The 121896-nt window shown below is 42.2% G+C and overlaps 7 protein-coding genes, 1 long non-coding RNA gene and 2 pseudogenes across 15 annotated transcripts; 6 read left to right on the top strand and 4 right to left on the bottom strand.

Moving 5' to 3' along the window:
• The first annotated feature begins 635 nt into the window (after positions 1–635).
• On the top strand, positions 636–4981 carry LOC149982668 (uncharacterized). Its single transcript, XM_090241884.1, has 3 exons — positions 636–981; positions 3677–4021; positions 4191–4981. Exons 1-3 carry the CDS (start codon positions 844–846, stop codon positions 4308–4310), a joined length of 603 nt encoding a protein of 200 aa, XP_090098010.1. The 5' UTR covers positions 636–843; the 3' UTR covers positions 4311–4981.
• A 113-nt stretch (positions 4982–5094) lies between these two features.
• si:ch73-267c23.10 (serine incorporator 3) lies at positions 5095–25357 on the top strand. Its single transcript, XM_021610640.3, has 10 exons — positions 5095–5409; positions 10509–10670; positions 13444–13637; positions 17508–17587; positions 17865–18002; positions 19800–19969; positions 22765–22855; positions 23229–23430; positions 24332–24559; positions 25114–25357. Exons 1-10 carry the CDS (start codon positions 5371–5373, stop codon positions 25250–25252), a joined length of 1443 nt encoding a protein of 480 aa, XP_021466315.3. The 5' UTR covers positions 5095–5370; the 3' UTR covers positions 25253–25357.
• Positions 25358–43535: 18178 nt separating this feature from the next.
• LOC149982667 (serine incorporator 3-like) lies at positions 43536–51942 on the top strand. The gene is made up of 5 exons (XM_090241883.1): positions 43536–43702; positions 46496–46586; positions 46960–47161; positions 48063–48290; positions 48845–51942. The coding sequence occupies exons 1-5, from the start codon at positions 43565–43567 to the stop codon at positions 48981–48983; spliced, it is 798 nt and encodes a 265-aa protein (XP_090098009.1). The 5' UTR covers positions 43536–43564; the 3' UTR covers positions 48984–51942.
• Positions 51943–53823: 1881 nt separating this feature from the next.
• On the top strand, positions 53824–64071 carry LOC110528526 (uncharacterized; annotated as a pseudogene). The gene is made up of 7 exons (XR_016497504.1): positions 53824–54285; positions 54426–55419; positions 60025–60201; positions 61887–62560; positions 62810–63471; positions 63680–63848; positions 63935–64071. The product of XR_016497504.1 is annotated as an uncharacterized LOC110528526 (transcript).
• A 1131-nt stretch (positions 64072–65202) lies between these two features.
• Positions 65203–73779, bottom strand: LOC110528524 (Ig mu chain C region). Of its 3 annotated transcripts, none has more exons than XR_016497437.1 (7): positions 73584–73779; positions 72472–72813; positions 71688–72032; positions 71270–71380; positions 68725–69064; positions 68123–68440; positions 65203–67609 (listed from the first exon to the last, which is right to left on the bottom strand). XR_016497437.1 is itself a non-coding variant. In XM_090241881.1 (7 exons), exons 1-7 carry the CDS (start codon positions 73645–73647, stop codon positions 67290–67292), a joined length of 1830 nt encoding a protein of 609 aa, XP_090098007.1. In that variant the 5' UTR covers positions 73648–73779; the 3' UTR covers positions 65203–67289. The 3 variants fall into 3 exon arrangements, 2 of the variants coding, with proteins under 2 accessions (XP_090098007.1, XP_090098006.1); XM_090241881.1 differs by having other exon boundaries at positions 68725–69054; XM_090241880.1 differs by lacking the exons at positions 71688–72032; positions 72472–72813; positions 73584–73779 and having other exon boundaries at positions 71270–71373.
• A 170-nt stretch (positions 73780–73949) lies between these two features.
• On the bottom strand, positions 73950–78652 carry LOC110528525 (EKC/KEOPS complex subunit TP53RK). 2 transcript variants are annotated; one of them, XM_036984105.2, is made up of 2 exons: positions 78571–78652; positions 73950–74798 (listed from the first exon to the last, which is right to left on the bottom strand). In XM_036984105.2, exons 1-2 carry the CDS (start codon positions 78587–78589, stop codon positions 74305–74307), a joined length of 513 nt encoding a protein of 170 aa, XP_036840000.1. In that variant the 5' UTR covers positions 78590–78652; the 3' UTR covers positions 73950–74304. The 2 variants fall into 2 exon arrangements, with proteins under 2 accessions (XP_036840000.1, XP_021466313.2); XM_021610638.3 differs by lacking the exon at positions 78571–78652 and adding an exon at positions 77785–78057.
• Positions 77446–83309, top strand: LOC149982666 (uncharacterized). The gene is made up of 2 exons (XR_016497438.1): positions 77446–77663; positions 82335–83309. It is a non-coding gene; the product is annotated as an uncharacterized LOC149982666 (long non-coding RNA).
• On the top strand, positions 80035–81775 carry LOC118965366 (solute carrier family 2, facilitated glucose transporter member 10 pseudogene; annotated as a pseudogene).
• A 597-nt stretch (positions 83310–83906) lies between the features above and the next one.
• LOC110528522 (casein kinase II subunit alpha) lies at positions 83907–97690 on the bottom strand. 4 transcript variants are annotated; one of them, XM_021610636.3, is made up of 13 exons: positions 97512–97690; positions 94997–95133; positions 94713–94824; positions 94472–94573; positions 94324–94374; positions 92199–92258; positions 91833–91916; positions 91403–91513; positions 90981–91082; positions 90175–90275; positions 89906–90054; positions 87077–87166; positions 83907–85385 (listed from the first exon to the last, which is right to left on the bottom strand). In XM_021610636.3, exons 2-13 carry the CDS (start codon positions 95095–95097, stop codon positions 85267–85269), a joined length of 1182 nt encoding a protein of 393 aa, XP_021466311.1. In that variant the 5' UTR covers positions 95098–95133; positions 97512–97690; the 3' UTR covers positions 83907–85266. The 4 variants fall into 4 exon arrangements, with proteins under 4 accessions (XP_021466311.1, XP_021466307.1, XP_021466308.1 ...); XM_021610632.3 differs by having other exon boundaries at positions 94997–95272; positions 97487–97644; XM_021610633.3 differs by having other exon boundaries at positions 97487–97642.
• Positions 97691–116351: 18661 nt separating this feature from the next.
• LOC110528521 (transcription factor 15) lies at positions 116352–118022 on the bottom strand. The gene is made up of 2 exons (XM_021610631.2): positions 117336–118022; positions 116352–116690 (listed from the first exon to the last, which is right to left on the bottom strand). Exons 1-2 carry the CDS (start codon positions 117831–117833, stop codon positions 116625–116627), a joined length of 564 nt encoding a protein of 187 aa, XP_021466306.1. The 5' UTR covers positions 117834–118022; the 3' UTR covers positions 116352–116624.
• Positions 118023–121896: the final 3874 nt, after the last annotated feature.

The following is a 121896-nucleotide window of genomic DNA, read 5'->3' as shown; positions in this document are numbered from 1 at the left end:
TGATTAAACAGCATGATCATTACACCTTGTGCTGGAGACAATAGAAGGCCACTCCAAAATGTGCAATTTTGTCACACAACACAATGCCACAGAAGTTTTGAGGGTTTGCAATTGGCATGCTGATTGCAGGAATGTCCACCAGAGTTGTTGCCAGAGAATTTTAGGTGCATTTCTCTACCATAAGCTGCCTCCAATGTTGTTTTAGAGAATTTGGCAGTACTTCCAACTGGCCTCATAACCGCAGACCACGTGTAACCACCCCAGACCAGTACCTCCACATCTGGCTTCTTCGCCTACGGGATAATCTGAGACCAGTCACCCAGAGTAAAACCCCAGTAACATATATTATTCAGAGCCCCATGAAATGACACCATTCTACAGACCGTACTGAGTACTCCCCATCCCACTTTAACATCAGCACAAATACACGTTTCTCTATAAGACAATAATGCACGTTATTTGCATTGGGGCCATTTATTTGACCTAAACCCCACATTTAATGTAAACGTCACGAAAATATGAACAAATATAAATAACTGTTAATGATTTTTATACATCCTGAATAAATACAGGTTAAAGGCACTTTTCTACTATTACGTGGGAGACTTTTATTTTGAACAGTTCCAAAATTCCTTGACCCGGAAGTACTTCTTTAGTGTTGCTGATCATATGCTGGTGGGGGCAATAGCCTACGATCGAATGCGGGAACCAACAGACTGCATGCTTCAAGTATTGTTGCGCTTACAGCCGCATGCACTTGTAGCCTGCATATCAACTGGGAATAGGCTATTTGAAGTTGAAAATTACAGTTGATTCCTGTCGTTGATAGTTCTTAGAAACGAAATGGATGCCAATCCATCCTTCTCGCTGGCATGTCTTTACAGAAGCGATCCAATTTATTCCCTCTGTGCCTCAGATTTAATGACCGCTTCTCAAACTGTGAACAATAATTTCATAAAGGAACAGAAGCAACTTATGAAGGTAACGTTCTGCTTTTTATTGTTATTTTGTATTTTCAAATCTTCCTTCCGATTCGCTTGTTTGAATATAACCCACATATTTAGATTTATGTTTAATCTTATAAATGTATAGCATACAATTGTAGGCTATCTTTTACTGGGCTTGTATATTTTACAAGTAAAAATAAAAAATAAATAGCCTATTCATGTTCCTGTAAGCATATATTCACTTTTCATTGAAAGTTAGAAGCATCACGTGACTTTTAATAATTCCAGTTACTGCTCTGTTAACTTTGTAAATAATTGTCTAGGCAGTGAGACTAGATGGTGACTTATTCATTTTCAGCTTAACCCTTTACACTCGTGGGAATTAGCCAATATGGATAGGGCTAAATTGAAATGTTTCTTACAGAAGAAATATGAAAAGCTTTTGGATAACAATGTTATCAATTGAAAGGGAACAGTTTGGAGATTATGGGGAAATTATTAGACCAAAGGTGAGGACACAACAGTTCACCTGACACAAACAGAATCCAAACATTACACTGTTGATTTTATATGCAGTTTACATTTACTTTACTTTTTGCTTCATTTGTTGATAGTGAAATCTGAAAATACTCTGGATACACTTAGTAGCATGATAAGTATATTCCTGGAAAATGTGGGCTAGGCAAGAGTTTGAGTGAGAGGACTAACTCATGTCTCTGTGGCCACAAACCTCTGCAAAGTGTGCACAGTTCCTAAGTAATTTCAATGCACTTTTATGACTCAAATAAGAGTCTTCAACTGCAGTGCATTCGGAAAATATTCAGACCTCTTGACTTTTTCCACATTTTGTTACATTACAGTCCTTATGTAAGTTGTTTTTTATACATTTGCAAAATATTTTTTTTTTTGCTTTGTCATTATGGGGTATGTCTAGATTTATAAAGCAAGAACTGTTTTTAGAATTTTTATACATGAGCAAATGTATTAAAAATAAAAAATAAAAAATATCACATTTACATAACTATTCAGACCCTTTACTCAGTACTTTGTTGAAGCACTGTTGACAGCGATTACTCCCTCGAGTCTTCTTGGGTATGACGCTACAAGCTTGGCACACCTGTATTTGGGGACTTTCTCCCATTCTTCTCTGCAGATCCTCTCAAGCTCTGTCAGGTTGGATGGGACCGTTGCTGCACAGCTATTGTCAGGTCTCTCCAGGGATGTTCAATCGGGTTCAAGTCCAGGCTCTGGCTGGGCCACTCAAGAACATTCAGAGACTTGTCCCGAAGCCACTCCTTTGTTGTCTTGGCTGTGTGCTTAGGGTTGTTGTCTAGTCTGAGGTCCTGAACGCACTGGAGCAGGTTTTCATCAAGGATCTCTCTGTACTTTGCTCCGTTCATCTTTCCCTCGATCCTGACTAGTCTCCCAGTCCCTGCCGCTGAAAAACATCCCCAAAGCATGATTCTGCCACCACCACGCTTCACCGTAGGGATGGTGCCAGGTTTCCTCCAGACGTGACGCTTGGCATTCAGGCCAAAGAGTTCAATCTTAGTTTCCTTCATTCATTCATTTAGCTCTCCCAGCTGTGCTGTTGAGGAACTAGAGCAAGCACACTCTTCATTATTTTGTCTCGAACACAACCCTGCATCCCAGCAATCACACAGTTACTCTTGTTGTTTACACAATCCAAAAACGTCCATTATAAATCGCAATATGGGTCAAGTGCGCATCAGTTGATAGGTTGTTCTATTGCAGGGTATGCCATATCATCTTGTAACTGTACATCAAACATAGTGATCATAAACGTTGACACTGCGTATGGCAAGAGTTTTATGGTATGGAAATGTGAAGTGCGTTTCATCTTTCAAAATACTGTACATAGTCCTCTTCAATAAGCATTTCCTTCACTCAGACAACACAAAAGTGGCCCAATTAGCGTGAGGGATGGGGGCAACTTCTTGTTGCAAGAGGTGCTCAAGTTCATAACTGCTGTCAGTCAAAACCCATACAGCGCTGTGAAGCACAGATCAGAGTTCTAATGTCATGTATAGCATGTTACTGTACAGCAATTGCTCTCCAATTCAGGTGTTTATCAGTGCCCAAATTGGCCATGTTCAACCCGTACACGGTTACGAGTGTAAAGGACTACCAGAATGTTTCGTAAAAGTTCAAACATGGTTACATTTCATTTCAATTTTGGTCATATTCTAGGAACGTTCTCCAACTGGTTCGATATTGGGAATGTTCCCAAATAGTTCAGAGAACGTTAAGAAAACTTTTCATAAAAAAAACACGAGAACTTTAACGTTCAGAGAACATTCTAAGAATGTTATTTAAGAACATACATTCTGTTCTCAGCATCAACAAAACTCCCTCTAACTCCCTCTATCCTGTATTTTGTTAAGTTATTTCAGGTGTGTTGGTCGCGCCCCCTTATTGGCCACATCCACATCTGAGTTCTTGTTTCCTTTGATATTGTGGTCTGTTTGAAAATACTAAAATTACCAGCTTTGTAAAAAAAAAAACATGGCACGCTAGCTCCATCCTGGTGGTGCAGTGGACTAATTCCATGGATAGAGAACAGACGATTTATAGGTTTGAATCTGAACTGACACGATAAAGAACAAATATCTCATGCACTTGCTCAACAGATCAAATGACACTGCTACTTGTGTCCATTCCAACATGGCCATTTAGTGACTTCCTCCCTTGCTGTCTCTCTTTCTCAGACTCTGAAGAGGCTGGAGCAGCAGCAGCTTACCTGCATGCGTCAGCTGAACGAGGAGCAGAGGACCTTTTCCTTCGTCATGAACAAGAGGCTAAGCCAGAGGGGCGCTACGAGGCCTCAAACGCTCCCCTCCACCTCAGTCTCCTCTTCCATCGTCCCTCTGTCCATTAGGGGGTCCCGGTCTGCCCCGGCTGCTCTTGCCACCTGCAATGGGGCCAACAGAGTTGGCAGTGCCAAGAGCACCAACAGCAGAGTCAAGTTTGAGCAGTCTTCTTCCAGCCTCTCGCCGTGGGCAGTGAAATTACAGAAGAAGAGTATGGAGATGCAGGACAGAGAGGCAAGGGAGGTGAGCACTGTGACTGGTCCTCTGTTCCAAATCCTGACCTGACCATGAGCTGCATTACTCTGAGTGACCACTGTAATGGTTACCGAAAATTACCTTTCTTTCTGTAAAGGTGGCCTTTTTGCTTGGATGAGAAATATCTGTTTTGTTAATGACTTCTCTCTTTTATTAGGTTTTGAAGGAGTATGGGGCCTCGGCTGGTCAAAGGTGTTGTTGTGAATGTGGTCACACCAGGGAGCTGTTGGACAGGAGACTGAGTTGTCCAGCCATATTACAGAGGCATCACTCTTGATTCTGCTACAGTATGGGGTGTTATGGACGTACGATACAGTATATTGCTACAGGGGGGTGCGAGAGTTTCTCCTGAACATCATCTACCTACTTGTACTGGATCGATATAGCTACCTTATTTCTTGGAGGTTATGCCATGCCAATGGATATCTGGACAGCATTTTACGTGACCGATAACTGAGTAACACTGTACGTCATGACCGATAACTGAGTAACACTGTACGTCATGACCGATAAATGAGTAACACCGTACGTCATGACAGCTTCATAATAAGTTACATGAACTATGTCAACATGTCATTACAGTACATGAAAAATGACACTGCCTTGTCACTTGACATTCAGTGACATAAGATGCCTTTACATCTTTTGACATTTGTTATGTCATGTTTATGACCATAATATGACACTGTTATGATGTGCAGTTCAAATAAAGTGTTACCAAGGTACATTCTGTGTTCACCTATATAACTTGTTTCCTGAAGATGACAACATAATATGTATATATTGTTTTTGTTTTTTTCATGGGAAGTTGAATGCCAAGTTTTATTTTTTTATCAAAATGTAAATTAGATCTGACTGTTACTCAAAGGAATATGTTCATAATGTTTTTTTTTAAATTGATGACATATTTTTGTGTGTGTAGTTTACTAAATAAACTGTAAACTGTAACTTATACTGTATGTTGAGGTTGGAATTCAAACATTTGATTTTAGACCAATGACAGCATTAATAAGAGATGAAACCGATTGGACCGTAGCAGCAACATTGTATCGACTGTACTTATCTGAAAGTAGTGACATCATCCTGTGTGACGCATTGGGAAACAACCTTCAACGGAAGGAAATCACAGAAGATTGCCTACAGTTGAGGACTTAGTCTAGCAATCGCTTGTACAGCGCTACAACAAAATAATTTATTTAAAATATTTAGTATTTTCAAAAGTTGTTACTCAAATTGTATCTACACTGAGAGTCCAGGACAGAAAAGTAACGTGTACCGTTCCAGGAAGAAAACCACTAAAGAGATTGAGTGCAATCTTGTGCCGAAATCAGAACATTATGGGAGGTGTCTTTGGGGCCTTTTCTGTCGCAAGCTGGGTAAGGTGCTTCTCGTAAATCATCACGACCATATTTGTGAACAAGAACCAGGTTGACATGTATGAAAGAATGGCTGAGTATCCCAGGCAAGTGCAGCTGAGGTGAGCTCATACAATGTTGGCAGGATCAGTGGTGGAAAAAGTACCCAATTAGCATACTTGAATAAAAGTTAAAATACCCTAACAGAAAAAATTGAACGTCGCCCAATAAAATACTAACGTTACTTGAGTAAAAGTAAAAAATGATTTGGTTTTAAATATATTTAAGTATCAAAAGTAAAAGTATAAATAATTTCAAATTCTTTATTAAGCAAACCAGACGGCACACTCAAGACATAATTCACAAACAAATAATTTTTGTTTAGTGAGTCCGCCAGATCAGAGGCAGTAGAATGACCGGTATGGGGGGGTGATAAGTGCCAGAATTAAGCCTCGTGATGCCTCTCACCAAGTTACCTAACGTTTTCCTTGTGCTGTAAAATACTGCCATGAATTAACATGGACTGTCAATGGAGACAATAATTTTTCTAATACCCTGACTACACCGAGGGCTTTGCAAAATACATTTAGGAATCTATGTTATTCAACTATTGCACCCACACTGCTGGAGGTTGCCAAGGGCTAAAATAGAAGTCATTCCTATTTCTGACGCAGATGCGCTGCATGTCCTGCCTGCATTTCAGGTAAAATAGCAACCTAATGTTTATATCACAGGACAAATTAGCTAGCAATAGCAAGCTAGCTAAATAGGACAAATTAGCTAGCAAGTGCAAGCTAACTAGTTAAATTGCCATAAATATTTAATGCTTTTCGACCTGTCCCCAAATTAATATAATTGGTTCAGTTTGATTTCATATTTTAACATGCGTGTCGTGATCACGTTTGGTGTAGGGGGACAAAATAAATGTATACACGATGGCGCACGCGCGCAGCCGGTTTGGGTTCCATGTAAGGCGTCAAACTGCGTTCATGTCACGTGACGCCTCTACTTTTGTTACACGTCATGTGTTTGTCTAGTTTATCATTAAAGATCTCACCATGAACACCTTACAAACGTCGTCATGTAAAAAAATATTTTTCATTGCTAGAGTAATCTAATCAATTTAATTTGTCGATTTAGCTAAAATAGGCATATCACCTCAATACAAAAATTATTAGGCTAGTTGATATTGCAGCCAACCACCATTACTGTATAAATATTATTATTTCTCACATCAATACAGACACTAGGGCTTCTTTGTTGGAGGTAGCCTAAGTCTCTAGTGGCACATTCAAAACAACTCGAATCTCTGACTTCCGACTTCAGTGCGTTCAAGACAACTGGGAGCTTAGACTGATCAAAATAGTTTTGAACGGTCATCCAACTCGCAATTAAAATTCAGAAACTCTGGCTTCTTTCTCTGACCTGAAAATAACTGATGTCATGATTTGACCTCGTTTTTCCCCCGAGTTCCCAGTTTAACAGACATAATCACTGTCATCATGAAATCCTTAGGCTATATGCCTGGATATTTTTTTTAAATGCCTTCCTAACCATCTTAAATAAACATGCCCCATTCAAGAAATGTAGAACCAGGAACAGATATAGCCCTTGGTTCTCCCCAGACCTGACTGCCCTTAACCAACACAAAAACATCCTATGGCGTTCTGAATTAGCATCGAACAGCCCCCGTGATATGCAGATCTTCAGGGAAGCTAGAAACCATTATACACAGGCAGTTAGAAAAGCCAAGGCTAGCTTTTTCAAGCAGAAATTTGCTTCCTGCAACACTAACTCAAAAAAGTTCTGGGACACTGTAAAGTCCATGGAGAATAAGAACACCTCCTCCCAGCTGCCCACTGCACTGAAGATAGGAAACACTGTCACCACTGATAAATCCACCATAATTGAGAATTTCAATAAGCATTTTTCTACGGCTGGCCATGCTTTCCACCTGGCTACTCCTACCCCGGTCAACAGCACTGCACCCCCCACAACAACTCGCCCAAGCCTTCCCCATTTCTCCTTCTCCCAAATCTGCTCAGCTGATGTTCTGAATGAGCTGCAAAATCTGGACCCCTACAAATCAGCCGGGCTAGACAATCTGGACCCTTTCTTTCTAAAATTATCTGCCAAAATTGTTGCCACCCCTATTACTAGCCTGTTCAACCTCTCTTTCGTGTCGTCTGAGATTCCCAAAGATTGGAAAGCATGTGCGGTCATCCCCCTCTTCAAAGGGGGGGACACTCTTGACCCAAACTGCTACAGACCTATATCTATCCTACCGTGCCTTTCTAAGGTCTTCGAAAGCCAAGTCAACAAACAGATTACCGACCATTTCGAATCTCACCATACCTTCTCTGCTATGCAATCTGGTTTCAGAGCTGGTCATGGGTGCACCTCAGCCACGCTCAAGGTCCTAAATGATATCTTAACCGCCATCGATAAGAAACATTACTGTGCAGCCGTATTCATTGATCTGGCCAAGGCTTTCGACTCTGTCAATCACCACATCCTCATCGGCAGACTCGACAGCCTTGGTTTCTCAAATGATTGCCTCGCCTGGTTCACCAACTACTTCTCTGATAGAGTTCAGTGTGTCAAATCGGAGGGTCTGCTGTCCGGACCTCTGGCAGTCTCTATGGGGGTGCCACAGGGTTCAATTCTTGGACCGACTCTCTTCTCTGTATACATCAATGAGGTCGCTCTTGCTGCTGGTGAGTCTCTGATCCACCTCTACGCAGACGACACCATTCTGTATACTTCTGGCCCTTCTTTGGACACTGTGTTAACAACCCTCCAGGCAAGCTTCAATGCCATACAACTCTCCTTCCGTGGCCTCCAATTGCTCTTAAATACAAGTAAAACTAAATGCATGCTCTTCAACCGATCGCTACCTGTACCTACCAGCCTGTCCAACATTACTACTCTGGACGGCTCTGACTTAGAATACGTGGACAACTACAAATACTTAGGTGTCTGGTTAGACTGTAAACTCTCCTTCCAGACCCATATCAAACATCTCCAATCCAAAGTTAAATCTAGAATTGGCTTCCTATTTCGCAACAAAGCATCCTTCACTCATGCTGCCAAACATACCCTTGTAAAACTGACCATCCTACCAATCCTCGACTTTGGCGATGTCATTTACAAAATAGCCTCCAATACCCTACTCAACAAATTGGATGCAGTCTATCACAGTGCAATCCGTTTTGTCACCAAAGCCCCATATACTACCCACCATTGCGACCTGTACGCTCTCGTTGGCTGGCCCTCGCTTCATACTCGTCGCCAAACCCACTGGCTCCATGTCATCTACAAGACCCTGCTAGGTAAAGTCCCCCCTTATCTCAGTTCGCTGGTCACCATTGCATCTCCCACCTGTAGCACACGCTCCAGCTGGTATATCTCTCTAGTCACCCCCAAAACCAATTCTTTCTTTGGCCGCCTCTCCTTCCAGTTCTCTGCTGCCAATGACTGGAACGAACTACAAAAATCTCTGAAACTGGAAACACTTATCTCCCTCACTAGCTTTAAGCACCAACTGTCAGAGCAGCTCACAGATTACTGCACCTGTACATAGTCCACCTATAATTTAGCCCAAACAACTACCTCTTTCCCTACTGTATTTAATTTATTTATTTATTTTGCTCCTTTGCACCCCATTATTTTTATTTCTACTTTGCACATTCTCCCATTGCAAATCTACCATTCCAGTGTTTTACTTGCTATATTGTATTTACTTTGCCACCATGGCCTTTTTGCCTTTACCTCCCTTATCTCACCTCATTTGCTCACATCGTATATAGACTTGTTTATACTGTATTATTGACTGTATGTTTGTTTTACTCCATGTAACTCTGTGTCGTTGTATGTGTCGAACTGCTTTGCTTTATCTTGGCCAGGTCGCAATTGTAAATGAGAACTTGTTCTCAACTTGCCTACCTGGTTAAATAAAGGTGAAATAAAAATAAATAAATAAAAAATAAATGTATGTGGAGATGTCTTATGGTTAAAACCAGGGGATGAATTGAGGGGGTATGTGAGGATATAGGCCTAACCCTTGTTATAGAAATGGTCAAAAAGCAAATGCTACCCCTTGTTTGTGTAACAGTATAGCTTCCGTCCCTCTCCTCGCCCCTACCTGGGCTCGAACCAGGGACTCTCTGCACACATCAACAACTGCCTTTCATTGTTACCCATTGCTCCACAAAAGCTGCGGCCGTGGCAGAGCAAGGGTAACAACTACTTCAAGGTCTCAGAGCGATTGAAATGCTATTAGAGTGCACCCTGCCTGACTAGGATCCTGACTTTTCCTCATGTTATATTTGTTACCAATTAGGATAATTAATCACTAGTTAACTACACATGGTTGATGATATTACTAGTTTATCTAGCGTGTCCTGCGTTGCATATAATCGATGCGGTGCACATTCGCGAAAAAGGACTGTCGTTGCTCCAACGTGTACCTAACCATAAACATCAATGCCTTTCTTAAAATCAATACACAAGTATACATTTTTAAACCTGCATATTTAGTTAATATTGCCTGCTAACATGAATTTCTTTTAACTAGGGAAATGGTGTCACTTCTCTTGCAACACAGTGTTTTTTGTCATATAGCCCAGGGCCTCGAGCAAAATATCAGATTGTAACAACAAGAGGACAAAAGAGCGTTGGTCCTCTTTTGGGCACAGCTCAGTGATAAGTTATACAGCTGTTCTTTGTCTCAGGCCCAGGTAATAAGTGTTGGCCAAGGCCAATATGCTATACTACCCATAAAACCCACACCACAACTACCACAACCAACACCACCAATTAAAAAAATATATATATATTAGCATTTGAGGGAGTTGACAAGTTTGTCCTCAGATTTTAGACCTCTCAGAGAAGATGAAGCACATTTCTCAGACAGGGCAATTTGAAATAAATCTCAAAATATATATATTTTTTGATTGGGTTGTTTTGATTGCGTTTGAATTCAGTTCCTATCTACTACCACATTGCTGCAAGTGCCAATACTAAGGTTAATCAGTCTGCATCGACTGGCTTGTCCCTAACTGACTTAATATGTTTCAGGAACGTTTGGCAATGGTTTTTCCCTATCTCTTTCCCTCTAGGTGCCGTGTCTCTGTAGCAGTGCGACATGCTTGCTGTGCAGGTGCTGTCCCCAGAGCAAGAACTCCACGGTGACGCGAGTCATCTACGCCTTCATCCTGTTGCTAGGGACCATTATAGCCTGCATCATGCTGTCACCGGGAGTGGACAAGCAGCTAAAAAAGGTACGAGGCGTACCAATCAATGTGTTTTTTCAATATACATACTACCGTACTTCTGTCATCGAAAAAACCTTGGTTTCATGCATGTTCACATCAGAAGCCTCCTCCCTAAGTTTGTTTTACTCACTGCTTTAGCACACTCCGCCAACCCTGATGTCCTTGCCGTGTTTGAATCCTGGCTTAGGAAGGCCACCAAAAATTATGAGATTTCTATACCCAACTACAACATTTTCCGTCAAGATAGAACTGCCAAAGGGGGAGGAGTTAGCTTGATGCCCTGATCCACCTCTACGCAGACAACACCATTCTGTATACATCTGGCCCTTCTTTGGACACTGTGTTAACTAACCTCCAAACAAGCTTCAATGCCATACAACTCTCCTTCCATGGCCTCCAACTGCTCTTAAACGCTAATAAAATCAAATGCATGCTTTTCAACCGTTCGCTGCCCGCAGACCCGCCCGCCCGACCAGCATCAAAACTCTGGACGGTTCTGACCTAGAATATGTGGATAACTACAAATACCTAGGTGTTTGGCTAGACTGTAAACTCTCCTTCCAGACTCATATCAAACATCTCCAATCCAAAATCAAATCTAGAATTGGCTTTCTATTTCGCAACAAATCCTCCTTCACTCACGCCGCCAAACTTTCCCTAGTAAAACTGACTATCCCACCGATCCTCAACTTCGGCGATGTCATCTACAAAATAGTTTCAATTCTCTACTCAGCAAACTGGATGCAGTCTATCACAGTGCCATCCGTTTTGTCCGTTTTGTAACATTAGATTTGATTGGGCAACATTTCATTCCGAAAATCAGTTTATTTTCTCTCACTTCAGCTCATGTAATGGCCGCCATTAATGTCAACAAGTGTTGTGTTGTTTTTTTGTTATTGGTTGCGTCATATTACTGTTCGTTCAAATCTAATTTGATTTGTCACATGCACCGAATACAACAATGCATGCTTCGAAATGTGTTCGGCGGAGTACGCATCCGAGAAGTTCCCTCCGTGCTCCGTTTTGCGTACTTTGATTTGGACTCATGCTCCGACACTCCCGTGCTCCAGATTGCGTGCTCGGAGTGCGCAAGTATGCATATTGAGAAACACCCAGTGTGTGTGTGTGCATGAGATGATGAGCCATGATGTGTCATAGTAGATGTTTGTGTACATGGTAAATGGTTGCTTTAGTAATGCTTGAATACCTGGGGAGGCTATTGGTGGGAAGGGTTAAGTCACACAAAGTATAGAACAGTAGGGGTCTACAGAGATACAACTTACTGCATATTGAGGCTGCATTAACATTGCAACTCTGTGTATACTGTCATTCTACATTTAAAAATGTACATATACAGGTAACTGACAAAATAACAGAAACACCAACATAGTGTTTTAAGGGCGTTGAGCCACCAGAGCTGCCAGAACAGCTTCAGTGCACCTTGGCATAGATTCTACAAGTGTCCGGGAACTCTGTTGGAGGGATGCGACACCCTTCTTCCACAATAAATTACATAATTTGGTGTTTTTTTGATGGTGATGGAAAACGCTGTCTCAGGCGCCGCTCCAGAATCTCCCATAACTGTTCAATTGGGTTGAGATCTGGTGACTGAGACACACAAACCCTTTACACCCTCTATGCTCCCTCTTTCAAAGTCACTGAGATATCTTCTTCTAGTCATGGTAGCCACAATAATGGGCTGCCCAGCATTTTTTATACATGACCCTAAGCATGATGGGATGTTTTAATTTCTTAATTAACTCAGGAACCACACCTGTGTGGAAGCACATGCTTTCAATTGACTTTGTCTCCCTCATTTACTCATGTTTCCTTTATTTTTGCAGTTACCTGGGAACGTTGAATGACTTTATGACCATGTTAATTTCGTCAACAAAAATAATTACAAAAATATATTTTTCCGTGGCAGTTGCCGTGACAATAACTGACTAAATAAATCCAGAAAAAAACTATAGCTAATCAAAGAAAAAAATAATTCATGTTGAGCCACATCGGCCTGCATTTTACATCCATAAGCCCCCGTTCTTTTGGACAACAATGTGGCTGCAGCATCTGGAACGTTGATAACAATGGCAATGATGCGACCCAGTGAAGGAAATGCAAAATACTACTGTACTTTGCAGCACCATCTGGTGATTGTGCTTCTCTCTCTCGTCTGTTTTTTTATGTAACGTGTAATATCTATGTAGGCTGAATTAGGAATTTACATGGCCAGATAATTCTTCTGTCATTTATTATTATTATTATTATTGCATATGTTTGTCATATTTCTGCGTTGGGAAGAGAATAGGATGTTATGCAGAAAAATATATAGGTAAGACAAGGCTGTGTTTGTTTGTGCTCATGGAAGTCAGTTATTTATGTTCACTATAGGTTGAGGCAATACAAATATGATGGAACTAAAATGAAAGGGCATTTAGTTGATAAAAAATGTCCCACTGTTTTCATCATTTTGACAATAACTACACTAAATCATTATTCAAATGACAAATGTGACTAAGTCTTAGTCATTTTGACTATAATATAATTAAGACTTAACTAAATGAGCACTGTTGTATGAATGGTTATAATACTGTATGTGAAAAGTTGACTTTTGTGGTACAGTCTCTCATGATAGTAGCCAACTTGTTGTTGACCAAAGTGAAAATGTTAGGTTATTGAATACAGAATCGCACAGCTAGACTATAATAATGCTGTCTACTCTGTACAGTAGATTAGACTGGCCTGAATGGTTTGTGAGAATGTCTATCTGTGCCTGTAGATTCCTGGGTTCTGTGAAGACGGAGCAGGCTCTTCTATCCCAGGAATTCATGCCAACATGAACTGTGAGATCTTTGTGGGCTATAAAGCCGTGTACCGGGTGTGCTTCGGCATGAGCATGTGTTTCCTGGTGTTCGCTCTGATTATGATCAACGTCAAGAACAGCCGAGACCCACGCTCTGCCATCCACAACGGGTAACCACCCATCACATGATGCACCCCCTAAAAAAAATACATGAAAAAATAAAAAAGTAAAGGCCTAGATGTAATCATATTTATTACTACACCAACTTTGACTTAAAAGTCAGTATTAAGGTGAATAGCCTTTATTATTATTATTAACTGAAAATGTACACTGCTTGTAACTTAACTAATGTCATAATGAGGTACTGGTAAGACAACCTTGTTTGTTGACTATTTTCTGTCATACAGTATGACTATCACACTGCTACAGCCACTGTCACAACAACTATTGGCAATATTAATAAAATAATCTCTTACACAACAGGTCACTGAGCTAACGTGCTTTAGGCCACCGTGCCTCTCTGAAACAGAGGAGAATAACTGCAGTATAATTTTTAGTAACAGCAATACATCATAAGCCTATTCATATACAATGCATTTGGAAAGTATTCTGACCCCTTTCCTTTTTTCACATTTTGTTACGTTAGGTACAGTTAGGGATGCACAATATATTGGTGAGCATATCGGAATTGGAAGATATTGGCAAAAAACGGCAACATCTGCATCAGCCCGATGTCTAGTTTAACGCCGATATGCAAAACCGATGTCAAAGCTGACGTGCATACCTATATAACGTAGGTAGATGACGTGCATACCTATATAACGTAGGTAGATGACGTGCATACCTTTATAATGTAGGTAGATGACGTGCATACCTTTATAACGTAGGTAGATGACGTGCATACCTATATAACATAGGTAGATGACGTGCATACCTATATAACATAGGTAGATGACGTGCATACCTATATAACATAGGTAGATGACGTGCATACCTATATAACATAGGTAGATGACGTGCATACCTATATAACGTAGGTAGATGACGTGCATACCTATATAACATAGGTAGATGACGTGCATACCTATATAACGTAGGTAGATGACGTGCATACCTATATAACATAGGTAGATGACGTGCATACCTATATAACATAGGTAGATGACGTGTATACCTATATAACGTAGGTAGATGACGTGCATACCTATATAACGTAGGTAGATGACGTGCATACCTTTATAATGTAGGTAGATGACGTGCATACCTTTATAACGTAGGTAGATGACGTGCATACCTTTATAATGTAGGTAGATGACGTGCATACCTTTATAACGTAGGTAGATGACGTGCATACCTATATAACATAGGTAGATGACGTGCATACCTATATAACGTAGGTAGATGACGTGCATACCTTTATAACATAGGTAGATGACGTGCATACCTTTATAATGTAGGTAGATGACGTGCATACCTTTATAACGTAGGTAGATGACGTGCATACCTTTATAACGTAGGTAGATGACGTGCATACCTTTATAATGTAGGTAGATGACGTGCATACCTTTATAACGTAGGTAGATGACGTGCATACCTATATACCATAGGTAGATGATGTTTATACCTATATACCATAGGGAGATGATGTTTATACCTATATACCATAGGTAGATGATGTGTATACCTATATACCATAGATAGATGACATGCATACCTTTATACCATAGGTAGATGACGTGCATACCTTTATACCATAGGTAGATGACGTGCATACCTATATAACATAGGTAGATGACGTGCATACCTATATACCATAGGTAGATGACGGTAGATGACGTGCATACCTATATACCATAGGTAGATGACGTACATACCTATATACCATAGGTAGATGATGTGTATACCTATATACCATAGGTAGATGACGTACATACCTATATACCATAGGTAGATGACGTGTATATACCACAGGTAGATGACGTGTATATAACGTAGGTAGATGACGTGTATATAACATAGGTAGATGATGTGTATACCTATATACCATAGGTAGATGATGTACATACCTATATACCATAGGTAGATGATGTGTATACCTATATACCATAGGTAGATGACGTACATACCTATATACCATAGGTAGATGACGTGTATATACCATAGGTAGATGACGTGTATATAACGTAGGTAGATGACGTGTATATAACATAGGTAGATGACGTGCATACCTATATAGCGTAGGTAGATTATGTAATGACGCCACGAAAAATACAGCGCTACACAGAACAAAAGCAGAAAAATACAGCGCTACACAGAACAAAAGCAGAAAAATACAGCGCTACACAGAACAAAAGCAGAAAGATACTAAGCGCTACACTTTCAACAACTAAACAAGTTCAAGTCGAGCTGTCACTTGAAAAAGTAAGAACATTTCAGCGAGACAACTCAAAGGCCAAACCCATTAACGCCAAGATAATAGAATTCATTGCCCTTTGACAATCAACCGTCCTCCGTCGTGGATGATGTTGGCTTTCACCGACTCATCGAGCCCCGGTACACACTATTTTTCAGATGTTGTCCTACCGGAGTTACACAGTATTGTTGACACTCACATCCATGAGCTACTGCTATTAGCTTCCCAACTAACATTTGGACCAGCGATGTCAGCCACATGAGTATGCTGAGTCTGACCGCACAGTGGGTCGACGAGGATTTTGTTCTGAGGAAAGCCGTATTGCATGCTCAAGAATGTGCTCTTTCTCACACCGCTGCTGCCATTTCAGTGGCATTTGAGAACATGTTTGAAACTTGGAAACATGAACACTCCTAGCTCCATTTGAACAACTGTCTCGAGAAATAAGCTAATCAACTGAGTCTGCAGCAGATGTGATACCCTCTGTCATGGCATTGAAACGCCTGCTCAACAAAACTGCCGACACAGACCGTCTGGTTGAAACTTACATAAGTACTCAAGGCTTTGAACAAGCTATTCGGTGGCATTACCTCTGAGCCTCTTTACTGTGTCACCACCATGCTCGATGCCAGGTACAAGTACCGCTACTTTGATGTAGACAAGAAACAGGGTTTACGTGAAATGTTACAGACATGGCTGGACAAGATGGAAATGGACACAGTGATTGTCCGTGGCCTCTCTTCCTCAGTGCGCACTGACAGCTGAAACTTCACTGCTTGATATGTATGATGAAATCCTGTTTGAGAAAGAAACGGCTGAACAAATGAACAACAAAACAGCACAGCAAGTAAGTGAAAGAAATAGGTTTTGATTATGTTTACTAGTAATGGGGACATACGTAAATGCCAACAAAATACATTTTGGGTCAGTGTGATGTGTGTGTAACCTTTATTTAACTCGGCAAGTCAGTTAAGAACAATTTCTTATTTACAATGACGGCCTACCCTGGCCAAACCCAGCCGATGCTGGGCCAATTGTGCACTGGCCTATGGGACTCCCAATCACGACCGGATGTGATACAGCCTGGATTCGAACCAGGGACTATTGTGATGCCTCTTGCACTGAGATGCAGTGCCTTAAGAATGCTTAAAAGGCCGCTAAAATTGTAAATATCGGTAACGGTACTGTTTTTTCGGCAAGGAAAATATTGGATATCGGTATCGGCCAAAAATAACATTGGTGCATCCCTAGTTACAGCCTTATTCTAAAATTGTTTTTTTTTAAATTTCCCCCTCATCAATCTACACACAATACCGCATAATGGCAAAGCAATAACAGGTTTTCAGACATGTACATCATAAGCCTATTCATGTATATTTACTAGGTATAACCATGCAACAAAATAACCATGTAATATGTGCGTTTTGAAAAATGCTGATACTATCAACATATATATTATTTTGTATTTTATCTGTACACCACATCAAGAGTGGCATTATTGAAAGATCATACAATTATTTTTTTTATTTCATAGTTATTTTCCATACTTTTTATAATGATTCATGAAGTCTATCAAAACATTATCAAAAGGGATTCAGTTGACGAATTACTTCCTTCCCCCATGCAGGTTTTGGTTTTTTAAGATTGCCACCATGGTTGCAGTGACAGTCGGTGCCTTTTATATCCCTGAGGGGCCTTTCACTCACCGTAAGATTGACCCAATTTAAATAAAGAATTTGTCATAATACTTGTCTATTTATTATGATTTATCGATGTAGCACTTGACCATGCACAATCCGCATAAACATTAGTGATATACTTTTAATTGTTGATATTACAATTTATTGGATTATTAAGACAATTCATTGTTGATACACGCAATTAATAATTGAATTAGTTGTAATTGTAATATACTAGTAACTTTATACTTAGCAGTGCTTGTGGATATTTGTGATACGATGATGGTCTCTTTGTGTGTGTGCAGTGTGGTTCGTGGTGGGTACCTGTGGGGCGTTCTTCTTCATCCTGATCCAGCTGGTTTTGCTGGTGGATTTTGCCCACTCCTGGAATGAGTCCTGGGTGGATAACATGGAGAGTGGGAACTCCAGGGGCTGGTATGCAGGTGAGTCTGCCTGACCCTCTGCTAAGGAAGTCAAATCAAATCCAACTTTATATTAAATCCACTTACAATCGCAACACACGTAGTTAGCAGTCAAACAATACAACAAAGGAGAAAAAAAAGGGCAGAATAAAAGAGCATCAACACACAAGTGTTTATGATTGGCTAAATAATTTTGCTGATTAGAGATGCTGATGTGATGTTTTATTTGAAGTTGTTGGGGCTGTATTCTAGACCTAAGGAAAGCTTTTGATACTGTTAACCATAATGTTCTCATCACAAAACTGTCCAAGTTTAATTTTTACCCCAATGCCTTGAGATGGATGAAATCATACCTTGAAGGAAGAACTCTGCCTGTACTGGGTCTGAAGTTCAAATGTATGCAGATGATACAGTGATATACAGTACCAGTCAAAAGTTTGGACACACCTACTCATTCAAGTGTTGTTCTTAATGTTTTACTATTTTCTACATTGTGGAATAATAGTGAAGATGTCAAAACTATGAAATAACACATATGGAATCATTTAGTAACCAACAAAGTGTTAAACAAATCAAAATATATTTTAGATTCTTCAAAGTAGCCACTTGCCTTGATGACAGCTTTGCTTTTCTAACTGTCTTGAAGAAGTTCCCACATATGCTGAGCACTTGTTGGCTGCTTTTCCTTCACCCCGGATGCAACTCATCTCAAACCATCTCAATTGGGTTTTTGTGGAGGCCAGGTCATCTGATGCAGCACTCCATCATTCTCCTTGTTGCTTTTATGTATTTTGTTTTGTTGCTTTTTTGTGCTATATCTCTGTCTGCGTGCTATGTGTTGCTTGTCCTATGTTGCTCTATGTGCATGCTACGTGTTGCTTGGTAAATGTTCCTCTGTCTGCGTGCTACGTGTTGCTTGGCTTATGTTTCTCCGTCTGCGTGCTACATGTTGCTCGTCCTATGTTCCTCTGTCTGCGTGCTACGTGTTGCTTGTCCTATGTTCCTCTGTCTGCGTGCTACGTGTTGCTTGTCCTATGTGCCTCTGTCTGCGTGCTATGTGTTGCTTGTCCTATGTTTCTCTGTCTGCGTGCTACGTGTTGCTTGTCCTATGTTCCTCTGTCTGCGTGCTTACGTGTTGCTTGTCCTATGTTGCTCTGTCTGCGTGCTACATGTTGCTTGTCCTATGTTTTTCTGTCTGCGTGCTACGTGTTGCTTGTCCTATGTTTCTCTGTCTGCGTGCTAAGTGTTGCCTATCCTATATTTCCTGTCTGCGTGCTACGTGTTGCTTGTCCTATGTTCCTCTGTCTGCGTGCTACGTGTTGCTTGTCCTATGTTCCTCTGTCTGCTTGCTACATGTTGTTTGTCCTATGTTTCTCTGTCTGCGTGCTAAGTGTTGCTTGTCCTATGTTTCCCTGTCTGCGTGCTACGTGTTGCTTGTCCTATGTTGCTCTGCATGTGCTCACTGCTCATTGTTTGTCTGTATTGTTATTGTAATAGTTTTTAATAACTTGCCCAGTAACTGCGGTTGAAAATTAGCCGCTGCTAAAACCCGCACTTTTACGGAAACGTTGATTCATGTGCACTCTACCTGTAAAAATTTAATAAACTCAAACTCAAGTACTGTTTTAGCAAGTATTCACTTGGTACTTTTTAGTAAAGTATGTGATATCAACTCAAGCAGGTAAATACATGGTGAACTGTATCATAAGGTCAGGTGTCAATAGTGCTGACACTATATAATGCTCTATGACAGAATCTGTCCTGCTTTATAAAAACAATGCAACTAGAATCTGATTCTCTCTATCCTCTTCTGTCCAGCCTTGCTCGCTGTAACTGGACTCAACTACATCATGTCATTTATCGCCGTTGTCCTGATGTACCTGTTCTACACTCAGTCAAAGGGCTGTCTGCTCAACAAGTTCTTCATAAGCTTCAACATGATTCTCTGTGCTGTAGCCTCCGTCGTGTCCATCCTGCCCAGAGTACAGGTAAGCCCTCGTTCGGTGTTCATTAAACGCTCATTTAACGTTCATATTCATCATTTCATTTGTAGGTCAGTTTTTAGCATTTGCCCTTGTAGTGGTTAAGGTTAGCATTTGGGGAGCGTAGGCTGAACCTTTATCTGCTAAATGTTTATGGTATGCTTTTGACATTTAACTTTAATCATGAGTGTGACCCACCTGTGTATTGATTTCCTGGTGACTGCTGAGGTTAACAGTGACGCCTCGGGGATAAGGATTGAAAGACAAGTCTTAAAAGACTTGTGTTTAAGAACAGATTCAGGCCCTAATTATAACATGTGTCTACCAGTGGGTGGCGGCTGTTGACTTCTGTATATTTATTCCTTGGAGGATTTTGAATCCATCCTCCCTTTCCTACCTGGAGAAACCTCCACTGATGCCTACTCAGATGTCACTTTCATCATGTTTTTGATTTATTTAATATATATATATATATATATAAAAACTATTTGTACAGCTTTTCTGCTACATTTACATACATTTTACATATGCATTTTACATATACACTACTGTTCAAAAGTTTGTGGTCACTTAGAAATGTCCTTGGTTTTGAAAGAAAAGCTATTTTTTGTCCATTAAAATAACATCAAATTGATCAGAAATACTTAATGTTGTAATGTTGTAAATGACTATTTTAGCTGGAAACGGCTGATTTTCTTTATGGAATATCTACATTGTCGTACAGGGGCCCATGATCAGCAACCATCACTCCTGTGTTCTGATGGCACGTTGTGTTTATCATTTTAAAAGGCTAATTGATCATTAGAAAACCCTTTTTCAATTATGTTAGCACAGCTGAAAACTGTTGTCCTGATTAAAGAAGCAATAAAACTGGCCTTCTTTAGACAAGTTGAGTATCTGAAGCATCAGCATTTTGTGGGTTCGATTACAGGCTCAAAATGGCCAGAAACAAATAACTTTCTTCTGAAACTCGTCAGTCTATTCTTGTTCTGAGAAATTCCATGTGAGAAAATGCCAAGAAACTGAAGATCTCGTACAATGCTGTGTCCTACTCCCTTCACAGAACAGTGCAAACTGTCTCTAACCAGAATAGAAAGAGGAGTGGGAGGCCCCGGACAAGTACATTAGAATGCCTAGTTTGAAAAACAGACGCCTCACAAACCCTTAACTGGCAGCTTCATTAAATAGTACCCACAAAACACCAGTCTCAACGTCAACAGTGAAGAGGCGACGGGATGCTGGCCTTCTAGATAGAGTTCCTCTGTCCAGTGTCTGTGTTATTTTGCCCATCTTAATCTTTTCTTTTTTTGGCCAGTCTGTTTTTTTTCTTTGCAACTCTGCTTAGAAGGCCAGCATCCCGGAGTTACCTCTTCACTGTTGATGTTGAGACTGGTGTTTTGTGGGTACTATTTAATGAAGCTGCCAGTTAAGGACTTGTGAGGCGTCTGTTTCTCAAACTAAACACTCTAATGTAGTTGTCCTCTTGCTCAGTTGTGCACCGGGGCCTCCCACTCCTTTTTGTATTGGAATCTGTATAATTATAATCTTTATAAAGACAAAAAGGCCATTTTTGTACAAAGGATGAGCCTTTCTTAATAATCTACTGGAGAATTATTTGGGGTTTAAGTATAATTTATGTATGAGTGAAGCTTTTAGTGAGGTGTTTAAAGATTTAATATTTTTAGCCCCCCAAACTCATAATCATTATATAAATAGGCATGTTTAATTTTGTCTGGCTTAGCTGTTATGCACGTGAGTGAGGACCCAAAAGCGGTTTAACAAAAACAGAGTCCTTTAATGTCAAAACACAGGTAAGACATAGATCCTCTTCAAATGTATATGATGGCAAAATAAACAACCCGCAGAGAGGGCGACAAATGAAACAAAGTCCTTCTGAATATCACAGAAGAGTTCCCCTTCTAGCAGCAGAGGAGAATAGCTGGGTTAGAGTCCCCTTCTAGCAGCAGAGGAGAATAGCTGGGTTGTAGAGGACAGAGGTACCTGATCACACGTAGCCTCAGATGAACAGGCAGATTCCGACAGGACAGGACAAGGTTGAAGCAAACGAGACGATAGTTTGGTTCTGGCATGAGAAACTCAAACGAGAATCTGACAAAGACAGAAGCAGGAACAGAGAGAGAAATAGAGACCTAATCAGAGGGAAAAAAGGGAACAGGTGGGAAAAGGGTGAATGAGGTAGTTAGAGAAGATGAGGAGCAGCTGGGGGAAGGAGAGGAAGAGAAGGTAACCTAATACGACCAGCAGAGGGAGACGGAGTGAAGAGAAAGAACAGGAACAAGACATAATATGACAGTACATGACATTAGCATTCCAAATAAAATGATTTTTTTTTTTTTGCTCATATGATTTAAAAATGTTTAGTCTGGAGTAGGCAGTGCCATTAGTAAGTAAGTGAACAGTGATAGGACCAAAGAGTTAATCAATGTGATTTTTCCTTAATTTGACAATGTCATTATTTTCACGTTTCAACGTTTATTTGCCACATGCACAGTATACAACAGGTGTAAAACAGTACTGTGAAATCCTTTCTCGAGAGCTCTTTCCCAACAATGCAGTGATATTAATATAGAGAAGAGTTTCCCAAACGCGGTCCTGGGGCCTCTCAGGGGTCCCTAGTACTATACAGCTGAATCTGCTGTGTGGTACAAGGGCAAAAACCAAAACCTGCCCCAGGACCATGTTTGGGAAACCCTGATATCGATCATAATAAAATCATGGAAGAAAATAAACACGTTTTTGGAATCCGTTTGCAAATCACAGTTTTGTTTAATTATTTTTAGAAATTCCAGCCCCGATCCGGTCTACTCCAGTCCTCCTTCATGACTATGTACACCATGTATCTGACCTGGTCGGCCATGACCAACGAGCCTGGTAAGAGACACTGTTATAGCTGCTACCCCAACAGCATCCTTTACCTGTTCATCTATTGTTCATTATTCATTCATACTTAATTAACCAATAGTTTAAATGCTTCTCTATATGACTAATTACTGGGTACTATCAAATAAATTCTCAATTACAAACACGTACTTGCTTAAACTCTACATTGCCCAAGCAAATTGTAAATTCACCTGTTCAGCTCGAGTGAAAGTGAAAAATCACCACCCCCTCTCATGGATTAATGATATGATTATGCTTTACAACTCATTAAAATATATCTATAAAAATGAAAGGGAGAAAAATTTAATCTCAAAGTCTTACATTTTTTCCCCTGTTGGGCAACCACCCCCCGGGCCCCCTTTAGACCGTACATGCAACCCCAGCCTGCTGAACATCTTCCAGCAGACACTGGTGCCCACGCTGGCCCCACTGGAGATCGAGAACCAGACGACTGTGGTGATCATCGGCAATGAAGAGCCCATCCTCTCCTCCCCCTATCTGCAGTGGTGGGACACCCAGAGCATTGTGGGATTAACCATCTTCATCCTCTGCATCCTCTATTCCAGGTGTGATTGGTCAGCAAGGCAGACTTGTGTACAGCTACAGCACATCGTGGTTTGGGGAATATAAGTCATGTGCATTTTTTGGTCCCTCACAGTATTAGTGGATGTGGTGACTCCCTCATTCACATAATTAGAATTTCAGTTTGCAGTTTGAGCACTCTGAAAGCGCTAATGCAATCCACTTTGGTTATATTTTATTAAAGCATTACAATAATTAGAAATACTTATAAATGCTTAACCATGCTTATTGTTAGATTCTAAATAAACAGAGTAAAACAGACAACTAGGAAAAGCTCAAACCAAGTTTGTTCTCCCAATGCGTCGGACAGCTGAACAGACAAAAACACATTTACACAAGAACTGGTATTTAAACCTTCCTCGTATGGTGAGACAGCCTGTTGCTTGGCAGGAAGTTAAGTGATATGGGTAATAAACTGTTCCTTCATGTGACCTGACCTGACCTGACCTCAGCCCCCATTCCTCACTAATCCAGAGCTATCCAGTCTTATCAGTGAACAAAACCATGTGACTGCCTTTTCATTTACTCAGTAACATTCCAAGCTCCTGGCTCATATCCAACCTCCATTGACCCCACCATATACATTCCTCCTACAGATAACCATTAACGTCTGGTGTAGCAAGTATTTCAAATTACAACCCAACAACTGAAACCAGACTGTTGCCCTTCTCATTTCCATATGATACCTAATATCTAACAATAACATGTTCTGACAGAATGTTAACTCTCTGCATTCCCCACTCTCCCTCAGTAACATGAATAAGGATATTTCATATTTAAAGTTAGTCAGAACCCATCATTATAAATGCTTTACATGTTATGTTATAATTGCTAATGAAATTATAGTGCCTATTATAATGCCTATAAATGTGTACTTCCTTGCAGCATCCGCTCGTCCAACACCAGCCAGGTGAACAAGTTAACCATGGCCTCTAACGACACAGTGATCCAGGAGGAGAGTAAAGCAGGCACCCCGGACGAGGAGGGAGGGACGGGACCCAGGCGTGTGGAGGATAACGAGAGGGACACGGTCCAGTACAGCTATTTCTTCTTCCACTTCATGCTCTTCCTCGCTTCGCTCTACATCATGATGACTCTCACCAACTGGTACAGGTCAGTATGGCCAAACTACACAGATGACCAACGTTGTGAAATGCTGTGTCTGAAAACATTACTAGCTGTCAAGTCTTTGCTTCCTCCGTCCTTGTTTCCTTAATTCCCTTTGAGGATTTGGTCTTGGTACACCTTGGAGAGGATCCAAGGTTCCTCACTTTGAGAACCTCCTCCAATGAGCTTTGAAGGTAATTGAGAAAATAAGGACAGAGGGAGCAAGGATTTGACAGCTAGTGACATTTTCAGACAGGGCCATGTTGTCAAGCTTCCACATTTTGAGGTGAAGTTGAATCCCATTGTGTTCGTCAAAAATAGGGAGGAACCACAATGTTTTGACACTAAAGAGGAAATAACATTAATTACACATTGTGTTCTTTTATAGTTCAACATTTTATATTTCAATGGAGACCGCTCCATCTCTCTAAAATGAAAGTGACCACAAAGCAACGCTGCAACGCAATACTTCTTCCATGGATATTTCTCTTACAGATTCACATCGTAACAATTGTTCAGATATGACTATATATACAAATCTTCTTTTTTTCCCCATACAGTCCTGATGCAGACTACAATGCCATGACCAGCAAGTGGCCGGCGGTTTGGGTGAAGATCTCCTCCAGTTGGGTATGCCTTACCCTCTATACCTGGACCGTGGTCGCCCCGATGATACTCACCAACCGGGACTTTAGCTGAGAACAGTTCCACCAACGCAGTATTTTCTTTTCACTTTCCTTATTGTGATTCCTGATTTAGTAAAAAAAAATTTAAAAAAAAAGAAAGTGTGTTTTACATAGACATTGACCACATGGCTTAGATTTCAAATGATTTCCTGTCAAAATGACCTGTTTTGTTTTGTGTATTAGATGTTGATGGGTTCTCATTAAAAAATCTCTTTAGTTAGCCTTTTAGATGCATTAGAAGAAATAGATTCACATATGAAGCTGGTGTTAAATCGCTAACCTTGTTGGTGCATTTGAAGATTGACAGATGTGTTTTTTGGTCAATTTTGTGCAATTAGGGACCAAATCGTGTATTGATGGTTGACCTTTATGTCACAGGAACAGTTTTACATGTTCCTTGTTTTTGTTGTACATTCTCTCAATGTACATTCATCTTTGACTGACTAACATTCCAAACCAACTATAAGAATGTAAGATCCTTTATCTCTTGAGTAAATATACACTGAGTATACCAAACATTAGGAACACCTTCCTAATACTGAGTGGGACCCCCCCCCCCCCCTTTTGGACTCAGAACAGCCTCAATTTGTTGGGGCATGGACTCTACAAGGTTTTGAAAGCGTTGTGTTGTGACAAGGTAGGGGTGGTATACAGAAGATAGCCCTATTTGGTAAAATACCAAGTCCATATTTTGGCAAGAACAGCTGAATTTAGCAAAGAGAAATGACAGTCCATCATTACTTTAAGACATGAAGGTCAGCCAATCCAAAAATGTCAAGAACTTTGCAGTTGCAAAAACTATCAAGCGCTATAATGAAACTGTCTCTCATGAGGACTGCCACAGGAAAGGATGACGCAGAGTTACCTCTGCTGCAGAGGATAAGTTCATTAGAGTTACCAGCCTCAGAAATTGGCAATTAACTGCACCTCAGATTGTAGCCCAAATAAATTATTTACAGAGCTCAAGTAACAGACACAAATCAACATCAAGTGTTCAGAGGAGACTGTGAATCAGGCCATTATGGTCAAATTGCTGCAAAGAAACCGCTACTAAAGGACACCAATAATAAGGAGAGACTTGCTTGGGCCAAGAAATATGAGCAATCGACATTTGACGGGTGGAAATCTGTCCTTTGGTCTGATGAGTCCAAATTTGAGATTTTCGGTTCCAACCGACTGGTACTGTATATTTAGCACTTATAATTACATATATATTGACTACGTCAGATTAATTGCTTCATATGAGTTGAATTATTTGTTTTAAAGAATTGATTCTGTCATGACTGTCCACAAGAATCCAAATAGGTCAGATCAGGTTTGCAATGAATAACTTAAATCAGACCCCCTCTCACCCGCAGTGAGTGGGAAGGAAAGAACTAGGGGGATTAACAACTCATGACCTGTTGTTAATCAAGGAGAGAAGATTCAGGTCCCTCTCCAAATTCACCAAAGGAATGTGCCTTTTTTTTCAAGAGACTTTTCCAGATGAAACTCTAACACGTTCAAATATCAAATACTGGAACAATATTTCTAACATATAACTTGGGAATGTTCACTTTGTTATTTTGTGATGTCATTCAAATTGTTATAAAGGAAATAATGTAACTTGGAAAGTATACCCACTGCAAATATGACGTGTCCATCCTATGTGTTGTGCATGTAATATGAAAAATGATGAAAGTATTTCTGTTAAAAGAGGGATTTGATTTTTAGGAGCCATTAGAGATCGTTGTTTTACATAAACATTGCAGTGACAGTGACAAGTCATGCATTCATGATTCTATCAGCTCATTCTGGAATGAGATCATTCTCTATAAAACAGTAAACTGCATCCCAAATGGCACCCTCTTCTCTGCAAGGTGCACTACTTTTGACAAGGGCTCATAGGGCTCTGGTTGAAAGTAGTGCACTATGTAGGGAATAGGGTGCATTTTGGGCCATATTTATCATGTACTGTATACACCATCAGTATAATGAAACTGTCTGTATAGAGAGTAGAGACACTTTCATGTACCTGGTCAGAGAAACAAACTTGTCATTTTAACTGAGAAAATTAAATTGACTTTTTTTATACAGAAACTGTATAGAGACTGAGAGTTCAAGGTATTAACTTAGGACCAGCATATCTGATTGTATACTTGGTCATACTGTATCATCAATACACACAATTATGGCTTTGGAAATGATATAAAAAAAACAAATATCAGCTTTTTTATTACTATGAAAAGTATTATCCAGACAGTAAATATGGATATTTGATATTTCACAAAATAACTATGGTTTCCTTTGAATTATGGTGTCTTTTGAGAGTCTTTTAATGTAGCCATATAGAGGACATGGAGGTATTTTCGTGGCGACACTACACTAAACAGGATGAGACCTTCAAGCGTTCAAGAGTTTAAGTGTCTTTGGGTTTTTGAAAAGCGCTATATAATAAAGTATTATTGATCAAGTATTATTATTATTTATTATTATTTATTATTATTATTTATTATTATTATTTATTATTATTATTATTATTATTATTATTCACAGCCATACATGTCTTCCACTTATAGTAATGGCTGCATCTTATTTGATCCTTACAGATCATCCAGGTTGTCAATTTGTCTTTTGTAGAAGCATATACAGAAAGAGCATCCATACATTGTGTACTAGATAACATCATGATTGTATGTCATGTATATGTTTGCCCCAAATACATGATACACACAAGATTGTATACGTGGAGAAATGTATAAATACTCATGTACACAGTATTGTTTCGAGGGCAAGGAGTGTATTTGAATGTGATTAATCACTATACTCATGTGACTTCACATCTGTATACTATATATTAGTGTTGGTGTATATAGTTGTGTATATATTGGTGTATATATTATGGATGGTGTATATAGTTGGTTTTTATATTGGTGTATATATTATGGATGGTGTATATAGTTGGTTTATATATTGGTGTATATATTACTGCATGTGTATATAGTTGTGTATATATTGATGTATATATTAGTGTTGGTGTATATAGTTGGTGTATATATTGGTGTATATATTAGTGTTGGTGTATATAGTTGGTTTATATATTGGTGTATATATTACTGATGGTGTATATAGTTCTATATGTTGGTGTATATTACTGATGGTGTATATAGTTGGTTTATATATTGGTGTATATATTACTGATGGTGTATATAGTTCTATATGTTGGTGTATATATTACTGATGATGTATATAGTTCTATATATTGGTGCATATATTACTGATGGTGTATATAGTTGGTTTATATATTGGTGTATATACTACTGATGGTGTATATAGTTGTGTATATATTGGTGTATATATTAGTGTTGGTGTATATAGTTGGTTTATACGTTGGTGTATATATTAGTGTTGGTGTATATAGTTGGTTTATATATTGGTGTATATATTACTGATGGTGTATATAGTTGTGTATATATTGGTGTATATATTAGTGTTGGTGTATATAGTTGGTTTATATATTGGTGTATATATTAGTGTTGGTGTATATAGTTGGTTTATATATTGGTGTATATATTACTGATGGTGTATATAGTTCTATATGTTGGTGTATATTACTGATGGTGTATATAGTTGGTTTATATATTGGTGTATATATTACTGATGGTGTATATAGTTCTATATGTTGGTGTATATTACTGATGGTGTATATAGTTCTATATGTTGGTGTATATATTACTGATGGTGTATATAGTTCTATATATTGGTGCATATATTACTGATGGTGTATATAGTTGGTTTATATATTGGTGTATATACTACTGATGGTGTATATAATTGTGTATATATTCATGTATATATTAGTGTTGGTGTATATAGTTGGTTTATACTTTGGTGTATATATTAGTGTTGGTGTATATAGTTGGTTTATATATTGGTGTATATATTACTGATGGTGTATATAGTTGTGTATATATTGGTGTATATATTAGTGTTGGTGTATATAGTTGGCATATATTGATGTATATTTTAGTGTTCAAATCAGAATCAGAATCAAATCAAATTTTGTTTGTCACATACACGTGTTTAGCACGTTATTGTGGGTGTAGCAAAAGGCTTGTGTTTCTAGCTCCAACAGGGCAGTAATATCTAACAAGTAATATATAACAATAGACACAATCTAAAGTAAAGTAAAGTAAAGTAAATAGAATTAAGAGTATATGACTTTTTTGACAAGCAATGTCAGAGCGGCATAGATTAAGATACAGTAGAATAGGATATATTACAGTATATACGTATGAGATGTATATGGGGGTGACACTCTAGACCCAAACTGATATAGACCTATGTCCATCCTGCCTGGCCTTTCCAAAGTCTTCGAAAGCCAAGTTAACAAACAGATCACTGACCATTTAGAATCCCACCGTACCTTCTCCGCTGTGCTCAAGGTACTAAATGATATCATAACCGCCATCGATAAAAGACGTCTTCATCGACCTGGCCAAGGCTTTTGACTCTGTCAATCACCGTATGCTTATCGGCAGACTCAACAGCCTTGGTTTCTCAAATGACTGCCTCGCCTGGTTCTCCAACTACTTCTCTGATTGAGTTCAGTGTGTCAAATCGGAGGGCCTGTTGTCCGGACCTCTGGCAGTCTCTATGGGGGTGTCGCAGGGTTAAATTCTCGGGCCGACTCTTTTCTCTGTACATCACTGATGTTGCTCTTGCTGTGGGTGATTCCCTGATCCACCTCTACTCAGACGACACCATTCTGTATACATCTGGCCCTTCTTTGGACACTGTGTTAACAAACCTCCAAACGAGCTTCAATGCCATACAACACTCCTTCCGTGGCCTCCAACTGCTCTTAAATGCTAGTAAAACTAAATGCATGCTCTTCAACCGATCACTGCCCGTACCCACCCGCCCGACTAGCATCACTACTCTGGACGGTTCTGACCTAGAATATGTGGACAACTACAAATACCTAGGTGTCTGGCTAGACTGTAAACTCTCCTTCCGGACTCATATTAAGCATCTCCAATCCAAAATTAAATCTAGAATCTGCTTCCTATTTCGCAACAAAGCCTCCTTCATTCACGCTGCCAAACAAACCCTCAAAAACTGACTATCTTACCGATCCTCGACTTCGGCGATATCATTTACAAAATAGCCTCCAACACACTGCTCAGCAAACTGGATGCAGTCTATCACAGTGCCATCCATTTTGTCACCAATGCCCCATTTACTACCCACCACTGCGACCTGTATGCTCTCGTCGGCTGGCCCTCGCTACATATTCTTCGCCAGACCCACTGGCTCCAGGTCATCTATAAGTCTTTGCTAGGTAAAACTCTGCCTTATGCCAGCTCACTGGTCACCATAACAACACCCACCCGTAGCACGTGCTCCAGCAGGTATATCTCACTGGTCATCCCCAAAGCCAACACCTCCTTTCCTTCCAGTTCTCTGCTGCCAATGACTGGAACGAATTGCAAAAATCGCTGACGTTGTAGACTTATATCTCCCTCACTAACTTTAAGCATCAGCTATCTGAGCAGATCACCGATCGCTGCCGCTGTACACAGCCCATCTGTAAATAACCCATCCAACTACCTACCTCTTCACCATATTGTTTTTATTGACTTTTTTTGCTCTTTTGCACACCAGTATTTCTACTTGCACATCATCATCTGCACATCTATCACTCCAGTGTTAATTTGCTATATTGTAATTACTTTGCTACTATGGCCTATTTATTGCCTTACCTCCTTACTCCATTTGCACACACTGTATATAGACTTTTCTGTTGTTATTGACTGTACCTTTGCTTATCCCATGTGTAACTCTGTGTTGATGTTTTTTGTCGCACTGCTTTGCTTTATCTTGGCCAGGTCGCAATTGTAAATGAGAACTTGTTTTCAACTGGCCTACCTGGTTAAATAAAGGTGAAATATATATATATATTTTTTTTAAATAAGTAATGCAAAATATGTAAACATCATTAATATCAAATTTCAGGTATGACCCAGATGCAGACAGTGTTGAAAAATCAAATGTTTATTACTAAAACAGGTGCAGGCAAATGGCAGGCAAACGACAGGTCAAAGGCAGTGAGGGGTCAATAATACAGAGAGGGTGCAAAGGGTACAGAACAGAAGGCAGGGTCAGGGTCAGGGTCAGGGCAGACAGGGGTAAATAATACAGAGAGGGTGCAAAGGGTACAGAATAGCAGGCAGGGTCAGGGTCAGGGTCAGGGCAGGCAGGGGTCAATAATACAGAGAGGGTGCAAAGGGTACAGAACAGCAGGCAGGGTCAGGGTCAGGGTCAGGGCAGGCAGGGGTCAATAATACAGAGAGGGTGCAAAGGGTACAGAACAGCAGGCAGGGCCAGGGTCAGTGCAGGCAGGGGTCAATAATACAGAGAGGGTGCAAAGGGTACAGAACAGCAGGCAGGGTCAGGGTCAGGGTCAGGGCAGGCAGGGGTCAATAATACAGAGAGGGTGCAAAGGGTACAGAACAGAAGGCAGGGTCAGGGTCAGGGTCAGGGTCATGGTCACGGCAGGCAGGGGTCAATAATACAGAGAGGGTACAAAGGGTACAGAACAGCAGGCAGTCTCAGGGTCAGGGGTCAATAAGCCAGTAAGGTGAGGTAAGGTACAGAACAACAGGCAGTCTCAGGGTCAGGGCAAGCAGAGGTCAATAAGCCAGTAAGGTGGGGTAAGGTACAGAACGGCAGGCAGTCTCAGGGTCAGGGGTCAATAAGCCAGTAAGGTGGGGTAAGGTACAGAATGGCAGGCAGTCTCAGGGTCAGGGGTCAATAAGCCAGTAAGGTACAGAACGGCAGGCAGTCTCAGGGTCAGGGGTCAATAAGCCAGTAAGGTACAGAACGGCAGGCAGTCTCAGGGTCAGGGGTCAATAAGCCAGTAAGGTACAGAACAACAGGCAGTCTCAGGGTCAGGGCAGGCAGGGGTCAATAAGCCAGTAAGGTATAGAACAGCAGGCAGGCTCAGGTTCAGGGCAGGCATAACGGTCAAAACCGGGAAGGACTAGAATACAGGAGCAAGAAACAGTCATGAGCAGGGGAACAAACTCTAGTAGGCTTCATGAACAAAATGAACTGGCAACAGACAAACAGAGAACACAGGTATAAAGACACGGGGGATAATGGGGAAGATTGGCGACACCTGGAGGGGGGTGGAGACAAGCATAAAGACGTGAAACAGATCAGGGTGTGACAATTAAAGTGACTAGTGTTCCAATTATTAAAGAGGCCAGTGACTTCAAGTCTATGTATATAGGGCAGCAGCCTCGAATGTGCTAGTAATGGCTATTTAACAGTCGGATGGCCTCGGTCCCAGCTTTGATTCACCTGTACTGACCTCGCCTTCTGGATGATAGCGGGGTAAATAGGCAGTGGCTCGGGTGGTTGTTGTCCTTTTTGCCTTCCTGTGACATCGGCTGCTGTAGGTGTCCTGGAGGGCAGGTAGTTTGCCCCCGGTGACGTGTTGGGCAGACTGCACCACCCTCTGGAGAGCCCTGCGTTTGCGGGCAGTACAGTTTCCGTACCAGATGGTGATACAGCATAACAGGATGCTCTCAATTGTGCATCTGTTAAAGTTTGTGAGGGTTTTAGGTGCCAATCCAAATTTCTTCAGCCTCCCTAAGGTTGAAGAGGTGCTGCTGCGCCTTCTTCACCACACTGTCTGTGTGAGTGGACCATTTCAGTTTGTCAGTGATGTGTACGCTGAGTAACTTTAAGCTTTCCATCTTCTCCTGCTATCCCGATGATGTGGATGGGGTGTGTTCCCTCTGCTGTTTCCTGAAGTCCACGATCAGCTCCTTTGTTTTATTGACATTGGGTGAGAGGTGATTTTCCTGGCACCACAGTCCCTGGGCCCTCACCTCCTCCCTTTACTATTGGTATATATAGTTGGTGTATATATTGGCATATATATCAGAGTTGCTGTATCGGTGTGTATGTTGTTGTATTGGTGTTGTTGTGACAATCTTTTTCTACTGTATATATTTGTATCATGTTGTGTTGGAACACGGCTCAATGTGTTGTTGTGGCCACTTTTTCTACTTCTTCCTCTCCATAAACAGTATCTCTGCTCTTGAAATGGATCTAGTACATCTGGAGGTCAGGCCTTACATTCAGTCTTGAGCACATTGAAAAAAAAATCCATTAGGTTTCATCTTTCCTGCATCAGCCATTCTATTGTGGCTCTGCAGTGAGATCTGTTTTCATCAGAAAGATTCAATACGTGAGCTGGACAATGAAAAGAGTGCAATGGGGATGGATGGAGCGAGAATAAGAGAGAGGGAAGGGGGAGAGAGAGTGAGAGAGAGAGAGAAAGAAAGAGAGAGAGAGAGAGAGAGGGAGAGAGAGAGAGAGAGAGAGAGGTGGGGGGGAGAGAGAGAGAAGGGAGAAAGAGAGAGATTGAGAGAGAGAGAGAGAGAGAGAGAGAGAGAGAGAGAGAGAGAAAGAGAGGTGATCGAGAAAGAGAGAGAGAGAGAGAGAGAGAGAGAGACAGACAGACAGACAGACAGACAGACAGAGAGGTATATTGCTGAAAGGGAAAGTAGCTCTCATTCTAAATGGGCATTTATCATAAATTTTCAACACATTTATTTAAGGACTTGAGTATTAGATGTTTAAGAAATTATGCAGTTCAGAAAAAGAGGTTCACATATTTGGCCCTAACATAAATACTGAAAGACTAATGGGCTTCAAACCAAGCCATTCCAAATTCAGTAAACTAGCAGAACACCAGAAGTAATAAGTAGTTCGAAGGCAGAACATAACTTGGGTGTATAGGACAATACTTTGAATATACTGTAGCTTAGTATGTTATCTTATATTATATGCATATGTTATATGTATTAGCTCCCAGTGTTAAACATTTCAGGCCCAGCTGCCTTGTGGGATATATGGAATTTAGTGTGGAGGATCAGTGGATGGTGCTGGTGTGAATTAGCATGTATTAGCTGAAAGCTAATGGTATTGTTAGCTAGCGATGAACCTGCAAGTACGCATTTCGTTGCACTGTGTTCTCCATGTATATCATGTGTATATGACAAATAAATGAACTTGAACTTGAAAACCTAATAAGCTAAAAGCTAATAATATTAGCTAAAATCTTACAAGAGTGGGCACATTCATTTATCAACTAAAGCTGATAGCCTCTTCTTTCTGAACACTCCCAGACCGCCCTGTGTGCTAAATGCTAATGCTAAATGCTAGCTGTAGGTGCATACCTACTGTACAGCTTTACATCATCCCTATACACCCACACCTCTTCTCCACAAACATATTACTTATGATTTGTGCTTCTTTTCAAAACTTTGCTCAGCCTCTTACCCTAACACACTAAAAACACGTGTCTATCAGCAAGCCACAAACACAGAGTGCTGAGAGACAATAAAACGCTCCCTCTCATCTGCATAGGTAAAGTACTAACTATGCTGTTGTTGTTTTTCCCCCAACAATTAGGGCTGAAACACATCCTTGACTGTAATTCCCTGATTTGGTTGAGAGGCATTTTCAATTCATAAGGGCCTAAACTGATGGTTATTGTGTTGCAGTCCCGAGCCCGTCCTGGACGAACCCGATATCTTTCAGAGAGCCTTTTCTCTGATGCACTTGGCAAGCCCTCCACTCTCTCTGTCAATGTGTTAACTGTCATAGCATCTTCCACAAGTTCCAAAACACATTAGACATTTAATATCCACGCTCAGGTTGCACTGAATTTATCCGTACAGTTTAGGGAGATAACCATCGGCCGGTGGTGGAGGGTTTCTGGACAAGAATTAGGTGGTGGAGGGTTTCTGGACTAGGATTAGGTGGTGGAGGGTTTCTGGACTAGGATTAGGTGGTGGAGGGTTTCTGGACTAAGATTAGGTGGTGGAGGGTTTCTGGACAAGAATTAGGTGGTGGAGGGTTTCTGGACAAGAATTAGGTGGTGGAGGGTTTCTGGACTAGGATTAGGTGGTGGAGGGTTTCTGGACTAGGATTAGGTGGTGGAGGGTTTCTGGACTAGGATTAGGTGGTGGAGGGTTTCTGGACTAGGATTAGGTGGTGGAGGGCTTCTGGACTAGGATTAGGTGGTGGAGGGTTTCTGGACAAGAATTAGGTGGTGGAGGGTTTCTGGACAAGAATTAGGTGGTGGAGGGTTTCTGGACTAGGATTAGGTGGTGGAGGGTTTCTGGACTAGGATTAGGTGGTGGAGGGTTTCTGGACAAGAATTAGGTGGTGGAGGGTTTCTGGACAAGAATTAGGTGGTGGAGGGTTTCTGGACAACAATTACGTGGTGGAGGGTTTCTGGACAAGAATTAGGTGGTGGAGGGTTTCTGGACAACAATTACGTGGTGGAGGGTTTCTGGACAAGAATTACGTGGTGGAGGGTTTCTGGACAAGAATTAGGTGGTGGAGGGTTTCTGGACTAGGATTAGGTGGTGGAGGGTTTCTGGACTAGGATTAGGTGGTGGAGGGTTTCTGGACAAGGATTAGGTGGTGGAGGGTTTCTGGACTAGGATTAGGTGGTGGAGGGTTTCTGGACTAGGATTAGGTGGTGGAGGGTTTCTGGACAACAATTACGTGGTGGAGGGTTTCTGGACAAGAATTAGGTGGTGGAGGGTTTCTGGACTAGGATTAGGTGGTGGAGGGTTTCTGGACTAGGATTAGGTGGTGGAGGGTTTCTGGACTAGGATTAGGTGGTGGAGGGTTTCTGGACTAGGATTAGGTGGTGGAGGGTTTCTGGACAATAATTAGGTGGTGGAGGGTTTCTGGACTAGGATTAGGTGGTGGAGGGTTTCTGGACTAGGATTAGGTGGTGGAGGGTTTCTGGACTAGGATTAGGTGGTGGAGGGTTTCTGGACAAGAATTACGTGGTGGAGGGTTTCTGGACTAGGATTAGGTGGTGGAGGGTTTCTGGACTAGGATTAGGTGGTGGAGGGTTTCTGGACAAGAATTAGGTGGTGGAGGGTTTCTGGACTAGGATTAGGTGGTGGAGGGTTTCTGGACTAGGATTACGTGGTGGAGGGTTTCTGGACTAGGATTAGGTGGTGGAGGGTTTCTGGACAAGAATTAGGTGGTGGAGGGTTTCTGGACTAGGATTAGGTGGTGGAGGGTTTCTGGACTAGGATTAGGTGGTGGAGGGTTTCTGGACTAGGATTAGGTGGTGGAGGGTTTCTGGACTAGGATTAGGTGGTGGAGGGTTTCTGGACTAGGATTAGGTGGTGGAGGGTTTCTGGACTAGGATTAGATGGTGGAGGGTTTCTGGACAACAATTACGTGGTGGAGGGTTTCTGGACTAGGATTAGGTGGTGGAGGGTTTCTGGACTAGGATTAGGTGGTGGAGGGTTTCTGGACAATAATTACATGGTGGAGGGTTTCTGGACTAGGATTAGGTGGTGGAGGGTTTCTGGACTAGGATTAGGTGGTGGAGGGTTTCTGGACTAGGATTAGGTGGTGGAGGGTTTCTGGACTAGGATTAGGTGGTGGAGGGTTTCTGGACTAGGATTAGGTGGTGGAGGGTTTCTGGACAACAATTACGTGGTGGAGGGTTTCTGGACTAGGATTAGGTGGTGGAGGGTTTCTGGACAAGAATTACGTGGTGGAGGGTTTCTGGACTAGGATTAGGTGGTGGAGGGTTTCTGGACAACAATTACGTGGTGGAGGGTTTCTGGACTAGGATTAGGTGGTGGAGGGTTTCTGGACTAGGATTAGGTGGTGGAGGGTTTCTGGACTAGGATTAGGTGGTGGAGGGTTTCTGGACAAGAATTACGTGGTGGAGGGTTTCTGGACTAGGATTAGGTGGTGGAGGGTTTCTGGACAAGGATTAGTTTATGAGTCCTACTACTGGTCTGTACTACCTAGTCAATCTACTACTGGTCTGCATTACCTGGCCAGTCTACTACTGGTCTGCGTTACCTGGCCAGTCTATTACTAGTCTGTACTACATGGCCTAGTCTACTACTGGTCTGTGCTACCTGGCCAGTCTACTACTGGTCTGTACTACGTGGCCAGTCTACTACTGGTCTGTGTTACCTGGCCAGTCTACTACTGGTCTGTACTACGTGGCCAGTCTACTACTGGTCTGCGTTACCTGGCCAGTCAATTACTAGTCTGTACTACATGGCCTAGTCTACTACTGGTCTGTGCTACCTGGCCAGTCTACTACTGGTCTGTACTACGTGGCCAGTCTACTACTGGTCTGTGTTACCTGGATATTTCAAGAAATACTGCATATGAAGGGTGCCCTGAGTTTTTGTTCTAGAAGTGGTCCTTTCTGAACACAGTATGCTCATCCACCTTTCATCATGAAATTGCTGTCATCCTAAACACAAACAGTACTTCAACTTGAATCATGAATCTTTGACTGGGTATCTTGCATTTACTTATATCTTAATCATCATCATTGTCATATTAAATAGTTATTGATCAATGCTTAGATCACCAAGGGATTTTGTTATTAGCTTTCATTTGAATATCAAGGTATTACCGCTACTAGCATGTTGTTATGCTAATATGCTAATATTTCTTAATTTTATTTATTGTGTGTTTATTGATAGATTAATGTGTTGTTGGGTTTAGGGCTCGCAAAAAAAATATGCTTCACTATACTTGTGCATGTAACATTAACTTGAGACTTGAAACTATGCTCATGTACCCTGTTACAGGATGCATGAGGACAATGAGGGAGGCCAATTAGTTGACCCCCATTGTCATGGAAGTTAATTAACGATATTACAAAGAGGTAGACGCCAAGGATTCTCATATTCAGCTTGCAGCTTTATATTGGCTTTTGTTCCAACGTTTTAAATGCAAGACTGAATTAACAATCCTTTAATCTCCTGACTATTATTCCAAGGATGAATCGAACGGTATTAATCTTGACCCGGTTGTCATGTTAAAGGTGGCAGCTAGATGAGTTTCCGGTCTCCGGAGCTTAAGGCAGGTGTTCTCTGAGTGTATGTGAATGAAAGATGAGCCACAATGTCAACTTAACTTGTCACAGACAAAACTAATGAATTAAGGAAAAGATACTAGAGGTGCAGCTTAATGTGTTCTCCCTAATGCCAGCTTTCAGTCATTTAACTAGATTTGCACATTGCCTGCCAATGTGGAGAGATGATGCAATGTAGATTAGCAAATGGATAATGCATTTGACATTTATTATGTGCATTGTTAAAATAACAAATAGACCATGGCTACTTGCTGTACATTGATTTTTCTATTGTAGTTTCAAATTATGTTTGATCAAATTTATTATTTTTCAAGGCAAGATGATTTCTTACCCAATCTACTTTAATTGAACTATTTAATTTAATTGAACTCATGAATTGCAAGTCATTGATCCATCTGGTAAATAAAAAGAGGTCTTAAGTGTCTGTTAAAAAGTCCATAGTACAAGATTAGATTTCCGTCAATAACTCTTTTTTTTTCGGGAGAGACGAAGGTCGAGAGTCATGTGTCCTCCGAAACACAACCCAACCAAGCCGCACTGCTTCTTAACACAGCGCGCATCCAACCCGGAAGCCAGCCACACCAATGTGTCGGAGGAAACGTTGTGCACCTGGCAACCTTGGTTAGCGCGCACTGCGCCCGGCCCGCCACAGGGGTCGCTGGTGCACAATGAGACAATGATATCCCTACCGGCCAAACCCTCGCTAACCCGGAAGACGCTAGGCCAATTGTGCATCGCCCCACAGACCTCCCGGTCACGGCCTGCTGCGACAGAGCCTGGGTGCGATCCCAGAGTCTCTGGTGGCACAGCTAGCGCTGCGATACCCTAGACCACTGAGACAGAGCCTGGGCGCGATCCCAGAGTCTCTGGTGGAACAGCTAGCGCTGCGATGCAGTGCCCTAGACCACTGCGCCACCCGGGAGGTTTTAGATTTCCGTCAATAACTTCTATCGTGTTTACCAGGTAGTACTAGCCTGCTATAGATTTTCTGCAAAGGGATTGCTACTCTATTCTACCCTCTTTATTCAAATAGAATACATTATGGGTTAATGGTATAAAACCCATTTCTCTATCTAGAGACCTTCATTCTCAGTGATTGGTTAAAAGGATTATAGCGTCTCTAGGGAAATGATAGATCAATTTCTTTAGTTTAGTTTTTTATCAATGTTCGACACGCATGACAAAGGATGTATCTTATATATTGTATGAAATATTACAATAGGCTCGGATAGATGATCAATGCCTCCAAAACAAATGGGGAAAAACATGTTTGTGTTTGATAGCCCTGTGAAACCTGTGTGAAAGAGAGAGGAGAGAGAGAGAGAGAGAGAGAGAGAGAGGCCTGCTTCTTAAACAGATTTTCTTTTCACCTTTTGCGATTATTTATTTTCAAATAGTCCTTCAGGCTAATGTTCCATTTTCTTATTTCACAGGCCCTTTTTCCATAAATGAAGCATTGTCGTAATAAATCATTGGACAAACAGAGACTTGTGCAAACCCTGAAAGGTCTAAAGATTTATGTAACACATTCATGTTTTCCACTTCCTCATTTTAGTACTCCACTGGTAAAGCTTGGCTAATAAAAGGTCCTATTAATATTTCCTGTTGCTAAGCAACCGCCAGCAGTCAAGTAATAGCATTCTGGTGGAAAAATAGATGACCGATAAGGAAAAATTCAATTATTTTATCATCTCCTGGGAAAAGGTGCCTTATTTCTCTGGCAATGTGATATGAAACTCTAGTTGTATATTGTGAAGAAATATTTGAGCGAAATAGAAAGTTATTTCCAATTTCATTGTGTCAAATAGGACTTTAAATTCATAGCTGCTAGATGGCTAGAACTAATCTTTTTCTGATTTATGATAAAGTCAATTAGCTTTAAGATTAATTAAGCTAATCAAGGGATAAGGTATGGAATACATTGTATGTTTCTTAACCTCTAAAAGCCTAAGCTAACATATGGAATTGTTTTAAAATGGTCATACCATGGATCATTTAGCTATTTTATTTTGAATAATAGGACCCCTGTAGGTATATTCATATATATATATAAAAAAAAGGGGTACTACTATAGTCCATAGAATTGCATTGAGTAACACATTCATAAATGGTAAAAAAGACAGTCAAAAAGTATATCATGAGGAAAAAGGTTTTGAAGTGTCTGTCTTACAGGATATCTAGGAGACATAAGAAAGGTCAGGAAGACATTTTTTTAGACACATATTTAACCTTTTTTTTGGCACTTAACTACCTCCACATTTCCATACATTGTTTCAACTGGTACCAGGTTACCTTCAGACGAGTCCCGTGACACTTGTAGGGGCCGTAGAGCAAAACGGAGAACACCATCGTGTTTGTGAGAATCTCACCTTTTATTCGCTTGTAGCCCAAACAGTTCGGTCGCTACAGACAGACGTTGGTACATCGGCATTACTGATTTCAGACGAGTCCCGTGGGGGTTGTGGGGGTCATACGCAAACGGACAACATCATCATATTAGTTTCTAGGCCAAACCATTCAGATGCTACAGACGTTTTCGTGAGAAAACCAATTTTCGTCTCTTGATCTGACAAACACCGCTGTAGCTCAGCCACCTTCCACCACAGATGGGATGTCTCATAGTCTGACAAACACCGCTGTAGCTCAGCCACCTTCCACCACAGATGGGATGTCTCATGGTCTGACAAACACCGCTGTAGCTCAGCCACCTTCCACCACAGATGGGATGTCTCATGGTCTGACAAACACCGCTGTAGCTCAGCCACCTTCCACCACAGATGGGATGTCTCATGGTCTGACAAACACCGCTGTAGCTCAGCCACCTTCCACCACAGATGGGATGTCTCATGATCTGACAAACACCGCTGTAGCTCAGCCACCTTCCACCACAGATGGGATGTCTCATGGTCTGACAAACACCGCTGTAGCTCAGCCACCTTCCACCACAGATGGGATGTCTCATGGTCTGACAAACACCGCTGTAGCTCAGTCACCTTCCACCACAGATGCGGATGCAGTGGATTGAGACACAGCCCATCTCTAGCTTAAACTGATGGATTTTCATGGGGATTTTTGTATAATGTTACTTAGACTGAGTCACGGGTACGTCAATAGACTCAATCATGCACACCCTCGAAAATAGTGTAGGATTTCATGTATAAGCATGTTATAACACGAGCCAGATCCATTGCATTACAGACACATAGAGTGTTCATACATATCATTTTTTTCAATAGGTTGATTTCAATTAATCTATTGTGTTCATTGTTTCATTTCAATTACATTTCCATTGGTTGTTTCATCGTATGCCACTCTGTCTGTGGTCTGAGTGCCTACCTACAGCCCACTCATTTCACTGTATCATATCAGTATGGTCAGGAAAGGTCAATGCAACAGAGTGGAAGTAAAAACACATCTCCAACCAAATTATGAGAACTCATAGAAAGCTTTCAATTCCTAAGTGCAGCTAGATAGAGTGTTGACATATCATCATGTTTATGCCCATCACCCGAGTTGACCATTTGGGAGGCATTAAAGCCTCATTGGGCAAAAAACAACAACAATGTGTGATAAATTGTACCCCATTCCCTGTACAGTAAATCCTATGGGCCCTGGTCAAATGTAGTGCACTAAATAGGGAATAGGGTGCCATTTTGGGATGCAAGACAATGATGACACCAAACAACCCAGCTAGCACATTTGGTTCCTTGGAAGTTGTGGCAATGTCAGTTTTTGGTTTTCCATTGGTTCTGGGAATGAAGCCTTAAGTTTCCTGACGGGTAAAACTGAACGTTTTTTAAACGTTCTAAGAACAGAAGTGAACATTTAGCCTATTCTGGGAATGTAGATTTTGCATGGAGGTTCTGAGAACGTTTTACTAATGGTTCCCTGAAAGTTTCCTGGAAGGTTTTATTAACGTTCTGAGAACGTAAATTATAAGTTATCTGGAGGTTTTTGAAACTTTCACTGAATGTTTAAATAAAACCTCTGACTTATTTTGGGTTAACATTTTTGGAACTCAAAGCGCAGATAGGACAAATTAAATTAATTTCCTTAGAGATTAATCATACAAACACAATTATGAGATTTGATTCTATAATCTTCTGTTCTCTTACCATGGAATTAGTCCACTGTGCCACCAGAATGGAGCTAACAAGCCATGCCATTCTTTTTTACTAGGCAAGTCAGTTAATAACAAATTCTTATTTACAATGATGGCTTACACCGGCCAAACCTTGTTGACGCTGGGCCAATTGTGCACCGCCATATGCTACCCCCAATCATGGCCGGTTGTGATACAGCCTGGATTTGAACCAGGGTGTCTGTAGTGACGCCTCTAGCACTAAGATGCAGTGCCTTAGACCGCTGTGCCACTCGGGAGCCCCCCCACATACAAAGCTGTTCATTTTTGTATTATCAAACAGCCCACATTTCAAATCAGATCAAATGAAATCGTATTGGTCACATACACGTGTTTAGCAGATGTTATTGCTGGTGCAGCAAAATGCTTGCACATTTCAAAGGAAACAAGCGTTCATTAAGTTCAGGTGTGGCCAATTAGTGGGTGCTGCCAACACACCAGAACACACTTAACAAGATAGAGGATAGAGAGAGTTTTGTTGATGCTGAGAACAGAATGTATATGTTTTTATGTAATGTTCTTATAACATTCTCTGAACGTTACTTATGTTTTCTTGTGGTTTTTATGGAAAGTTTTCTTGACGTTCTCTGAACAATTTTAGAACATGTCTTTAAAAAGAACCACGAGGGAACCTGTAGGAAACGTTATGCTGATGTACTAAAATCCCCCCCCCCCTCTTAATGTTCTCTCTGAACTATTTGAGAACCTTCCCAACGTCAAACCAGTTAGAGAACGTTCCTAGAACATTACCAAAATGTAAATGAAATGTAACCATGTTTGAACTTTTAGGAAAAGTTCTGATTAAAATAATGAAAAAGCAAGAAAATAACATGATTTTGTCAAGTTCCTTAAATGAGCTGAGAATGTTTCAAAGCTAAGCAACTATCTTGCACCATTCCCAGAACGTTGTGGGAAGGTTGTATGCAAAATGACCGTAGGACAACCACACTCTCACCAAGTTCTAACAAACATATGGTTCTCAGAACGTTGTGTGCTAGCTAGGAAGACTCAGCTGCAGCAGAAGATGGACCCAGTCCTGTGATGCAGTTCCACAGATAAAGGATTTCATATTTCACATTACATTCAGCCACAGGCCCCTGCTGCAGCTTATCATCCCATGAAATCGTGTCCATATTGCTCGGTGCCATATCTTCACCATCTATCAGCTCATTCTGTTTCTGATTCTCTCTATCCTCTTCTGTCCAGCCTTGCTCGCTGTAACTGGACTCAACTACATCATGTCATTTATCGCCGTTGTCCTGATGTACCTGTTCTACACTCAGTCAAAGGGCTGTCTGCTCAACAAGTTCTTCATAAGCTTCAACATGATTCTCTGTGCTGTAGCCTCCGTCGTGTCCATCCTGCCCAGAGTACAGGTAAGCCCTCGTTCGGTGTTCATTAAACGCTCATTTAACGTTCATATTCATCATTTCATTTGTAGGTCAGTTTTTAGCATTTGCCCTTGTAGTGGTTAAGGTTAGCATTTGGGGAGCGTAGGCTGAACCTTTATCTGCTAAATGTTTATGGTATGCTTTTGACATTTAACTTTAATCATGAGTGTGACCCACCTGTGTATTGATTTCCTGGTGACTGCTGAGGTTAACAGTGACGCCTCGGGGATAAGGATTGAAAGACAAGTCTTAAAAGACTTGTGTTTAAGAACAGATTCAGGCCCTAATTATAACATGTGTCTACCAGTGGGTGGCGGCTGTTGACTTCTGTATATTTATTCCTTGGAGGATTTTGAATCCATCCTCCCTTTCCTACCTGGAGAAACCTCCACTGATGCCTACTCAGATGTCACTTTCATCATGTTTTTGATTTATTTAATATATATATATATATATAAAAACTATTTGTACAGCTTTTCTGCTACATTTACATACATTTTACATATGCATTTTACATATACACTACTGTTCAAAAGTTTGTGGTCACTTAGAAATGTCCTTGGTTTTGAAAGAAAAGCTATTTTTTGTCCATTAAAATAACATCAAATTGATCAGAAATACTTAATGTTGTAATGTTGTAAATGACTATTTTAGCTGGAAACGGCTGATTTTCTTTATGGAATATCTACATTGTCGTACAGGGGCCCATGATCAGCAACCATCACTCCTGTGTTCTGATGGCACGTTGTGTTTATCATTTTAAAAGGCTAATTGATCATTAGAAAACCCTTTTTCAATTATGTTAGCACAGCTGAAAACTGTTGTCCTGATTAAAGAAGCAATAAAACTGGCCTTCTTTAGACAAGTTGAGTATCTGAAGCATCAGCATTTTGTGGGTTCGATTACAGGCTCAAAATGGCCAGAAACAAATAACTTTCTTCTGAAACTCGTCAGTCTATTCTTGTTCTGAGAAATTCCATGTGAGAAAATGCCAAGAAACTGAAGATCTCGTACAATGCTGTGTCCTACTCCCTTCACAGAACAGTGCAAACTGTCTCTAACCAGAATAGAAAGAGGAGTGGGAGGCCCCGGACAAGTACATTAGAATGCCTAGTTTGAAAAACAGACGCCTCACAAACCCTTAACTGGCAGCTTCATTAAATAGTACCCACAAAACACCAGTCTCAACGTCAACAGTGAAGAGGCGACGGGATGCTGGCCTTCTAGATAGAGTTCCTCTGTCCAGTGTCTGTGTTATTTTGCCCATCTTAATCTTTTCTTTTTTTGGCCAGTCTGTTTTTTTTCTTTGCAACTCTGCTTAGAAGGCCAGCATCCCGGAGTTACCTCTTCACTGTTGATGTTGAGACTGGTGTTTTGTGGGTACTATTTAATGAAGCTGCCAGTTAAGGACTTGTGAGGCGTCTGTTTCTCAAACTAAACACTCTAATGTAGTTGTCCTCTTGCTCAGTTGTGCACCGGGGCCTCCCACTCCTTTTTGTATTGGAATCTGTATAATTATAATCTTTATAAAGACAAAAAGGCCATTTTTGTACAAAGGATGAGCCTTTCTTAATAATCTACTGGAGAATTATTTGGGGTTTAAGTATAATTTATGTATGAGTGAAGCTTTTAGTGAGGTGTTTAAAGATTTAATATTTTTAGCCCCCCAAACTCATAATCATTATATAAATAGGCATGTTTAATTTTGTCTGGCTTAGCTGTTATGCACGTGAGTGAGGACCCAAAAGCGGTTTAACAAAAACAGAGTCCTTTAATGTCAAAACACAGGTAAGACATAGATCCTCTTCAAATGTATATGATGGCAAAATAAACAACCCGCAGAGAGGGCGACAAATGAAACAAAGTCCTTCTGAATATCACAGAAGAGTTCCCCTTCTAGCAGCAGAGGAGAATAGCTGGGTTAGAGTCCCCTTCTAGCAGCAGAGGAGAATAGCTGGGTTGTAGAGGACAGAGGTACCTGATCACACGTAGCCTCAGATGAACAGGCAGATTCCGACAGGACAGGACAAGGTTGAAGCAAACGAGACGATAGTTTGGTTCTGGCATGAGAAACTCAAACGAGAATCTGACAAAGACAGAAGCAGGAACAGAGAGAGAAATAGAGACCTAATCAGAGGGAAAAAAGGGAACAGGTGGGAAAAGGGTGAATGAGGTAGTTAGAGAAGATGAGGAGCAGCTGGGGGAAGGAGAGGAAGAGAAGGTAACCTAATACGACCAGCAGAGGGAGACGGAGTGAAGAGAAAGAACAGGAACAAGACATAATATGACAGTACATGACATTAGCATTCCAAATAAAATGATTTTTTTTTTTTTGCTCATATGATTTAAAAATGTTTAGTCTGGAGTAGGCAGTGCCATTAGTAAGTAAGTGAACAGTGATAGGACCAAAGAGTTAATCAATGTGATTTTTCCTTAATTTGACAATGTCATTATTTTCACGTTTCAACGTTTATTTGCCACATGCACAGTATACAACAGGTGTAAAACAGTACTGTGAAATCCTTTCTCGAGAGCTCTTTCCCAACAATGCAGTGATATTAATATAGAGAAGAGTTTCCCAAACGCGGTCCTGGGGCCTCTCAGGGGTCCCTAGTACTATACAGCTGAATCTGCTGTGTGGTACAAGGGCAAAAACCAAAACCTGCCCCAGGACCATGTTTGGGAAACCCTGATATCGATCATAATAAAATCATGGAAGAAAATAAACACGTTTTTGGAATCCGTTTGCAAATCACAGTTTTGTTTAATTATTTTTAGAAATTCCAGCCCCGATCCGGTCTACTCCAGTCCTCCTTCATGACTATGTACACCATGTATCTGACCTGGTCGGCCATGACCAACGAGCCTGGTAAGAGACACTGTTATAGCTGCTACCCCAACAGCATCCTTTACCTGTTCATCTATTGTTCATTATTCATTCATACTTAATTAACCAATAGTTTAAATGCTTCTCTATATGACTAATTACTGGGTACTATCAAATAAATTCTCAATTACAAACACGTACTTGCTTAAACTCTACATTGCCCAAGCAAATTGTAAATTCACCTGTTCAGCTCGAGTGAAAGTGAAAAATCACCACCCCCTCTCATGGATTAATGATATGATTATGCTTTACAACTCATTAAAATATATCTATAAAAATGAAAGGGAGAAAAATTTCATCTCAAAGTCTTACATTTTTTCCCCTGTTGGGCAACCACCCCCCGGGCCCCCTTTAGACCGTACATGCAACCCCAGCCTGCTGAACATCTTCCAGCAGACACTGGTGCCCACGCTGGCCCCACTGGAGATCGAGAACCAGACGACTGTGGTGATCATCGGCAATGAAGAGCCCATCCTCTCCTCCCCCTATCTGCAGTGGTGGGACACCCAGAGCATTGTGGGATTAACCATCTTCATCCTCTGCATCCTCTATTCCAGGTGTGATTGGTCAGCAAGGCAGACTTGTGTACAGCTACAGCACATCGTGGTTTGGGGAATATAAGTCATGTGCATTTTTTGGTCCCTCACAGTATTAGTGGATGTGGTGACTCCCTCATTCACATAATTAGAATTTCAGTTTGCAGTTTGAGCACTCTGAAAGCGCTAATGCAATCCACTTTGGTTATATTTTATTAAAGCATTACAATAATTAGAAATACTTATAAATGCTTAACCATGCTTATTGTTAGATTCTAAATAAACAGAGTAAAACAGACAACTAGGAAAAGCTCAAACCAAGTTTGTTCTCCCAATGCGTCGGACAGCTGAACAGACAAAAACACATTTACACAAGAACTGGTATTTAAACCTTCCTCGTATGGTGAGACAGCCTGTTGCTTGGCAGGAAGTTAAGTGATATGGGTAATAAACTGTTCCTTCATGTGACCTGACCTGACCTGACCTCAGCCCCCATTCCTCACTAATCCAGAGCTATCCAGTCTTATCAGTGAACAAAACCATGTGACTGCCTTTTCATTTACTCAGTAACATTCCAAGCTCCTGGCTCATATCCAACCTCCATTGACCCCACCATATACATTCCTCCTACAGATAACCATTAACGTCTGGTGTAGCAAGTATTTCAAATTACAACCCAACAACTGAAACCAGACTGTTGCCCTTCTCATTTCCATATGATACCTAATATCTAACAATAACATGTTCTGACAGAATGTTAACTCTCTGCATTCCCCACTCTCCCTCAGTAACATGAATAAGGATATTTCATATTTAAAGTTAGTCAGAACCCATCATTATAAATGCTTTACATGTTATGTTATAATTGCTAATGAAATTATAGTGCCTATTATAATGCCTATAAATGTGTACTTCCTTGCAGCATCCGCTCGTCCAACACCAGCCAGGTGAACAAGTTAACCATGGCCTCTAACGACACAGTGATCCAGGAGGAGAGTAAAGCAGGCACCCCGGACGAGGAGGGAGGGACGGGACCCAGGCGTGTGGAGGATAACGAGAGGGACACGGTCCAGTACAGCTATTTCTTCTTCCACTTCATGCTCTTCCTCGCTTCGCTCTACATCATGATGACTCTCACCAACTGGTACAGGTCAGTATGGCCAAACTACACAGATGACCAACGTTGTGAAATGCTGTGTCTGAAAACATTACTAGCTGTCAAGTCTTTGCTTCCTCCGTCCTTGTTTCCTTAATTCCCTTTGAGGATTTGGTCTTGGTACACCTTGGAGAGGATCCAAGGTTCCTCACTTTGAGAACCTCCTCCAATGAGCTTTGAAGGTAATTGAGAAAATAAGGACAGAGGGAGCAAGGATTTGACAGCTAGTGACATTTTCAGACAGGGCCATGTTGTCAAGCTTCCACATTTTGAGGTGAAGTTGAATCCCATTGTGTTCGTCAAAAATAGGGAGGAACCACAATGTTTTGACACTAAAGAGGAAATAACATTAATTACACATTGTGTTCTTTTATAGTTCAACATTTTATATTTCAATGGAGACCGCTCCATCTCTCTAAAATGAAAGTGACCACAAAGCAACGCTGCAACGCAATACTTCTTCCATGGATATTTCTCTTACAGATTCACATCGTAACAATTGTTCAGATATGACTATATATACAAATCTTCTTTTTTTCCCCATACAGTCCTGATGCAGACTACAATGCCATGACCAGCAAGTGGCCGGCGGTTTGGGTGAAGATCTCCTCCAGTTGGGTATGCCTTACCCTCTATACCTGGACCGTGGTCGCCCCGATGATACTCACCAACCGGGACTTTAGCTGAGAACAGTTCCACCAACGCAGTATTTTCTTTTCACTTTCCTTATTGTGATTCCTGATTTAGTAAAAAAAAATTTAAAAAAAAAGAAAGTGTGTTTTACATAGACATTGACCACATGGCTTAGATTTCAAATGATTTCCTGTCAAAATGACCTGTTTTGTTTTGTGTATTAGATGTTGATGGGTTCTCATTAAAAAATCTCTTTAGTTAGCCTTTTAGATGCATTAGAAGAAATAGATTCACATATGAAGCTGGTGTTAAATCGCTAACCTTGTTGGTGCATTTGAAGATTGACAGATGTGTTTTTTGGTCAATTTTGTGCAATTAGGGACCAAATCGTGTATTGATGGTTGACCTTTATGTCACAGGAACAGTTTTACATGTTCCTTGTTTTTGTTGTACATTCTCTCAATGTACATTCATCTTTGACTGACTAACATTCCAAACCAACTATAAGAATGTAAGATCCTTTATCTCTTGAGTAAATATACACTGAGTATACCAAACATTAGGAACACCTTCCTAATACTGAGTGGGACCCCCCCCCCCCCCTTTTGGACTCAGAACAGCCTCAATTTGTTGGGGCATGGACTCTACAAGGTTTTGAAAGCGTTGTGTTGTGACAAGGTAGGGGTGGTATACAGAAGATAGCCCTATTTGGTAAAATACCAAGTCCATATTTTGGCAAGAACAGCTGAATTTAGCAAAGAGAAATGACAGTCCATCATTACTTTAAGACATGAAGGTCAGCCAATCCAAAAATGTCAAGAACTTTGCAGTTGCAAAAACTATCAAGCGCTATAATGAAACTGTCTCTCATGAGGACTGCCACAGGAAAGGATGACGCAGAGTTACCTCTGCTGCAGAGGATAAGTTCATTAGAGTTACCAGCCTCAGAAATTGGCAATTAACTGCACCTCAGATTGTAGCCCAAATAAATTATTTACAGAGCTCAAGTAACAGACACAAATCAACATCAAGTGTTCAGAGGAGACTGTGAATCAGGCCATTATGGTCAAATTGCTGCAAAGAAACCGCTACTAAAGGACACCAATAATAAGGAGAGACTTGCTTGGGCCAAGAAATATGAGCAATCGACATTTGACGGGTGGAAATCTGTCCTTTGGTCTGATGAGTCCAAATTTGAGATTTTCGGTTCCAACCGACTGGTACTGTATATTTAGCACTTATAATTACATATATATTGACTACGTCAGATTAATTGCTTCATATGAGTTGAATTATTTGTTTTAAAGAATTGATTCTGTCATGACTGTCCACAAGAATCCAAATAGGTCAGATCAGGTTTGCAATGAATAACTTAAATCAGACCCCCTCTCACCCGCAGTGAGTGGGAAGGAAAGAACTAGGGGGATTAACAACTCATGACCTGTTGTTAATCAAGGAGAGAAGATTCAGGTCCCTCTCCAAATTCACCAAAGGAATGTGCCTTTTTTTTCAAGAGACTTTTCCAGATGAAACTCTAACACGTTCAAATATCAAATACTGGAACAATATTTCTAACATATAACTTGGGAATGTTCACTTTGTTATTTTGTGATGTCATTCAAATTGTTATAAAGGAAATAATGTAACTTGGAAAGTATACCCACTGCAAATATGACGTGTCCATCCTATGTGTTGTGCATGTAATATGAAAAATGATGAAAGTATTTCTGTTAAAAGAGGGATTTGATTTTTAGGAGCCATTAGAGATCGTTGTTTTACATAAACATTGCAGTGACAGTGACAAGTCATGCATTCATAAGTAAGGCTCAGATTTTTGCAGATGCAGGAGGTTACGACTGTTCAGAATGATGATATGATACAAGGTTATGATTAATAAGTTGATTGTTTATAGATGTGATAGGTAAAGACCTTTTAGAGTTTAATTCAGGAGATGGTAACTCTTTAAACAACCGCTCTTGTGGTGCCTCAGATCCTAATGAGTTAATTGTTACATGATTAATTTAATCGGATAACAATTAAACATAGTTAGTTAGATAAATTAGATTAGATAAATAAGTCTTCCGATTAATGTTAAAGTCAAGTCAGAACAATTCCCTTTACTGTTATATTTAAGTCGCTTAGTATGAGACTAGGTGACATGATGTTCAGTAATTGTTTTGCTTCCACTTACAGTATGTCCTCAGTTCCGTATTACAGACGCTTATTTAGTTATAGCCAATTCTGTTCAGTAGTAATTGAGTTTGCATAGGTTTATCCTAACATGATTTAATAGTGTAGTAAGCTGCCATCCCCTTTCCAATGCCTTTCATACTGTATCTGTAAATTGTGTATTATGAATCTTTGAATTGAGAGCAACATGAAAGTGTAGCTATCAGTGTTTGTGGATTGCTTTCCAAAAACATCTATTTCAACAATCTACTTCAAGTGTTTATGCTTCTGCCAAGTATTTTTGTAATCTTTATAATGTTTGTTTAGTGTCTTGGAAATTGATGAATGTAAATGACAATCAAAAGGCTGAAGGCATGCTTTCTGGAGGAACTGAAGCATATTTTGCATGTTGCTATCGTGAGTGAAAATAAAGGTATCTACAACCAAAACCCCTACATAGAATGTAGGCCTTTATACTGTAAGCCCATCTACTTATGTTCATTAAATGTATGGTTAGCATTTAGGCCTATGGTTCAGTTCCAAATTGATTATGTGTTATATGCACACACCACAAATTGTTACCGGATATTTGGTGAATATGACATAATTATGACCACAAATACGAAATATGTTGATGCACCTGATTGGAACATGATGGTTTATAGGTTAACATTGCCATTCTGATATTAATAAAAATGTTTTTGTTGTTGTTGTTTTTTCCATTCAAACTGTAGTTGTTATGAGGGTCTGCTTGTGGAACATGCTTTAGTTCCCATTTGAACTGCGACTCTAAAAAATATTGTATGCTATGTAGGATAAATAAAGAGAATGTTTTGTTACAAAAGTTTGGTGCAAATGTATGTAATATTTCCTGTTGTTTAACAGTAATACTATTTCACCATCAGACACACTACCATGTGCTATGGCAAGTATGACTGTATTTCCAAATGTAAAGTGAATAGTGACTTGGTCGCGGAGTTCAATAAATAGTATATAAATATAATATATGCCACTGAGCAGACACGTTTATCTAAAGCAACTTATAACAGTGAGTAGGCCTACTTACATTGTCTGTATTGGCAACCTCAGCAGGAATTAAACACAACCCTGGCATTCCGAGCGCCCAACCTTGAACTAACTTAGCCAGACAGGACAACGCAGATCACAGGATGTAATTTCCGCCATATTCTGAATAAATGGAACAGTCAACAAAAGGTGCTCAGATTGCAATTGAATAAATTAAATGGTGTTTACAAATATATTTTAAATAAAAAATTATGTTGACCATCATTGACATTGCACTTACTCGTTTGCCTTCTGCTGAAAGTATGGGTAGCTGCAGCCCAGTATGGCAACTGGAGTATGGATGAGTGGGTGTGTCGACAGGAGTGGGTGTATGGAATTCGAATCAGCTAATTGGGCAGATTTGTTGCCACTCAAGCCCGTTTTGCGCAGCCGATTGGGCTGCACAACAAGTCTATAAGCCGGCGACCAGTGCACAGGTGTTGTATAGCCATGCCTGAGACCTGATCATATCACAGTCATGTTGTCGGCAGTAGCTAGTGTGGCCATTTCATTCCCTTCCATGATTTGATTTCAAGTAGGATAGCAGCCCACACAATCAATAACTAATATTGATAACCATCTAGACATCACCTTGTACATGCACATACAGTATATTCAATGTGAAGGGCATGAAGGGCAACAACCCCCGGGACACAGCTGTTTGCGCTTGCGTGACAAGCACTACTGTCCAGCAACAGCGTGGGAAGTAGCTACCTAGTATCAAATCACATTTTATTGGTCACATACACATGGTTAGCAGATGTTATTGGTCACATACACATGGTTAGCAGATGTTATTGGTCACATACACATGGTTAGCAGATGTTATTGGTCACATGGTTAGCAGATGTTATTGGTCACATGGTTAGCAGATGTTATTGGTCACATGGTTAGCAGATGTTATTGGTCACATGGTTAGCAGATGTTATTGCGAGTGTAGAGAAATGCTTGTATGGTGACAGTCATGGTAAACACATTCATACAAAGCATGAAGCAACAGTAGTACCCCAGTCATCAGTACTTTTAATAAAAAAAACAAATATTGTCAGTTTTATAACTGAAAATCTAAATGTATTTGTGTTAAACTAACAGTGAAATATGACTCAGACTCATCCTCTGGCTTCAAAGCACAAGTCCAAACTCTGGCAGTGTGGTAGTTCAATGTACCGGTAATTGAGTGGTAAGAAACAGGAAAAAAACACCACTCAATTAAAACCAATAGCAGAGCGCTTTCGACACACCCCCTCCTTTCCACATGCCCACTGCTTTACTTTAGACACACATACGGTACTCACACATACTTACACATACTTACACATACTCACACATACTCCAGCCGCCATATTAAACTTCTCCTCTGCTGGCAGAAATCACTGTGAGTTAACGGTGGGCTTATTATTATTTGTGTTGTGTATCTATGCAACAGAAGGAGCGTGCTCTGTACCTCAAGAAGATACAGGGTTGGATTGTGTCCTGTGTGGATCTTTGAAGCATGGCGCCAATCAAGAGTGTTATCTCTGGGGTGGCGCTAGAAGTAAATTAAAAGGATTTGCAGTACGTGATGAATTGGATCAAGTGGATGGTGCACACCGACTGACCTGCATGGTTTTATGATTTTTTTTATGAAGAGTCTTTCCCTTCTCACGTATATTTGGGTTTAATGAGATACCCTGTGAGAGCCTTCGTCCGCAAACCCATGCAGTTTGACAAATGCAAATTATTTGATCATGTGTCAAGTATATGTAGACGGGAGGAGTATCGTATGCCAGCTGAGCCTAAATGCTGCAATTGTGGTGGTGAACATGAACCTGAATTTCTGAAGTCTCCTTATAGGGTGAAGGAGACAGAGGTGTTGAGAATAAGAGATGTTCAGCGTGCCTCCTATCAGGAGGTGTTGAGAATAAGGGCTGTCCAGCGTGTCTCCTATCAGGAGGTGTTGAGAATAAGGGCTGTCCAGCATGTCTCCTATCAGGAGGTGTTGAATAAGGGCTGTCCAGTGTGTCTCCTATCAGGAGGTGTTGAGAATAAGGGCTGTCCAGCGTGTCTCCTATCAGGAGGTGGTGAGAATAAGGGCTGTCCAGTGTGTCTCCTATCAGGAGGTGTTGAGAATAAGGGCTGTCCAGTGTGTCTCCTATCAGGAGGTGTTGAGAATAAGGGCTGTCCAGCGTGTCTCCAATCAGGAGGTGTTGAGAATAAGGGCTGTCCAGCGTGTCTCCTATCAGGAGGTGTTGAATAAGGGCTGTCCAGTGTGTCTCCTATCAGGAGGTGTTGAGAATAAGGGCTGTCCAGCGTGTCTCCTATCAGGAGGTGTTGAGAATAAGGGCTGTCCAGCGTGTCTCCTATCAGGAGGTGTTGAGAATAAGGGCTGTCCAGCATGTCTCCTATCAGGAGGTGTTGAGAATAAGGGCTGTCCAGCGTGTCTCCTATCAGGAGGTGGTGAGAATAAGGGCTGTCCAGCGTGTCTCCTATCAGGAGGTGTTGAGAATAAGGGCTGTCCAGCGTGTCTCCTATCAGGAGGTGTTGAGAATAAGGGCTGTCCAGCGTGTCTCCTATCAGGAGGTGTTGAGAATAAGGGCTGTCCAGCGTGTCTCCTATCAGGAGGTGTTGAGAATAAGGGCTGTCCAGCATGTCTCCTATCAGGAGGTGTTGAGAATAAGGGCTGTCCAGCGTGTCTCCTATCAGGAGGTGTTGAGAATAAGGGCTGTCCAGCGTGTCTCCTATCAGGAGGTGTTGAGAATAAGGGCTGTCCAGCGTGTCTCCTATCAGGAGGTGGTGAGAATAAGGGCTGTCCAGCATGTCTCCTATCAGGAGGTGGTGAGAATAAGGGCTGTCCAGCGTGTCTCCTATCAGGAGGTGTTGAGAATAAGGGCTGTCCAGCGTGTCTCCTATCAGGAGGTGGTGAGAATAAGGGCTGTCCAGCGTGTCTCCTATCAGGAGGTGTTGAGAATAAGGGCTGTCCAGCGTGTCTCCTATCAGGAGGTGGTGAGAATAAGGGCTGTCCAGCGTGTCTCCTATCAGGAGGTGTTGAGAATAAGGGCTGTCCAGCGTGTCTCCTATCAGGAGGTGGTGAGAATAAGGGCTGTCCAGCGTGTCTCCTATCAGGAGGTGTTGAGAATAAGGGCTGTCCAGCGTGTCTCCTATCAGGAGGTGGTGAGAATAAGGGCTGTCCAGCGTGTCTCCTATCAGGAGGTGTTGAGAATAAGGGCTGTCCAGCGTGTCTCCTATCAGGAGGTGGTGAGAATAAGGGAAGAAAGGAGTAAAGTTGAAGAACAAATGGTAGTAGCAGCAGAGACACCAGATAATGTTCTGTGTCAACAGAGGGATCCTGACATGTTGCATGTTAAGACGGTGAACTTTGTGGCGTTTATTGCTACACAGTCGACCTTCTTAACATGCACAGCGCAAACAGAGAGGAAATCTGGAAAAATAGGCACCGTTTTTGGGACATTACAAGGAATCCTGTTGATGAATGCTCCATCTTCACAGGCACTTGAGTCTGTTTAGGGATGTGATTTGAACCGTGGAGTGGGAAGGAGTGGGATGGTTTTTATATTTTTTGTATAATGTCGGGACCCCCCCTGCATTTGCCCTCTCTCACATTTGTTGGACTGTATGTTGGACTAGCTAGCCTCCATAGTTAGCAAGCTAGAAGATAGCTAGCTGTGCCAGGTAAATGTTCCTTCAACAATGCTTGGCTACACACGTCGAAGTACAGTATGAGTTGTAGTTGGCTAAAGTTTAAAATGTTTTTTAATTAAAAACAGGACGTGCAAAATGCAAGATGTGCAGCAAAGATTTCAACGTTTGGAACATGGGGGAGGCAGAGCTAACTTCCCACAAAAAAAATACCTCAGTGCTGTTGCACGTGACGACAACCTCTACCTTCATCACTAGCTTCTTCAACCCGGAGTCAGCCGCCGTGCCAACCACCTCCTCTGCTACCAAGCAAACATTGATTGTGGTAAACAAGAATGAAATGCTAGATGCTGGAGTATCGTGGGCTCTGAAAGTGGCGAACTCACACTATTCTTATAAGTCATGTGTAGACACGAGCCTCGTTTTCCCAACCATGTTCCCGGACAGCCAAATTGCATGGAGATTTGCATGCGGTGAAATAATATGTGCATATCTCAGTACATTTGGGCTCGCACCTTACTTCATTCAAGTCCCTCACAGTCAGAGAGTTGTCCAGGCAACGGACATATGTAATGCTGTTTGACAAGAGCCTGAACCACCAGTTGTAATCAATGCAGATGGGCATGCATGTGAGAAAGGGAGAGAGAGGGGAGAGAGAGTGAGTGTGTTAGAGAGAGAGAGTGTGTTAGAGAGTGTGTGAGAGAGTGAGTGTGTTAGAGAGAGTGTGTGTGTTAGAGAGAGAGAGAGTGTAACCATAAACATGGTAAGCAGATGTTAACGCGAGTGTAGCGAAATGCTTGTGCTTCTAGTTCCGTCACTGTAGTAATATCTAACAAGTAATCTAACAATTACCCAACAACTACCTAATACATACAAATCTTAAGGGGTGAATGAGAATATGTACAGTCGTGGCCAAAAGTTGAGAATGACACAAATATTAATTTTAACAAAGTTTGCTGCCTCAGTGTCTTTAGATATTTTTGTCAGATGTTACTATGGAATACTGAAGTATAATTACAAGCATTTCATAAGTGTCAATGGCTTTTATTGACAATTACATGAAGTTGATGCAAAGAGTCAATATTTGTAGTGTTGACCCTTCTTTTTCAAGACCTCTGCAATCTGCCCTGGCATGCTGTCAATTAACTTCTGGGCCACATCCTGACTGATGGCAGCCCACTCTTGCATAATCAATGCTTGGAGTTTGTCAGAATGTGTGGGTTTTTGTTTGTCCCCCTGCCTCTTGAGGATTGACCACAAGTTCTCAATGGGATTAAGGTCTGGGGAGTTTCCTGGCCATGGACCCAAAATATTGAAGTTTTGTTTCCCGAGCCACTTATCACTTTTGCCTTATGGCAAGGTGTTCCATCATAATGGAAAAGGCATTGTTCGTCACCAAACTGTTCCTGAATGGTTGGGAGAAGTTGCTCTCGGAAGATGTGTTGGTACCATTCTTTATTCATGGCTGTGTTCTTAGGCAAAATTGTGAGTGAGCCCAGTCCCTTGGCTGAGAAGCAACCCCACACATAAATGGTCTCAGGATGCTTTGCTGTTGGCATGACACAGGACTGATGGTAGCACTCACCTTGTCTTCTCCGGACAAGCTTTTTTCCGGATGCCCCAAGCAATCGGAAAGGGGATTCATCAGAGAAAATGACTTTACCCCCTCTCCTTGAAGTTCTTGATGATCCGATAAATGGTTGATTTAGGTGCAATCTTACTGGAAGCAATATCCTTGCCTGTAAACCCCTTTTGTTCAAAGCAATGATGACAGCACGTGTTTCCTTGCAGGTACAGTGGGGCAAAAAAGTATTTAGTCAGCCACCAATTGTGCAAGTTCTCCCACGTAAAAAGATGAGAGAGGCCTGTAATTTTCATCATAGGTACACTTCAACTATGACAGACAAAATGAGAGAAAAAAACTTTTTTTAATGAATTTATTTGCAAATTATGGTGGAAAATAAGTATTTGGTCAATAACAAAAGTTTATCTCAATACTTTGTTATATACCCTTTGTTGGCAATGACAGAGGTGAAACATTTTCTGTAAGTCTTCGAAAGGTTTTCACACACTGTTGCTGGTATTTTGGCCCATTCCTCCATGCAGATCACCTCTAGAGCAGTGATGTTTTGGGGCTGTTGCTGGGCAACACGGACTTTCAACTCCCTCCAAAGATTTTCTATGGGGTTGAAATCTGGAGACTGGCTAGGCCACTCCAGGACATTGAAATGCTTCTTACGAAGCCCGGGCAGTGTGTTTGGGATCTGTCGGTGTCATGGAGGGCATGTAGTTTGCCCCTAGTGATGCGTTGTGCAGACGGCACCACCCTCTGGAGAGCCTTGCAGTTGAGGCCGGTGCAGTTGTTGTACCAGGCTGTGATACAGCCTGACAGGATTCTCTCAATTGTGCAACTGTAAAAGTTTGTTAGGGTTTTAGGTGACAAGCCAAATCTCTTTAGCCTCCTGAGGTTGAAGCACCACACTGTCTGTGTGGGTGGACCATTTCAGTTTGCCTGTGATGTGTATGCTTAAAACTTTCCACCTTCTCCACTGCTGTCCCTTCGATTTGGATGGGTGGTGCTCCCTCTGCTGTTTCCTGAAGTCCACGATCATCTCCTTTGTTGACGTTGAGTGAGAGGTTATTTTCCTGACACCACACTACATGTGCCCTCACCTCCTCCCTGTCGACTGTCTGGTCATTGTTGTTAATCAGGCCTACTACTGTTGTGTCGTCTGCAAACTTGATGATTGAGTTGGAGGCGTGCATGGCCACGCAGTCGTGGGTGAACAGGGAGTACAGGAGGGGGCTGAGCACGCACCCTTGTGGGGCCCCAGTGTTGAGGGTCAGCAAAGTGGAGATGTTGTTTCCTACCTTCACCACATGGGGGAGGCCCGTCAGAAAGTCCAGGATCCAATTGCACAGGGGTTGAGACGCAGGGCCTCCAGCTCGATGATGAGCTTGGAGGGTACTATGGTGTTGAATGCTGAGCTGTAGTCAATGAACAGCATTCTTACGAAGGTATTCCTCTTGTTCAGATGGGATAGGGCAGTGTGCAGTGTGATTGCGATTGCATCGTCTGTGGATCTGTTGGGGTGGTATGCGAATTGGAGTGGGTCTAGGAAGATGGTGTTGATGGTTTCATGACCAGCCTTTCGAAGCACTTCATCATTACAGATGTGAGTGCTACAGGGCGATAGTCATTTATTTATGTTACATTGGAGCTCTTGGGAACAGCTTCTTTGTGGAACAATCTTCAAAATGTTCTTCAATGTGATGTTCTGGTGCTTCTTGGGTAATTCAGACAGCTGATTGAGGACCTTATTACTGATGAATGTGATGTTCTGGTGCCTCTAGGGTAATTCAGACAGCTGATTGAGGACCTTATTACTGATGAATGTGATGTTCTGGTGCTTCTTGGGTAATTCAGACAGCTGATAGAGGACCTTATTACTGATGAATATGATGTCCGTCAGTCTTCACACACAATATCTGACAGCTCTGGCCCGATTTTAACTGAACTTCGATGAATGATGCGTCTTGCCCATAGAGAATGATAGAGGCTGCTAGTCGCCAAAATTCTGTTTTAACATGTTGTCAGCTGGGTTGGACTCTTTCAACTTTTTTGGCTGATCCTTCTTGACGACCCTCTTTGGAGTACTGTCCAACCGGATCATCAGGAGGGATCAGCCAATCTTGAAGAAGAAAATTGACAACTTCAAGATGGCGATTTCATCAATGGTGCTGCCCATGCGTTCAGACGCCATAATAGGAACTATATAGGAATCTTTTCTCTATCATTCTCTATGGACTTGCCATAGAGATCCGGGCTCGGCCTTTACAAAATGATACCGATTGGCCAGATGGTGGCGCTTTAACAAGCGATTGAAAATGCACATTTTAAAAGGTCACACCCCGTTTGGGTAAAAGTTCGTCCTTCGTCCACTCTCCTCCTTCCTTTCTCCTCCGTAAACCGTTATGTGGTCAAATGATCTAGGAGTGTGTCAATTTGTTAGTTGGCGAACGGAGTAGGGACCTCCCCTCAATAGCCTCCTTTTGGAGAGCAAGCACAAGTGTATCCTACGACGGAAGAGTTTTGATATCTGCCACACCCCCTTTGAATCAGCTGTTGTATTGTCGGAGCAGAAAACCATGCATACGTTTAGAAACAATATGGTACTTATCATTTTATCTATAAATGTCTTGCACAACTAACATTTGTTTTGAGCACTTTACACTTATTTTAGGATCCACCCCAGTAAACATAATTTGCCTAATGATGCGCGAGTGGAGAAGGACCATCTAATTTCAAGCAAGCGCATTTCCATACACATTCACTTTCCTCGCCTACTCTCCTCGATTAACTTGGACCTTTTTCAAAAGGAGGCGAGAGAGGACGCAGAAGGTGAGCAAATCTAATAGAGAAAAGGCCTTAAAGTCATGAAATTCGGAACATAGGTCCTTCTCCTCACAAGGAACACATTTGACCCAAAAGGTATGGGGATGATAGATTTTCCGCCATTTTACATTTTGTGTGAAACGCTGCACAAAACTTGATATGTGGCATCTATGGCCAAAAGTCTCAAGCAATATTTTCCAGATTATTACCTAAAACAGCATGGCCGCTATTGACCAATATACATTAATGTCGGTGTGGTCTGGCACATAAATAAGTCACGGATATTCGTATTGTAACAAAAGTTGGTACACATGTTGCAAACACTGTTCAGACTCAACGTATGCAACATTCATTTTCGACCACACGGTGGCGCTATAACGGGCACGTTTTGTTACTATCAGTATAGCGTGCCACAGTATCATAATACCCATAAATGTCATAATACCCATAAAACCTAGCAGTCAAACAATCATTTTTCCACCATTCATTATAGAAACACTTAAAATAAAGGCTGTGTTTCATGTCCCTGGCGTGACATTTTGCTAACCATGTAAATCTCTCTAGGACAAGGTAACTTTTTATCGCCTGTATTTACCCCCATAAATGAAATAATATTTAGCTGCTAATGTGTCTATCATAAAGAACTTCAAATGCCATGATGATCTGCACGAGACTGCCGAATCAAGGCAAAGGAAAAAAATCTCTGGATTAACTATTTAATGTTAGTTAAATGTAGTAATGAATAAATTGTCTACATTTCTTTCAATGGACAATTCTGTGAACTGTCTTGTGCAAATTTTAAATTGACACAATACCTGCTAGCAAAGGTGTCAGATGGAGATGACGTGCAGGAAGGAGCTTGCAGGGATTTGTAGTTTTGCATGATGTCTACTTTGATGCCAATTAGCATTTTCAAATCTGAGAGTAAATAAAGCCGACTATATTGATCTAAGCCACCTTGTCTGAGAGAGATTTACATGGTTATCAAAATGTCATGCCAGGGTAAACGTACACAAAACAGACCTTATTTGAAGTGTTTAAAAAAAAGAATAGTGGAAAAATGATTGGAACCTTTTCCCTGTTTGACCACTAGGATATTATGACACCTCCACTGTGGGGCTCTATAGTCTAGTTTGAATTTTTTCAGTAATTGGCCCAAGGTGGAGGGGAGACATGTTTACTGTTGCCTTGTTGTAGGTGTTTATATTGTAAGTACTGAACATGGAATAATATAGATATTATAGATATTGACTGCCAAAATGCTGTTATTAATATAAATGACCAGATATGCAAAATGTAATGTATAACGATACCCAACTACATTGAAAATAGTAAGTTGACAGAAAAATCTACTGACAGCAATTATATCATAAATATCAGGGGCCTGATTTGATCATAAATTGTGCATACCGATACATTGAAATCAAAAAGTGTTGTGATTTATATGCCTGGGACTTCATGTGAAACGTATTATTCACGTTGGATTTTGCATGAAAATATAAAAAAAAATAAACATACAGTATTTTTAAAGAACTGAGTTACGAATTAAATGACACATTTCTATAAATTAGTTCCCAGATAAATGTAAATGCACTGCTGCCCTGAACAAATAAATGGAAAAATGAATGCTAACATGATAAAAAATAAATAAAATAAATTCATGCTGCCAGGTAACTTTCCCCATCTCTCAGAACTGCAGATTTTCCTGCTGGGATCTAGATTAGCTGGGAAGAGTTCAGCAGGAAACACCATCCTCGGCAGAGATGAGTTTGACCTGAGGAGAGCTGCTCAGTGTGTGAAGAGACGGAGAGACGTTGCAGGGAGGCAGGTCACTGTGGTCGACACTCCAGGCTGGTGGGGAAATTACCCTGTAGTGTCCACTCCTGAGCTGGTTAAACAGGAGATTGTGCTCAGTGTGTCAGTGTCCCCCATGACCACACACTCTCCTCCTGGTCATACGGGGGGATGATTAATTCACAGAGGAACACAGAGAAGCAGTAGAGGACCACCTGGAGCTTCTCGGTGAGAGAGTCTGGAGTCACACTATAGCGCCTTTCACATATGGGAAAAGACTGGGACAAACGACCATTGAGCAGCATATTCAGAGAGAAGGGAAGGCCCTTCAGGGGCTTGTTGAGAAATGTGATAACAGGTATCATGTCCTTAACACTAAGAACAGGGGAGATGTCACAGCGCTGCTGGAGAAGATAGAGAAGATGGTGACAGTAAACAGAGGCCTTTATAAGCTAAAGAGAGGGATAGTAGAAAAGATTGAAGACAGAAGGAAAGCAGAGGATGAGGGAGTGAAACGAAGACTGATGACGGTGCAGCAACAGAGAGAGATCATTGTGAGACTAATGGGGATGTTTATCTGAAATGAATGACATTTGTCAATTTTTGCACATTTTATAGTTATTTAGCTGAAAAACTTACCTATTTTGCTCTGTGTCACAATATACTATAATTTCTGTCACAGAGCTAAGGCATATGCCTTACAACATACTGTACGTCTCATGTACATGGCAACAGTCAATGGAATATCAATTTAGCAAACAGTTTATTCCGAACAACGGCCATTTCATTCCTATAGTCATGTATGTCATCACCTAAAAAGTCTGTGTTCTATCTCTCTGCCAGGTGAGTCCGTCCATCTCTCAGTGCTGAGGATTGTGCTGCTCGGGGCTAGATTATCTGGGAAGAGTTCAGCAGGTAACACCATCCTGGGCAGAAAGGAGTGCCTGAGGGTAGCTGCTCGGTGCTCAAAAGTAGCACCGAGCAGTGGTCGACACTCCAGGCTGGTGGGGAAATCTCCACATAGAGTTCACTCCTAGAATGGTTCAACAGGAGATTATGCACAGTGTGGGTCAGTGTGTCCCAGGACCCCACACTCCCCTCCTGGTCATACGGGGGGATGTTTAATTCACTGAGAAAGAAAGAAAGAAAGAAAGACAATAGAGGAACACCTGGAGTTTCTCAGTGAGACAGTCTGGAGTCACACTATAGTGCTGTTCACCTATGGGGACTGTCTGGGAAACACAGCCATTGAACAGCACATTGAAAGTGAGGGGAAGGCCATCCAGTGGCTTGTTGAGAAATGTAGAAACGGGCATCATGTTCTAAACAATGTCAACGAGGATGATAGCACTCAGGTCACAGAGCTGCTGGAGATGATAGAAGAGATGGTGGCAGGAAACAGTGGAGATGTGTTTCCTGATCAGATCAAACAATCTGCACCAATCAGGAAAGCTGACAGTATGACGTGGCTTCCTCCAAACAGTAAGAATAATTCTGACTAAGATGTACAGGGGTCTATGCAGAGTATATTTCTGCGAATCCGACATTTGATAAAAACATGTAGAATCTATCCAAAATTCAAATAACACAATTTTTCCAGCATGAACATTGTCATTTTGTTTACTTTATAACCATTGTGATTAGGTTGATCAACACTGGTTCTAATTAATGTTCTTGTTTTATTCCACAGTGAGTGGAGATGACAGATCAGAGAACAGAGATCAGAGAACTCAGAGAACCTCTGCATATGGCTCCCTGAGCTCCATAGCTGAATCCGAGATAAGCTCAGGATCCACTGGAGGAAATGGATGACTGATGATGCTGACAACCAGAGAACTATCAGTGGCTTCCTCCTAACAGTAAGCTATAAGCTGGTAACTTAATTTCTATTATCTTACTCTGACTTCCGGTGTCCAACTCCCCATCTTGTTGTGTTGTTCCACAGTGAATGAAGATGACAGATCTCGTAGCCAGTCTCTGGGAAGCTGTCAAAATAATTCTATGAGTTTCATAACTGAGACTGAGACCAGCTCAATATCCAGAGGAAAATACAGGGGTCTGGAACAATCTGCATCAATCAGGAAAGCTGACAGTATGAAGTGGCTTCCGCCAAACAGTAAGAAGTATTCTGACTAGAATGTAGTACAGGGGTCCATGCAGAGGATAGTTCTGGTAATCTGACATTTTCTTAACATTTATACAATCTATCCAAAATGTATTGAGCATGAAAATTATATGTTTTATGTTTAGTTTATAACCATTGTGATTAGGTTGATCAACATTGGTTCTCATTTTGCTCAATTTGGCTAAATATCTCCCTATTGGATTTCTAGAAAAACATTCCTTTGTCTGATCTTCCCCATTTTAATTTTGCTCCACTTTCTGGTCTGCTTCCTGTCTTTCAGTTTGGTGTAGGTTTTTCTTTTGATTGCCTCTTCTGCAAATTTAGTGGGTGCTCATGGTGGGTGTCTTAGGTTCCAGTTGTTGTTGCTAGTCAACTTTCAGTGGACACCCCCATGAGTCTTTCAGAACCCCTCCTAAAATAGTGGTGGAAAAGTACCCAATGGTCATACTTAAGTAAAAGTAAAGATACCTTAATAGAAAATGACTCAAGTGAAAGTCACTCAGTAAAATACTACTTCAGTAAAAGTCTAAAAATATTTGGTTTTAAATATACTTAAGTATCAAAAGTAAAAGTACAAATAATTTAAAATTCCTTCGTATTTTTACTTAGGTACTTAACACCACTGCTAAAATCCCACTTGTTTCATTTTGGCTGTGGTCAGTGACTTTTTGGTAGTTCCCCCTTCTGTTTGAGTGACATTATTTGGTTTTCTTGCTGGGAAAAAGCCACTACAAAATCTAGCTGATAGGGGCAAATGTGCAAGATATTTTACATTATTTTTAAGATAAAATATTAACTTAACAAAGGCGGAGTGGTAGGACCTGTGTTTTTAGATTTGCAAAAAGTATTTTATACTGTAAATCAGTGTTCTTCTTTCAAAACATTCAAAGTTTAATTTCTCTCCCAATGCCTTAACATGTATGGATTCATATTTATCTGACAGAATTCAGTGTGTTAGAATCAATTGGAAAGACTCATTTTCTGGCAACTGTACAACCAGAAATGTTTAAACTTTCAAGGATTTTAGGTCCATGTAAAATATATAAAATAATGTTTTAAATAAAAAAATAGAATTACAACGCTGAAAAACATGATCAGGGTTTTATTTATTTTACTATGACTTTGTTTTGGGGCCGAACTGGTGGCAGTTATGAAAAAAACAAACACTGCAGAGTTCATTGAAAATGTCATGGTTGATTTGCTTTTTTCATTAGGAAGGGTATTTCCTCTTGAACCATATGGTCTATCCACTACAAACCCATGGACAACATGTAAAGATTAAGACAATTTTTTAAATGTATTTTTTAACCCCCTTTTTCGTGGTATCCAATTGTTAGTAGTTACTGTCTTGTCTCATCGCTACAACTCCCGTACAGGCTCGGGAGAGCCAAGGTCGAGAGTCATGCGTCCTCCGAAACACAACCCAACCAAGCCGCACTGCTTCTTAACACAGCGCGCATCCAACCCGGAAGCCAGCCGCACCAATGTGTCGGAGGAAACACCGTACACCTAGCGACCTGGTCAGCGTGCACTGCGCCCGGCCCGCCACAGGGGTCGCTGGTGCACAATGAGACAATGATATCCCTACCGGCCAAACCCTCGCTAACCCAGACGACACTAGGCCAATTGTGCGTGGACCTCCCGGTCACGGCCGGCTTCGACAGAGCCTGGGCTCAAACCCAGAGTCTCTGGTGGCACAGCTAGCACTGCCCTAGACCACTGCGCCACCCAGGAGGCCCGATTAAGACAAATTTTAAATTATAAAAAAAAAAAAATCATTCAAGTATAAATTACCTGTTTAATTACATAAATTACTGGTCGTTTTGCAACCCTAGCCTTGAGCAGTCATGTCTGTGGGTATTAATGTTACACACAGAAAGTGAAAAAACTGTTTAAGTAAATTAAGGAAATAACCACTTCACTGAGCTGTCTGTCTAAACTACTGGCACACATCTCGGACACCCATGCATACCCCACAAGACATGCCACGAGGTCTCTTCACAGTCCAAGTCCAGGACAGACTTTTAGAGCCATGACTACATGGAACTCTATTCCACATCAATAGATGTAAAGCAGTAAAATTATATTTTAAAAACAGATTAAAAAACACCTTATAGAACAGCTGGGTCTGTGAAGCAACACAAACATTGGCACAAACACATACGATAACATATGCACTATACATGCACATGGATTTAGTGGTGGAGATATGTGGTGAAGGGGCCTGAGAGCACACAGTGTGTTGTGAAAATTATGACTGTATTGTAAAGGTTTTAAAATGGTATAAACTGCATTCATTTTGCTGGACCCCAGGAAGAGTAGCTGCTGCTTTGGCAGTTTGTTTTGATTAGTTCTTGTCTTTTTTTAAACCATTTTAAAACCCATCTAGGTACTGATTGATGGTTTAATTTGTCTGTCCCTAATACATAAACTGAAGACGCAGAGCTCTGACTTAATGTATGTTACTATTAAAACATGTATTATTATTAAAATAATAATAATCATATTTAACCTTTATTTAACTAGGCAAGTCAGTTAAGAACAAATTCTTATTTACAATGACGGCCTAGGAACAGTGGGTTTAACTGCCTTGTTCAGGGGCAGAAAGACAGATTTTTTTTTACCTTGTCAGCTCAGTGATTCGATTAACACCCTTTTGGTTACTGACCCAATGCTCTAACCACTAAGCTACCTGCCGCCCCAATTGAAGTGTTTATAGTGATCAATCTGCCATTTTCATACCGTATGCAGGATGTAAGTATATAGGGTTACGAACCTGTGTTTGTTAGATTAATTTACCTCAATATAAAAGGTGTAGTACTGACACTTTTCCTAGTTTAGGCCCCACATTTCATGAGCATATCTAGTATGCTACGACAGTTCAGGGCAAGCACCTTTTTCAGTTCAATATTTACATTCTATCAGAAGATAAAGTGAACAGAATTAACAAAACAAGTATAAATGCATCAAATTAATTTACAAAAATAACCTTAGGTATACTGGCGGTAATATCCTTATATACATCCCAGACCTGGGTTCAAATACTACTTGAAATCATTTCAAATACTTGAGCCGTCCTTTATTGAGCTTTCCTGTTGTAATGGAACCAATAGAAAAGTCCCAAAAGTGCAAACACAGTATTTGATCAAAGGTCTGACTTCCCTTGACTAGGTGACTATGAGATCTGATGTGTGAACACCCTCTCCTCCAGTTCCTTCTGGGCACTGTGGACCACCCGGCACCTGAACTCTGAGCCGTAGTCCTCCGAGGTGGGGCTCAGTTTGAGGAAGCTCCACATAGAGTAGAGGCCATTGATGTTGAGGCTGGGTGGGGAGTTGAAGAACTGGCTGTTGGGGACCGTCTGTCCGTCCTTAAACCATGTGACAGACACTTGTTCAGGACAGAAGTCTTTGACACAGAGGTTGAGCGTGCACTCCTCATCCGGCAGAGGGAGTAGTGGCTCACACTTGATGAACATCACGCTTGGAGGAGTACCTGGTGAAGAAGACACATGGGTCCTATTCATTACAGTAGGCATCAAATGGAATACATTGCCTGAAACAGGGAGGGAGTACTTGAACTTGTCTGAAAAGAAATGATCATTTTCAGTTGCAAAAATAGTTTTGCTATGATAAGCCCAAATTAACATAACTGCTGACACACATCACGTTTGCGCAAAAAAGTTATCAGAAGACACTATCAACTTATCAGAGGAAGACTATCTTGAATAACAGCTCCATCAGTTATATCTGTTGATGCCTTCTGAGCAAAATTAGGACAACCAACAAATAGGATTCAATTTCCAGGATGTAAACTTGCCCTCTAACTCATATTTCATCTACACATTATGACAATTACCACCATATAGCCTAGCTTTGATTGTCTGAATACATTTGTGAGATAAATGTAGAAACGTAACTAAAATAGAGTTAGAGGCCCCACCCAGTTTGAAAAAAAAGAGTTTGTGACCCCTGTGCTAAAAAGAACAGCATGTCTTTGATTAGTTACCTTGTGTGTTAATATGATAGAGAACGTCTTTGTATCCTGGCCCGGGGAAACTGGAGTGATACAAGCGGCATGTGTAGACCGCCTTCTCGTCTTCCTGAGCTATTGTCAGTTCGATCTTACTCCACATGCTGTACATCCGCTCGTGGTCAGAGAACGGTCCATAGTTAGTGGCTGTCCTCACCTGCTCCCCGTCATTTCTCGACCACTCGAGATGGAGGTCGTCCGGGTAGAACCTCTCGACCCGACAGCAGAGCACCAGCAACCTCTTCACCTCTGGGATCTGAGGCATGCTGGAGATGTGAAAGAGCGATGGAGTCACTGGGGGAAATGAAAAGGGAACAGTGTGTTAAGTCAAAAGTGGTACATTTCTAGATATTGGTACAGATTCAGTTGGATTGACTTTTTTGGTTGTGTTTTATGAATGACAGTGTATATAAAATATTATATATAATGTTAATATGTCTACTTATTTGTATTGCTCTCAAGACCCACTTCAAGCTTGTACTACTACCTGACTTTGAACACAGAACAGTTCAGCATGACGTACTGGTTACATTACGTTATTACATTATTATAGTTATTCCATGACATTATTACATTACCTTTTACACTCACAGTGGTCTCTCTGGTGATCCTCCTGCCTCTGTACAGCACAACACACAGGTACTTAGCCTGGTCCTCCCTAACTGACAGACAGACGGACAGGGTGGACACGTGATGCGTGCTCTCAGAGTGGATGTTAGCCTGGTCACTCAGGTCCTTGTGGCTCAACAGTGCCTTTGATTGGCTATTGGAAGCTGCGTTACAGTCGCTATTGGCTGTTATCTTGTACCATTTCACTTTGAGCTCTCTCAGTCGTACTCTTTTAATGGTGCATTTTAAGTTGGTCGGCTTCATAGCATAAACGATGGTGGGTTTGATGATGTCAGATGCTGGGAGGAACTGAGGAAAAATACACAAATATTATGACAATGATCATGCAACGTCGGTAGTCACCGTGCTACGTCGGTAGTCACCATGCTACATCAGTATTCACCATGCTACATCAGTATTCACCATGCTGTCAGGAGTCACCATGCTACATCAGTATTCACCATGCTGTCAGGAGTCACCATGCTACATCAGTATTCACCATGCTGTCAGGAGTCACCATGCTACATCAGTATTCACCATGCTGTCAGGAGTCACCATGCTACGTCAGTATTCACCATGCTGTCAGGAGTCACCATGCTACGTCAGTATTCACCATGCTGTCAGGAGTCACCATGCTACGTCAGTATTCACCATGCTGTCAGGAGTCACCATGCTACGTCAGTATTCACCATGCTGTCAGGAGTCACCATGCTACATCAGTATTCACCATGCTGTCAGGAGTCACCATGCTACGTCAGTATTCACCATGCTGTCAGGAGTCACCATGCTACGTCAGTATTCACCATGCTGTCAGGAGTCACCATGCTACGTCAGTATTCACCATGCTGTCAGGAGTCACCATGCTACGTCAGTATTCACCATGCTGTCAGGAGTCACCATGCTACGTCAGTATTCACCATGCTACATCAGTATTGATCATGCTGTCAGGAGTCACCATGCTACATCAGTATTCACCATGCTGTCAGGAGTCACCATGCTACATCAGTATTGACCATGCTGTCAGGAGTCACCATGCTGTCAGGAGTCACCATGCTACATCAGTATTCACCATGCTGTCAGGAGTCACCATGCTACATCAGTATTCACCATGCTGTCAGGAGTCACCATGCTACGTCAGTATTCACCATGCTGTCAGGAGTCACCATGCTACGTCAGTATTCACCATGCTGTCAGGAGTCACCATGCTACATCAGTATTCACCATGCTGTCAGGAGTCACCATGCTACATCGGTATTGACCATGCTGTCAGGAGTCACCATGCTACATCAGTATTCACCATGCTGTCAGGAGTCACCATGCTACATCAGTATTCACCATGCTGTCAGGAGTCACCATGCTACATCAGTATTCACCATGCTGTCAGGAGTCACCATGCTACATCAGTATTCACCATGCTGTCAGGAGTCACCATGCTACATCAGTATTCACCATGCTGTCAGGAGTCACCATGCTACATCAGTATTCACCATGCTACGTCAGTATTCACCATGCTACGTCAGTATTCACCAGGCTGTCAGGAGTCACCATGCTACATCAGTATTCACCATGCTGTCAGGAGTCACCATGCTACGTCAGTATTCACCATGCTGTCAGGAGTCACCATGCTACGTCAGTATTCACCATGCTGTCAGGAGTCACCATGCTACATCAGTATTCACCATGCTGTCAGGAGTCACCATGCTACGTCAGTATTCACCATGCTACATCAGTATTGACCATGCTGTCAGGAGTCACCATGCTACATCAGTATTCACCATGCTGTCAGGAGTCACCATGCTACATCAGTATTCACCATGCTGTCAGGAGTCACCATGCTACATCAGTATTCACCATGCTGTCAGGAGTCACCATGCTACATCAGTATTCACCATGCTACGTCAGTATTCACCATGCTACGTCAGTATTCACCAGGCTGTCAGGAGTCACCATGCTACATCAGTATTCACCATGCTGTCAGGAGTCACCATGCTACGTCAGTATTCACCATGCTGTCAGGAGTCACCATGCTACGTCAGTATTCACCATGCTGTCAGGAGTCACCATGCTACATCAGTAGTCACCATGCTGTCAGTAGTCACCATCCTACATCAGTAGTCACCATGCTACATCAGTAGTCACCATGCTGTCAGTAGTCACCATGCTACATCAGTATTCACCATCCTACATCAGTATTCACCATGCTACATCAGTATTCACCATGCTACATCACTAGTCACCATGCTGTCAGTAGTCACCATGCTACATCGGTAGTCACCATGCTACGTCGGTAGTCACCATGCTACGTCGGTAGTCACCATGCTTCATCGGTAGTCACCATGCTACATTAGTATTCACCATGCTGTCAGTAGTCACCATGCTACATTAGTATTCACCATGCTGTCAGTAGTCACCATGCGACTTCGGTATTCACCATTCTACAAGGTGTGCAGGCTTTTGTTCCAGCACAACAGAACACACCTGAATCTAATAATCACTTCTTGGATGTAAACGTACCTGTGTAAAAATACCTGTAGAAGACCATTGCACCACCGATGACAGAGAAGACCAGAAGAACACTAACAAGACTAGTAACTACCATCAGCGTTACAGCATTAAACCCTGGATCTGATGAGAGAGGGGTTAGAAGTACATGTTAAAATACACTAGAAATACACTGAAATGGACTTTCAGTCCATTGAAATACACTATGTGTATAGTAGTGTTCAGTTGAATCCTTATTAAAACACCCAATTGCATTTTTTTTTAAATTCTCATTGTATTTATCTGTATTTGTTTTTGTCTTTTGTATGCTTAATGAAATATTTTCATTTATGCTCAGAGCCGCAAGCTACATTTCCCCATGGGGAAAATCCAGTATAATTTGTTATGAATCCCAATATAAAGCTGATAGAGTGGTGTGTTGGCTTCCCACCTTGCACGGTCAACAAGATGCTTTTGCTGTATTTTCCATCAGGGTAGGACCTATGTTCAATGTGACAGATGTACATGGCTCCTCCGCTCCCTACGGCTGAAGCCTGGACAGTAATGTGACTGCTGACACTGTAGGTGCCGTCTGGATTGGGCACAGCCATTCCAGTGCACACATCACGCGAGATGGCCCCGCGAGCCATGCTCCCGCGGGCCACCCGGGAACCATTTTGGATCAGCCAGGTCACGGACAGATTCTCTGGGTAGAATCCTGTGATGTCACACATCAATGTCCTTTCCTCCCCCTCCATCACCATGGCGGTCTCTGGGAGGGACACTGAGGGTCTGGCTGTAGGGAAAAGATGGAGTAAAGAGTGTGAATTTGTTTCTCTCACTGTGGCCTAGTTCACACACAATTAAATACATTGTACACACAGAGTGTGAAGTTGTGAACTAGGCCTGTGTGTGTAAGGTAAAGCCATGTCATTATGTAAATAATAAGATACATCCATTAGGATACTACTGGAGGCCTATTCTCAACAATTCCACTTACTTTCACAGCAATAACAAATACGATTATAGCATCAGTGGAGGATGGTGTCAGTAAAATTGGAGGACTGGAAATTGTAATGACTGGAACAGTAACAAACACATTCCATTCCACTCATTACTATGAGCCGGTCTCTTGTCAACAGCCTCCACTGCCTATCATTGCTTCATTTTCTGCTGGGCTAAAATGTTCTGGTGATAAAATGTACAAAAGGGGCAAACAGAATGTCAGACAGCACCTGATACTTCCAGCTGTGAAGAAACTTTGTATGTGTTGGGAGTGATGATCACTCTGCAGCGGTAGAGTCCCTCATCAGCCACGGTCATGTTGAACAAACGAAGGGATGCATTGCCCTGAAGCAACCCCGTTTGGTCGACTCGAGACCCTTCACGATGCACCTTGGCACTCTCGTTCTGGAACGTGTACACTAGGTGCTTTATGGTCTCTTTATCCACCATCATCCCCCACTCAACCGTGATTTTCTTCAGCGGTACATGTTCAGGCTTCTTGAAAGAGCAGTTTAAGGTAACATCCGTGCCAGCTAAGATGGCGATCTTCTTTGTAGACTGGGCCTTTGCACCTACAGTCCAAAACACAAACCAGTTTGGGTAATATCTTTTTATGCCAGTCATGAGAGTTTGGGGTTGAGTGCCTTGCTGCAGTATTTGAATATTAAAAATGATCACATGAGACTGCAGCATGTAACTGGCAGGTATTTTATGATATCACCCTGACTCACGAGCGTAGGATACAAGGTCAATTTTCACAGATATGCTTACATTTTTTTTGCTGTCACCGTACCCAACCGGACACATTGGGAGCAGCGCCCCTGGTAGCACTTAGGGGTAAAGTGCCTTGCTCAAGGGGTAGGTAGTATACAGGGATATAAGAGCCAATAACCAGATCACTCCTTGCAGATTTCCCCACAGGCAGCTTAGGGGTTCGACCGCTGCCCCATAATTAAAACTGACATTTTTTATTTTATGTATTTATTTAACTAGGCAAGTCAGTTAAGAACAAATTCTTATTTACTATCCCGGACGACGCTGGGCCAATTGTGCGCCGCCCTATGGGACTCCCAATCATGGCCGGATATGAAACAGCCTGTTACAGTCTGTTACATAAAAAACATGCATAGCAGAAACAGCTACTGTAAGATATCTTCCCATAAATGTAGTAATGCAACGTTAAAGATTAGACGTGAACAAATATTTAAGAACTTGTTTCGTAGCCAAGGCAAATACTATTGCTCTCTACTAGGACTGACTTTGACCTTTGTCCCACTACTCCTAAGAAACCTGTAGTTAGAATACAAAGACAATCAAAACACTGGTCAGTTTTTCCTCTTACCTTTACAATGCAAAATAATGAGCAGAATCGTAGTGACATTTTTAATATCCCAGCTACTATTCATTGGTAATCACTTTGTTTTTTTTACTGTGACAGGTGCATTGAGACTGGAGAGCAATTCTGAAAGTAAACTGACACAGATCTCAGTCAAGTGCGTTCCCATGCTCCAATTGAGTCACAGGAAAGCTCATAAGTTACCAAATATGGACTTCGTTACGTAACAGTGGATATTGTGATTGTGGGTGTCAGAAAGGCGCAATAGAAATAGTATTGAGAAATCATTGCCTGCATACTGTGTGGGGCTGACTGAGGAACCACATTCTAGATTCTCAGCATACTAAACTAAACTGAAAGAACACAAACCAATAAAGCGAGCAGTCTTTTATTTCAAAAACAAATATTTCTAGTAACATAAAATTGTGGCACTGACAGTCTCTATGCTTCTATACAAATATCAAATGGAACTTAACAAATCAGTGCCAAACAGGGCATGTCATTATAAATGCATATGCACAGATTATCTCGTAGGTTCCCTTTAACCTACCATCGGCCTTTCTATTCTCACCCGACCCACGGCCTCTTTCTCCCTCTCAACCGACCCACGGCCTCTTTCTCCCCCTCAACCGACCTCTTTCTCCCCCTCAACCGACCTCTTTCTCCCCCTCAACCGACCATCAACCTCTTTCTCCCCCTCAACCGACCATCGACCTCTTTCTCCCCCTCAACCGACCATCGACCTCTTTCGCCCTCTCAACCGAACTTCGTCAAGCTTTTTGATGACAGCGTGGGACTTCTTGGATGAGGCTGCGTAGGCCTTCAGCAGCTTCTCGAACAGAGCCTCAGTGTTGGGGTGGGTGCTGAGGAAAGCTTTCTCCAGCACGTACATATCCACTCCCTTGTCCTCGGGCAGCGCCGATATGTAGCTCAGGCCAAAGTCAATGAGGACCAGCTCCGTCTCTCCGCTCTCAGTGCCCGCCTTCAACAGCATGTTGGAAGTGGTCAAGTCTCCATGGACAACGTCCTCATCGTGCATTTTGGCCAGAATCTGACCCATCTTCTTAGCGAGCTGGTCCAGGCGTTCCTCTGGGATTTTCTGGGCAGAGGAGAGCGGGGTGGAGGCGATGTGGTCTCGTACGGTGATGGAGCCGACGATGTCTTCAAGGAAGATGCAGTGGGAGGTGTAGTCTACAAAGTAGACGACTGGTGCAGATATGCCTGAAGAGAGAGAGAGTGATATATTGGTGGGGATGAGAGAGAAGGGGGGGTATAATTAGACACTAATACAGATCAGGGATATACAGGCTTGTATCTTATCTGATATGTACACTACATGGCCAAAAGTATGTGGACACGTGCTCGACCATCTTCCTAAATCATGGGCATTAATATGGAGTTGGTCCCCCCTTTGCTGCTATAATAGCCTCCACTCTTCTGGGAAGGCTTTCTACTAGATGTTGGAACATTGCTGCGGGCAATTCCATTCAGCCACAAGAGCATTAGTGAGGTCAGGCATTGGTGTTGGGCGATTAGGCCTGGCTCAGAGTCGGTGTTCCAAGTCATCCCAAAGATGTTAAATGGGGTAGAGGTCAGGGCTCTATGCAAGCCAGTCAAGTTCTTCCACACCGAATACCAACAAACCATTTCTGTATGGACCTCGCATTGTGCATAGGGCCATTGTCATGCTAAAACAGGAAAGGGCCTTCCCAAACTGTTGCAAGCACAGAATATTCTAGAATGTCATTGTATGCTGTAGAGTTAAGATTCCCCCTCACTGGAACTTGGGGGCCTAGCTCGACCCATGAAAAACAGCCCCAGACCATTATTCCTTCTCCATCAAACTTTACAGTTGGCAATATGCATTCAAGCAGGTAGCGTTCTCCTGGCATCCACCAAACCCGGATTCGTCCGTCGGACTGTCAGATGGTCAAGCACGATTCACAACTCCAGAGAATGTGTTTCCACTGCTCCAGAGTCAAATGGCGGTGAGCTTTACACCACTCCATCCAACGCTTGGTATTGCACATGGTGATCTTAGGCTTGTGTGTGGCTGTTTGGCCATGGAAACCCATTTCATGAAGCTCCCGTTGAACAGTTCTTGCGCTGACCTTTTCAGAGGCAGGTTGGAACTTGGTAGTGAAATCAAATCAAATTTTATTTGTCACATACACATGGTTAGCAGATAATGTGAGTGTAGCGAAATGCTAGTGAGCGTTGGAACAGAAGATGATTTTTACGCTCTACGCGCTTCAGCACTCGGCAGTCCCGTTCTGTGAGCTTGTGTGGCCTACCAGTTCGTGGCTGAGCAGTTGTCGCTCCTAGACGTTTCCACTTCACAATAACAGTAACAGCACTTACAGCACTTACAGTTGATCCGGGCAGCTCAAGCAGGGCAGAAATTTGACGAACTGACTTGTTGGAAAGGTGGCATCCTATGACGGTGCCACGTTGAAAGTCTCTGAGTTCTTCAGTAAGGCCATTCTACTGCCAATGTTTGTCTATAGAGATTGCATGGCGGTGTGCTCAATTTTATAGACTTGTCAGCAACGGGTGTGGCTGAATTAGCCGAATCCACTCATTTAAAAAGGGGTGTCCACATTTTTTGCATATATAGTATATGATCTGCGCTAGAACAGTATAGGCCTAGCAATCATCAACATCCTGTATTGGAAAGATTTGACAGCTGTCCAGTTCTGGACACCTGTGCAGTGAGAAGCAGCTCTGTAACTAACATATATTTCCAGATTAAAAATGATTGCATAGAACCCTTGTAGTCACTCACTCTTGTCCAAAGATTGCTCCCTCTGATTTTCAGTTGAATCATTCATGGCAGTGCGGACTGCATACAACAGTTAATTTGGCCTATGCTGTAGGCCTGTTTTACATTCAGCAATTAGCAAGAGCAAGCCTGCTTCTCTCCCCGAATAAACTATTATAGGTCTAGTAGAAAAATAAATGTCCTATAGCTTTTGCTGGGATGTCATGAGGTGAGGAATTGCCTACTGCGGAGAGGCGTGCATAGGCCTATAGACTATTGCGGACGGAAACAGCTGGGAGAGAATAGTGATGTGTAACTGAAGTAAGAAGTTAAGTTAGTTCTTTCATTAGCTAAATATTAGTGCATAGGCTAAATGTTTATCTGTGAAAGTGCCTGAAAATAAAGTTGACAGATTATGAAATGAGTTCCTCCAGGCCACTCTGAGCTCAATTTCAAGTCTCATAACAAAGGGTCTGAATACTTAGGTAAATATTTGTAATAAATGTGCAAATATTTATGAAAACATGTTCTCGCTTTGTCATTATGGGGTATTGTGTGTAGATTTGAGGGGTATTTAAAAAAATATCAATTTTAGAATAAGGCTGTAATGTAACAAAATGTGGAAAAGGGTAAGGTGTCTGAATACTTTCCAAATGCACTGTATAGGCTAAATGTGAAGCATCCACTTGGCATTTCCACTCACTACAAAATAAGGTGATGAGAGAAAGCTTAGTGGCAGGCAGTGGGAGAAGATGGAACGAGATGGATTTTGGAAGACACATTTTCTAAATTATTAAACATTTGATTTCGATACAGTTTTGTTTCCAAAACTACAATCTCCAAGACTTTATTTACCCTTCGCGAAAGTTTTCAAAAAATTACGTTTAGGAGTGCAAGATCGAATTACGTTAATGCACACATGAACTTCAGACATTCCATAACGGAAATATGCAACTGAATGCTAGAATGCGCTAATAGGATCTCACAAACTCTTGCATGGCTCTGCCCAATTCCTTGCTTCTTCTGCCCACTATGATTAATATGCTACCATTTGACACCTAATCCTATCGTCTAGGTCTTTCTTGGGTAAGTTATTTTTTTGAAATCGTTGGCTAAAAGCTAGCAAGGTGGAGTCTGTGTACTTCCGTTTGTACCACAGCAAGGTAAAGCAACGCACGAGTTGAAAATACAGAACGCACTGCAGTACCCCATAACGTAGAGTTGCGGACTGCTCCATTGACAATTAATGATTTCCGACGGAACGCAATACATCTGGTGGACATGAGGCGTTGGTCAAGGCCGCTACGTCTCCAAAAACGTATTTGGTACGTTTTTTAAATAAAAGTATGAATTTTGCGCGACCAGTTATCAATACTCGACTCCGCCTTGATATAAGAGAACTGAGTTGAGCTTTCCTCAGCTACATTTTGGGCTAACGCTACTCACCAGCTTTTCGACAGCGAAGTATTGAGCGCACCTCTTGCACGGTTCTGCGATGTGTGAGTTTTTCATCCAACAACGGGTGTCTATACAATTTCGGAAACCTTTCTTTTACAATGGTTGGCTTGCCCAAAAATGACCCTCGATATACACGAGCTTCTGCACCCTGTTTTATCAGTTCTATTTTCTTAAGAAACTGCGGTAGGGCCACGCTGTTCCCCTCAACAGCCATGTTTACAAATCGCTGTATCTTCCTGACAGTTGGCACAATTACATATTTAAAACTGCTGCCACCTTCTGTTTCGGCGTAAAACTGACGAGGATCATAATTGATCATGTTCATGCCATCAGTCGAAATCTGTAAAAAGATTGGAGATAACGCAAGCCAGGTCGCATCAAACATGTAATTCACAACTGGAAATGATAGCCCATACTGCCTACTGTGAGGTTAGTTATTAGACTGAACATTTATGTCACACAATACGTGTTTTCCCCTACTTCTGTCATGTATATGGGCTTTGCAGCCAATTTATTTACATATACTACTGTGAGGGTTTTTATTTAGCCTGCTTGTTGCTCTCAAGATCCCAAGGCATTAAGAAATAATTCTTATCCCAAGGGTTCTCAGCTAAGCACTGCTTACAGTGGGTCTATGCGAACTACAATCCTGACGTTTCTAAATGTTAAAACAGATCATCAATAACCATCGCTTGCAATACGGTTTTTGAAACATATGGAACTTATCTTTCATATTAGCAAAAATAGTATTTCAAATAAAAAAGATACACTTACTGTAAAAGGTCAGATCCATACGGCTGTGTGCCTCCAGCCGACGAACTACACTTCCTCCCTAGTTACACTTACTCACAGGTGTTTGAGCACCATAGATAGCTAATTAGCACAGGTGGTTGCATCCATCTGCCTTCCGTAAACAAGCACTGTAACATGGATACAGGGCCTTCGGGAAAGTATTCAGACCCCTCAACGTTTTCCAGTTTGTTACGTTACAGCCTTATTCTAAAATGTACTTTAAAAAAAAGAAAAATCCTCTGCAATCTACACACACTACCCCCTAATGAAAATGCGAAAATAGGTTTCTAGACATTTCTGAAAATGTATTATGAATAAAAAACAAAGATCTTAAAATATCTTATTTATGAGACTCTAAATTGAGCTCAGGTGCATCCTGTTTCCATTGATGATCCTTGAGATGTTTCTACAACTTGATTAGAGTCCACCTGTGGTAAATTCAATTGATTGGACATGATTTGGAAAGGCACACACCTGTCCATATAAGGTCCCACAGTTGCCAGCACATGTCAGAGCAAAAACCAAGCCATGAGGTGAAAGAAATTGTCTGTAGAGCTCAGAGAAAGGAGCAATCGGGGTAGAATGGCCTTGGTCAGGGAGGTGACCAAGAACACGATGGGCACTCTGATAGAGCTCTAGAGTTCCTCTGTGGAGATGGGAGAACCTATAAGAAGGACAACCACCTCTGCTGCACTCCACCAATCAGGCCTTTATGGTAGAGTGGCCAGATGGAAGCCACTCATTAAAAAGGCACATGACAGCCCACTTGGAGTTTGCCAAAAGGCACCGAAAGACTCAGACCGTGAGAAACAAGATTCTCTTGTCTGATGAAACCAAGATTACATTTTTTGGCCTGAAAACCAAGCGTCACGTCTGGAGGAAACCTGACACCATCCCTACGGTGAAACGTGGTGGCAGCAACATGCTGTGGGGATGTTTTCCAGCGGCAGGGACTGGGAGACTAATCAGGATCAATGGAAAGATGAACGGAGCAAAGTGCAGAGAGAACGAACCTAAGCACACAGCCGAGACAACGCAGGAGTGACTTTGGGACAAGTCTCTGAATGTCCTTGAGTGGCCCAAATACAGGTGTACCAAGCTTGTAGCGTCATACCCAAGAAGACTCGAGGCTATTAATCTGAATACCTATGTAAATGTGATAAATATATATATTTGCAAACATTTCGGAAAAAATATTTTTGCTTTGTCAATATAGGGTATTGTGTGTGGATTGAGGGGGGGGACGACAATTTAATCAAATTTAAAATAAGGCTGTAACGTAACAAAATGTGGAAAAAAATCAAGGGGCCTGAATACTTTCCAAATGCACTGTACATACAAATAAGTTTGCCTAAATAGATGACCACTAACAACTCTAACACAATTTAGAGCTCTGATAGATTGGAGGACATCCTCCGGAAGTTGTCATTATAACTGTGTAAGTCTATGGAAGAAGGTGAGAACAATGAGTCTCCTAGGTTTTGTATTGAAGTCAAAGTACCCAGAGACGGACAGAATTGACATGTGAATATATTTAGTATAGTTTTATCTATAAAGGATCACTTTTTCCCTTTTAATTTTATGAATTTCACTGAGGATGGTCCTCCTTCCTCCTCTGAGGAGCCTCCACTGATGTACAGTAGGCCTAAAATAATATGCAATACTTATTCAATGTTTGTCTGCCATCTGCAGAACTGTAAAAAAGCCTGAATAATCATTAAAGATACCACATAGGGTTTACACATTATCCTGGATTTTTGCCAGATTCATTAGCAATATATTGCATATCAAACATGTATATATGTACATGAAGAATATATATTGTTTATGACCTCTCTCCAAACATGAATGTAGTTTTTAACAGCTAATGTTTTATATGGGACATTGAATATATTTATGATAAACAAATTAGCATATTATTTTAGCTGCTTTACTATATACATTTCCTCCATATAGGCACACATATGAAAATATACACAAATTAGTACATTCTGTTGCACCTTGAAAATTTTACCTTAGGTCAAAACCATGATCAATTGTGTCACATCATCCAAGGATCATTCAAATGTAGACTAAATTAATCCTATGCTCACACAAAGCATGTTAAACTCATATACTCAATGTTTTTCTTCTTCCCAAGGTTAAGTTTAATTGTCATGTGCACAAGTACAGTGAAATGCATTGCTCCAGGCCTAGTTCCAGCTCACCTGTGTCCAGCAGGAGGCGGTGGTCAGTACCCTTCTGATTGGGGCCTTGCAGGCTTCCCTGGTCGGCGGGTGGCTGATTGACCGCTATGGCCGAAGGAATTCCATCATCCTCAGCAACGTCCTTATCCTGGCAGGGAGTCTGGTCCTGGTTAGCACCTCTTACTTAGCGCTGGTGGTGGGAAGAATCACAGTGGGCTTCGCCATATGCATCTCCTCCATGTCCTGCTGTGTCTTTGTGTTGGAGATGGTCACCGACAAGCATATGTTTTTTTTGGGGGACCCAACGAAGTCGGTATCACCGTGGGCATTCTGGGAGCTTATGCCATGAACTATATCCTGTCTGATACCAGACATGGATGGAAATATCTGTTTGGGTCAGCCATCGTGCTTACTTTGGCTCAGTTTGTCTCCATTTGGTTCCTCCCGTCCAATGCTGGAGCACATGCAGAATGCCAAAGGGCAGGCGCTCAAAGCCAAAGAGGCCTTATTCGCTTCATTGAGGATCACGAAGTAGAGAATTCAGCAACCGTTTCCAACAGACTTGATAACGCACGGTACAGCATTGTGCACCTCTTACAACGGCTGGATAACATGAGGATCAGGACTATGATAGGGCTGGGCTTGGTCATCTTTCATCAGTTCACCGGTCTGCCCAACGTGCTCTTCTACAGCTCAACCGTCTTTCATTCAGTGGGCTTTGAGAGTAATGCCTCAGCAGTGCTGGCATCCGTGGGCATGGAGGTAGTCAAAGTGATCGCCACCTTGGTCTCCATGGTGTTTGCCAATAGGGTTGGCAGGAGGCCTCTCTGCTCATCGGTGGATGTACAGTAATGTCTGTGTGTTTGATCACCATAGGACTTCTGAGCAGGCGTTCGGTGGTCAACACCAAGACACCCTGTAGTACTGGGGATAATGTTTTCAAAGATGAAAATGCTAATAAAGCACAAACGTTTTTAAAAGGTATACAGCCATCCTACTAACTTTCAAATCTGCATGAAAAATAATTAGCGTTTTCTATTTAATCCAAGAGACACCGTACACAGGGGTCAGGAAGCTGAAGCTCCTGAGCAGATGGGGTTTAAATACTCATTCTTGGCAATCTCAGTTAATCAGTCATTCAATGTTGTTAAACTTGCACATTCACTAGAATTCTAAACAGGGCACATTCTGCACTACATTATAAAACTCTGAAATTGTCGTTATCTACACTGAACAAAAATATAAGTGCAACATGTAAAGTGTTGGTCCCATGTTTCATGAGCAAATTTGTTTACATCCATGTTAGTGAGCATTTCTCCTTTGCCAATATAATCCATCCACCTGACAGGTGTGGCATATCAAGAGGCTAATAAACAGCATGATCAATACACAATACACCTTGTGCTGGGGACAATAAAAAGCCACTAAAATGTTCTCACACAACACAATGCCACAGATGTCTCAAGTTGAGGGAGCATGCAATTAGCATGCTGACTGCAGAAATGTCAAACAGCTGTTGCCAGATAATTAATCGTTCATTTCTCTAACATGTCATTTTAGAGAATTTGGCAGTACGTCCAACCGGCCTCAACTGCAGCCCAGGACCTCTACATCTGGCTTCTTCACCTGCGGGATCGTCTGAGACCAACCACCCAGACAGCTGATGAAACTGTGGGTTTCCGCAACCAAAGAATCTCTGCAAAAACTGTCAGAAATCGTCTCAGGGATGCTCATCTGCAGCAGCTAATGGACTACTGCAGTTTGGCGTCGTAACCGACTTCAGTAACAAATGCTTACCTTCGATTGCCACTTGCACGTTGGAGAAGTGTGCTCTTCACAGATAAATCCCAGTTTCAACTGTACCGGGCAGATGGCAGACCGCATGTATGGTGTCATGCGGGCAAGCGGTTTGCAGATGTCAACGTTGTGAACAGAGGGCTCCATGGTGGCGGTTGGTTTATGGTACGGACAAACACAATTGCATTTTGTCGATGGCAATTTGAATGCACAGCTACCATGAGATCCTGAGGCCCATTGTCATGCCATTTATCCGCCGCCATCACCTCATGTTTCACCACGATAATGCACAGCCCCGTTGTCGCAAGGATCTGTACACAATTCCTGGAAGCTGAACATATCAGATTTCTTCCACCGCCTACATACTCACCAGACATGTCACTCATTGAGCACGTGTGGAATGCTCTGGATCGAAGTGTACGACAGTGTGTTCCAGTTCCCGCCAATATCCAGCAACTTCACGCAGCTTTTGAAGAGTAAGACAACATTCCATAGGCCATAATCAACAGCCTGATCAATTATATGCGAAGGAGATGTGTCGCGCTGCATGAGGCAAATGGTCACACCAGATACTGACTGGTTCTGATCCACAGCCCCATTTTATTTTAAAGGTTTCTGTGATCAGATTCATATCCATTTCCCCAGTCATGTGAAATCCATAGATTATGGCCTATATTCATTTATTACAATTGAATGATTCCTTATTTGAACTGTAACTCAGTAAAATCTTTGAAATGGTTTCATGTTGCGTTTATTTTTGTTCAGTATAAATGCTAGGCTGGAAGCAGGGGGAAATGTGCGAGTTGAGCTAAATATAGGAGATGATTCAGACAGCAACATGATATTCTAGTTCAGCGAAATACAGGAGATGATTCAGACAGCAACATAAACATGATATTCTTATGGAGGGGCAGTGGTCATTCAGATGAAACTGTTAGCAGGCAAAGGTGGGTGACGGCCAACACGCTGCTCGTCCAATTTATTTAAACTAGGCAAGTCAGTTAAGAACAAAGACGACCTACCATACCCTAGCACGGACGACGCTGAGCCAATTGTGCGCCGCCCTATGGGACTCCTAATCATGGCCGTTGTGATACAGCCCAGCATTGAACCAGGGTCTGTAGTGACGCATCTAGCACTGAGATGCAGTGCCTTAGACCCCAATCAGCATCCAAACAACCAGTTCTTATCACTGTTACAATTAATTTAAAAACATAGCAAAAACGCATACTGTAGAAGTGACGTCAAAATAATACAATAATTAAGGAAATAGATTTTTGTAAAACCTTACAATCAGGAGACAAATCTGTGTGAACATACCAACTCAATCAGATATACTTGATAAAATGTGTTTATTTACACAAATATTTTCAAATACTAGTCTACATACGGACAAAAATATATACAGTGATGTAAGGACTCATACAACTTCATTATGTCGATGTATGCATGTATTTCATACGTTGTGAGATTGCAAATGAAAAAAGGATGCATATGTACAGCTATACTCAAACAACATTCCCATTTCTGGCACTAACACAGGAAAAACTCAACCGTTCAAGTTCAATACATCCTTCCATGTCTAGCCAAACAGATGATCGATCAAGAAACTTAGCCTCGAAACAAACTAAATACAAAAAAAAACAATTCCTCAGGTTCGAACAGAAGAGAAAAAATTTCAAGCCAACTTGCTTTCGTATTCTGTTGTGATCTAACAAATATTTTCTCCCCCATATTATCTCCACATAACTCAGTGTAACTCCAAGAAAACTAAGGTTTGGTCAGTCTCCTCTTTTTCCAAACGATTGAGTAAACTTTGGTTTTTTACAACTTGAATTAATTCAAGGAACTGTAAAGCAGCAAGTTTGAGAGAAACGTTTCAAATTAACCAAACGGATGGCTTTGTCTGGATTTCGAATGGTTTGGATGACAATACTGACATCAAACCGTTTCCACAGCAAATTAAACCCATCCAGCACCATAGCATTTCGGTACAAAAAAAGAAATCGGTCAGGGAACCCTTACATCAAAAAGACTAGGTATCCAGTTCGGTAGAAAGGCAAGACATACTATTCAGACTAAAGTGTCATTAGTATAGGTGGAGTGAGGCGGCTTCAGTGTTTCAACACACGACTGGAGCACAGAACAGCACCAAACACTTTCAAATGCCGTGGGGAAGAGTCTTTATAATGGTGGTATGGAGTTCTGGATTGACCTAAACACAGGGGATTGCTTAAGGTGTTCTAGCCAAGTCTTGTTTGACAACATTGCATTAGTAAACTACAGATTCTGCTCCATTTGGTATGAATGTTACCGTCCTTTCCTGTTGCCTTCCGCTAACTACTTCGCGTGACCATTGTCAGTGATGTACAAACAAAACGTGTTGCAAGGGGAGGGACCCCCATCACCAGTGGATTCGTAACTTATTCTTGGCTTGTGAACATAAGACACAGCCACACACACACAGCCACACCGTCACTTCAATATGAAAGGAATACCTGTATGTGTCAATTACACAGAACATTCTGTTTACCTCAAGTTCATTAAAGGAGATACAAACTAACATTGTTCAGATGAGACTGCCTTCAGAGGTTGGCATTCCTGGATCTCAGGGCAGTTGGACTGTGTGAGTGAGTAGAGGTGGTGGTGGTGCGGGCCGGCAGAGTGAGTGGCTCCTGTTGGTTGCAATCATCAATCACTGGGGGGGACCAGCAGCGGCGGGCACGGGGACGCTCAGGGCGTTGGTGGCAGCAGAGAGAACGGGCGAGCCGGTGAGGGTGACCAGGGCAGTAGCGACTGGCAAGGCAGAGATGCCTAGAGAGAAAGACAGGGAATTTAGCTTAACTAAGCATGCGGGTTACTTAGAAAACACTCCAAGGGAGTTCTGATGATGGTGACTACATTAACCAATGGGTTACATAGGAAAGATAACAATGGATGCACTCAAATATGGTGAGAGTTGAGCTCTTCTGAAATGTATTCCATTAAATTACAGTATGTCAATTATGACAATGTGATAGTCATTATTTTACTACCCATCTTTAAAGGCCTTTGCTGAAAATACAATTAGCCATCTTATGCCACCCCGGAAAAAATGTGCACGCCGCGGGCAAATTCTTAGGTCATAAACAACAGTCGGGTGTCTTGGCTTGAACAGTGTGACAGGGTCTATGTCTGCCGATTAAGTAACACAGAACCCAAACCCAGAACCCAAACTGCGCGCGTGCGCCATCATGCATACATTTATTTTGTCCCCCCACACCAAACGCGATCATGACACGCAGGTTAAAATATCAAAACAAATTCAGAACCAATTACATTAATTTGGGGACAGGTCAAAAAGCATTAAACCTTTATGGCAATTTAGCTAGCCAGCTTGCACTTGCTGGCTAATTTGTCCTATTTTGCTAGCTTGCTGTTGCTAGCTAATTTCTCCTAGGATATAAACATTGAGTTGTTATTTTACCTGAAATGCACAAGGTCCTCTACTCTGCCAATTAATCCACACATAAACCAATGAGGAGATGGGAGAGGCAGGACTTGCAGCGCGATCTGCGTCGGAAATGGAATTGACTATTTTAGCCCTTGGCAACAAGACGCTAATTGGCGCACGCGAGCAGAGTGGGTGCAATAATTGAATAATATAGATATCTAAATTTATTTTGCAGTGCACGCCACAGGAGCAGTGGAGTCAGCCTGTAAGTAACACTACGTGCAGTCGTAGTCATGTGTGGCCGGTGTTGAGCCGATCCCAGTAACTGACCAATAGGAACACAGCCGGCACACAATAATACGATCATTGTGAATAGTCCGATTAATTGAAACGTTTCCATGCTGTGCAAGAAGAACGATTTCCCTAATAATCTTGCTTGCATAACATCTGAAATCAGGTTACCTGATTGGATTTTGAAAAACTCACCAATCAAAATAAACATTCTACCACAGCGACCATGTTATTTTGGGGAAGCTGCTTCTGAACTTGGACATATAAAGTTTGTATGTGAAAACTATTTCTAAGATGCATACTTCAGTTTTTCCCGAACTCACTTGACTCGTGCATAAGCAAAGAGAGGCTTGCTCTGCTGGCAGATGCACAGATCAAACACACAGCAGCAGTTGACCTAGCCTCTCAAGCCAATTGCATAATGTGACGACAGAACTAGATCAAATCGTACAATCTGGCCAGGTTGATAAAGATATTAATTTGGTAACGTTGCACAGTGTGACGTTATAATCGTAAAAAATAGAATCTGACGTACAGTCTACAAAGGCCTTTAGAGGAATGACTAACATCAATGACGGCATACTGAGGACATTTGCCTGGAAAAATATAGCAGGTGACCAAGCTTCATCGAATCTTTACACAGACCAAGTTCGCTTCTTGAATCCATTAAATTTCAGAGCTCGGCCTACCACTGACAAAACATCCTCCTCAACACTGAGTACTGGGAGATCAGACGAGAAGCCGGGAGGGCATTCAGGCTGATTGGTGTGTGTGCGCTCACCAGTGATCATGTTGGCTGTGCTCACGGCTGTATTTCCACAGGGTAGGTTAGCCGACCCTGGCATGCGACCCTGCTCTTTCACAATGGGATCTGTGTGGACAAGAAAACACATATTGAACAAACCTCTAGTGTCATGACTGTCCTGTGAGGATCCAAATAGGTCAGATCAGGTTTGCAATGAATGACTTCAACCAGACCCCCCCCCTCCCAACAACTCACGCCCTTAACTCTGTTGTACATCAAGGTAGAAGATTCAGGTCTCCTTCAATGTTCACCAAAGGAACGTTCTTTGTTTCAACAGACCTTTTCCCACAAACTAACATGTTCAAAAGCAAATACTGGAACAATATTTCTAAAATAGAACGTAGGGAATGTCAGAGGCGATCTATAGAACACTAATGCCATTTCGTTTGTTATTTTGTGATGTCATTAAAAATGTTAAAGGGAATACTGTAACTTGGAAAGATTACCCACTACATGTGTGAAGTGTCCATCCTATGTGTTGTGCATAAAACATGTGTTTTTGTTCAGAGAGGGATGTGATTTTAGGAGCCATAAGAGAATTGTTTTACAAACTTTGCACAGCAACAAGTCACGCCCGAGTAAGGTCAGAGAGCATGTCAACCAGACGGAACAGCTCTTTTGAACAAACTGTATAGAATTATGAGCTAAGAATTAACCTACTAGACCAGAAAAGCGTGAAGCCGCACTTTTAAAGTGGTCTGAACTCAATCTCAACACGAGGTAGAGACGATAAACTCAACTCCCGGACAATCACTGGTACGGCTGATTAGCTGTCCTAAGTAAAATTATCTTTGAAAGCTAATTTAAGTAGGACAATCCTACTCTCTGCTCAAACCATCGTATTACGCTACTCTCACCCCCCCACTGGGAACCATGGACCCGGCCGGCTAGCCCATCTTCTACGTATCATCTTCAGGAGCGAATGGAAGGAAAATAAACCATCGTATTACGCTACTCTCACCCCCCCCACTGGGAACCATGGACCCGGCTGGCTAGCCCATCTTCTACGTATCATCTTCAGAAGCGAATGTAAGGAAAATAAAGTGTAGTTCTGTTCAGTACTACACGACAAGTCACCAGATACCGGACAACTACAGAGAAGAACAGTAGAAGACTTGTTGGAACCATTTTTTGGACAATCAGTGCCTTACAAGTGTGCCGTGAATAGGCCCAACCCCCTTTCCAAGGCGGCCCGGTTCCGAGAGAGATACTCGACGAACCAAGGCATTTCACGTAAACACATTCATGACTTCTTACTCGAAGAGGGAGGCAATTGTGTGAAAAGTATATGATTACTGTAATTAAAAAAAGATGTCTAGTTAACTAAAGGTTACAAGTCAGTTATTTTACAATGACGGCCTACCCCGGCCAAACCCTTCCCTAACCGGATGACGCTGGGGCAATTGTGTGCTGCCCTATGGGACTCCCGATCACAGCCGGTTGTGATACAGCCTAAATGTACCAAAGTTAAGTGCGTCTGTCCCTCTCTGACCCCCCATCCCATCTTTTGTAACAAGTAGCCATATTGTTGTCATTCCACTAGGGACCTGTTTAACATATTAAGTGTGTATGTTTATTCTGTGTTAACATTTAATTAACTAGTAAATAAATAAACCAATTTGTGTAGTACTGAATCACAAGGCTCTAGATTTTGCAGATGCAAGGAGGTTACGACTGTTCAGAATGATGATATGATACAAGGTTATGATTAATAAGTTGACAGTTTATAGATGTGATAGGTAAAGACCTTTTAGAGTTTAATTCAGGAGATGGTAACTCTAAAAGAACTTCTCTCATGGTGCCTCAAATCCTAATGAGTTAATTGTTATTTTAAAATCGGGTAACAATTAAACAGTTAGTTGATTAGATAAGTAATCAGATTAATATTAGTCAAGTCACGACAACAGTCGAGTCCCTAGTCTCCAGCTACTGCAAGTAGATAGTCATATGCAACTACTAATGACCACCTTGAACTGGGCCATGTTCATTAAATACAAAATGGATGAAAACTGAGTAAAAAGAGGTAGAAGAAACATTTGTTTTTCTTTGCCACTACAAAACATTTTGCTTATGTGCCCTAATGAACACGACCATGATTAGCACAAACAAACGATAGCAAAGCCAACTAAATGTGAAGAGACCAGAACATCAGTCTCCCTTAAAAAAAACTGTTTAAGCTGTGAGTTGCTTTTAAAGAGAAACCTTGTTGCAATGCGAAGTAACCCCAGTTATAACAAGCCTTTTATTTGCTGTTGTAACTGCAGCTTGGCCTATAGAGCCATATAGAGGACCACAGGTTCAAAGACATAATAAAAACACCACAGAACAAAGCACACAGGGTTACAGTTCGGACCATCTTTCCTGTCAGCAGCAGCCACAACTAAATCATTTTCTCATCTAATCAACAAACCCACAGCAGTTCCATTCCAATCATTATTATGTGGGCAACTTTCAGAGAATATTCTAAGATCATCACCAACCTAGAAATTCATCTCACAGAATGTGAGAATTTTTTTTTTTTTAATAAATCAACTATCCGAGACTCAGCATTATGACATTGTCATGAACAGCACCGTAGACATTCAAATGAGCGTGATGCGAAACTGTGATCTCATACAGCCAGACATGTTATCTGGCCATGTACGCTTCACGTCATTACAACGTGGTATCTACGGGACCAGAACAGCGAAGGAATTTAGCCTTGCACTTCAACACTCTTAGTTGTTGCGGAAATCAACCCGATATTGCTGTTTACTTCATGCATCGCTGAGTCTACCTTTAAAAACCTTCAACATCCACACTCACAGAAGTAGGGGTGATCCATGGCCTCGCGGGCAGTCAACCGGGCCTGATGGTCATAGCGCAGCAGCTTGTCCAGAAAGTCCAGACCCTCAGGACTGATCAGTTGCTGGTTCTCACTGTGGACGAAGCGCTCCCACCGCTTACGAGAGTGTCTGGAAGGGGAGAGCTGGTTAAGAGCAGCTGTGTGCGTTTAGATTCAGGAGTTGGTTTTACTAAGTGCCCAAAACAAGTGCAGAAAACCACACATTAGTAAAAGACAGACAACCACCTACCTTCCCAGAATGTCATTGAACCGAGGCTCCAACTCTATGTTGTACTTGTCAATGTAGTCGTACAGGTCTTCCGTTCCCAACACCTTGGCTATTCTCACCAACTGACAAAGGGGGGGAAAAAAAATGGGGAAATATAATTTATGAATAGAACTGACAGGATTCCCTATAGTACCTGACATAATCAAATCTGTTGTATACAATCCATTTCCATCGGAATGTTCTGGAACCTTTCACCCTCCTGAACAGGCACAAGGTTATTCTCGTCACTTGTAATGAATGGGGCCCTTGCGACATGGCGGACAACGTTTTGGAGTGTTTACCTGGTCGTAGTAGACCATTGAAACATGGTGTACAACGTATTGGATAGTGTTTACCTGGTCGTAGTAGACCATTGAAACATGGTGTACAACGTATTGGATAGTGTTTACCTGGTCGTAGTAGACCATTGGAACATGGTGTACAACGTATTGGATAGTGTTTACCTGGTCGTAGTAGACCATTGAAACATGGTGTACAACGTATTGGATAGTGTTTACCTGGTCGTAGTAGACCATTGAAACATGGTGTACAACGTATTGGATAGTGTTTACCTGGTCGTAGTAGACCATTGAAACATGGTGTACAACGTATTGGATAGTGTTTACCTGGTCGTAGTAGACCATTGAAACATGGTGTACAACGTATTGGATAGTGTTTACCTGGTCGTAGTAGACCATTGAAACATGGTGTACAACGTATTGGATAGTGTTTACCTGGTCGTAGTAGACCATTGAAACATGGTGTACAACGTATTGGATAGTGTTTACCTGGTCGTAGTTGTCGTGGCCGTGGAAGAAAGGCTCCTTCCTGAAGACCATGCTGGCCAACATGCAGCCCAAGCTCCACATGTCCAGACTGTAGTCATACATCTGGAAGAAGAAGACAGTCAAATCAGTGAGTTAGAGAAAAGCCAAGATGTCAGAATTTAAGAGATGCTTGCAACAGACCCTTAGGGAAATATTGGGACCATCTAATGAAATGGATTTGAATGACCAATGGGAGATTTGCCTGTTTAGTTTTCACATTGCCTTGTTGAGCATGGTTCCAGTAACTACGGTGGATGCTTAACCAGCTCAGCAGTTTGGTTCAATGGTGTGAAAAGGGTATGTGTGCATGTAGCTGTGATCTACACAACAGAAAATAATATAGACTGAGCTTGACAATTAAGAACAGTTGCTGGACAACATACCTGATAATCGACCAGAAGCTCAGGTCCTTTGAAGTAGCGAGAAGCCACTCGGACATTATACTCCTGTCCCGGGTGGTAGAACTCAGCCAGACCCCAGTCAATAAGGCGCAGCTGGAAGAACACAAACACAGACAGTCGATACTGAGAGGAGCAGAACAGGGTTGTGTTCATTAGGACAACAAACATAATTAAAGAGACAAACGGGGAGGGACTACTTGGGCATTGTAACGTTGTTGTGCAATATCTGCTTGTATTACAGCTCCAATAATACATCATAAGCTGATTCATCAAGAGTTAAAATATTTCCATTTAAACTAGCGTATTTTTTTTTTGTCACATTAAATGTTAAAATGACAAAGGTCTTGTCTACGGGCAAATCGGATGGAGGGAAAATAACCGTGCCTCTGCCGCATTGGTCATAAACACTCACCTTGCGGTGTTCGTGATCAATCATCACGTTGTGGGGTTTTACGTCCCTGTGCATGATTCCCATGCTGTGGGAGTAGTCCAGGGCCTGTGGACAGAGCCAAAATGGCTGCATGTTAACAACAAGGAGGCTGGGGATTTAATTAAGTTTTCTTCCTGTGTGGGCGCACAAACATGTTGATGGGCAAATAGACGGTTAATATGTAACCGTCAGACAAACAACGGGCGTATACTCTAAGCACCCGAATAGTCTTGTTTTGGGAGAGGAAAATGCTGACTTATGTCTAGCAGTCTCTGGGCCTTCCAATACATTTTAAGAGCACAAATGAAATGGGGTAGTACACCCAAATTACAACATTACGAGACCCACCTTGAGGATCTCGAACATGTAGAACCGGATGTCATAGTCCGTTAGGGTCTGGTACAATTGCTGCAAGTAAAAACGGATGAATCAATACCGTGATTTAACCAAACCCTGAAGAGTCCATGCATACATCTGTCTAACCAACCTGAACCCATCATCTAATACAAAGAGCTCACATATTATTCAAATCACAAGCTATCAACTTGGGCATCTGACTGGTAACACTTAGGCCTATTACGGAACACCAAACTTGACGCAACCATTCCAATGGATCATCGTGTACCAGTGATTGAGGATAGAACCACAAGACATGAAACATCCTAGCCCCCGAAGACAGCACTGAACCTGTTTACATACACTGATGTTGGAGTCATTAAAACTTGCTTTTCAACCACTCCACAAATGCCTTGTTAACAAACTATAGTTTTGGCAAGTAGGTTAGGACATCTACTTTGTGCATGACAAGTAATTTCTCAAACAATTGTTTACAGACAGATTACTTCACTGTATCATAATTCCAGTGGGTCAGAAGTTTACATACACTAAGTTGACTGTGCCTTTAAACAGCTTGGAAAATTCCAGTAAATTATGTCATGGCTTTAGAAGCTTCCAATAGGCTAATTGACACCATTTGGGTCAATTGGAGGTGGAGGTCAATTGGAGGTGTACCTGTGGATGTATTTCAAGGCCTACCTTGACATCATGGGAAAATCAAAAGAAATCCACCAAGACCCCCCCCCCCCCAAACAATTGTAGACCTCCACAAGTCTGGTTCATCCTTGGGAGCAATTTCCTAACGCCTGAAGTTACCACGTTAATCTGTACAAACAATACTACGCAAGTATAAACACCATGGGACCACGCAGCCGTCATATCGCTCAGGAAGGCGACGCGCTCTGTCTCTTAGAGATGAACGTACTTCGGTGCAAAAAGTGCAAATCAATCTCAGAACAGCTGCAAAGGACCTTGTGAAGATACTGGAGGAAACCGGTACAAAAGTATCTATATCCACAGAAAAACGAGTCCTATATCTACATAACCTGAAAGGCCGCTCACCAAGGAAGAAGCCAATGCTCCAAAATCGCCATAAAAAGCCAGACTACGGTTGCAACTGCACATGGGGACAAAGATCGTACTTTTTGGAGAACTGACCTCTGGTCTGATGAAGCAAAAAAAGAACTGTTCGGCCATAATGACCACCGTTATGTTTGGAGGAAATAGGAGGATGCTTGCAAGCCGAAGAACACCATCCCAACCGTGTAGAACAGGGGTGGCAGCATCATGTGGTGGGGGTGCTTTCCTGCAGGAGGGACTGGTGCGCTTCACAAAATAGATAGCATCATAAGGATGGAAAATATGTGGATATATTGAAGCAACATCAGTCAGGAAGTCAGGTCTTCCAAATGGACAATGACCTCAAGCATACTTCCAAAGTTGTGGCAAAATGGCTTAAGGACAACAAAGTCAAGGTATTGGAGTGGCCATCAAAGCCCTGACCTCAATCCTATAGAAAATGTGTGTGCAGAACTGAAAAAGCGTGTTTGAGCAACGAGGCCTACAAACCTGACTCAGTTACACCAGCTCTGTCAGGAGGAATGGGCCAAAATTCACCCAACTTATTGTGGGAAGCTTGTGGAAGGCTACCCGAAACGTTTGACCATAGTTAAAACTATTTAAAGGCAATGATACCAAATATTAATTCAGTGTATGTAAACTTCTGACCCACTGGGAATGTGATGAAAGAAATAAAAGCTGAAATAAATCATTCTCAACTATTATGACATTTCACATTCTTAAAATGAAGTGGTGATCCTAACTAACCTAAGACAGGGCATTTTTACTAGGATTAAATGTCAGGAATTGTGAACAACTGAGTTTAAATGTATTTGGCTAAGGTGTATGTAAACCTCAGACTTCAAATGTACACACTGGAGTACGGGGAAACAACATGCACGCCAAAAAATGTTTCATAGGGCTTTGTTTCTGAATAGAGATGTACACTGTCAAGAAACAGAAGAAAACAGACTGCAACGAGGACGGACTACCTGAACTTGTAAGAAACGCAAAACGTTTTGATGCGGTGTGGTCTAATGAATACGACCCCGGGGTTAAAACGGATGCTCCATCTTACCTTGAAGTCTGTGTTGTTGACATGTTCAAAGACCAAGGCCGGAGTCCGAGACTGAAAGAAAAGAAGGGGTTGTTGCATTAAAGTCTTGGGAGCCCCTCTAAAAGTGTAATACAGTTTTCACATCTCTTTCCCCACCATTCCTCCTCACCACTGGGTCTTTGACGATGTCTACAAGGGAGATGACGTTGGGGCCTCCACGGAGGTTCTCCAGGATCTTAATTTCACGCTTGATTTTCTTCTTCTTGACAGGCTATGGACACAATTAAAGACCAATTGTATTGATTGTCGGGGTGGTTTTACTTCAATATGATTCCAACAAGCCAATGTGAGTCTGTATCAAATGGCAAATCTATGATCTGAATGATATTGATTTCTCATCGTGGCCTTACCTTGAGTATTTTCACCACAACCTTCTCATTGTTGGTGATGTTGATTGCTTCAAACACTTCACTGTACTTTCCACGTCCCAGCTTCCGCACCAACTGGAAGTCATCTTGATTTCTGAGGTCAGAATTGTTTTTGTCAATTACACAATTCAAGGAAATTGGAATTAAACCGCAGAGTTTCAATGTGCAAAGAAGAGAAAGTAATCCGTTTGTTTAGCAAGCACCAACCAACATTTTCAGACTTAATTTAGAGACTGGGAGTTTGTGTGTGTGTGGTCGCTGCATACCCCCATTCCACCACATGGGACTCATAGTCCCAGTACTCCCTGGGCCGTTGTGTGTTGACATCGGTGTACACGCGGGCCCGACTCGGCACGGGTCCTGACATGTCCGACAGCTTGGCAGAGGAGTGGGGGTGCACTTACTGCAGAGAAGGATGAGGAGGGAAGAGAGTAGGCGGGAGAAGAGGGAAGGTGGGGTAACAGGTCAGGGGCCTCTTCCTGGCAGGGCAGGGGGTAAGGGGGGGCTTTGGCTATAGGGTGGGGGGCACCAGGGGAGGACAGCTGAGACAACAGGGGGATGGGGGGGGGAGACAATGTCAGTTATATTTGAGACCATCACCTAGGCCAGATCAAATATGTATCATTGACATGGGTGTAAAAACTCCCTGCAGAACTGATGACCAGTGCAGACAATCAAAGTCTCTACAGGTGTGTGTGTAATGCAATTTGATGCACTGTTACAACACTGCATTTGTTGTTGCAAACTAAATTAAAGGCCTGATTACCAGCAGGCTGTTTTAAAATGTGTCACTGCATCGCCCATAAAGTATTGACAATGTTTAATTACTAAAGCTGGTGGGGATAAGCTATGCAACTATTGATTTAGTTTAAAATACAAAATCCATTCTCTTACTGCCCTGATCATCAAAGTTTGATGGAATTCATCATTACCACCACACACACAAAAAAAGGGGTGAAAATACTATCACATTTGACTTTTTATACTCTAACAGAAGGTTCCATTTGTTCAGAAAAATGTTCATACATACTCATATATAGGCTTCTATTGATAAATGATGAGATCTATCCATATGTCATGCCAATAGACCATTTCCCCTGCAATAGTCAAGCCTTCGCTTATCTTTGCCAACAACAAACGGTCATAACTCTGGTGCCTGTCAAAGATATCCTCTAGCTCTGTATGGAGGTTGGCATAGGTATGCTTTTTCATTTATTTAAACCTTTATTTAACTAGGCAAGTCAGTTACGAACAAATTCTTATTTATATTGATGGCCAACCCAGGATGACGCTGGGCAAATTGTGTACCGCCCTATAGGAATCCCAAATGCGGCCAGATGTGATATAGTATGTAGCTGACCTAGGCTTAAAGTAAGTGCTTTTAGCAACTATCCGTGGGAAGCCAAAACTCATATACAATTCCATTTCAACTTATTGTGCTGGTGGGCAGGATGGTTGGTCATTATGAAGTGACACGAGGTATGCAGAGGCAGTGGGTCTACAACAGACGCACATTTGGAAAGTATGTTTAATAATATGATCCTTTAGATATTTTGTCTCAAACTCCCACCCATCATAAAGACCAACCTCCTACTCCTTGAAGTTACCTCAGCAGCCGGGCAGAGCCCAACTGTGGATCCGGGTCACGACACCATTGTAACAGAGTGCATTTGTTCTGCTTCGAGCAACTAGCAACCACTGAGTGACAGTTGCCTTTAGATTTCAATTTAATATTAACCAACATGCTACAGGCGAGTTCCACATCATTCTAAAGTTAGCATAGTTTAATTCGAAAAAGATGTAGCAATAAATAATCTTCTCTGCAATGGATGCAAGACACCTTTGGGGAGAAGTGGTGTTGCTGCCCTCTGGCTAAGATATAGCTAACTAACGGTAGGTAACAGTAGCTAATGCCATGTTTGACAACAAACGTGTATCTAGCTTTTGAGGAATAAGAAATGTTTGTTTGCTCAGTGCCTCATGAGTAGTTACGATAGTTAACTAGACTAACGTCTCCCGAGTGGCGGTCTAAGGCACTGCTAGAGGCGTCACTACAGACCCGGGTTCCATCCCGGGCCGTATCAATAACCGGCCGTGATCGGGAGTCCCATAGGGCGGTGCACAATTGACCCAGCGTCGTACGGGTTAGGGGAGGGTTTGGCCGGAGGGGCTTTACAAGTAGGCTTTCATTGTAAATAATAATTTGTTCTTAACTGACTTGCCTAGTTAAATAAAAACATTAAAATAAAAACGTTAACGAAATCAATATAACAACTGTAGGTTGCAGCGTATCCCCAAACTCGTTCCTGGCGATCCTAAGGGATGCACGTTTTGAACACTACACAGCAGATTCAAATGATCAAAGCTCAACGATCAGTTTATTATTTGGATCAGCTGTGTGGTGCTACTAGGGCAAAAACCAATAGGTGCACCCCTTGGGGTCCCCAAGACCAAGATTAGGAAACGCTGAGGGGTTGCTTCAAAGATTAGCTATACTAGCTAACGTTAGCACTTTCACATATCTAGCTAGCTAACGCATGGCTGGTTTGCGCAGTTTGGCAGCAATAACTACATTGGACAGTTGTGTTATCCAACTACAGTAGCTAGCTACCGGTAGTCTCATCTAGCCCAGCGAGCTAACGCGTTAGTCACCAGTCCCAATGGCAAGCTTGAAAACTAGCTAGATAGCTAACTGACTGCCTGTTTCATAAAATAATTTGAACCAGAGTCCTAACTTCCATTGTATAGTTAGTTACCTCTTTGATCAAATCTGTGACACACCTCCTCTTTTAGGAGCGGAGTGAAGGCAGGATCCCTTCCTTTCCTCTCGCCGGTGTACTTGCGTATGATTTTTGCTGTCTCAGGGACAATATGGCCGACTACCGCCACTCACGGCTGTTCTTCTTCTTTTGGCGGATCGCAACCAATTTAAAGGTGCATATGCCGCCATCTACTGTACTGGAGTGTGAGGCTGGTCTCCTCCTTATTCTGTGGATTTTATATGGCAGTTGGCAACCAACTTTAAGGTGCATAACCGCCACCAACTGGACTGGAATGTGGACCAGAGACAGCGATGGTCTAAATCCAACCCAATAATCTCATCTCCCTAAGGAAACAAAATACATAATTAAATACTACATCCCCTGAAGATTTCCCCAGCAGTTCACTTAATCCGGGCTCTTCAATCACATTACTCCTCACATCAAATAATAATCACTCCCTTTCTCTCACATATTTCTGGCACTGAAATATAACATATTCCTCCATCTCCTCTTGACAATGATCACACCTCCCAATTGGATGTTTCCCCAGCAATTTCAATGTACTTGTGTGTCCCAGTCTCAGCCTTGTGACTACACTTTCCTCCCTTCTCTCTCGGCCTGAGGACCTCCCTGCCCCCACCTTTTCCTGGATCTTATATAGGTGTCTTCCCTCTCTCTCCATGTTCCACAACTCTTGCCAATTATTTTTAACCACTGTTCTTATTAAAGCTTGAAGCCCCACCTGAGGGACCACTGCTCTACTTCACTAATCGATTCTTGGACTCTTCTGGCTGTATGGGTAATATTTCTACCTCTCTTCCACATCGCTCCATCATCCGCAAACAATGACCTCACTATGTCAGGTCTCACCTAAGAACACATCGTCAATCATAGTAGAGAACAAAAAAGGACTAATGACACTTCTCTGGGGGGTACCTCATAGCTTTCTGACATAGAGCTCTCCACCCTCACTTGTATTGATTGCACCCAAAAATGAATCCTTTATATAGTTAAAAACCCTTCCTCCTACCCCATGTTATCCAGCTTGATAAATAGGCCTTCCTTCCACATCAAAGAAAACGGCTACCACCACATCCTTATTTGCCTGTGCCTTCCGTATGACTGACTCAAGGCACAGTACAGGATCCATTGTTCCCCTGCCTTTCCTGAACCCACTTTGATCAGGTGACATTAGTCCTCTACTCTCCAGAAAGTACGTCAGTCTTTCCGTTATCATCCTTTTCATAGTTTACATACGTGAGAGGTCAAAGCTATCGGCCTATAGCTTAAAGGACTAGTAGGGTCTTTCCCTGGTCTCCGTGTTGACACCACTACCACCTGCTTCCAACTTCCAGGCAGTTTCACTTCCTGTCACACCTTATTGTAAAGGCCCAATATTTTCCCCATTGCAGTGTCAATGAGATGGTTAGAGACCTAACCAATCAAATTACCCTTGACAATAGCGACATAGGAGTCACTCAGAGTGCAACACCTGGAAGGGAATCTCCAGTGCACTCTTCCAATGGTTAACACACATGTCACTAATAAATAGAATCCTCCATTCAGGAGGAAAATTATTAGAATCATTAACCATGATTACACCACGTACGACTGGTCCAATGCGTAAAGAGTACTTCCGTCGTGAGGTTAGCTCCTCCGTGGATAGCATAGCTATGAAATAGACTTCATACCTATCACCACTACAATAGTGGAAGACACAGTGACTTGTAGTAAAAACTACTACAGACTCCCTCGACACCAATTCTGACTGACCTCCAGGCATTGACCTGAAAATGACCAGACTCATTCTGAACAAGTTGTAATCTGCCAGGATACTTGGTTTTCTTCCCTTGACATGAGCGCTTGTGTAAGCATAAACGCACATGCACAATGGAACATCCAATTAGGATTTATGCTAGGATCACTTAAGGGTCCAAGCAAAATACCAGCCTTAGTAAAGTTGAACATTTACTTCTAGGCCTTTGACTCTTCAGCACTCACCAGTTTTCTTCCCAGAAGTCCATAGGTCATCCCTGTAGACTGCCCAAAACTAGTGCCTTACAGCTGTAAACTTATCATATAGTTATCAACTTAGGATAGTGCCTAAGCAACAAACCAAGGAGGAAAACCCTAGATATGGCATTAGAGACAATGCCATGATAGTCATTTTGCCAGAACATTGGACGTATATAGAATACAGTCCAATTAGATTATTTTTGTGTGAGAACTATATTTTGTATATCTTTTGTTTATGCTTTCATTCCTTTTCGGTTCAGTTCCTTTGACACTTAGGAAGTGAGCCATAAACAAAGTCCCCATACAACCATCACTTAGTGCCACAACGCCACTCATTGGGGAATGAATGTAATTATATATATTTCATGAGTGTGTGTGTGTGCGTTGTTAACATCTGCCTAAGTTACTGCCCAGATCTTCCAGTCTGGACGACGACCAGACGACGGGTCCGGAACGGCGACCCCAAATCCGGACACCCACGGCCCATCCTTGTGGCGGCATGCCCCACTGTCAGAGAGCCTACCAAGGTAAACCACCAGAGGGGGAGGACCGCAACGGCGATCACCAACCAGGACATCCCCTGGCCCTCCCTAGGATACTTTGCAGCTTCCAGGGAACCTACCAAGGTACATCACTAGAGGGGACCGCAACGGCGATCACTAACCGGACATCAACTGCCATCCTTGTGGTGGACTGCTCCGCTTTCAGAGAAGCCTACCAAGTTCAACCACCAGAGGGGACTGCAACGATGATCTACAAACAGGACATCACATGTTCATGATTTTATGTTGATTTGTAACTTGCAGGACAAACAAGATCCAAACCACCAGGTTTGTCATGACGTTGCCCTTTTTGGGTACAGCAAGCCCCATCCCCCTCTCCCTGCCTCCCCCTTGCCTCCTTCAACTAGGCTGCTGTGGTCAGAAAGAAGTCATAAATTCCTGAGGAGAGGATATCCTCATAAGCCACGCAGTATAGAGATAGAGTGAAGTTTCATAGAGAACAAATGATTTTCTTCCACCTCACAGAACTTGAGGTCCGAACAACATTTATGTTCTGGAGAAGGTATAAAATATAGGTGAAGAATCCAGCTACGAACTGGTCTGTTTGTTACAACTTGGGGAAACTCATAAACGCTGTTTATATAATAGCCTCAGATATGAGGTTTACATCTAATTGTTGTATAAGATGAATGAGTGAGTATGATACTGTTTGTAAAATTGTGTAATGTGATTTTGGACTGTTTAATAAAGGAAACTCCAATTCCCTTTTGAGTTTAACTAAATCAGAGGACCCGCACCCACCCACCCGACTAGCATCACTACTCTGGACAGTTCTGACCTAGAATATGTGGACAACTACAAATAGGTGTCTGGTTAGACCGTAAACTCTCCTTCCAGACTCACATTAAGCATCTCCAATCCAAAATTAAATCTAGAATCGGCTTCCTATTTCGCAAACAAAGCCTCCTTCACTCATGCCGCCAAACATACCCTCGTAAAACTGACTATCCTACAGATCCTTGACTTTGGCGATGTCATTTACAAAATAGCATCCAACATCCTACTCAGCAAACTGGATGTAGTCTATCACAGTGCCATCCATTTTGTCACAAAAGCCCCATATACTACCCACCACTGCGACCTGTATGCTCTCGTTGGCTGGCCCTCACTACATACCCGTCACCAAACCCACTGGCTCCAGGGCATCTATAAGTCTTTGCTAGGTAAAGCCCCGCCTTATCTCAGCTCACTGGTCACCATAGCAACACACACCCGTAGCACGTGCTCCAGCAGGTATATTGCACTGGTCATCCCCAAAGCCAACACTTCCTTTGGCCGCCTTTCCTTCCAGTTCTCTGCTGCCAATGACTGGAACGAATTGCAAAAATCTCTGAAGCAGGAGTCTTATATCTCCCTCTTTAACTTTAAGCATCAGCTGTCAGAGCAGTCTACCAATCACTGTACCTGTACACAGCCAATCTGTAAATAGCACACCCGACTACCTCATCCCCATATTATTACTTCTCTTGCTCTTTTGCACCCCAGTATCTCTACTTGCACATCATCATCTGCACATCTGTCACTCCAGTATTAATGCCTAATTGTAATTATTTTTGCCTCTAGGGCCTATTTATTGCCTACTTCCCTACTCTTCTACATTTGCACACACTGTACATCGATTTTTCTATTTTTCTTTTCTTTTGTGTTATTGACTGTACGTGTGTTTACGTGTAACTCTGTGTTGTTGTTTTTGTCTCACTGCTTTGCTTTATCTTGGCCAGGTCACAGTTGTAAATGAGAACTTGTTCTCAACTGGCCAACCTGGTTAAATAAAGGTGTTCTCAACTGGCCAACCTGGTTAAATAAAGGTGTTCTCAACTGGCCAACCTGGTTAAATAAAGGAGAAATAAAACATGTAAATAAAAAGAGGCAGCTGGACATTTATCATCAACTAACAGACAACAGTCAAATGGTAATTCATTCAAAGAGCAAGGAATAAAAACATCATTCTAATATAGTTGCATTAAACAAACGTGCAATTTTCTTTACACCACACTCCAGAGTATAGATAGATGTTATATATAACACTGCAGAAACTTTATTTAGGCTACACCACAAGGGGGCAATATGTAACTTGCATCTGTGAATGCTCTGCCAGTGAGTTATAAGTAGGCTACAGTCGGCCTACTGAACCTAGCTGTGCCCACACACAGTTGTAAATGTGTGTTGTGTTGCTGTCCCCTTTTGGTTATGATGGCCACTTCCCACTTCAAAATGATTAGGTTAGACTGGATCCATGTGAAATGTCATCATGCTACTTGCAGATGTTTCAGATATACTCTAGACGTTTGGCCGGACAATTCTTAAGAACAACAATAAGCACCCTCACAGCAATTATCCCACATTATGTAGGGTTTTATTTTGTTTCTGTAAGTGAGGCTGTTCATTGCGGTCTTTGGGTCCTTGGGGTCTTTGATTGAGGATATCCTCCTAACAATTGCTCCTGGTGTTAAAATGAAATGTGTCCCACCTTACTTTACGTTTTAGATGTCTAGTCATCTACCCAGCCAGAAGAGTTTCCAAGCTACTGTAAAAACAAAAATAAAACACACACATTCTCACACACACATTGGAACTGGTGGGAAAGAGTCAGCCATCGCTGTCCTGAGTGACAACAAAAATATCAGATTTATAGGCTCTTAGACCTCATTTTACACATTTAAGTCATTCACACCATCTAATGTCGAGGTTAGGATATACAGAAAATAGTTGGTCAATGAGTGTACGGCACAGAGTTACACTTTTGTGGTGATGCAACCATTAGATACACTTAAAGTTTACAAGAGAGGAAAAGTACGCTGAATAACATGATCCGCATTCCATTTCCTGATTTATTCATTCTGACATTGAGATGTATAGAAGACTCATAACATTAAGTTCATGGTAGATGGAGGTCAAGGCCCGTATTCATAAAGCGCCTCAGAGTGCTGATCTAGGATTAAAACAAATATTTTAGATCGTAATGAATAAGATGGCATGGAAAGGAGGGACCTGATCCTCCTGTCCCAGCACTCCTACTCTGAGAGGTTTTGTGCCTAGTGTCTGGTATTATACAAGCAGGCCTGATGGTTGGGCAGCTCCACTAGACCCCCCGGTGAGCCCATGCTCATACGCAAGACAACGATGAATGACTACGCCGTGATGGATGGTTACTCTAATGATTGCCTTGCCTGGTACACCAACTACTTTGCAGACAGAGTTCAGTGTGTCAAATCGGAGGGCATGTTGTCCGGTCCTCTGGCAATCTCTATGGGGGTACCACAGGGTTCAATTCTCGGGCCGACTCTTTTCTCTGTATATATCAATGATGTTGCTCTTGCTGCGGGCGATTCCCTGATCCACCTCTACGCAGACGACACCATTCTGTATACTTCTGGCCCTTCCTTGTACACTGTGCAATCTAACCTCCAAACGAGCTTCAATGCCATACAACACTCCTTCCGTGGCCTCCAACTGCTCTTAAACGCTAGTAAAACCAAATGCATGCTTTTCAACTGTTCGCTGCCTGCATCACCACCCTGGATGGTTACGACTCTTTTTAAAAAATATGTGGACATCTATAAGTACCTAGGTGTCTGGCTAGACTGTAAACTCTCCTTCCAGACTCATATCAAACATCTCCAATCCAAAATCAAATCTAGAGCCGGCTTTCTATTTCGCAACAAAGCCTCCTTCACTCACGCCGCCAAACTTACCCTAGTAAAACTGACTATCCTACCGATCCTCGACTTCGGCAATGTCATCTACAAAATAGCTTCCAATACGCTACTCAGCAAACTAGATGCAGTTTATCACAGTGCCATCCGTTTTGTTACTAAAGCACCTTATACCACCCACCACTGTGACCTGTATGCTCTAGTCGGCTGGCCCTCGCTACATATTCGTCGCCAGACCTACTGGCTCCAGGTCGTCTACAAGTCCATGCTAGGTAAAGCTACGCCTTATCTCAGTTCACTGGTCACGATGGCAACACCCACCCGTAGCACGCGCTCCAGCAGATGTATCTCACTGATCATCCCTAAAGCCAACACCTCATTTGGCCGCCTTTCCGTCCAGTTCTCTGCTGCCTGTGACTGGAACGAATTGCAAAAATCGCTGAAGTTGGAGACTTACATTTCCCTCACCAACTTTAAACATCTGCTATCTGAGCAGCTAACCGATCGCTGCAGCTGTACATAGTCCATCTGCAAATAGCCCACCCAATTGACCTACCTCATCCCCATTCTGTTTTTATTTATTTACTTTTCTGCTCTTTTGCACACCAGTATCTCTACTTGCACATGATCGTCTGATCATTTATCACTCCAGTGTTAATCTGCTAAATTGTAATTATTCGCTCCTATGGTATATTTATTGCCTACCTCCTCATGCCTTTTGCACACAATGTATATAGACTCTTTTTTTTCTCTACTGTGTTATTGACTTGTTTATTGTTACTCCATGTGTAACTCTGTGTTGTTGTCTGTTCACACTGCTTTGCTTTATCTTGGCCAGGTCGCAGTTGTAAATTAGAACTTGTTCTCAACTAGCCTACCTGGTTAAATAAAGGTGAAATTAAAAATAAAATAAAAGAACTTCCTCCTGAAGGGCTGCTTGTGCACTTATATTTTTTAAATAATTTGACAGGGAAGAAATCAGGCTAGAAATTAGCTGCCTTTTCACCTCTGCATTAAGGACCCCACCCTGGGTCTGAGGCCCAGCGGCAGAAGCGGGAGCCAGGGACACATGGCAATCAGGGCCCGGCCCCGGTAGAATGACATTGTCTCTGGGCTAATGTCTCAGAGCATTCATTCCCTTCCTCACACTGTAGAGAAACAATAGCCCACAGGGTGTCTGTCGGGTGGAGAGTGTGTCAACAGTATCGCTTCTACGGTACGCGCACACACACAGCCACGCACACACACACATGCACGCACACATTGTATCCCTCCCTCTGTCTGGCTCTGGTTGGGACTGCTTGGCTGGATTGGGTGGCTCCCCACCCTCCTACCATGGAAAAAGGATCATAAAAACTCGGAAGCAGAGTATCCAAAGCCATGTCTCATGAAAGGGCCGCAGTGCCGTGTCTGATGGCGATTAGCTCTCCTGACATGCAAGTTGGCCAGGAAGCTTTAAGTTGAATGGGGGAGGTGGGGCGGGGGAAGCTCCCTGCTCGATTGTCTGAGATACAGCAGCATAAGTGTTTGCTTTGGTCGAAGTATGGTGGAGGGCACTGAATCACAATATTAGCCCATGTATTTGTCCCATGGTTTCCTTAGCAAATGTCTAGCAGATGGGAATTGATGCATTGGGACTTGTTGACAAGACAATTTACTTCTAAATGTATATGTTCCTGTCACGTTCTGACCTTAGTTCCTTTTTTATGTACTTATTTTAGTTGGTCAGGGTGTGAGTTGGGGTGGGCATTCTATGTTGTTTTTCTATGTTTTGTTCTGTTCTTATATTTCTATGTCTTTATTTTAGTTGGTCAGGGCGTGAGTTGGGGTGGGCATTCTATGTTGTTTTTCTATGTTTTGTTCTGTTCTTATATTTCTATGTCTTTATTTTAGTTGATCAGGGCGTGAGTTGGGGTGGGCATTCTATGTTGTTTTTCTATGTTGTTTTTCTATGTTTTTCTATATTTTGTTCTGTGGTTATATTATATTATATATGTGTTTGGCCTAGCATGGTTCTCAATCAGAGGCAGGTGTCAGTCGTTGTCTCTGATTGGGAGCCATATTTAGGTAGCCTGTTTTCTATTGTGTTTTGTGGGTGGTTGTATCCTGTGTTAGTGTTTTCACCATACGGGACTGTTTCTGTTGTTTGTTTGTACTGTTGTAATTTTGTTCAGTGTTCTGTTGATTTATTAAATATATCATTATGGATACTTACTACGCTGCACATTGGTCTGATCCTTGCTACTCCTCCTCTGAAGAGGAATTCCGTTACAGAACCACCCACCGCCAAAGGACCAAGCAGCGTGGTATCGGGCAGCAGCAGAAACCTCGGGACACATGGACATGGGAGGAGATTCTGGACGGCAAGGGACCCTGGGCACAGGCTGGGGAATATCGCCACCCCAAGGCAGAGCTGGAGGCAGCGAAAGCCAAGAGGCGGTGGTATGAGGAGGCAGCACGGCAGCGCAGCTGGGACGAGAGGCAGCCCCAAAAATTTATTGGGAGGGTCACAAATGTGACTACACAAATGTGGCTAAATCAGGTAGGAGACCTGAGCCAACTCCCCGTGCTTACCGTGGAGAGAGGTGGACCGGGCAGGCACCGTGTTATGCCGTGAGACGAACTGTGTCCAAGGTGCGCAGGCATAGCCCAGTGCGTTACATCGCAGCGCCTCGTATCGGCCGGGCATCGAGCCAGGTGCCGTGATGCTGGCTCAGCGCATCTGGTCTCCAGTGCGTCTCCTCGGGCTGGGGAACATGGCACCAGCCCTACGCATGGTGTCCCCCGTTCACCAGCACAGCCCAGTGCGGTCTATTCCACCTCACCACACTGGCCTGGCTACAGGGAGCATTCAGCCAGGTAGGGTTGTGCAGGCTCGGTAGCTCGAGACCTCCAGTGCGCCTCCACGGTCCGGTCTATCTGTTGCCTCCTCCAGCACCAGGCCTCCGGTGGCAGCCCCCCGCACCAGGCTGTCTATCCGTCTCCTCCCTACAGGTGCTCCCTCCTGTCCAGCGCTGCCGGAGTCTCCCTCCTGTCCAGCGCTGCCGGAGTCTCCCTCCTGTCCTGAGCTGCCGGAATCACCTTTCACTCCGGAGCTGCCGGAGTCTCCCTCCTGTCCGGTGCTGCCGGAATCTCCCGTCCATTCGGGACCCGTTGCTAGGGTCCCCAATCCGGGGTCGTACCGAGGGTTACATCGCAGCGCCTCGTATCGGCCAGGCTAGAGTGGGCATCGAGCCAGGTGCCATGAAGCCGGCTCAGCGCATCTGGTCTCCAGTGAGTCTCCTCGGGCCGGTGGACATGGCACCAGCCCTACGCATGGTGTCCCCCGTTCACCAGCACAGCCCAGTGCGGTCTGTTCCACCTCGCCGCACTGGCCTGGCTACGGGGAGTATTCAACCAGGTAGGGTTGTGCAGGCTCGGTAGCTCGAGACCTCCAGTGCGCCTCGACGGTCCGGTCTATCAGGTGCCTCCTCCACGCACCAGGCCTCCGGTGGCAGCCCCCCGCACCAGGCTGTCTCTCAGTCTCTTCCCTACAGGTGCTCCCTCCTGTCCAGCGCTGCCGGAGTCTCCCTCCTGTCCTGAGCTGCCGGAGTCTCCCTCCTGTCCTGAGCTGCCAGAGTCTCCCTCCTGTCCTGAGCTGCCAGAGTCTCCCTCCTGTCCTGAGCTGCCGGAGTCTCCCTCCTGTCCTGAGCTGCCGGAGTCTCCCTCCTGTCCTGAGCTGCCGGAGCCGTCGGTCAGGAGCTGCCGGAATCGCCTTTCACTCCGGAGCTGCCGGAGTCTCCCGCCTGTCCGGTGCTGCCAGAATCTCCCGTCCATTCGGGACCCGTTGCTAAGGTTTCCAATCCGGGGTCGTGGCGAGGGTTGCCACTCCTAAGGTGCCACATAAGTGGGCCGAGACTACGGTGGAGTGGGGTCCACGTCCCGCTCCAGAGCCGCCACCGCGGTAAATGCCCACCCAGACCCTCCCCTATAGGTTCAGGTTTTGCGGCCAGAGTCCGCACATTTGAGGGGGGGGGGGGTACTGTCATGTTCTGACCGTAGTTCCTTTTTTATGTATTTATTTTAGTTGGTCAGGGCGTGAGTTGGGGTGGGCATTCTATGTTGTTTTCCTATGTTTTGTTCTGTTATATTTCTATGTGTTTGGCCTGGTATGGTTCTCAATCAGAGGCAGGTGTCAGTCGTTGTCTCTGATTGGGGGCCATATTTAGGTAGCTTCATTTCTATTGTGGTTTATGGGTGGTTGTATCCTGTGTTAGTGTTTTCACCATATGGGACTGTTTCGGTTGTTTGTTTGTACTTTTGTTATTTTGTTCTGTTGATTTATTAAATATATCATTATGGACACTTACCACGCTGCATATTGGTCTGATCATTGCTACTCCTCCTCTGAAGAAGAGGAATTCCGTTACAGTTCCTTTTATTCCGTCTTAACCCCATGGCAGTTAAATGTTCTGTTCTCAACGACGTACAGGTTGCTGCTGTAAATATCTGCTCTTAGTCAACTTACTCTGTAAAATAAAAGTAAGTAACAATAAAAACAACAGCCTCCATGTCTGGCGGTATTACAGTACAGGTTGCCATACTGTTACAGTGTAACATATTCTCTCCTGTAACCTTATCAGCTGTTAGGGACTTGGTGTTACAGTTTATCCCTCTAGACTTGTATAATACATGATGGAATGCCAGGTTTTCCCACCCAGGAATTAAAATTAGAAGCTGGACATCTGGACCCCAGCTCGGCAGGCTGATGTCAGTACTGGCACTGACCCAGCACTTGCTGGCCCCACAGGGAGGGCCTCTGCCGTGTTGGCTGCTCCGGCTTTTCCTTCCTGTTCCTCCGTGACATCTTCCTGCCTTGGGGCCCTCTGGGAGCCATTTGAAGGGGCCCTTGTGGGCCCAAGACCCAGACTTTCAGGATAAGCTCAGGCAGCAGCTTCTATTTAGATTTGTTTTGACAGCATATCAGGTTCAAATAGTATTTGAAATTGTTCATGTATTTGAGCGTTTGCTTTAGTGTGCCAGGTGGGCGTGGTTTAGGACTCTTCCATTGGTCCCATTGCAACCAGGCAAGCTCACTTGAGCCCGGCTACAGTATTAGAAATGTGTTTGAACTCACGTCTGTTGGACAGCAGGCAGAGAGGGGAGTGGGACTGGGAGTGTTTTTATGCAAGTGCGCAATTATTTGGACGTTCTTCATGGGTTACGGCTGTAACATAACGCACCACTGCAATGCCACTTTGTGACACCTGTCATTTACAGTAATGTAGTCATTTTGGTGACATGACAACATTCCAAATCTGATAACGGTAACTAACTGCAAATATCGATTTTTATTTTTTTTGTCCTTATATTTTCAGAGTTGAGGTAACCAACTATTCAAACAAGATGACCTCATGTGTGTTATGGAGAAAATACATATAAGTCAATATGACAGCAATAAGTTGTCTTTATGACAGATGATTATAAAAAAAGGGGCTAAATCACAACTTGCACCAGTTTAGAAGTGCTTACAAAGCACCCCCCCCCCCCTCCCCCACTCCACCCCATCCCCTCATACCGCTCCAGCTCCGGGGACTAGAGTTGTGATTTACACCATTAATATATCAGCAGCTGTGTTTTGCTCGACACAGGCTGCTAGGTGATATTAGGTGTGACTGATCAATAGCACATGTGCATGAAAAGCCCATGAGATTCACTGAAACACACCAGTGCCAAAGAACACCATGCAACTTACTGCTTACTTGGATCCTTTGCAGCTCTTGAAATGCAGCTTCAATACATTCTAAGCTAAAATCATTGAATGGTTTTCTACTCTGTACACTGTGCTGCAGACCTGAGAATTGATCGACTTGTGGATCTGTAACTCAAACATGTAATTTGTTCAGTTAATAACACTTTACTTAAAGGAAACTTCCACTCAAAAACTATATTTTGGTATTTGTTTCATTAGTCCACTGTTGATATAGTCCCAACAAATGTTGCATGTCACCAATCAAGTTTCCAAGATATAGGACTTTCAAAATACAGAAAGGCACAATGCTATGGAAGAAGCATGGGGAAGTAACAGTGGATGTGCATTGATACTTGAAATGGAATTATGGCATTATGACATTTTTCAGGAATGGATGCTATCAACCAATCAGCATCCAGGATTCAACCAACCCGTTTTATAATGGCCATCATAAACCGGGCCATTCGAGCCCTGGATGCCGATTGGCTGAAAACCGTGGTATACATGTAACCAGGTCAAAAATTCCGACCTTTGGTTCGCAATGCTCAGATGTAGGGAAACAGAGCCTGCAAGAAGAGCCTTGTGGCTTCAGGCTATTCGGGGTGGGAGAGTGGGAAATGTAGGGACCCAGTGCCCAAGTAGTCTACACGTGTGTGTGGGAAACATTTCATCACAGGTAAGACGTTTAACTTATTTAGTATAGTCCGTTTGTAACTCCACTCACAACTTGTAGTTGTATAGTCCGTTTGTTTGTGTTGTTGGTCTTGTCTAGCTTAATGTTCTGGCGGTAGCTAGCAAGGCCTCACATGGCTGCTAGCAACATCATGAAAATGGGCATGAGAGAAGCTACAATATTATGTTTTTTCTAAGTAGTGAGAATGCTCTGCAGAAGGCAAAGTTGAAAAGTCATCTTTAGACATATTGTACTTTTTTAAAATGTAGTTTTGTAATTGGCTAAAACAAGCATACAACAAAAAAAAGGTCAAGGCCCGTATTCATATAACCTGACCTTGAAAAAGGCAATGGAGTAACCTAGGTAACCACAGGTTGTTTTCCCCACAGGCGGGTGTTCTATCTACCGACTGGGACTATATCACCCCTAAGGGTTGTTCTTATGCACAATGCGAAACTGAGTTATTATACCACATACCCTTGAGGTGCCATCTTGCATTAAGATTTTAAAAATGTCACCTTGTCGGCTTGGGTTTTCAAACCGACAAGCTTTTGCTTAGTGGCCAAACTCTAACCATAAATAGAACAGTAAACAAGTAGTTTTGGTCATACCCAGTTTATAAAAGCAGTAAGGCACCTCAGGGATTTGTGGTATATGGCCAACATATACTCTGCGTTGCATCATGCATAAGAACAGCCCTTAGCCGTGGTATATTGGCCATATACTACACCTCCTTGGGCCTTATTGTTTAATTATACCTCCATGCTTTAACTAAGTAAGTAGCCTTGCACGAGTGAGCTGGAATGGCTGATAGGAGCACGAGCCTCTCCTGTTTCTGTAGCATGTGGCAGCTTGATGTACAAGTAATCAAATCAAATCACCTTTTATTTGTCACATGTGTAGAACAGGTGTAGACCTTACCGTGAAATGCTTACTTACACGCCCTTAATCAACAATGCAGTTTTAAGAAAATAGAGTTAAGAAAATATTTACTAAATAAACTAAAGTAAAAAATAATAAAAAGTAACACAATAACATAACAATAATGAGGCTATATACAGGGGGTACCGGTACAGAGTCAATGTGTGGGGGTACAGGTTAGTCGAGGTAATTTGTACATGTAGGTAGGGGTAAAGTGACTATGGATAGATAATAAATAGCGAGTAGTAACAGTGTAAAAAGAAAGGGGGGTGGGGGTAAATGAACCCCTACTTGCTAACATGCAATCATTGGAAAATAAAATGGATGACCTACTATTATCCTACCAACAGGACATTAAGAAGTGTAATATCCTATGTTTCACAGAGTCGTGGCTGAACGACGACATGGAGAATATGGAGCTGGAGGGATATTAAATGCACCGGCAGAACAGAGAAGCTATGTCTGGTAAGACGAGGGGTGGTGGTGTTTGTCTTGTTGTCAATAACAGCTGGTGCGCAATGTCTAATATTAAAGTCTCGAGGTATTGCTCGTCTGAGGTAGAGTGCCTTATGATAAGCTGTAGACCACACTCTCTACCAAGAGAGTGCTCATCTATATTATTTGTAGTCGTCTATTTACCACCACAGACCGATGTTGGCACTAAGAGCGCACTCAACCAACTCTGTAAGGCCATAAGCAAACAAGAAAATTCTCATCCAGAAGCGGCACTCCTAGTGGCAGGGACTTTAATGCAGGCAAACTTAAATCAGTTTTACCACATTTTTACCAGCATGTCACATACAGTATGCAACCAGACTCAAAAAACTCTAGACCACCTTTAGAGATGCATACAAAGCTCTCCCCCGCCCTGCATTTGACAGATCCGACCATAATTTTATCCTCCTGATTCCTGCTTACAAGCAAAAACTTGCTCAATACAGAAGTGGTCAGATGGCGCGGATGCTACGCTACAGGACTGTTTTGCTAGCACAGACTGAAATATGCTCCGGGATTCATCCAATGGCATTGAGGAGTATACCACCTCAATCATCGGCTTCATCAATAAGTGCATTGACGACGTCGTCCCCACAGTGACCATACGTACATATCCCAACCAGAAGCCATGGATTACAGGCAACATCCGCATCGAGCTAAAAGCTAGAGCTGCCGCTTTCAAGGAGCATGACACTAATCCAGACGCCTATAAGAAATCCTGAGATGCCCTCAGATGAATCATCAAACAAGCAAAGAGTCAATATAGGATTAAGATTGAATCCTACTATACAGGACCTGACGCTCATCGGATGTGGCAGTGCTTGAAAACTATTACGGACTACAAAGGGAAACCCAGACGCGAGCTGCCCAGTGATGCGAACCTACCAGACGAGCTAAATGCCTTTAATGCTCGCTTCGAAGCAAGCAACACTGAAGCAATCACGAGAGCACCAGCTGTTCTGGATGACTGTGTGATATCGCTCTCAGCAGCCGATGTTAAATCAAATCAAATGTTATTTGTCAAATGCGCCGAATATAACAGGTGTAGATCTTATAGTGAAATGCTTACTTACAAGCCCTTAACCAACAATGCAGTTTTAAGAAAATACCTAAAAAAAAGAAAGAGATAAGAAAAACAAATAATTAAGAAGCAGCAGTAAATAACAAAGCGGGGCTATATACAGGGGGTATATACAGGGGGAACGCTCTGAGCGTTCAACACCATAGTGCCCACGAAGCTCATCACTAAGCTAAGGACCCGGGGACTAAACACCTCCCTCAGCAACTGGATCCTGGGCTTCCTGACGGGCTGCCCCCAGGTGGTAAGGGTAGGTAACAACATGTCTGCAACGCTGATCCTCAACACTGGGGCCCCTCAGGGGTGTGTACTTAGTCCCCTTCTGTACTCCCTGTTCATCCACGACTGCATGGCCAAACACGATTCCAACACCATCATTTAGTTTGCTGATGACACAACAGTGGTAGGCCTGATCACCGACAACAATGAGACAGCCTATAGGGAGGAGGTCAGAGAACTGGCAGTGTGGTGCCAGGACAACAACCTCTTCCTCAATGTGAGCAAGACAAAGGAGCTGATCGTGGACTACAGGAAAAGGCAGGCCGAACAGGCCCCCATTAACATCAACAGGGCTGTAGTGGAGCGGGTCGAGAGTTTCAAGTTCCTTGGTGTCCACATCACCAATGATCTATCATGGTCCAAGCACACCAAGACAGTCGTGAAGAGGGCACAAAACATTTTCTCCCTCAGGAGACTGAAAACATTTGGCATGGGTCTCCCGATCCTCAAAAAGTTCTACAGCTGCACCGTCGAGGGCAGACTGGTTGCATCACCGCCTGGTATGGCAACTGCTCGGCATCTGACCATAAGGCGTTACAGAAGGTAGTGCATACGGCACAGTACATCACTGGGGCCAAGCTTCCTGCAATCCAGGACCTGTATAATAGGCGGTGTCAGAGGAAAGCCCAAATATTGTCAGAGACTCCAGTCACCCAAGCCATGTTTTCTCTGCTACCGTAACCGGAGCGCCAAATCCAAAACGCTCCTTAACAACTTCTACCCCCAAGCCATAAGACTGCTGAACAATTAATTAAATGGCCACCGGAGTATTAATTTGACCCCCCCCCCCCCTCCATTTGTTTAGTACACTGCTGCTACTCGCTGTTTATGCGTAGTCACTTCACCCCTACCTACATTTACAAATTAATTCTAACCTGTACCCCTGCATACTGACTCGGTACCGGTACCCCTGTATATAGCCTTGTTATTGTTATGTTATTGTGTTAATTTTTTTATAATTTTTTTACTTTAGTTTATTTGGTAAATATTTTCTTAACTCTTCTTGAACAGCACTGTTGGTTAAGGGCTTGTAAGTAAGCATTTCACAGTAAGGTCTACACTTGTTGTATTCGGCGCATGTGACAAATAAAGTTTGATTTGATAGGACGCTAGTCTATCGCAGGGCCTTACCCCCAATCTCCTTAATGCTGAGCGCCCGGCAAAATGCATCATGCCCCATTTGTAGTCTTTGTATGACTTGGCCTTCCAATCTCAGGGTGGACACTATAACCAGAAGCCCCTGAGTTGGTTGAGGCTTTAACTAAAGTGCTACCAATTGTTCAGCTCACTACCTTTAACCATTATTTCCTGATATTGGGCATCGGTTCAGCAATGTGCCACACGTTTTGATGGTTTCCATGAGTAATCATTAGTCTTGACAATAGATCTACTCATGTTGCCTTTCCTGTTTTCCCCTTTAACTTTGTACAGCAAATTCAGAGAATGATGATTCGGAGTGAATAATGTTTTCCTCGCACACTTTGCTATGTCCTATCCTTACTAGGCTCAAAGGGCCCTTGGTTGGCCACTTTAGAATCGACCAGCTCAGCTATTTTGGAAAGGCCCCATCTCACACTTCCTTTCAGAGATTCCTTAGCATTGCTCAAGTATGTACTTAAAATTCCCATGTATACTTTATCTTCAAAGAATTCACTACATCACCTTGTTGGTGGAGATTTCGGTAGCCCTTTCCACTCCTGACATCACGTAAACAAACGGGTTAAAAATGGCAGATCTTGTCATTGTTAAACGCCTAAATTGGAATGCAGTCGCTCTACAGTAACATGCTATACATGACGTCAGAGTTACGGTTTTCCGCTTCACTGTTCTGTATGGTTTTTGACGAACAAACAATATACATTTGAGCAGCCCCCCTCCCCCCTTCGCTCCCACTAATTGTGCTACTTTTGCACATTTGTTGTTCTCTGAGTGAGGGAAATGCTGTAAATTGAGAAGTCGATGTGTTCTGAAAGATGAGACATTGAGGATTATAATAAATACAGCGTTGATGTCATACAAGCAAACCACACACCCGTGAGTCCAAATGTGCACATCACATTTCCATATTTAAAAAATAATGTCATTTACAGTATCAACGTTTATGATCGCTATGTTTGATCCACAGTTAAAAGGATGACTGCCATGTGTTATACCCTGCCTGGGTTGTCCTGAACAGAATGAGCCTATGTTTGATCCACAGTTAAAAGGATGACTGCCATGTGTTATACCCTGCCTGGGTTGTCCTGAACAGAATGAGCCTATGTTTGATCCACAGTTAAAAGGATGACTGCCATGTGTTATACCCTGCCTGGGTTGTCCTGAACAGAATGAGCCTATGTTTGTCGTGTTGCATGCAGCGGAACACACACTTGAATGCACTCATGTCATGACTCCATTCTATGAGCCCCAAAATTACAATATGTTTGTCTGAAGTGCCGTTTGAAAGCCTAACACTGTAAGATCATATTTTATAACTTGTTAACCAACTTTATAACCATATTGGCAAGAGAAGACGCTTTCAAATGATTCCCACCTGACCAAGTATGCAATTTATAATGGAACGTTTTTGGATTGCGTAAAGAAAAACAGTAATTGTGTGGATCCGGGCTGTGTTCCTATCAAAGCTAGGAGAGTTTTAAAAAATCACCTTATAGTTGAAGGCTCTTTCCTTGAGTCATGTACAGTGGCGAAAAAAAGTTTATAGTCAGCCACCAATTATTCAAGTTCTCCCAATTAAAAAAATGAGAGAGGCCTGTAATGGGATACTTATTTTCCACCATCATTTGCAAATAAATTCATTAAAAATCCTACAATGTGATTTTCTGGATTTTTTTCCTTCTCATTTTGTCTGTCATAGTTGAAGAGTACCTATGATGAAAATTACAGGCCTCTCTCATCTTTTTAAGTGGGAGAACTTGCACAATTGGTGGCTGACTAAATACTTGTTTGCCCCACTGTAAATACATTGAAAGGAGTTAAGAACTGTGCAGTTTGGTGAGGTGTGTGGCCAATTGGAGACACAAGTTAGACATCTCAGTCAAACTCTTGTAATCGTTTTTTTCTCATCTTGCACCTACTCCAAAATGTCAATAAATATTATTTTTATGTTACTGAATGTATACAGAGTATTTTTAGATTTAGTTTTTGCCAAATGCTGTGAAAAGTACAGTAAATGTAAAATGAACATAAAATCAACAGTGTAATGTTTGGATTCAGTCTTGTGTCAGGTAAACTGTTGTCTTAACCTTTGGTGTGTTCATTTCCCCATAATCTCCAGTGTCTTCTTTCAATTGCTACCATGGTCATGCATACACATTTTATTGTTATTATGTTAGAAACATTTCAATATGGACCAATTTCCACAAGTGTAAGGGGTTAACCATATGAAAACATCACCACAAATGTGTTGGTATGAGGGGCTGAAATTAGACTAGGGACAACAACAACTATGTAAAAATATATTTAATTTCAACGCAAAATACAAAATGGTGTTGAAAAGGCAACCAAATAGTCTCATTTGTTCCTCCAAAAATCACATTTCACCAAACCAGCATTATGAGAGGAACATTCTTTTTTTGACAGTCATATTTTTTAGTCTGTTTCCGCAGTTCGAAGGCATTCTGGCCTATGTGTCGGTCTGTGTAGGAGTAGGTGTGATAGCTGGAGTTTTTCCCTGAGGTGCGGACTTGAACTAAACCATCCTTGGAATTTGAGAGTTGTCTATCTTCGGCTCATTCGTAGTGCACGGGTTGCATGCATTTTCAGACAACCCCGACCATCTTTCCCCTGCAAAAATAAATGTCATGTTCGGTCAGTGTTATTCATTAACATCAGAATTGATTTCTGGAAAATTCTGAAGCGGGAACCATCTGCGACCAACATATGAATACTACATGCATCTTTGTCTTTGGCTTAAATCCATGCTCATTCTCCCTTGTGGATAATACAAATAGTTTAGTGAAATCTAATGTCATTGATATCAACAAACCCTTCCTCGGTTTTTCCTTTAAAGGATATCTATGCAGACTGAAAATGATATTAATAAATGCACGATGTCCCAACAGGGATCATTTTCCATGTGTGTGTTCTCTCTCAAGAAGCTGTTTGACAGATTTTATAGCATGTTTGACAAATTTCCCTTAACTGATGGATGCCCATTATGATGAATCTTAAGTGACATGGTAAGAAAGTATTTAACTAAATAGGCCTAGTATTGTTTTGATGCCATACTATCATTGTGAAATGACTATTTTTGTAAATGACATTGAATGCACAGAAACAGTAGATTATAATAACATGGTGCAATACTAGCTGTCAAATGTGCCACTCGCCCACTTCAGAACCATAGGCTACTACTGCCTGTCTACTACGTAAAATAAGTTAAATATATTTGAAATTCATACTTGACATAGCACTGTCATGCACGCTTACCCCTTTCCGCTGGTTGCTCAAGCAAAAGGTGCAGATTGTTCTGGGTTGCTTCCCCTCGCCATCTCCTTGCACGCGATACACTGCACTCAAGCACGGCTGCCCATCCTCGCACCCGTCCCCAAGGACAAGAATGTTGGCCAAGTGCGAGATGTAGCTGGACGCCAACCGGAGCGTTTCAATTTTGGAGAGCTTTCTGTCCACCGGCTCCGTGGGTATGAGTGTCCGGAGCGCGGTGAAGGCGGTGTTGACGCTTTGGGTCCGGTCTCGCTCCCTGGCGTTGGCTGTGTTGCGCTGTTTGACCACAACAACCCCACCGACTCCCACCACGCGGGAAATCTGCCGACAAGTCTTCTCTGAAGAGGCACAGCATCCATAGCTCTGGTCCGAGCTGCCGTCGCTCTCGCTGCGGTTCCCCTCGTCGTCCGACATCATGTTGAAGTCAGGAGGATATGAGGAGAAGGGGTAAGTTGCCACCGGCCGAAGCATGGTAAAGGCCATGATAAACTAAAGTATAATGAAACTATTCCCTAGAGAAGCATACAGTTTAATTTGTGGGCATGGACAGCCGTGGAGACCAGAACGTGCATAAGAATTCCCCCTCGAATAAGAAAAAAATGTTTTGACATATCCCCGTAGGATGGTGTGGCCCGGATGGTCAACAGTGAGTGTGTGTAAACGTGCTTGAGTGAGCTCTTATAGCCTACTGTAGCTCTTCAGCAGAAGGGGAGGGGTTGTTCAGGCAAACCAATCTGTCCAAAATGACCATTAACTGTCCAAAAGAAACCATTTCCCTCCGAAATTATATCATAGACTATAAACAACTTTTGTAATTTTAATAGGTCAGTATAATTTTCAGAAAATGAAGCATAATTTACATGAGATGGTGGAGTTTCAATTATTTATTGAATTCCCCTTAAACACTGTTTGACACTGGAGGCTGCTTTTGCCATTTAATTATGCACCACAATAAAAAAAGAAGAAGCTATTATTATGAGAAAAACCTTTTGTCCCACATTGCACTAATTTAAATTGGCCTACTACCATTGTTGGATATTCAAAATATGTAATGAGTGTGATTATGCAGAAAGAATGTGAGGTGTGGCACTCAAATCAAATCCTTTATATAAAAATGTTAGGTTTTGGTCAACACAGACCTACATAAGATATAGAAAGGTGCACTTACCAAAACTGATAGAAAGCAAGCAATCTTAAACCACAACAAATAGTTTATTATGTAGGCACAAGTATACATATTACAGTTTAATATCATGTAATCAAACTAAAGTAGGCCTAGGATCATTGACAAGGAGGTTCTAAACTCCATCTCCTCTTAAAAATAATAACACTTTACTTAAAGCATCCAGGTATGATGCTTTATAAGTTATGTATAACTTCACAACATTACAATGTCTTATAACAAGGTATATGTTATGTCTCTCTATAGGTATTAGTCTAAAGCCCCTGTGACAGATTCTGTCCTCAGAGACCAATCTAAGAGTGGCACAACGGTGAGCCCTGGTTAGTTTGTTTAAAGGGTTAAGTGAGCTGGGTAAATAAACAGGCAGCAGATGCTGGAGGTGATCAAGCCCTCCACTTTCTCTGGTTGCAGCCCCAAATGGCACCCTATTCCCTACATAGTGCACTACTTTTGATGGACCCTGATAAAAAGTAGTGCACTATTAAGGGAATAGGGTGCTGTTTGGGATGCTCACACAGAGTGCGGAAAAGCAAATGGCTTCCAGATTCTCTGGTGTGTGCCATCAAAAGGCCTGTTTGGCTTGCTTTACAAACAACCTCTGACACATCGAACCACCGGCAGACCCTGCTGGCTCTGGCACTAGCTCAGCTGCACCAACAATGGTGACCTGCAGAAGACCCGGTGCCCACTCATAAACTGGGACACCACAAGCCAAGGTTATTTTTACTGCTCCTCAGCCGGCCAGCAACACGACCCCTTACTCACTTTCCCCCAGCTCACAGTTTGGAACCGTAAATACTTTGCCCCCCGCACCAAGGAATACCACTTAAAACTTGTTGATGTGATTAACTAAGGGATATAGTTATAGTATATATATAGGCATATAGTTATAGATATAGTTTGCAGTCAGTGTGCTCCAAAGTAGTGTTTGTAGGTGTACAATGAGAAGGTGGTATTTAAGTGCAATTTATAGACTATGGTGCAAAAAGTAATTGGTCATTTTTTAGGACAGAAATATAAGAAATAAAAAACGACATTTGCAAGAAACCACGAGTTGTGACCATTACATGACAAAAGAAAGTGGAAAAACAAGATAACGTTTTTAAGTGATGTCTGTATAGGCAGGCAGCTGAACAGTGTGTCACAACAGGCCTGACAAATAGCCCCCTTTAGGACAATACACCAACTCCTCCTGACTGTTTTCTCTCTTGGACAACTCCTGCACTGTTTTGAGTGATGTTATGGTGACCACATCGTGAGTCAGACCCAATATTGTAATAGAGCCAGCAGAGCGCTGCCATGATGACCCGCTAGGGTTAGATACTCTCTGTAGTCAGGCGTGTTGACTCATGGATGCTTCGGAGAAAACCGATAAAACCCTGACCCAGAGCAGCTCTAGCCTGGTCCCAGATCTGTTTGTGCTGTCTTGCCAACACCTGTGGTCATGAAGTCATCACACACTCTTAGATAAAAAGGTTATATCTAGAACCTTAAAGGGCTTTTCGACTGTCCTCGTAGGAGAACCCTTTGAAGAAAACTTTTTAGTTCCAGGTAGAACCATTTTGGGTTCTATGTAGGATTCTCCAATGTGGACAGCTGAAGAACCCTTTTGGAACCCTTTTTTCTAAGAGTGTAGGAGTTGGCAAGACAACACAAACAGATATAGAACCAGGCTAGAGTAGCTACACCAAATATCACCCTGCCAGCTGCAGCTCTCCTAGAATATTGGGGGCATACAATAGATTTTAATATTGACAATACTTCCAGCATGAGGTTTTTGTACAGAAAAGTAAATGCAGTGGAAGGATATGAGGTCTGAATAACATTTCAGATGCCTATATCACTCATTTAGAGAGACTGCTCCAATAGAAGTGGTTATTGCTGCAAACATCACACCGTTTTTGTGGAGGAGGTGCATCATGATGTCTGTGGGGAAAACAAGGTTAACTAGGTTACTCCATTGGCCCACAGTAAAAACATGACATTTTTCAAACACAATTTTCATGTTGTCTGCTTGTTTAAATCAATGACAAAACTACATTTCAGAAAAGTACATGTCTAAAGATGACTTTTCAACATTGCCTTCTCCCGAGCATTTTCACTATTTAGAAAAACCTAATATTGTAGCTTCTCTCATGCCCCTTGTCATGACGGTGCTAGTGTAACCGATGTGAAATGGCTAGCTAGTTAGCGGTGGTGCGCGCTAAAAGCGTTTTAATCGGTGACGTCACTCGCTCTGAGACCTTGAAGTAGTGCTTCGAGGGTGACTGTTGATGTGTGCAGAGGGTCCCTGGTTCGAGCCCAGGTAGGGGCAAGGAGAGGGACGGAAGCCATACTGTTACACTAGCAGCCACGTGTGTGAGTGGTAGCTAGCTACTGACTGGAACATTAAGCTAGCCAAGACCAATAACACAAACAAACGGACTATACAGTTTAGCTAGAAATAATGAGTGGAGTTACAAACGGACTATACTAAACAAGTCTTACCTGTGATGTAATGTTTCCCACACACATAGCTACGTGTAGTCTACTTGGGCACCGGGTCCCACCTTTCCCACCCCGAAAAGCCTGAAACCACAAGGCTTTTCTCGCAGGCTCTGTTCCCTACATGGGAAATATTATTTTCCCCCAATTTGTGGGCGTGGTCGAGGGAAATTCCTTATTATTATGGGAATACTGACTGGGACTATTTAATGCTGAAACACATCAGTTGTCATTGTTATTATATAACGTATTAAATATAAGAACATTACACTTTTTATTCTACTTTAATGTCTATCAATACCATTATTTCCAGTTTGTCCCTCAGTTCATGCAACTTGGTAGGACTATAAAGTAGCAATACTATACTTTTTTGACCCCTTAAATGTGACCTAAAGATGAGGCTTTCAATCTAACCCTCCCCCCTCTTTTTTTCTCTTTGCCTCCCTCTCTCCCGCCCTTCCAAAGATACTGATCGTCTTACACAGCTTTCGACATGCTGAGTTATCTGGACAGGTGGGAGTGTCAGTTAAAATCAGCACTAAATGGCCCTATACTTCAGTAGTCTGACTACACCACAATCTATTTACTCTAGTTTCACTTGATTTGAGGATTACATGAACAAATTATGAAAAATGTACATGTTTGAGATAGGTCCAATGTTCCCTTAAAACATTATTTTTAAAATCACAATGTAGGCCTACCAGAGTGGCCGACCATCCAAAACAATGGAGAAAATGCATCCCATAACATTTTAACATGGAAACAGCTGTTCTATCATTCAGCCTACAGTAGCAGCCAATGTTTGGTGTTCAATGTAGGCCTACATTCCATGAGACTTTTGAAAAAACATGCAGGGCTTGACATTAACCTGTTTATCCA

This window comes from Oncorhynchus mykiss, chromosome 7 (genome assembly GCF_057628025.1).
Source record: "Oncorhynchus mykiss isolate SJ-2025 chromosome 7, ASM5762802v1, whole genome shotgun sequence".
Classification (NCBI taxonomy): Eukaryota; Metazoa; Chordata; class Actinopteri; order Salmoniformes; family Salmonidae; genus Oncorhynchus; species Oncorhynchus mykiss.
This window is presented reverse-complemented; position numbering and strand designations above follow the sequence as displayed.

Excerpts from the sequence above, each read along its gene's own strand:
- LOC110528525 (XM_021610638.3), bottom strand. The coding sequence starts at position 78,010 with ATGGCTGTTGAGGGGAACAGCGTGGCCCTACCGCAGTTTCTTAAGAAA. Across the intron at positions 74,799-77,784 it reads ACTTCGCTGTCGAAAAGCTG|GCATATCTGCACCAGTCGTC; the intron begins GTGAGTAGCGTT and ends CTCTCTCTTCAG.
- si:ch73-267c23.10 (XM_021610640.3), top strand. The coding sequence starts at position 5,371 with ATGGGAGGTGTCTTTGGGGCCTTTTCTGTCGCAAGCTGG. Across the intron at positions 18,003-19,799 it reads CTCCAGGGGCTGGTATGCAG|CCTTGCTCGCTGTAACTGGA; the intron begins GTGAGTCTGCCT and ends TCTTCTGTCCAG. Across the intron at positions 19,970-22,764 it reads CCATCCTGCCCAGAGTACAG|AAATTCCAGCCCCGATCCGG; the intron begins GTAAGCCCTCGT and ends AATTATTTTTAG.
- LOC110528522 (XM_021610636.3), bottom strand. The coding sequence starts at position 95,097 with ATGTCAGGACCCGTGCCGAGTCGGGCCCGCGTGTACACCGATGTCAAC. Across the intron at positions 94,825-94,996 it reads TCCCATGTGGTGGAATGGGG|AAATCAAGATGACTTCCAGT; the intron begins GTATGCAGCGAC and ends TTCTGACCTCAG. Across the intron at positions 94,375-94,471 it reads ACATCGTCAAAGACCCAGTG|TCTCGGACTCCGGCCTTGGT; the intron begins GTGAGGAGGAAT and ends CTTTTCTTTCAG.
- LOC110528521 (XM_021610631.2), bottom strand. The coding sequence starts at position 117,833 with ATGGCCTTTACCATGCTTCGGCCGGTGGCAACTTACCCCTTCTCCTCA. Across the intron at positions 116,691-117,335 it reads TGAGCAACCAGCGGAAAGGG|GGGAAAGATGGTCGGGGTTG; the intron begins GTAAGCGTGCAT and ends TTATTTTTGCAG.
- LOC149982668 (XM_090241884.1), top strand. The coding sequence starts at position 844 with ATGGATGCCAATCCATCCTTCTCGCTGGCATGTCTTTACAGAAGCGAT. Across the intron at positions 982-3,676 it reads AACAGAAGCAACTTATGAAG|ACTCTGAAGAGGCTGGAGCA; the intron begins GTAACGTTCTGC and ends TCTCTTTCTCAG. Across the intron at positions 4,022-4,190 it reads AGGACAGAGAGGCAAGGGAG|GTTTTGAAGGAGTATGGGGC; the intron begins GTGAGCACTGTG and ends CTCTTTTATTAG.
- LOC110528524 (XM_090241881.1), bottom strand. The coding sequence starts at position 73,647 with ATGAATAGTAGCTGGGATATTAAAAATGTCACTACGATTCTGCTCATT. Across the intron at positions 72,033-72,471 it reads TTCACAGCTGGAAGTATCAG|CCAGACCCTCAGTGTCCCTC; the intron begins GTGCTGTCTGAC and ends TTTTCCCTACAG. Across the intron at positions 71,381-71,687 it reads CATCTTGTTGACCGTGCAAG|ATCCAGGGTTTAATGCTGTA; the intron begins GTGGGAAGCCAA and ends CTCTCTCATCAG.
- LOC149982667 (XM_090241883.1), top strand. The coding sequence starts at position 43,565 with ATGTCATTTATCGCCGTTGTCCTGATGTACCTGTTCTACACTCAGTCA. Across the intron at positions 43,703-46,495 it reads CCATCCTGCCCAGAGTACAG|AAATTCCAGCCCCGATCCGG; the intron begins GTAAGCCCTCGT and ends AATTATTTTTAG. Across the intron at positions 48,291-48,844 it reads ACTCTCACCAACTGGTACAG|TCCTGATGCAGACTACAATG; the intron begins GTCAGTATGGCC and ends TTCCCCATACAG.